The sequence below is a fragment of the Agelaius phoeniceus genome, chromosome 25 (genome assembly GCF_051311805.1).
Source record: "Agelaius phoeniceus isolate bAgePho1 chromosome 25, bAgePho1.hap1, whole genome shotgun sequence".
In the NCBI taxonomy this organism is placed as follows: Eukaryota; Metazoa; Chordata; class Aves; order Passeriformes; family Icteridae; genus Agelaius; species Agelaius phoeniceus.
In genome coordinates this window covers 4,942,277-5,071,539 of record NC_135289.1, presented here as the reverse complement: position 1 = coordinate 5,071,539, position 129,263 = coordinate 4,942,277, and the positions used below count along the sequence as shown (strand labels likewise).

Sequence of the window (129,263 nt, the reverse complement as noted above, 5' to 3'; positions counted from 1 at the left end):
TGGCCCTGGCTGGGATTCTTCCTCCCTGCTCTGCTCTCGTGAGATCCCAGCTGGAATGCTGCATCCAGCTCTGCTGCCCCCATGTGAGATCCCAGCTGGAATGCTGCATCCAGCTCTGGTGCCCCCATCAGTAAAAGGACGTGGAACTGTTGGAGCAGGTCCAGGAGAGGCCATGAGCTTGATAAAGGGACTGGAGCAGCTCCCCTGTGGACACAGGGTGGGATTGTTGGGGCTGTTCAGCCTGGAGAAGAGAAGGTTGTGTGGAGACCTCAGAGCCCCTTCCAGGAGCTGAAGGGTCTACAGGGAAGATAGAGGACGACTGTTCATCAGGAACTGGAGTGAGAGGACGAGGGGCAATGACTTAAAGCCAAAAATGGGAAATTTAAGTTTGATTTTGGGAAGGAATTCTTCCCTGTGAGGGTGGGCAGGCCCTGGCACAGGGTGCCCAGAGCAGCTGTGGCTGCCCCTGGATCCCTGAGAGTACCCAAGGCCAGGCTGGACAGGGCTTGGAGCAACCTGGGCTAGTGAAGGTGTCCCTGCCATGGCAGGGGTGGCACTGGGTGAGCTTTGAGGCCCCTTCCCACCCAAACCAGTCTGGGATGCTGGGACTCCATATGGTGGCTGAGCTCCTTGTTTACCCACACAGCTTGGAGAGGAGCCCATGCTGCAAAGCCCAGGGCAGAATCATCCCTGTGACCTCCTCATGACCTCCTCATGACATCCCCATGACATTCCTGTGACATCCCTGTGACCTCCCTGTGACATCTCTGTGACATCCCTGTGACCTCCCCATGACATCCCTGTGACCTCCCCATGACATCCCTGTGACATCCCTGTGACATCCCTGTGATATCCCTGTGACATCTCTGTGACATCCCTGTGATATCCCTGTGACCTCCCTGTGACATCCCTGTGACATCCCTGTGACATCCCTGTGATATCCCTGTGACATCCTTGTGACATCCCTGTGACATCCCTGTGACATCCTTGTGACCTCCCCATGACATCCCCATGACATTCCTGTGACATCTCTGTGACATCCCCGTGACATTCCTGTGACATTCCTGTGACCTCCCTGTGACATCCCTGTGACCTCCCTGTGACACCCCTGTGACATCCCTGTGACATCTCTGTGACATCCCCATGACATCCCTGTGACATCCCCATGACATCCCTGTGATATCCCTGTGACCTCCCTGTGACACCCCTGTGACATCCCTGTGACATCCCTGGCTGGGGAAGGCCCTGCAGAGCTGTCCCCAGCTCTGGCCAGCAGGGAGGAGACACCAGCACTGCTGGGGCCACCTTTGGTGTCAGAGGGAGCACCAGGATGGTCCTGCTGAGCTGCATGGGCCACCCTGACCTCATCCCTGACTCCAGGGCTCATCTTTCACACCCTTTTGGGGCTGTGCCCTCCCAGAGCTCTTGGAGAACTGCAGGGACCTGGCACAAGCCTGGATGCTCCAAATCGCTGCTGCCATCAGCTGAGGGGTGCAGCTGACACCTCCTCTGGAGATCTGAGACCTCCTCTGGAGATCTGACATCTCTTTTGGGGCCCCACCTTTGACAACAACACGAGGTCCTTTATTTGGGAGTGGTGGTGTGGGAAGAGCCTGGGATGGCTAAAACCAGTGAGGGAACTGAAGAGGAGCCCAGAGACTGGGAAGAAAACATTCCCAAATGTGAGTGATCAGTGGCAGGGGGCCAAAGAGCAATTACAGAGAGGGGAGAGAGCTTTTCCAGAGGAGGCTTCGCTTCCTGCTGGCCTGCAGAGCCCCGGGGAGAGCCCTGTGGTGCTGCCAGTGTGCCAGGGATGGATCACAGGGACCCTGCTGGGTGCCAGGGCTGGCTGAGAGGGGGCCTTGGTCAGGGTGTGCTGAGCCCTGCATGCCCAGGTCCTGTCAGGGGTGTTGGTCAGTGTAGGGGTGTCGGGGGGTAGGAGTGGGGATGGATGGAGAGGAGAGATCTCTGCAGCCAGGGCTGGGAACTTGGGGTTATTGCAAAGGGCCTGGGTGCAGGGCCCTGCTGGGAGCTGCCAGCCACAGCTGGAGCAGGACTGAGAGAAGAGAGGGGGAGAGAGGATGAGAGGGTAAGGGAGTAAAAGGGTAAGAGCATAAGGGAGTAAAAAAAGTTAAGAGAGCGAGGTTCCCGTTACAATACAATAAATCTTCTTCTGTGTTGAATATTCTGATTCTCACTGACCAATCTAGTACAAGATACAAATCCTATGGCATTTACATACAGCCTATAAGAATCATTACATTACCACACTGTGTTACATTTTAAACCCTAAAAACTCCTCTTTGGGCCCCTTCTGCCAAGCTGGCAGGGTCTGCTCTGACCCTTGGGCCTGTCTGCAAGCAGAGGGTGTTGTTCCATCAAAAGGGGATCACCTTCAGCTGGCCACACCATTGTTTTCCAGTTGTTCAGTAACTGAGGGATCTCAAAGCTTGCTTTCATTTCAATCTCGCTTCTAGTTTCCATATTCTCCAAATCTTTTGCCAGACAATCATATTTATAAGGCTTTCCTGTTCCATCTTCCCCAACAGGTCAGGGTGTGCCAGGCTCTGCATCACCAGGACCTGTCAGGGTGTGCTGAGCCCAGCATGCCCAGGTCCTGTCAGGGACAGGGAGCACTTGGAACACCTCAGCAGAGCTCAGCACCTGCCCAGGGTGCCCTCAGGTGACCTTGAGGGGACAGGAGCCTCCCCTGAAATGGAAAATGCAAACCCCCTCCCTCTGAATTGTTATAAATTTGAAATTAAGGGGCTCTCAGGCAAAAAATATGGGAGCAGGAATAACAGTTCTTTATTGGGGAAGAAAATAAAAGGATAAAATAAACAATGCAATAAACCAAACCAACAGTGCCAGAGTCAGAGCCCAGCCTGACACCCTGTGGGTCAGGGTGCTGGCAGCAGAACCATTGGAATTGTGGCTCAGCCCTCCTGCAGTGCCAGGGCTGGTTCTGCTGGAGCAGGGATCCTGGAGAAAGGTGCAGTCTCTGCCTCTGAAGATCCAGGGGCAGAGGCAGCTGCTGTTCCTCTGGGCAATGCAGTGCAGAAGCTGTGCTGGTGTTCCAGAATCTCCAGATTATATCCAGGTAGGAATGCTTGGCTGGTGTTCCAGAATCTCCAGATTATATCCAGGTAGCAATGCTTGGCTCCTCCCCCTGGGCTCACATCTCCCAATGGGATGCTGCAGTTCTTATCAGCCATGCAGGGACACTCAATGGCTGTTATCAGCAGGTGTCCCCTCCTTGAGGGAGGAATGGGTGTGGGAGAGATAAGGAAAACTGCCCATGAACAGAAGACAAAAATAGAATCCATCTTGCCTTGCAATCTGGGACAAGAGCAACAGTTCCTGGAGGGGGCAGAAATCCCAAAGGGGAGCAGGAAGGTCGGTTTATCAGAGGATTCCAAACCTTTTCTGGACCCAGGCATCCTCCCCCTCGCTGGGCAGTGCTCCTGGCACTGATGATCCTCAGCTCTGGGTGGTCCCAGGCATGCCCGGCCCAGGCTGGCAGGGTTTGGGGTTCTGTCAGTGCCACCGCTTGTTTGGAGCTGCAAGACTTGGATTGCAGAGCTTTTGGCACGACTCTGCTGCTGGCCCGGGTCCCTTGGCTCTCCATCCCTCTAGGTGTGAATCCAGCCAAGTGGGAGAAGGGAGACAAGGGATGAGGACAGATCCTGGCATGCCCTGACACCAGCCCCTTTCTCTTCCCAAATAAAAATCACCATTTCCCCCATCCTCCCAGAGCATTTTTATTTCCTTTGCTTTATTTTTGAAGCCAAGGAGACACATGGAGCACCTGGGGACACAGGGCTGGGAGGGAGCAGGGCAGAAAGGCCCCGTGGGGGGGGACAGTGACAGCATCCCTGGCTCGGGCATGGGATTAACCAGCAGGTGCACTTAAAGGAATTTTAATCAACAAAAGATGGGGCTGTCAGTGAAAACAAGTGCGAGGCTCTGGGGCACCGGGCCAAGGGATGAGAGCAGGGTTTTTAATCTAGGAAAGTACCTGCTGGGAGGGAACAGCCTGGATGTGGCTGGGGAAGGAGCTGCAGGCAGCCAGGGAAAACCTGAGCTGTGAGAGGCTTTCCCCCAGAGCCAGGCCCCTCCTGCAGTGGAGCTGGTGGGGAAAGGGATGGGTGCTTTGTGAGGGGTTGTTGGGATCCTCCACAGCTGCTTTGTGCCCACTTCTAAGTGGAGATGTTTGATCAGCCCTTTCAGATGGGGAGATTTGGTGGGGGGGATAAGGAGGGGCTGTTTTCCCTCTGATGGATGTGGGATAAGGCTGGAGCAAAGCCTGGGGGAAGGGCAGAGGAGCCGAGCATCCAGCTGTGAGCAGGAAGGGCCAGCTCTGGGCAAGGAGGGGCTTCAGAGCTTCAGGAAGGGCCAGAGCATGGGGAGCACCCTAAATCCCACCCTGGGCAGGTGAAAATCCCTGCATCCCTCTCAAACTGCACTCCACGTGGTGAAGGCTGCCCTGGCCTCACACCACATCACTTTGGGGATTTTGGGAGGGGGATTTTGGGAGGGGGAGGTTCCCTGGGGCCAGGTGTGACTCCTCCTTCCCACTGCATACCTGTGAGAGATGAGGAGTTGATTCCTGCTCTGATCCCAGCTCTGAGCTGAGGACAGCTGTGCCTGGGGGCTGAACTGGGAGCACTGGGCAGGTCCTGAACCCCCCCAGAGCAGCTCCCCAGCCCCCCCACATCTCTGGTGCAGTTGAGGCCATTGGCCACGGCCTTGGAGTGAGGATGGTGAAGGTGAGGATGGGATTCAAGGTTCCTGTTCAGTTTGGGAGCAGTGGGATCCTATGAACCATTTTCCCCTGCAGAGCCCCAGCCTCGTGTGCTGGATGTATCTTGGCATCAGGTGGGGGCCCCTGCCCCAGCTCGGGGTGATCAGAGACCCCTGGGTCCAGCCTCTGTCCAGCTTCCTGGAACCTTTATTCATGGAACAGAATTATGGAATTGTTTGGGTTGGAAGAGACCTCAAAGCTCATCCAGTGCCACCTCTGCCATGGCAGGGACACCTTCCCTGTCCCAGGCTGCTCCAAGCCCCATCCAGCCTGGCCTTGGGCACTGCCAGGGATCCAGGGGCAGCCACAGCTGCTCTGGGCACCTGTGCCAGGGCCTCAGCACCCTCACAGGGAGAATTCTTTCCCACTATCCCATCCATGCCTGCCCTCTGGCAGTGGAAGCCATTCCCTGTGTCCTGTCCCTCCATCCCTTGTCCCCAGGCCCTCTCCAGCTCTCCTGGAGCCCCTTTAGGCCCTGGAGGTGGCTCTGAGCTCTCCCTGGAGACTTTCCAGGCTGAGCACCCCCAGCTCTCCCACCCTGATCCCAGCCTGATCCAATCCCGATCCAATTTGATCCCACCCCAATCCCAGCCTGATCCAATCCCGATCCAATTTGATCCCACCCCAATCCCAGCCTGATCCAATCCCGATCCCAGCCCGATCCAATCCTGATCCCATCCCGATCCCATCCCGATCCCAGCCCGATCCCAGCCTGATCCCCCAGAGATCTCCAGCTGCTGAACCCAGAGCGTTCCCTGACTGCAGCATCCCTGCACGTCCCCTCCCCAGGGATGCTCCAGGTTCTCAGTTTTAGTGTTGGGCCAGAGGATTTTGGGGTGGAGGGGAAGGGCTGGGGGTGCTCAGTGTGCCCAGTTCCCACTCTTCTAACGAGATGCAGTCTAATAAATAACTCAAGCCCCAAACAGAGTTTATTTATCACCCAGGAATGAGCAAGCCTTGCAGGCTGGTTTTGGCCAGGCCATGCCTGCCTTGCACAGATTTATTTTATTGCTCTGGCTACTCAGAGCCAATGGCCTTAATCCCATCCCTGCTGGAGGGAGATCTTAGAGCCCACAAAACCTGACCTAAGATGTTCTTTTTTTCCCTCATCCCTGCTTTGCAGTATTGTAAGATGTGTTGAAAAGCCAGATAAGCCAGGGAGAGGCTTAGGAGGGGTGCCTGGGCTTCTGGGAATGGCGGAGCCCTGAAATGGTTTCTACTGGGAAACAGGCTCTTCCCACCCTGAGCAGGGCAGGGGGGAATTTTCCACTGCAAAACCCCATTTCTCACCCACCCTAAATCTTCTGACTGTGAGCTGGGGATGGCATTTTTCCTGCTTCGCTAGGTCCTGGCAGAAAGGAAGGTTTAAAGCAGCATCCTGGGAATGCCTCCTGTTTCCCCCACAGCTGCAAGAAAAACGAATGTAAAAATGCAGAGTTTCCCTAGAAAAATCAATCCCAGCTCTGCACCCAGCTGCTGGAGCCACCACAAAGCCACTTGGATGTGAATTCACACCTTGCCATGGGCTTTTGAGAGCCTTTAAATTAGGAGGCAGCACTAATGAGGGTAGGAGAGTTTCCTGGATGGGGTGTTGCAGGGCAATGCCTGATGCTGGCTCCTGGCACAGCTGGGAAACCTGGATTCACTCCCTGCTCTTGAGCAAGCAGGCTCGTGCCTCAGTTTCCCCATCTGGGTGTTCTCTCCCGGGGAATGCTGAACTGCTGAGAGAATGCCTTTAGGAAAAAAAAATAATAAATTAAGGAGGTGTTTGTGTATTCTGCAAAAAGCAGCTCTGGGAGTCAGCTGAGGACACTCCCAGCTAATTGGGAGGGGAGAGCTGGGTTTTATTTCCCTATTAGAGCCCCGGGAAGGCTGGGCTGGCGCAGGGCTGTGGGCACAGTGAGGGGCTGGCAGTGCCCACACCCCCAGGGCCCCTTTTGCTGCACCTCAATGTCTTTTTATTGGAGGGATGACAGGAGGGAGAAGGAAAAACACGGTGCCAGTGTGGCAGCAAGGTTCCCCCTCCCTCAGCTGTCCCCAGCCCCCTTGGTGGGGACAGTTGGCTCCTTCCCAGCCCATGTCAGTGCCACGCACAGAGAACACAGCGCTCCTCCCAGCCAGCTGGGGACCAGGGAAAACCTTGTTTTCCTGCTTTTACACTGGGAAAAGGGCATCTTGGAGAGGTGCAACAAAGCCCCAAGGACCCGTCTGCTGCCTCCAGCAGCTCCTTCTCCATCCCTGGAGCGGGGATTTGCTGCTGCTCCTCGAGGGCTGAGACCCCACTGCCTTTTATTTCCTTCCCCCATCCCTTCTATTTTAGCTGATTCATGGAATTTTGCTCTGGCAGCAGCGTGTTGCTTTAAGCTGTTTACTCGAGTTCAGGAGGCGACAGCTCACGGGGTATTTTTAGCTCTCCGGGTAGCGGAGCGGGATTAAAATGCAGTCAGTGTTACAGACGCTGGGGCTGAATCAGTATTCCTGCACAAGCCTCTCCGTGCCAGCCTTCTCCATTGAGTGTCTGAAAAACCCAAGTTTCCATGGAGACCCAGCTCCAGGGCAACCCGTTTTCCTTGCAAAAATAATGATGATAATAATAATAAAAAAAAAAAATAAAGAAAGAAATGCGGCAGGTAGAGAGCGGGTGCCAGGGCTGGACGTGGGGTGGTGGTGGCTGGAAACCCCAATTCCTTCCTGCTGGGGAGCTGGGGGTGTGGGTGGGAAATGCTGGTGAAGGTGGTTGGGTGTGGGCTGTGCTGCTCGATCCACCCCATGGCCCTTTTTGGGGTTTTTGGGGCTGGGTGTGCTCCCCTGGGGGGTTCTGCTGTGCAGGACAGGGGCAATGTGGTGCCAAGGTTGGGTTGGAATGGCGGAAACAGGAATTGTTATCCCATCTCCAGGAATTGAATGAGCCAAATCAGGAGATTCTCTTACCCATGTTGGATCTGTGGTGTCTTCTGCCTCGGGGCACCTCTGGAAGGGCTTTTTTGGGGCAGGTTTGTCTCCAGCCCAATGTGTGGGAGCAGAAATGCCCCCAGAGGACACGAGGATGAAGGTGGTGGCCCAGGGTGACACCACAGGGCTGTCTTGTCTTGGCTTGCTTGTTGGCCAACGTAGAGACATCAACCATGAGACTCTCCCATGGAGAAGAGACCAAAATGTTGAGTTCTCTGTTATTTTCTAGCTTGGCACATTTCCCCCTTCATCCCCCTCTCCTGCTGCATCTTCCTTGGTAATTTGGAGGGAAAAAAGAGAAAATTCTTCATTCTTGCAGGAATTTTCTCTAACTTCTCCTGCCTGTGGTCAGGACTTACCCCAGCTGGTGCAGTGACAGTGTTGGGTGGCAAAGCAGGAGAAAACCCAGTGCTCCCAGTGTGGAGAAGATTCAGCAAGAGGGACCCACCATGAGATGGCTGTTTGGTTTTCCCAACAACCACAGCATGATTGGCCTGGGGACTTATCCAGTGGCTCTCTTGGAGACCCTCCTTGGTGGGGATGTGGGCAGGGGTGAGATGCTGAGCACAGGAGCTGATCTCTGCTCGTGCAGCTCCAGCACTGGGGCTGTGCCTTGGGATGATTCCCAAATGAGCCCACTGAGATCCAAACTGGAGCCACAGCATCTCCTGCCAGTTGTTTTCCCCCTGCTACGGTGGGATTTTTCCATGTGGTGACCCAGCATGTGGAAACCTTGAAAACCTGACCTGGAGCCACTTGTAGCTGCCCCAAGGGAGGCTGAAAAGCGTGATGAGATTGGGGACAAAGCAGAGACCAGCTCCTGGTCAGCCCCAGCACTGCCTCCCTGCACAGGAATGCTGCATCTGCAGGGACAGGGACATGGAAATGCTGGGCAGGATGGAGCAGGGATGGAGCATCTCTGGGAGCAGAAGGCTCCCCAGACCCAGATGTCCTGGTGAGGACAGGTGGGATCCAAGGAGAGGTGGAAGCTGCAGACAGACACGAGCCACCAAAGCTCTGGTGCAATCAGGCACTTCAAGGCCACGTTGTTCACAGCACAGTTCATTATTTTGATTTTCCAAACCAGCCATGAGCAGCCGCGGTTGAACAAATTGCTCCATTTTCAAAGCAGAGTTTGTGCTTTGCCATCCATTACCTGGGGAAAAATCCTGAAATCCCATCTGTGGAGAAGCTTCCTCGCTTTCTCAGAGGTGTTTTCATTAGAAGAGCAATGGGTGTTTAACATCCCATGTCCTCCGAGCCAAATCCAACTCACAAACTTGTACCAAACCAAATGATTTTTGCTGCAGCTCCTCTCAGCCTGATTGATTAACATTCCTGCCCAAGCAAAGAAAATGTCCTGTGGAAAAGCTTCTTTTGACCTAAAAACTGTTGTCATCGTCTTTTTTTAATTGAGAACCACTTCCACTGGCACTAATAGCTGCTCCCCCAGCCCGGCCCTGTGCTCAGCATGCCTGAAACTGCTCCTTTCCAACAGATTATTTTCCAGGACTGGAAACAGCTGACATGATGGGATTTCATCTCCATTCACAGAGAATTTAGGCAGACTTGTTCCTATTCGGGCTGTGCTCAGAAAATGGGATGTTTTCCTTGTTCTCGGTAATAAAAAAGAAAAAAAGTCATTTTTCTGCCCAACTCCTTGCTTTTTGTAGTCTTGCAAACTGTGTTGATCCCCACGGAGTCGAGAGGGTGCTGCCAGAGGCACTTTGGTGCTGGAGGGTTGTGGTTGGATCGTGGAATTGGCCGATTTTGGCACAGGTCAGGACAGGGCCAGCCCTCCCTGTGCTGCAGGTGTGGACATTCCCTGGGATGCGAGGTGTGATCCAATCCCCTGGGAATGCTGTCACCACAGCAGGAGTGTCCCAGGGAGTCTCCTTCTCCCTGGGTCGGGGACCACATGCCAAGGGCATTCTCTAAACGCTGCCGGGAGCTCCGCGGTAACCAGGGGCTGATTTCCTGCGTGTCTGAGGCTGCATGAAACAAATGCAAATGAATTCATTCTTATCCCTGCCTGAGCTGCTCCATTGTCAGCCTTTGTTTTCTTCCCAGCATGAGCAAGTCCCTGGCTTTGCTAAATGCTCGCAGAAAATGGGATTTGTGGAACAGCCTGCAAGGAAAACAACGAACCAACCAGCCAACCAACCAATCCCCCAAACCTACCAACCAACAAACCAACCAACCAACCAACCAACCTACCAACCAACCAATCCCCCAAACCTACCAACCAACCAGCCAACCAATCAACCAACCAACCAACCCATCTACCAACCAACCAACCAATCAACCAGCCAACCAACCAACCAACCAACCAATCAACCAACCTACCAACCAACCCACCCACCAACCAACCAACCCACCATCCTCCAAACCAACCAACCAAACAACCAGCCCACCATCCCCCAAACCAAAGTGTAGCACTCCTGATACCCACTGACTTTATTTCAGTGACCTGGCCGAGTTCTCCATGGGAGCCCGTGGCCCTTCCTGGACAAAGGAAGGTTTTTGCAGCTTCATTTAAAGGCTGCACTCAATGTCCTTAGAGGTGTTTTCCAACCTCAGTGATTCTGTGATTCCCAGCAGTGATGGGAAGCAGGGATGGCCACACAGGGGTGGCCAGAGGCAGGTGATAACCCCAATGTATTTAAGCCCTGGTGGGAAGCATTCTTCACTAGAGCAGAGACCCCCCTTGAGCACGGAGGGTGCAGGAGACACGGCCATGGGGAGCGTGGAGAAGTCCAAGGAGCAACTTTCGCTGTGGATCATGGAACGCTTTGGGTTGGAGGGGACCTTAAACCCCATCCCACCCCATCCCACCCCATCCCATCCCATCCCATCCCATCCCATCCCATCCCACCCCACCCCACCCCATCCCATCCCATCCCACCCCACCCCACCCCACCCCACCCCACCCCATCCCATCCCATCCCATCCCATCCCATCCCATCCCATCCCATCCCATCCCACCCCATCCCATCCCATCCCACCCCATCCCATCCGATCCCATCCCATCCCATCCCATCCCACCCCATCCCATCCCACCCCACCCCACCCCATCCCATCCCACCCCATCCCATCCCATCCCATCCCACCTCCTGCCATGGGCTGGGACACCTTCCACCATCCCAGGTTGCTCCAAGCCCCATCCAGCCTGGCCTTGGACACTGCCAGGGATGGATGGCTGCTCCCAGCTGGAAGAGCTACCACCCCTCCCAAACTGGCAGCAAAGGGAAGGTCAGTGGTGCCCAAGCAGCTCTGCCAGGCTGCAGCAGCTCCTCGCAGGGCCAGCCCAGCACTGCCCCCTTTGAATGTGTTTCCACTTTCCCTGCAACCCCCCCAGCCCCTCTCCAGGGGACCCCAACCCCCTCCAGCCCCTGCTTTGCATTTAGAGCTGCCACTTGCAGCTCTTTTGTTGTTTTCTGCTGTTCATTTTAAAAAAAGGCAGCTGACACCATCTCACTGTTCATGGAAGGAAACTATTTAGGGACACAACCAGTGGGTTTTGGAAAACTTACCATAACGGGAGAGCTGCAGCTCCTTCCAGGCGTGCACCCTCCCTGCTCCCTGCCAGCCAGCTCTGCTCAACAGGACACTTTTAATGGGATGTTAACAACTCCAAAAAATACCAGAGAGCAGTTTCAGAGCAGAATAATTGGGAGTCAGCTGCAGCTGGGGGCTCTTCGTGCTTCCCCAGTGTTGTCCCTCTCAGAGAGGGACGTCACATTCCCGTCACTGCTTTAAGTGTCCTTGGAGCCAGTCGGGTATGTTGAAAGCCAGGGTGAGCTGAGGAGCTTGGCAGGGCTGGGATTTGTGGGGAGAAATGGCTTTTTAAGAGACTGGGGCTATAAAACAACTCATCTGGAGCAGAACTTTGGAAGAGATATAAGGAGGAGAAGGGAAGGGGCAAGTTCTCCTCTCTGGCCTTGGCTGTGGCCATGATGGGGGTGCTGTGTTGTCTCTGTGCAGCAGAATGAGAGCTCCTGCATTGCAGAAAATGATGGGGATAAATTGGGGATAGATGGTGAGGAACCCCCTTGATGTCCCCCATCCTCTGCAAAAACCCCTCAGGAGACACTGTGGATTAAAATTCCTGTTTGTGGGGCTGCTGCTCTGATCTTGGGCAGCCCCTCCTGCCCCTTGCTTGGAATTCTTGGGCTTTTGCTTCTAAATTTAGCCCTTTTGGGGCAGGAGGGGCATGGAGGAGGGTAGATGATAGATAAGGAGGAGGAGAAGCACTTCTTTCTCTCTGGGTCCATTGTCTAATCAAAGGGAGCCCGACTTTAAAGGCTCCTTGTTCAGCCGACAGGGAACATCCATCATTAAAAATGTTCAAGAGCTTTTGTTCCTCTGTACCTCTTTGAAATTGCTGCCAATGACCAGGCTTGGAGCAACCTGGTCTGGTGGAAAGTGGCCCTGCCCGTGGCAGGGGGTTGGAACACGATGGGCTTTAGGTCCCTTCCCTCCAAAACCATTCCAGGATTCCAGGATTCTAAACAGAGCCTTGGCCGTGCTGCTCCTTCCCCTTCTCATCAGGCAACACAACGGGGATCCAGCTCCTAGGAAAAGGAATTTAAATGCAGGAGCTCCTAGGAAAAGGAATTTAAATGCAGGAGATCCTTGGGCTGGGATCTCCCCACCCCAAAATGCAGCATGCAGTAGGAATTGTCTTTTTTTGCATGTTCAGCCCCTCTCTCCTTTTCCTTCTGAAACTGCACAGATGTTGCTGGAGCCAGAGAGGCATTTGGGGAGAAACCAGGGGTGTTTTCCTCTCTCTGGTGTGTAAAAAGGCAGCTGCTGGTGGGTATGGCCGTGTTCCTAAACCAGCTGTAACCAAAACACCAAGCCAGGGGAGGGAGGTGGTGCATGGGGTGGGGGTTCAGCTCTCCAATCTGCACCACCTGTTCGAGTCAGGGTTTATTTGGGCCAGGACCCCTCTTGTCCCCTGTGATGACAGCTCTGGGGTCAGGATGGGGCCAAGACACTGCAGAGGACGCGGCTGCGGCTGCGGGGGGAGCTGCGGGCAGCGAGGGGCGGGGGGCGCCCCCATCCTTGGCCGTGCCCAGGATGCTGCTCCGGGCAGATCGATGCTAATCCCGTTGTCTGCGCTGCAGAGCCGGAACCGCCCCGAGGGCGACGGGCAGGAGCGAGGGGCAAAGCGGGATGGCTCCCGAAGGGCTCCAGCCCATCCTTGCGCCGGCTGATGCTAGAACAGTGCAACGAGGGATTCGCAACTTCCACAGTGGGCATGGAGCTGCTGTTGAGGGAAGGGCTCCTGTCTCTGGTGGTTACGGTTTGTGTCCTTCCTCAAAACCTCCCTGAAGGGAGGAAAAAAGAGAATTTTCTTAGTGAGTTCCCTCCTTTGTGAGCTCCATCCTTTGTGCACTCCAGCCTTTACTCCCGGCTCCTCTGCCCACATTTCATTGCTGCTTTTTCCCTGCACGTTTTCAGCCTGCAGGATAAAATCACCTCCAGAGCTGCCCCCCTCAACACCCCAGTGCTGCTGCATTTCCATGCAATCACACCCTTCCCAAAACTCGGCAAGAACCATTCTCCGGGTTTTTCCCTCCACATTTCCCCCGTGGAGGATGCAGGTGGATGGGTTTTGCCTGGCCTGATTGAAATTCGGCTCAGCACAGCCTGGCTGGCGATCAGTCGGGTCGGAGCGGCTGAAACGGCACCGAGGGGCCCGGCCGAGCCCCCGGGGCTGGGAACGGGCGGGACCTGCAGGGCTGAGGGGGTGCCACGATCCGTCCTTACCAACGGGGCTCGTGATGGTTCCTGGATTGATCTCAGGGTGCAAAAAGAACCGACACGGCACAGGGGAATTGCAGTAATAATCAAAACAAATGCACCTTTATTGAATGACCACAGCAAAATGTGATAGAGGGATTAAGGGGGAGAAAAAGATAGAGGAAGAGAGAGAAAAGAGAGAGAAAGAGGGGGATAGAGCTACCAAACATAGAGACAAAGTCCTTTGGTCCAGTCCAGTCGAGAATCCGCCTGTTACGTCGGGGAGATCTCAAAATCTCTCGCTAACTCAGAGGTTTTTATTATGATAATTCTGAGGGGGGGGGAAACAGATACAATAAGGAATAGATGTGACAGGTAGTCCATGCTCTCAGCAGCAAACCAGAGCCATTGTGTTCTTGGTCCAGTGGTCACAACCTGCAGGCAAACATCTCGCTTTGGTCAGCTTGCCTCCCCACACACCTGCCCCGGGCTGGGGGTTTCAGTCCCAGTCCTTGGGAGGAGCAGAGGGGCCTTTTCACATGGGGGTTTCATGTCCCAGTCCTTGATGGAGGAGCAGAGGGGGCTTTTCACATGGGGTTTCATGTCTCAGTCCTTGGGAGGAGCAGAGGGGCCTTTTCACATGGGGGTTTCAGTCCCAGTCCTTGGAAGGAGCAGAGGGGCCTTTTCACATGGGGGTTTCAGTCCCAGTCCTTGGGAGGAGCAGAGGGGCCTTTTCACATGGGGGTTTCAGTCTCAGTCCTTGGGAGGAGCAGAGGGGCCTTTTCACACGGGGGTTCCATGTCTCACTCCTTGATAGAGAGGCTCCTCACATCTCAGTCTGTCACGGTGGTTGTAAAACAGGTGAGGGTCTTCTGTGGGAGACCACCTGAACCTCAGGAGGAGTCCAGCCAGGCTGAGAGGTGGGACAGCTCCCAAGGCTGCTGTTGCAAACAGGGCACAGTGCCCCCTTCTTCTTCTCATTGGGCTCAGTGTACAGCAAACAGCACCTGTGAAAACAATAACTCAGCACTGTGCTCTTGGGTCTCAGGGCCTTTGGCGTGTGTGACTTTCTCCTTCAGAGCCAGAGATTCTACACAGGGGGGGTCTTCTCTTCAGTGGTGCCCAAATGACGATGGTGAGGCACATGAGGGAAAATTCGGACAGACTCTCATAGGGGGCTAATGAGCCTAATGAGGGAGAAAATTGCTGTGAGGGGATGGGAATCATCCATCCACTCCTGTGCAGGCTCATGGGCACGGGTGGCAGAGGAGCAGATCCCAGCCTGGCTCCCGCCACCGATGCCTCGGGCGCATCATTGAACTCCCAGATTCAGCTTTGATACCCCAAATCAAGGCTGCTGGTGCGCTCTGCCACTTCCAAAAAGCTGCTTTGACTTTTCCCTTGGATTCTGCTCATTTTTGTGGCTGGAGGAGCCCATTGTGTTCAGTAACTTTGACTTCCTGCATTAGACAGGCCATAAAATGCTGCGTGGTGCTGAGCCTTATTATTAGCATTTATTACTGCGGAGGGAACAGCACAGCTCCACGGGTGGGGAAGCTTTTTAAAGCAATCACCTACAGCCATGCAACCTGTTATGAAAGCTCTGCATAACCAGGATGAATTTGTTATGTTGGTAATTAGAGGAAAATCAACCTCTCTTGACAGAGAAGAGCCCGGTGTGTTTGTTCTGGAAATCAGGGGGGTGGGCAGGGCTGTTGGAGGTGTTTCCCCCCCATGGCAGGGTTGTTTTGCTGGTGCAGGTGGGGATGGTGGAGGTTGGCAGCCCAAGGAGCTGTGTTGGCTCCTGTGATGCCTGCCAGGAGCAGGGCTGGCTGCCTGGCTCTCCTTGTGGGCACAGGGGCTGTGCTGGGGTAATTCCTGGGTAGGAAAAGGCAGTGCTGAACTCTTGATCATACCTTCCCCAATCATCCTCCGCTTTCACACTGTGCCCTGGGCATGGTCTGGGCCCAGAGCTGCCTCCTCCACCCTGCTGACCAAGGGAACACTGATTTTTAGCACTGAAAACATTGATTTTTAGCACTGAAAGCTCTGGTCTGGGCAGGATCTTATGGTGTGAGGGGCTTGAAGGGCACAAAATGGGACCCACGAGGCCAAAGCCAGAGTGGGATTTGGTTCCAGGTGGAAGGCAAGGGCCAGGAGAAGCCTTGAGACAGAGGAAGAGCTGGAGCTGGGCACTGGAACAGACACCCAGGGAGCTGTGGAGCCTCTCCCTGGAGACTCCAAACCCACCTGGGGGTTCCTGTGACCCTGCCTTGGCACAGGGTTGGGCTGGGTCATCTCCAGATCTTCCCAGCCTGGCCAACCTTCCCACCCTTCCACCTTCCCCAGTCATCCTCTGCTTTCACACCGTGCCCTGGGCATGGTTTGGGCCCAGAGCTGCCTCCTCCACCCCTGCTGACCAAGGGAACACTGATTTTTAGCACTGAAAACATTGATTTTTAGCACTGAAAGCTCTGGTCTGGATCTTACAGTGTGAGGGGCTTGAAGGGCATCAAATGGGACCCACGAGGCCAAAGCCAGAGTGGGGTTTGGTTCTGGGTGGAAGGCAAGGGCCAAGGGAAGATCTGGAGATGAGCACTGGAACAGACACCCAGGGAGCTGTGGAGCCTCTCCCTGGAGACTCCAAACCCACCTGGGGGTTCCTGTGTCCAGGTGACCCTGCCTTGGCAGGGGTTGGGCTGGGGCATCTCCAGATCTTCCCAGCCTGGCCAACCTTCCCACCCTTCTGTAGAGCTGGCAGTGGGATGGGCACAGGGTGAGGGCAGCACAGCTTGGAGGGCAGTTTGGGAAGGGATTAATGAGCACCATGGCTGCTGGGATGTTCCTGAGGAGCAGGACAGGAGCAGGACAGATTTAACACAGGAGTCACAGCTTTGATCTTCATCCTTCTGCTCCCTGGGGAGAAGAAGGCTCCTGCCTTCCCTCCAGGGCTTCTGCCCACCTTGCCCACCTCCCCATGGCTGTCAGCTCTGCCCCTGCACCACTGGGTGACAGTGCCACCACCTCCAGCCACACCAGCACCTGTCACCACTCAACACGACCCCCAAAGTGATGATCTCAAGGGCTTCTGTAGACCAAAAATCACTGCAAAGGGGGGAGGCTGGAATTTTTGCTACACCTGGAAATATTTTTCCTCCCTCCTGCACAGTGGTGCCTGGGGAGGAGAAAGGATGACAGGACCTGAGGAGCTTTGGGGCTGGATCCTTCCCTGCTGCTGGAGAAAGGCAGTGCAGGGAGAGGTGGGAGAGGTGGGAGGACAGGCTGAACTCCTGGAGACATTCAAACCAGCTTCTCTCCCCTCTGATTTGGTTTAAATTAAGCCATCTGGTCACATTAAATGGTAAATTATCCCAGCTGCTGCTCCTCTCCCTGTGGGAACAGAGGCCAGAGGGGAGGGGGAATGCTGGAGGGCTGCACCCCTGGGTGCCATGGGGATGGGTGTGATCTCCCCCTTGCTATCCCTGGAGCCAGTCACCTGGGAAGGTCACAGCCCTGCTCCACTGGCCTGGAGGAGGCTTCAGAGCCAGTCTCCAATCCATCTAATCAAGCTGAGCGTGGTGTGCCCTTCCCTGCCTGCTGTCCTTGGGAGTCCTTTCCCGGGCAGCAGCTCCAGATCAAGTGATCAGAGCTCTCACCACGATGCTGTGGCTCAGAGGAAGGAGGGGGGGCAGTTTAACCAGGAGAGAGGGGTGGAGCAGCCATGGGGAACGACAGCCCGAGGCTGGAGCAGGACCCAGATTAGCCCAGGGTGGGGTTTTGCTCCATTCCTGCCTGTTCCCCCTCTTGTTTGCCCTCCTGATTCACAGGGATGCCTTCAGCCTGCCCTGGGTGGGCACCCATGGTTATGGGAGGGATCCTCTTCTCTTTGGGCAGCTCAGAGGCTCACCCAGACCCTGCTGGGGGTCCCAGCCAGGTCCCCTGAGCCTGGGCTGCCAGGCCCTGGCTGAGCCCCACTGAATGCCCTCTGCCCTCTCCATGCTGGATGGGCACCTGTGCCAGTGTCATGGAATCCTGCAACAGTGTGGGTTGGAAAGGACCTTAAAGCTCATCCTGTTCCACCCCCTACCATGGGCAGAGACACCTTCCACTGTCCCAGGTTGCTTCAAGCCTGGCCTTGGGCACTCCTGGGGCAGCCCCAGCTGCTCTGGGCACCTGTGCCAGGGCCTGCCCACCCTGCCAGGGAACAATTCCTGCCCAATATCCCTGTGTTCCTGTCCTCTGACAGTTTGAACCCATTTTCCCTTGTCCTGTCACCCAGTTCATTACGAGCAGTCCCTCTCCATCTTCCTTGCAGCCCTTCAGGCCCTGGAAGGAGCTGTGAGGTCTCCACACAACCTTCTCCTCTCCAGGCTGGACATTCCCAGCTCTCTCAGTGAGGCCAGGGAAGGGATGGATGCTGGTCCTCAAGGGAGGATTTGCCCACTCCAGTGTCCCAGCAGTGTCTGTGTCCCCAGCTCCCCAGTCTCCTTGGAGGGCACCTCTGTCCAGCTGTGCAATGCCCACTGTGGCTCTGAGCACGCCCCTGACAGGCCAAGGACACCCACTCTGCCTGGGGTAAAAGGGGACAGAATCACAGAATTACCTGAGAGGGAAGGACCCACAAGGATCCAGTCCAACCCTGCCCTGCACAGACACCCCCAAATCCCACCCTGGGCATCCCTGGCAGCTCTGCCCAAACACTCCTGGAGCTCTGGGCTGTGCCCATTCCCTGGGGAGCCTGGGCAGTGCCAGCACCCTCTGGGAAAGAACCTTTCCTGAGATCCAACCCAACAGTCCTGGAGTAGGACTGAGAGAAGAGAGGGGGAGAGAGGATGAGAGGGTAAGAGAATAAAAGGCAAGAGCTAAGAGACAAGAGCTAAGACAGAGAAGTTCCCGTTACAATGCAATAAATCTTCTTGTGTTGAATATTCTGATTCTCACTAACCAATCTAGTACAAGATACAAATCCTATAGCATTTCCATACAGCCTATAAGAATCATTACATTACCACACTGTGTTACATTTTAAACCCTACAAACTCCTCTTTGGGCCCCTTCTGCCAAGCTGTAGGGTCTGCTCTGCCCCTTGGGCCTGTCTGCAAGCAGAGGGTGTTGTTCCATCAAAAGGGGATCACCTTCAGTGGCCACACCATTGTTTTCCAGTTGTTCAGTAACTGAGGGATCTCAAAGCTTGCTTTCATTTTAATCTCACTTCTAGTTTCCATATTCTCCAAATCTTTTGCCAGACAATCCTATTTATAAGGCTTTCCTGTTTCATCTTCCCCAACAGGGATGAAACTCAGGGCTGGGAATGAATCACCTGTGAAAAGAATGGCTGGGAAGGGTGAGGGGCAGAGCTGGAAGGGCAGATCCACCCTGCAGGGTGATGAATGAGCCAATGGCTGCAGATGAATGAAAGCTTCCCAAGGGCAGGAGACTGGGTGGAGATGAAAGGGTTAAACCAATGAACTGGTTTCTCCTCAGCACCAGCCTGGGGGTTTTGCTGGTTTGTGTTTCTCCCCTGGCAGGGTTTCAGTGCACTAACCCATGTGCACACACACACACACGCTGCTCTTCCCCCGAGGGCTGCCTTGGAAAATAACCTCTTCCATCTGCGGGGCCTTATTAGCTCCAGGAATGGGTGATTTTCCACAGGTGTCAGATGAGAAAATTGAGATGTAAAGCAGAGAAACAGCTTGGCCCAAGGTGGAAAATAAATTGGGTTTGGGGCTGTGGCTGGCCCCGCTGTTTTCTCACGGCAGGCTGGGATGTGCCTTTGAGCAGGGGCTGCTCCCAAGCATCAGGACCAGGAGTAGATTTCATCCTGACCATGGAGGTTTAATCTAATTTAAGATTACAGAGGTTCTGAAAGCCTTGTTTGGTGCCTGGGTGAGGCTGCAGAGGGGAATATTCCACGCTGGGTGCTCTTGACTGGTGATTAGCAGCACCCTGAAGCCAGAGGGGGCTGGATCTGCTGTGCTCTGCCCTGGGCCGGCCCTGTTGCTATTCTTGCTCAGCCCTGTCTGCTCTTTTTTGGGCTGGTTTTTGTCCTCAGCCAGTCAGGCACCCCATCTCCCAGACAGGAGAGATGAAAATGAGCTCTCGTCCTCTCTGGAGGAGAAGATCAGGAAGAGACACAGAGAAAAAGTGAGGGGAATTAAGCAGAAATAGCTTCAGGGGTCATTTAAAAATATCCCCACGACTGCCTTAAATATATATTTAGCAAGAATTCATAGTCCATGGCTGAAGGAGCTCCAGGCATCAAATGTACAGTGTGGTTTTGGATAAAGACCCACAGGATTTATCACAGCTTAGGGGGGAAGAAGGAGGAATGGAGATGGGATGGAGGTGAGGGAGATCCTGGGGCAGGAAGAGGCTGCAGGGTTGCTCCTGTGTCTGTGAACTGCCCCACACTGCATAAAGCCACGTGTTGAGCTTTTTGGGTCTCTAAAACCGGATCCTTTTCCACCAGGATCTCCCAGCAGGTGCCCTGCGGGTGGGGTTGGGCTGGCACCCAACCTGTGGAGACCCAGTGGGTCCCACCAGGGCAGGTTTGTGGTGACACCACCCTGTTCTTCATGGCTCTCCTGTGGGAGGAACAGTTCCTGGTGCCTCTGCTGGACAAGCACAGCCTGGCTTGGGTCTTTTTTCCCATGGAGGCTGGGAGCAGATGAGGAGTGAGCCCAGTGTGACCGTGTTCACAGGGTCTGAGGATGAGGGAAGAGACGAGGATCTGACTCCATGCTTCAGAAGGCTGATTTATTATTTTATGATATATATTATATTAAAACTATACTAAAAGAATAGAAGAAAGGAATTCATCAGAAGGCTGGCTAAGAATAGAATAAGAAAGAATGAATAACAAAGGCTTGTGGCTCAGACAGGGTCAGAGCCAGCTGGGCTGTGATTGGCCATTAATTAGAAACAACCACATGAGACCAATCCCAGATGCACCTGTTGCATTCCACAGCAGCAGATAACCATTGGTTACATTTTGTTCCTGAGGCCTCTCAGCTTCTCAGGAGGAAAAATCCTAAGGAAAGGATTTTTCATAAAAGATGCCTGTGACAAGCCCAGCCCTTCTGGAAGTGAACTGCTGATGGACCACCCAGAGGATGGAAAAGCATGGAATTAAATCCATAATGCAGCATCCATGAGGAGACACAAGGGCCAGGTATGGTCCCACGGGATGAGGAGCATGGAGCCACCACGGGGATGAAGCTTGGTGGGTGTGAATCATCTGGGTGGTCCAGAGTGACACAGTGCTCATGCATCAGTTGGGATTGTGATCCCAAAGCATTGCCCAGCTCCCAGTTCTCTGGAAATGAGAAGATTCCCTTGTTCCAAGGATCATCCTGGGCTAAAACCCCCTGTGAAGAGCAGCCCTCAGTGCCCAGGTCTGCCCAGGAGCTGTGCCACCAGCCAGCACCATGAATTATTCACGGCTCCTCCATGGGGTGGAGGATCCCCTTACACCTGGAGAAGGGTCTCCTTGAGCAGCACAGCCTTGTCCAGAGCTGTCGGCTTGGAAACACAAGATCTTGGGGGAATTGAACTCACACATTTCCTCCTCAGGTCCAGCGCTGCTCCAACAGCAAAGTCAGGCGAGGTTTTGACTTTGGGGCCCTGACTGAAGGTTGGTGGGTGTCTCCTTACAGACCTACGGCCTTATTGATTGTCTCCTGCCTGAGTTCCCTCCCCATCCAGGCTGGAACTGTTCCCCTTGAGATGATAAATGGAGCTGCCAGCCTCTGGCTTATTTTAATTGCCATTTTTCCCTTCTGGTGACACAAAGACGTGATGAATCCATGCTGGAGCACCCGAGACACGACGTGCTGGGGGCTTGGTGGGGGCATCACCCATGCCTACGTATGGAAAAACTGCTCCCTGAACCGCCCAGTGTGGGGAAACTGAGGCACTGGAGCTGGTTAGGAGGAGGTGGGAATTTGTCTGCAGGTGAATGGGATGAAAAACCAGTTTTGGGTTGCTTGTGCATTGCAGGGGATGGGAAGGGCAGATAACTAGGAAAAATCCTGGAGTTTTGTGGTGAGCATGGGAAAAATCCTGGAGTTTTGTGGTGAGCATGGGTCCTCAGAGCTGAGAGATCCAGGCAGCTTCTCTGGGCTCTCAGCTGTGCCCTGGGGTGAAGCATCTCAGCTCACCACCTTTGGCACTTGGGAAGGTGTTGGAGAGGAAGGAAGGTGGCAGGAGGATTTGGTCTGTTCTTCTCCAGGGCTGCAGGCAAGGCCCTGAAGGGACAGGGACAGGGGAGGACGTGCTGCTTGGCATGGCACGCTCCACTCCCCCCGTGGCTGGAGCCTGTCACAGGGACAGAGCTGCCAGACGTGACACACACCACCCTGAAGGTGAAGGGAGATGGGGGTGATCCTCAGAGGTGTGGAAGAGAGGTGTGAGGTGCCTGGAGCTGGCTGGCACATGGAGCTGCTTCCTGGGGCCATCCCCTTGGTCTCTCTGCGTGAGCGCCGGGCGCTCCGCAGGCTCCTGCCCAGCGCCTCCCTTCCCGGCTGCTTGTGCGAATGGTTGGAAAATGGCTTTTGCCGCAGGCTGTGTCCTTGTTCCTCCCCGCTGGGACACGGGGAAGGTCTCCTCGCTGCTGGTCTCACAGTCTGGCTCCTCAGAGCATCCTCAGCGCTGCCTCTCCCTCCCGGAGCAAGTGCCTCTTGTCCTGCGAGCGTGTCACACGCAGCGGTGACGTTACAGCTCAGAGCAGGGCTGGGGGGGTCTCCCCCATTTTCCCTCCCTCTCCCTATGCAAGGAGAATCCTTTGCCAAAGGCAGCCAAGAGCCCTGGCTGGGATGGAGCCTCTGGTGTTTGGGAGCCCATGGTGATGTGATGTGCCCCCTCCAGAGCCGCCACCTGTTTGGTGTCTGCCCAGCCAGCCCCAGCTCGTCCGTCATTGCCGGCCGTGTCACCGTGTGCTGACATGGAAATGGCTCCAGAGGAGGCTCCAGCGTTTAAAGGCGCCTGCCTGCCTGCCGGGATCGCTGTGGATGGGCCGAGTCCCGCTGGGCCCTGCTGCTCCTCCCGAGCACGGGGAGGAACCCAGGCAGGCTGGACCAGCTCCCTGCCTCTCCCTGCAAGGCTCTGGGAGGGAGCACGATGTCAGTCTGGGCTTCTCTGAGCACAGGTAACGCTTGGAAGGCAAAGGCAGCAGCTTGCAGGGGGCAGATGGACCGGAGACAGAGCAGAGCCAAAGCACCTGAAGGCCGTGGATGTGTGTGCAGCTTCCCGGGGCTCTGCTTGGCTTCCTCGGGCTGCATCCCTGCCGGAGGAGCCACAGGGCCTGGCCACCAGGAGGGATCGGGGCTGGGCACCCAAAATCAGGCGGCTCCATCACTGTCCTGAGTGGGGCCATTCTCTGCAAGTCCCTGGGAGGGAAACGGGACCAAGAGCACGGGGGATCCCTGGGTGCCCAAAGCTCTGGAATTCTGGGCTCATGTCCGTGCACCAGGTCTCCTCAGGACACAGGGCTCTAGAGAAGGATGTGGCCCTGCAATGCAATCCCTGATCCTGCCTTAATTCTCCCTGTACTTTGGGGGTTTATTCTTCCCTCTCCATTAATCTCTGAATATTAGGTGGAAAGCGAACAATTACCGTGCTAATGGCTCCATAAATTCCTTCATTACTTATTAAAATCGAGCCCTCCCCACGCAGCGGAGGAAAAGAGATGAAATGGAGAAGAAAAGGGAGCGGAGGGGAGTGAGGAGCCAGGGCAGAGGGTCTCGGGCTGGGCTGCGGCGGCGGGGCCGGCTCAGACGCGATAATTCACGGGCTGTCATTGCCCTCTGCCGGCAGCGGGACGGGCAGGGGCTGCCTGCTCTGCTCTGCTCTGCCCTGCTCTGCTCTGCTCTGCTCTGCCCTGCCCTGCTCTCCCTGCCCTGCTCTGCTCTCCCTGCCCTGCCCTGCCCTGCTCTGCTCTGCTCTCCCTGCCCTGCTCTGCCCTGCTCTCCCTGCCCTGCTCTCCTCTGCCCTGCTCTCCTCTGCCCTGCTCTCCTCTGCCCTGCTCTCCTCTGCCCTGCTCTCCTCTGCCCTGCTCTGCTCTCCCTGCCCTGCCCTGCTCTGCTCTCCCTGCCCTGCTCTGCTCTGCCCTGTCCTGCTCTCCCTGCCCTGTCCTGCCCTGCCCTGCTCTGCTCTCCCTGCTCTGCTCTGCCCTGCTCTGCTCTCCCTGCTCTGCTCTGCCCTGCCCTGCTCTCCCTGCCCTGCTCTCCCTGCCCTGCTCTGCCCTGCCCTGCTCTCCCTGCCCTGCTCTCCCTGCCCTGCTCTGCCCTGCCCTGCTCTGCCCTGCCCTGCTCTCCCTGCCCTGCTCTGCCCTGCCCTGCTCTCCCTGCCCTGCTCTGCCTGCCTTGCTCTGCTCTGCCTGCCCTGCTCTCCCTGCCCTGCTCTGCCCTGCCCTGCTCTCCCTGCCCTGCTCTGCCTGCCTTGCTCTGCTCTGCCTGCCCTGCTCTCCCTGCCCTGCTCTCCCTGCCCTGCTCTGCCCTGCCCTGCTCTCCCTGCCCTGCTCTCCCTGCCCTGTCCTGCCCTGCTCTCCCTGCCCTGCTCTACCCTGCCCTGCTCGCCCTGCTCTGCTCTGCTCTCCCTGCCCTGCTCTCCCTGCCCTGCCCTGCTCTCCCTGCCCTGCCCTGCTCTGCTCTCCCTGCTCTGCTCTACCTGCCCTGCTCTCCCTATCCTGCCCTGCTCTGCCCTCCCTGCTTTGCTCTGTGCCCTGCTCTCCCTGCCCTGCCCTGCTCTCCCTGCCCTGCTCTCCCTGCCCTGCCCTGCTCTCCCTGCCCTGCTCTCCCTGCCCTGCTCTGCTCTGCTCTCCCTGCCCTGCTCTCCCTGCCCTGCTCTCCCCGTTCTGCGGGCAGAGCCCCGGCATCCCCGGCCCCACGAGGCTGGGGAACCGCGGGGTGTCGGGGGCTGCTGCTGCTGAGGATGCTCCGCAGAATTCGCTGCCTGGGGACCCAAATCCCTCGGGGACGATGCTGAGCAGAGCTTGGCGTTAAGAGCGGTTTAACCCGGCAGCGGCATGGGCAAGGGTGAGGAATGCTGAGCTGTCTCCATCCCATCCCGCCGGGCAGCGCTTTCCCGGCTGCGGGGACAAATCCGCTCCCTCCCGTCTTTCCTCGAGGTGCCGCCTCGCTGCTCGCTGCCAAAGCTCCCCGGCATCCCGCAGCGTGGATGGTCTCCAGTTTCTGTCCTGCTGGCCAAGGAGAGGCCCGGGCCACTGCGGGGATCGCTGCCACCGTTCCAGGGCAAGCTTCGCCTCGGCTCCAGGTCGGAGATCGCGGCAGCTCCGCTCCCCGGAGGGCTCTTGTGGCCTCGCCTAAGTGGAGCTAATGGATTTCCGTGTCTCCAACAGCCAGCTGGGATACTGCACATCTCGGCAGCTCGGCTGAATGCAAAACTGCAAACAGGCAAATGCCTCCCCAGCAGAGGGGCTCCCAGCCTGCCTGGATCAGTGGGATTGGAGAGGGAGCTCTGGGATCCATCAAGGAGCCCACTGCATCTCCTGCTCCTCTGCGATCTGCTCCAGCTGGGTTTGGAAAGGAAAACACACAGTTAAACCCCAAGATAACCTTTTTGGTTTTGTTGTTGTTGGGTTTTTTTTTGTTTGGTTTTTTTTTGTTTTGTTTTTTTTTTCTGTTGTTGGATTGGTTTTCTTCCCAGGGAACAGCCAATTTCTGTGGCTCTGCGACACCCAAGTATCCTGTGGGATGAGCCCAGCTCTGCAGAGGGACCTGGATGCCCAAGTCCCAGGGACACCAGCTGTAATTAGATGTTTAGATCTAGGCCAGGGGCTCAAGGGCCATCTGGCACCTGAATTATTCATACACTTTTATCTAAGCACAGGCAGAGCAGAGCACAGCGCTCCTTCTCCAGCCTGGGCCCAGGGGAAGATTCCTGCTTGTGCCAGATCGTTTTTCATGGCCTGACAAACGTGATCCTCTCCAGAGCTCCTTCCCAGTGCTGAGATGCCTTTTCCCAGCGCCAAACCTGCTCCAAAACACACCAGAGCTGCCAAACAGAGATCCATGCAGATCCACAGAGATCCACATCCCCAGCAGCTGATGCGGAGGTGGAAAAATCCAGGAGGAGAAGTCTCCCCTTGGAAGGAGCAGTTCAGGAGTGAAATCAGATTAAATGTCTATCAGGAGGGCCCGTTCCTGTGGTGATGTGGCCCAGTGCTCCCCCCCAAGGTGTCTTTTACCCTGTGACTCATCTGCCGAGGAATTTTAATCCCTGTCTTTCTCTCCCAACCCCAGGCACCATTGGGAAGAGGAGAGGACCTTGGAGACAGAAGTCTCCATCACTTGTTGTTAAAGCGATGCATTTCTTCTTCAGCCGTGGAGCTGTGCCAGGTTTTACCAGATGTAACAGAAAAATTTCAGATGAAGCTGAAATATGGCACATTATGGTTTTCTGTGCACTTTTCTCTCATCTCACTGAGTGATTTCTCAGCTCCTCTGAGCAAGCTGGGCTAGTGCAAAGTGCCCCTGCCCAGGAAGGAAATGAGCTTTAAGGTCCCCCCAACCCAAACCAATCTGGGGTTGCATAATCCTATAGACACAACTGGAGATGCAGGAGAGGAGCTGGAGGGGAGGGATCTCTGCAGGGGATGTGGGGATATCTGATCCAGACTGCAGTGATGCTTTCTTCTTGTACACTGGGACATTCTGCTCCCTAAAACACGCTGGCTGCTGGGTCTCACTCCTCAGGCAACTCCAAAACCCTTTCTAGCAGCTCTGGAAGGGAGGTGCTGCTGTCAAACCCATGGGGAGGGTGCTCAGGCCTGCCCAGGGAGGTTTGGAGTGCCCATCCCTGGAGGTGCCCAGTGCCCACACTCAGTGCTCTGGGCTGGTGATCAGGCACAGGTCAGACTCAATAGTCTTGGAAGGCTTTTCCAACCTTGGATGATTTCACAATCATCCATTTACCCACCACTGAATCCCTCCCACGACTTCAGGCTGCCAAAAGATGCCAGGGCAGGGACAGCCACAGCTAAAAAAAATCCCATTCCATCCTCCCTGTGCTGGATGAACTCCTGGGAGCCATCAGATTTCTGTGGGGTGACACAGAAACGTGAGGGAACATTGTCCCTCCTGCTCTCCTGATTTCCAACCACTCAGGCTGGGATTGTCAAACATGGTCCAGAGAAGCTGGAGCATCACAGGTTTCCATGAGTCCTTCCCACTCCAGGGAATTCCTCCTCAGGAACTGCTGCATCTCGATGTGTTCAGATGGCAGACAAAAAGAATGACTGGATAATTCTCCAGTTAGCCCTGGGGAGTGAAAATAGCAGTTAGGAGGGTGAAATTGGGATTTTGGGAGGATCAAACTGGGGCTTGGTGGGGTGAAATTGGGGTTTAGAAGGTGAAACAAAGAGTTTGGAAAGTGAAATTGGTGTTTGGGAGATCAAACTGGGGTTTGGTGAGGTGAAATGGGGGTTTAGAAGGTGAAACTAAGAGTTTGGAAAGTGAAATTGGTGTTTGGGAGATCAAACTGGGGTTTGGTGGGGTGAAATTTGGGTTTAGAAGGTGAAACTAAGAGTTTGGAAAGTGAAATTGGGGGTTGGAGGGATCAAACTAGGGGTTTGTGGAATAGTATTAAAGTGTGGAGGGTGAAATTGGGGTTTGGTGGGTGAAATTGGGGTTTAGAAAGTGAAACAAAGAGTTTGGAAAGTGAAATTGGTGTTTGGGAGATCAAACTGGGGTTTGGTGGGGTGAAATTGGGGTTTAGAAGGTGAAACTAAGAGTTTGGAGAGTGAAATTGGGGGTTGGAGGGATCAAACTAGGGGTTTGTGGAATAGTATTAAAGTGTGGAGGGTGAAATTGGGGTTTGGTGGGGTGAAATTGGGGTTTAGAAGGTGAAACAAAGGGTTTGGAAAGTGAAATTGGTGTTTGGGAGATCAAACTGGGGTTTGGTGAGGTGAAATTGGGGTTTAAAAGGTGAAACTAAGAGTTTGGAGAGTGAAATTGGGGGTTGGAGGGATCAAACTAGGGGTTTGTGGAATAGTATTAAAGTGTGGAGGGTGAAATTGGGGTTTGGTGGGGTGAAATTGGGGTTTAGAAAGTGAAAAAAAGAGTTTGGAGAGTGAAATCGGGGTTTGGGAGATCAAACTGGGGTTTGGTGGGGTGAAACTGGGGGTTTGTGGAATGGTATTAAAGTTTAGAGGGTGAAATTGGGGTTTAGGGGGATCAAACTTAGGTTTGATGGGGTGAAATTGGGATTTAGAAGGTGAAACAAAGAGTTTGGAGAGTGAAATTGGAGTTTGGGGGTGAAACTGGGGGTTTGAGGAATGGTATTAAAGTTTGGAGGGTGAAATTCGGGTTTGAGAGAATAAAGCTGCGGTTTGTTGGGGTGAAATTGGAATTTGGAAGTGAAATTGCAGTTGTGGGGGTGAAATTGGAGTTTGGAGGGTGAAAATGGGGTTTGATGGGATCAAATTGGAGTATGAAGGGGTGAAATTAGGGTTTGGGGGTTGAAATTAGGGTTTGTTGGCACAAAATTAATGTTTGGGGTATGAAAATAAGGGTTTAGGACAAAAATCAGGATCTGGTGGGATGAAATTCATGCTTGGGGGAAGAAATTGGGATTTGGGATGTCAGGATTAGGGTTTGGGAGAATGAAATGAGGGTTTGGTGGGTGAAATTAGGTTACAGGGGATGAAATTAGGATTTAGGGGGTGAAATGAGTGGTTGGAGTATGAAATTGGGGTTTGAAGGATGGAATAGGAGGGAGTTGTGGATATTTGGGTTTGGGGAGATGATATTGGGGTTGGGGTGTGAAATCTGAGTTTAGGCAGGACAATTAAAGTTTAGGGGATGAATTTTGGGTTTGGGTGGAGAAATGAGGATTTGGAGTGTGAAATTGGGAGTTGGAGAAATCCAGCTTGGTTGTGAAATTGGAGAGTTGAGGGTGAAATTGAAGTTTGGCTGTTGAATTTAGAGTTTTATTGGGGGAAATTGGTGTTTAGGGGGACGATTTATGGGATTGCAGGATGCAGGGGCAGCAGTTCCAGCAGGATTGTGGGGCCCAGCCCTGCCCCAGCTTTCTCCCCCTTTGAACATTTATTTTTCTCATCTACATTTCCCACAGGCAGAGCAGAGCAGGAGGAAGAGGAGGAAGCACCCAGGGCCACAGGTGGCAGCAGGATCCTCACAAAATACAGGGACTATAGAGAGATCCTCACAAAATACAGGGATTATAGAGGGATCCTCACAAAATACAGGGACTACAGAGGGATCCTCACAAAATACAGGCATTAGAGGCGCTCCTGCTCCACGGGAGCCGGGATTTCCTAACCCTGAGGCCTCCTTCACCTCAGACCTAACCCAAAGTTCTTCCTCATCTCCGAGAACCTCTGAGCTCCAACTCCTCAAGGAAACATAGGACTGTTGGTGAGCGCAGGAATGTAGCAGCATAACCACGGTGATGCGAAGCTTTAAATAGGAAATATTTCAAGCGGTTTGCTGGCCCCAAGCAAGGAGTGCCCGTACTCCCAGACACTCCCTGCAGTTACGCAGGGTTCCACACCAGGCAGAGCAGCGCGGGCCCGGCCCTAGGGAGCCCCAGAGAGCTGCGGGGTTGCCGCATCCACCGGGAGCGCCTCCCTGCGCTGCCTGGTGCGGAAACGCACAAGGAAATACGTAGAGGGTGAGGCAGGCACTGAATGCAGCCGGGCTCCCCCCTCTCACCCCGCGGTGGGTTCAGCCCAGCACAGTGTGTGCACTGGCGGGCTGAGGGCAGGGACACAGAGCACTGGCATAGCTCCGCTCCGCACCGCGGCCAGCCGCGCTCTGAGCCCTCAGGCGCCGCCGCACCGCGACCTCCGCCAGGGACCGCCCCTCTCCCCGCAGCGACCAATCAGAGCCAGAAAAAGCCTGATTGATTTTTGTCCCAGCCAATCAGCACTCTGTCTGTCTGCACCTAATCAGATGCCTGGGGACTATTTCTCGCCCAATCATAAACCAGGAACGGAGTTGAGGGGTGGGAAGCGCCTTTTCGTGACCGGCGTAGGGATCAGCCAATCAGATAAGTGCAATGGGTTGATTAGTAACCAATGAGCAAAGGGGCTGGGGACAGAGGAACTCGCGAGATTTCGAGAGGTATGATGGGAACCCACTTCTAAGCGAGAGAGCCAATGGCAAAGAGTGGGGCGGGGCCGCAGAACCATTATTGTAACTGGCAGGAAAGCGAGCCAATCAGAAGGCGGAGATAAGTTCGGCCCAGTGTTCAATGGGCAGCGAAAATCCTCCCATGGTTGAACAGCCACGATTGACAGGTAGGACCGTCCAATGAGATCGCCGCGCCCTTTCTAACTGCCCAATGAGCGAGCGGGGCTGGGAGGCGCGCGACGGCGGCAATTCCCGCCCCCCCCGCGGGAGCACGGGGCTGGCTGGCAGACCGACAGCGCAGCGGGCCAATAGGAACGCGCAGCGCTAGGGGGTGGGCGGAGCATCCCCGCGACGGCAGCCAATGGGCGAGGGCACCGCCCTGGGCAGCCAATGGGCGCGGGGGGGGCGGCGCGCGCTGCCGGCGCGGCTCCCAAGATGGCGGCGGGTGCGTGAGCGGGGCGGTCGGGGAGGCCCGGCGGGAGCGCGGCCGCCGCCGCCATGAAGGGCAAGGAGCGCTCGCCCGCCAAGGCCAAGCGCTCCCGGGGCGGCGAGGACTCGGCGTCCTCCTCCTCCTCCTCGCGCGGCAGCAAGAAGCCGAGCGGCTCGTCCGGCGGAGGCGGCGGCTCCAACGGCGGGAAAGCGGCGGCGGCGTCCGGCGAGAGCAACAGCGGGAGCGGCCGGCGCGGCGCCCACGCGGACAAGGGCGGCCGCGCCGGCAGCCGCGAGTACGAGAGCGGTTCGGCGGCGGCCGCGGGCGGCGGGGGCCGGCACGGCTACAGCGGTAAAACCGCGGAGGCGTCGCGAAGCAGCAGCAGCCGCGGCGGCGAATCGCGAGCGGCCGCCGCCGCCGCCTCCTCCTCCTCCTCCTCCTCGGAGCCGGGCGGCGGCGAGTACAAGACGCTGAAGATCAGTGAGCTGGGCTCGGCGCTGAGCGACGAGGCGGTAGAGGACGGGCTCTTCCACGAGTTCAAGCGCTTCGGCGACGTGAGCGTCAAGATCAGCCGGCTCCCGCCCGGCGCCGGTGCCGCCGACGAGCGCGTGGCCTTCGTCAACTTCCGCCGGCCCGAGGACGCGCGGGCCGCCAAGCACGCCCGCGGCCGCCTCGTGCTCTACGACCGCCCGCTCAAGATCGAAGCCGTCTATGTCGGCGGAGGCAGCGGCCGCCGGCGCAGCAGCCGCTCCCCGGCGCTGCTGGACAAGGAGTCTCCCTACGGCACGGCGGCGGTCGGGGCGGTGGCGGCCGCCGTGCGGCACCCGCCGGCCGGGGCCGCGCAGCGGGCGCTGTCCCCGGCGGGCAGCGGAGGAGCTTTGGGATACCGGGACTACCGGCTGCAGCAGCTCGCCCTGGGCCGGCTCCCGCCGCCGCCGCCGCTGCCGAGGGAGCTGGAGAGGGAGCGGGACTACGGCGGCTTCTACGAGGCGCGGGTGCGGCCGGCCTATGGGCTGGAGCGCGTGGCCGGCGTGGCGGCGGCCGGGGGGTTCCGCGGAGGAGGAGGAGGAGGTGCCGGGGCGGCCGCTGAGGAGGAGATCAGCCCCGAGGATGACCAGAGAGCCAACCGCACGCTGTTCCTGGGCAACCTGGACATCACCGTGAGCGAGTCGGACTTGCGGCGAGCCTTTGACCGTTTTGGGGTCATCACTGAGGTGGACATCAAGAGGCCGGGGCGTGGGCAGACCAGCACCTATGGGTTTCTTAAGTTTGAGAATCTGGACATGGCGCACCGGGCCAAGTTGGCCATGTCAGGGAAGGTGCTGCTGCGCAACCCCATCAAGATCGGGTACGGGAAAGCCACCCCGACCACGCGGCTCTGGGTGGGCGGCCTGGGGCCCTGGGTGCCCCTGGCTGCCCTGGCCAGGGAGTTTGATCGGTTTGGCACCATCCGCACCATCGATTACCGCAAAGGGGATTCCTGGGCCTATATCCAGTACGAGAGCCTGGATGCGGCGCAGGCAGCCTGCACCCACATGCGGGGCTTCCCCCTGGGGGGGCCGGATCGCCGGCTCCGCGTGGACTTTGCCGACACGGAGCATCGGTACCAGCAGCCCTACCTGCAGCCCCTGCCCTTGCCACCCCCGGCTCATTACGAGCTCGTGGCGGAGGCGGCTGCTTTTGGGGCTCACCGGGGAGCCCCCCCTGACCCTCTACGGGGGGCCAGGGACAGGACACCACCGTTGCTCTATAGAGACCGTGACAGAGACCTTTATCCTGAGACAGAGTGGGTGCCCCCGCCGCCCCCTGTGCGGGACCGGAGTAATCGGGCAGCTGCCTATGACCCACTGGAAAGCCTGGAGCGCCGCCGGGATGGGTGGTCCTTGGAGCGGGACCGCGGGGAGAGGGAGCTGGGCAGTAGCAGTAGGGATCAGCCTAGGAAACGGAGGCTGGCGGAGGATGGAGGCCGGCACTTGGACCGTTCCCCTGACAGCGAGCGCTCCTCTTCCTCCCGAAAGCGCCACTGCTTGGCCACGACCTCTCCCCCGGACCGCAGCCCCGAGCTCCTGGGAGGCCGGGAGCGTTACAGTAGTGACCCTGAGCGCTCATCCCGCTTGCTCCTCTTGGAGCGACCTTCCCCCATCCGGGAGTCCCGCCGGGGCAGCCTGGAGCGGGGACAGAACGAAAAGCGCGACCGCAAGAATTCCGCAGAGCGGGAGCGCAAACATCGCGCTGCTGCCGCCCAGGAGTGCAAAAGTCCGGCCAAAAAGGACGAGCGGGTGGCGGAGGGAGGTGGTGGAGGCTCCCGGCTCAAACCTCCTCCCCAAAAACAGCAGCAGGATGGAGCAGCGCAGGCAGGGGCAGCGCCCAAGCTGTGCCTGGCTTGGCAGGGGATGCTCCTGCTGAAGAACAGCAACTTCCCGTCCAACATGCACCTGCTCCAGGGGGACCTCGGAGTCGCCAGCAGCCTCCTGGTGGAGGGAGCGACTGGGGGGAAAGTGGCTCAGCTCAAGATCACCCAACGTCTCCGTCTGGACCAGCCCAAGTTGGATGAGGTCAACCGGCGCATCAAGGTGGCGGGTCCCAACGGATACGCCATCCTGCTGGCCGTGCCCGGCGCCTCCGACAACCGCTCCGCAGCCGGGGCTGCCGAGGCAGCCACCACCTCCACGCAGAGGCCGCTCAGGAATCTGGTGTCCTACCTAAAGCAAAAGCAGGCTGCTGGGGTGATCAGCCTCCCTGTAGGGGGGAACAAAGACAAGGAGAACAGCGGGGTCCTGCACGCCTTTCCGCCCTGCGACTTCTCCCAGCAGTTCCTGGACTCCACGGCCAAGGCATTGGCCAAATCAGAGGACGACTATCTGGTCATGATCATTGTCCGTGGGGCATCCTAAGGCCCTCGTGTTCTGTTCCCAACCCTGCCTACTCCTCCATGCAGCCCCTCCAGCGTGTGCCAGGTGCTATGGGATACAGCCTTAGCCAGCCCTGTCGTTATTTTAAATAGATCTTTGTTTGTAGGTGACTTTCCCGGGCAGATTTTTCTGTTACTACATTTTTCTATAAAGATAGAAGCCAGAGAGGTTGGTTAGGAGTAGCGTGAATAGGATATTTTGAGAATTCCCTACCAATGGGGACAGCAGGGAGGCTCAGCCTGCTTTGATTTACAGAAAATAGAAAAATAATAAAAGTGGGGGTGGGGGGGAGGGGGGGGGGAAAAGAAAAACTCCTGTCTTCTTAATTTAGATTCATGTCCTTTTTTCATTTCATGTATTTTAAAGCAAGTCCCAAGAGCTCATCCTCGAGAGAGCTCCAAACCGAACAGACCAGATTTAAAGCACTCAGTGGAAATGGAAAACCATAACTTTAATAACAGACTGGTGTCACCTCCTCTTTTGAGTCCTTGAAATTCCGTGTGGGCCTCAGGCCAGGGGCCCTGTGTGATCCCTTCCCTCGGGAGCCGCAGTGGTTTCCCCGTTGAGTCGCGTGGCTCAAGGTCGACGTTTTTCAGGTGAGCAGCAGCTGCTCTCGGGTACACAGCAGAACACTGAATTCCTTTTTGGAAAGGGATTCCTTTTTCATCCAGTCCCCCCAGGTGCATGCACTGAAACTGGGCTTTTTAACAGGTGTATTTCCCTGATTTCCTGGTGTATCCCATATGTGCACTTTGGGTTTGTAGCAGTGACTAGGTTTGGTGAAGAGCTGAGGACTTTGTTGCAAACCAGGAATGTCTTGTGCTCACTCTGGTGTGCAGGAAACAAGGAGGTGCTTTAAGGAGAACTTGAGTTATATTGTGGGGTTTTGGTTTTACTGCCTTTTTTTTTGTTGTTGTTTTGTTTTGTTTTCCAAGAGTTGCAGGTTCAGTGGGGTCTGGTTCCACAATGCAAACTGAGCAAGTAAGTGCTTCTCTCCAGAGATGCTTCTCATTCTGTGATAATTTAATTACATAAAAGTTCTCATTAACATTTTACCTCTTTGTTAATAGCAAGGAACTGCTGTCTGCTAGGGACTATTCAGGTACAGTGTGCAGTGGGCATTACATGAGGTTTATCATGGGCACCTGGAGTAAAGTGGTTTTAGCATCCTGGAGAAATATTAAAAATACTCTGAGATGCTGAGGTTTGAGCTCTTGTTCTTGTGATTCAAGGATGAAACAGTTTGCAGGTTGTTTTGTTTTTTTTTTTTTTCCAAAGAACATAGTTAATTTTTTCTTATTTTTTCCCAATCATTGGGCACTTTTCTCCAGCTGTCTTAGCCACCTTTGGTAATTCAGGCATTTAGGAGGGGAGAAGGGATCTCAATCCCTGATGTGATCTAATTCCATGATACTCTGTTTAACAACCAAAAGGATGTTGCAGCAGCTTCTAAACTGAAGTGTAAATCTCACTGTATCTCTTTACAGGCCCTAAAATTGTAGTCTTGCACTTAAACCCAGAATGTAATCTTGCACTTAGCCATGTTTTCAGGGATTTGGGCAACGGAGAAGCGACGCTGCCTCTCTTGGTCCATGCTCCAGTAGATTCCTTGGATAATTGATACAGGCATGAGTTGATTTCTGTTACAACTTGCATGGCAAAAATCAAATTCAAAGTGTGGAATAGGATGCGAATAGGAGACGAAGGAGGAAATGTCTTGAATGTATTTTATGGGTGTAACTGAACTTGCTTGAGTTTCTGTCACAAAAATAGGAATTTTTCTTACTGCACCACTTGTCAGAGAGGGCTGTGGTTTAAAAGGGCTTTGGTTCCTTTATTTGCCCAAAATGAGTGGACCCAGCATCCCAAACATCGTGGTGAACTGAAAATTTCAATGTGGCAGCATCTCTTAAACACAGATTTTGTTTTTTATACCTACTTTTCTTTCTAAATGAAAAGGTGAAAGCCTCATTTAATGCTCTTAAATTTGAGAGTAAAATCCAGGATTTCTGGGTTGTCCTTCAATGTGAATGTAAGAGATGGCAGAATTCAGCTGTTCAGCTTACTATTAACAAGGAGAATTTTTGGGAATGACACCAGAAATGCAAATCACTGTGTTTAAGAAGATACAGCGTGTTTACCACTTACTGCAAAGAATGTTTTAATTGGAGCAGGTGCCTGTTGTGTGTCAGCAGGTGAGCAATGCTGCAAGTGCTGCTTGCATTCAGAGGGAGTTTTCTGGGAGATTTCTGTCATCTGACAGAAATCACTTGCAAGAGTTTTCTAGGAAAGAGACTTGACCAGCTGAGAATTTAAATCTGCCCAAAACTGGGGGGAAAAAAAGCACTAAAGTTTGTGTTGGACACTGAGAGCAGCATTTGTTCCTCTGATCCGCAGCAGGCACCTGCTTAAAAACCCATAAAACTTGGGGTCAACATAGCTTGTCAAAGCCAGCTTGGTTTGGGAAGCCTTTTGGGAAGAGCGTGCTAGGTGCACTTCCATTTTTCCTTGGGAAATCACAGCGGTTCCAGCTGCCACTGGCTGTGAAATTATGAAATTTTGTTGAAATTATGCTGTGCTGGAGGGCGAGGAGGAGCAGGCGAGGCTGTGTTTGACTCCAGGTTTTCTGGTTCCTTATTTAACGGAGCACCTGCTTCTTTGAATCTGGTTTATTTGTGGTTGCTGCTCTGTTTTGTAAGCAAGGATTTTAACACCCTTTGAGGGTTCTTGTGGCAAAACTTTGAAAGGTTTTTTTTGCCAGCACTGAATTCCCGTGCTGCCGTCCCGGCTGGGCGGGCTGTGCTTTCCTCCTTGGTCTGAGGTGTTCCCATTGGAGTAACTGTCCACTGAAGTTGGCTTAGCCAGGGCTGAAGGTTTAGAAGCCTGTGGGTGATACCACTGTGTGTAGAGTAAACCAGATGTAGCAGTTGTTGGCTCTCTCCTTGTGTCTGGCATTAAGTTGCTCTGGCGAGAGCTCAAAATTCCCTCCCGACCTTGTGTGCAGCTGATGTTCTTCTATTTCATTAGTGTGTTGAACTAGCCTGGAAAAAGGATGTGCTTTTCCTGAATCATTTCATCCTTGTGCTTTATGCTTTGGGGAAAGAACCTCAAATGACTCGTAGTTCTGTTTGAGATTTTAGTTTGTTGTTTATTTCTTTCAATTGGAAACTTTGCGCAACTTCCTTGGCCCCTGGCCAGTGGCTTTGTTTGCCACGGGAACACTGAGGTTATCCTCAATCCAGAGGTTTTAGGGGCACAAATACCAACACATCCTTGTCAGCCTCCCAGAGAGAAAAGGGCAGTATTGCCAGGCAGACAAACCTTGCCCTCTCTCTCTTTTGTTTCCTTCAAGGATGTTAAAGATGGAATATTTCGGTGACAACTTTCTTGGCCTCTATGGAGAGCCAAGTTTTATGAAGAATGAGTTTTAATTTCTTGTGTGGGTTTTGGAACCCTCTGGTTGATGATAACTGAGGTCAAAGGCCTGAGGTGTTAGTGGGGAGGAGGAGGAGTGAATCAAAATTGTGAAGACAAGTTCAAAAACTCTGAGGACTCAGGGAAAAATGCCTTGGAAAATGATAGTTCCTGGCTCTAAGCAAAACAGTGTTCAGGGCAGCACTCCTGGGGAGTGCTGTGTGCCCAGAGGGGAAGAAATGGTTGTCATGTGGCTCTAGAGCTTTTGGGGTTCTTTCCCCTTTGTCCCCCTGTTTATTTCTTTATAGCACTGAAGGACAGATATTCCAATGATTGGTAGACTGAACGATGAGGTGATTTTTGTATCAGGCTTAAAGCAGACCGGGTGCAGAGAATGGTTCATTGAATATTCATCTTCCCGCAGTTCCCATTGTGTGAAAACGATGGCTAGGAGATATGACTTGAATAGTAACAATTTTAAATTTTATTGGGTGTGTCTTTGATTTGACCTTTTAATATTGGCATTGTCTGCTGTTAGAACTGCACAGCAGAACAAGAGCAAAAGAGCTGTGTAACACTACATTTCATGGTTTTGTTGATAAGTTGCCTTCAGGAAATACCCAGTGAGGAAAGTCAACCGAATTAGCAAAAATTAGGTTGGTTTTTCTCCTGGTTAATGATTTCAATGTGCCCCAAAAAATGTTACTGCAAGTTGAGTCATCATCAGTACTGTAAGCCTAGTTTTATCCTGGTCCAAAAAGAAGCCCTGCACTACTTGTTTTGCATCTATCCCTAGAAGGCAACTTCATTCCGAGGTTTCATGCCCATCGGTGGTATTGGTGCTTTTTGAAGTCCAAGTAGAATATTCAGAAAGGCCTCGTAGCTCTTTATGTTCATCTGTATAATGTAGGGAGGGGAAAAACCCAAATCTGGTGTACACATTTGTATTGAAATAACGTTTTTTTTCCTCCTGCAAGCAAATCTGGTGGACTGCAGAAGACAACCGCATGGGATACCAAGCTCTAATGGACCTTTGGGAAGAGAAGCTGTGGCTTATGTGGAATTTACATGGGCCTCCTGGTGGAAGAAAGCTTATCTGTTTAGTATTTGTGCATTTTACTAAAATGGCAGCTTTAAAAAAAAAAAAAAAAGTTGTGTATCTGCTATTGTGATGCCAATGCCCGTGTTTTAAGTGGAAAAAAAAAAATGACCTCTTTGCTTTGTGCTGTGTACACAAGATTGCTGGAAAAGTAAAGGAATACCCTTTTTATGGCTCACACAGCTTAAAAGTAGCTGTCACTCAAACATGCGCTCACAGTTGAGCTGATTTTGTTTCATTCTAAATAAATTGTTTCTTTTGAGGAAAATGGTTTTTCTGCCTGGAAGTGAATTGACGACAAACGTTTGGCCCCCCTGTGTTGGCAGCGGAGGGGTTCCTGCTGCTGCTGCCCAATTGAGCTGATAGTTGTGGGTCTTGAGCAAGAAGCAGGGAGAGCACCGACACTTTTGCGTTGATCGACCTGTGGTACCAGTCAGAAGAATTTGTGTCTGATGGCCTTGCTGTGGCCCCCGTGTTTGCAGTGAAAATGGGGGCACTTTGCTGCGTTTCTCCTCAGCAGGACGGGGCAGCGCAAGAAGCAGGGAAGCACCACCCTGCGCCTCGGAACGGTGGCCAAGTCTGGGGCTTCGCTGCTTGGAAGAGCTGGAGTTCCTGAATTTTAAGTTTCTCTGATTTATTTTGTTCACCCAACATGTTTGCCTTTAGTTTTGATTCTTGGTTTTTTTTTTTTTTTTTAATTTTGAAGAAAAAAAAGTTTCGAAATTGCTTTGAATCTTTGCACGTAAAACCTTTGCACCAAAATTGCCAAAAGAAAAAGAGAAATGAGTCCTTAAAAGTGTTTAAATGCTGTTAATAAAGCCTTTCCTGCCGTACGCGAGGCGCTCCTCCATCTCCAGGGGCTTTTCAGCAGTTGTGGGTTTAGTGCTGAATGGATGAAGAGTTCCTGAGAGCTGGAGGCGGTAATTTAAACCTTTGCGTGGTGTCTCAGTGCCTTATTTTGACCGGTTTTGAAGCCAGTGGTTCCACACGCCTCGGATGTGCATGTGCCCTGCTCGCGTCCCAGCCCCGCCGCGCGCTCCGTGCAGTCGCTCCCGGTGTAGTGCAGACGGGGAGAGGAACAGCCTGAAAACGTTGTGTGCTGTAGTTCTCCTGTCCCGGGGGCTCCTGAGCTTTGGAAAGCTGTTCCCGTGCAGGAGCACAACTCCGTGTTTGCTGCAGGAGACTTCGGGGCGCGCCTGAGGACCGCGGCCGTCGAGAGGAAGCCGCAACTGCTGCATCGTCGGCTTCAGGAGCTCCCGTGCTGTGCTCGTGGTAGAATTCCTGTGATGTGCCATGAAGACACCTCGAACGCTTGCCCTGTTTGCCTTGACACACTTTAACTTCCATGGATAACCCCCTGCAGCCGGGCAGGAGCTTTGCTAGGCTGCAGATGCCTCTCAGCCGACGGATGCTGTGGTTGTGCTCTGCAAGGTGTCAAAGCGCTGTGTAAATCCCTAAAACAGGTAAGGGGCTGGAAGAGGTTGGACTGAGTTGTAATGTAAAAGAAGATTGTTGTTCGCCTTTTGTTGCCTTGATTCTCCAGTTTATTAATGCTTACTAATTGTGGTTTCTTCAGTCACCGTGCTGTTCCTCCTGCTTGGGAATGGGGGCAAAGGAGCCGACTCTTGGATGTGCTTCCCTGTTGGGGAGTCCCGTTGAGAAACAGGGCCCTGCACATAAAACTACATGTTCTCAGCTTGGCAAGCTGGAGGTGTTATTTTGACTTCATGAACTGCTTGAATTAACACTGCTTTAACCCAGAGTAGTGTTTATAATTTGTATGTGGTGATAAGGAAAGCCAAGCCAATGATTTGGCAAATTGTCTGTGTTTGTGGGATGCTGGTGTAATAATTTAATGAAGCTTTTTGTTGTAAATGGGAGCAATTGTAGATATTGGTGGTTATGAGGGAAGGGAATTGGAGAGGGGAGACTCAGGAGATGCCTTTTCTTCTAGAAGTTGCTGATTGTAGTTAAAATTCCTATTTTTGCAATGTATTTCTTGTGCTGTTGAGATACAACCTCTGAATCTCCTTTGAAGTGTTGTACAATAGGTCTGGGGCTGGTAGCAATAATGGGAGATGTGTTTCAGCCCCTTTGCCTGGGCTGGGGGGTTGATGCTGGCAGGAGCTGGGTGATCTGTCAGTGTACCCCAAAAAAGGGGCTCTTTTTGGCAAGCTGCTCCCCTGCTCAGGTATCCAGGTGTTTGTGTCAGGCCTTGGACACTATCCCACTTTTTGGGTGTGCTTCAAAATGTCAGTGGCTGTTCCAGAAGAGTTCTGCCTCTCTGAGTCAGATTTCACTGTCTGTTTAACTGGGAGATGGTTCCCTGTCTCCTTTACATCATGCATTTATTCCAGAGACGCAGAGGTACCGTGGGATGTGCTGTGGGATGGTTCTCCTGCAGTCACTTTGCCATAGCGAGTTGTTTTTTGGGTGCTGGCTCTGCCCCTCTGCCTTCTGAAGGGCTTAGAGGGATGCTCCAGTGGCCAGGTAGAGCCAGGCTGTTGTTCAAACCAGTCTCTTGGAAGGGTTAAGTGCTCTATATGCATCATATTAATTTGGCTAATGAGACTTCTGGGGAAAGTGGATTTATAAGGAGAACCATTTAATTAACTGCACTGCAGCAGAGAGCAATGCCAGCGGATTAGATGGGAGCAGGTTATTTGAATTCACACATTTTTTTAGAACTGTGCTTTTACCAGCTGCAGCTGAATTAATAAGTTTAAAACATCAGATGGCCCAGATTCTGCTTCTGGCCAATAATCTTGTGTTGGCCTCATGCTGCTGGTTTACTATGAAATGGCAAATGCTCTTGGAGGAAATGCTCCCACCTCGTGTCCTGGGCTCTGGGGCAAAGACTGCAAAGGGTTTGGTCAAACAGGCAGAGCACTGGAAAGGCTCTTGGGCTGCTGGCTTTGTGATTCCCCTTGTGTTTCCTGCGGTTCTTGGCTCAGAGCCCTGTGCCTGAGTGTAATTAGAGCTGCCTTGAGAACTGGGTGAGGTAAACTCCTACGCAGAGTAAGCTCTGAGGGACCGGGTCAGTGCACGTGCTGTGATGGGTTTGACAGGAGCCTCCTGCTCTTCATCCTCTTTGTCCAGAGGTGCCTGTAGCAGGAGCAGAGAACGTGGATGGTGGCACAAAGGTTGCTTGTTTTTCCCCCTTTGTACCCCACTCCAGGGATGTATTAATTAGACATTGGAACCCGGGGTGTGGATGCTGTCAAACGTGCTCCTGGTGCTGTGCATTAATGAGTTGCCAGCTCCCAGCCCAGCTCTTGGGTTTGAGCTCCTGTGTGTTGTTTCAGGATGGGGATGGGATGTGCTGGGCTCCACAGAGGAGCTGTGGATTAATTGTGGGTCACAGCTATTTCATCTCCTTATCTGCCTGCCTTGACCTTCATGCCTAGTTCTGCTATTGCATCTGAAGATCAGGCTGGGGGTTTTTAGCTGCCCTCAGGATTTCCTGTCCCCAGATGCAGTGAGAGGTCAGGCCAAGGTTTAGCAATGCACACAGCCTGACCCAGCCCCGAGCTGGCAGCGTTCCCTGGCACTGCTGCCCTTTGTGCAGGGGAGCTCTTGGATCCTGCAGCCAGCCTCTCCTTTCAGATGCATGTGCTGCATTTCCAGGCTCTACAATTGCACGTTTTCTGGAGTAAAATGTGCACATTTACTGCACACGTGCAACTGTGCAGCCTGTGCACGTTTTAGATGTGGCTGGGGACACAAATGTGTGTCTGAGGACACACGAGGGGTGTGGAAGGGTTTGAGTGAAGAGAAGCCAGTGAGGTCTCCTGGGGTGGTGGTTGAGCTGTTTGCTCATGGAGAGGAGATGTCCTTTGGGCCATGGAGGTGTTTGCAGCCCCCTTGGCCGAGGGATTGCTTTGGTTGTTGCTGCTGGGCTGCTCCAGCTCTGACCTGGACAGAGGTTCAGGGCAGGATGAGGTCCTGAACCGCCTGAGCTGCTGTTGAGGCTCGTGGGATGGTGAGAAAAGGGGATGTTGGTGTTTCTCATGCTGCTCCTCTCGGGTGGGTGAAGATAAGACTGTGAATGAGGACCAGGAGGGACTCTTCATCAGAACTGGACTGGCAGGACAAAGGGAAATGGATTCAACTGAAAAATGGGAAATTTGGCTTTGATATTGGAAGAAATCCTTCTGTGTGAGGGTGGGCAGGCCCTGGCACAGGGGGCCCAGAGCAGCTGTGGCTGCCCCACCCCTGGAAGTGTCCAAGGCCAGGTTGGGCAGGGCTTGGAGCAACCTGGGACAGTGGAAGGTGTCTCTGCCATGGCAGTGACAGGAACAAGATGAGTTTAAGGTTCCTTCCAACCCAAACCATTCCAGGGCCAGCCCAGCTTTCCCCCCTGGCACTGAGGCACAGCCTGCTCTGAGCTCTCAGCTCTCTGAGGGTGCCTTTGGTTCCTCGTGGCTCTCAGAGCTGCATGCCAAGAGCAGCTTGAGGCTGGGAGAGCCCAGTCCCCAAAACCCCGTCCCTGTCACCACCCTTGTGTCAGCCAGGGTGGCTGTGACTCCTTCCCAGCTTGTGCAGAGGCTTGAGGGGCTGGAGCTCAGTTTATTGGTGTTCTCTTTGTCCCTGGGGTGTTGTAAAGACACCCTTTGCCTCTTCCTTCCAGAGTACAATCCTGGCTCTATCTTGTCCACGTGAGCGATATCTATAGGGGAAAGTTTTGCAAAGATTGGTGGTGGCTTTGGAAAGGCAAAGTCTGCTTTGGAAAAGAGACTTTGACCTAGGAATTACTTCTGGAATTGTTCATGGCCATGAACAAGAGCTCCCATCCCCTTTGTGGTTTCTGCAGGCTGGAAAATTTTCCCATGGGGATCTCAGCTAAAGCTCAAACTTCTGGGTTTTCAACATCTGCTTTAATTTTTGTTCATCAGAGATGCTGATAAATTCCCATGGACTTCAGTGAGAACCATTATGGTATCTTTAAACATCTTTATTTTTGTTTTCCAAACAACTCCCACCTCCTATGAAGGCTTCCAGCTCCTCAGAAATGAAACTTTTAAATTCAGGCTCTGCTAAAATGCAGCCTAATAAGGCTCTGCATCATAAACACAGCTGCAGGACATGTTCCAGGCCAGGGGGAAACCAGCACCAAAAAAAGAGTAAAAAGAGTGTTCCTGTTATCAGTGTGTGTGAGGGCAAGTAAACAGCCCAGACCACGAGGGATCTGCCAAACAGGGGAGGGAAGAACAGCCACATTTCCTGTTGCTGGAAGGCCCTGGTGTCACATCCTTACCCAGCTCTTTTAAATTGCTTTTGGCTCTCTTCATGTGGTTTAAGGTGAACACAGGGAACCCCAGCAGCGTTGGTAGCTGAAGCACCTTGTGTGGGGCGGTTTTTGTGCTGTGGAAAAGCTTCTTGTTCCCCTTTAAAATGGGAATTTTGGAGATTTCCCCCTGTGGTTAATGAGTGTGCTGGGAGCAGTGCAGAGGAGCAGCTTTGCAGTGGGTTGGGTTCAGACGAGCCCTGGAAAGGGTCAGAGGGAGATCCCAGGGATGGGGTTAAACCCAGAGCTGTCACCCCTCACCCTGCTGTCAGGAAAATTAACCCACAAACACCAGAGGTTTATGTCCAAAAAGGAGACAGAGGAGTCCTTTGGCTTTTTTATCCCAATAAAGGGAGAGGCCATGGGGCATTGCCCTGGGATCTCTCACATTTTTGGAGAACGCAGCCTCCTTTTTATCCCAATTTCCTGGACACATTTCCCTTCTCTCTTTCCCCATTTCTGAGGTACTTGAGAGGTACAAACTTCCCAATATGCCTGATACCGAAGATTTCCCAAAGATTTCCCTCTAATGTACAACCCTCCCTTTTAATTTTTAATTCTTACCGAATTTAGGGGTTTTCCCCATTGTTTCTTTCATCTCTCAATGTTTAATTTCGTTTATCAGCAAACCTAAAGTTTATTTCTAAAGATAAATACCTTTTTCCATTTATCAATCACTGGAATCATTGTTTCTTTTATCTCCCAGTGCTGGTTTTATCTACCAGCAGCCCCACAGCTCGTTTGGAAAGACAAATCCTCTATTCCTGTCACTGCTCTCAGGCAGCTCAGGGGGTGTGGGATTCCCAGGGAGACCCCAGGGATGGGGTTAAACCCAGAGCTCTCACCCCTCACCCTGCTGTCAGGAAAATTAACCCACAAACACCAGAGGTTTCTGTCCAAAAAGGAGACAGAGGAGTCCTTTGACTTTATCCCAATAAAGGGAGAGGCCATGGGGCATTGCCCTGGGATCTCTCACATTTTTGGAGGATGCAGCCTCCTTTTAATCCCAATTTCCAGCCACATTTCCCTTCTCTCTTTCCCCATTGGCTGAGAGGTACAAACTTCCCATAACACCTGATACCAGAGATTTCCCAAAGATTCCCCTCTAATGTACAACCCTCCCTTTTAATTTTTAATTCTTATGGAATTTAGGGGTGTTTTTTCAAGGGCAGAGCCTGACCACAGAGTGTGGGGCAGGGAGAGGTCTATTTTGTGTATTTGGCATGCCTAAATCCATGTTCTAGCTGCTGTATCCTGCCTTTCAGTGAGGCAGAATACAGAACAAGGAAGGGAAAGCTGCAGTTGGTAGCCAGGACACTCAGGGGTGTACAATGACTGTATAAATTATAAATAAAAATACATAAAGAATATATTTATGATTTATAAATATATATATGAATATATAAATAAATATATAAATATATTTTAAATAATATAAAATAATAGAAATATAACAATATGTATGAATTAATTAAATAATTCTATATAAATATATAGAAATTTTATAAAATAATATAAGATATAAATAATATGTATAAATAAATTAAATAATTCTATATAAAACATATAAAAATGTCTATAAAATAATATAGATTATAAGTAATATGTATAAATAATTATATATTAATATGTAAACGTTTATATGAAATAATATATAATAGAAATATGTATAAATAACTGTATATAAAATATATAAATAGTTCTATAAAATAATATAAAATATAAGTAATATGTATAAATAAATTAAATAATTATATATTAATATATAAATATTTATATTGAATAATATAAGATATAAATAATATGTATAGATAATTATATATAGAATATATTTTAAAATTATAAAATAATATAAATATAAGTAAATAAATAATTATATATTAATATATAAACGTTTATATGGGATAATGGACAATATTAATAATATGTATAGATTAATTAATTGTATATAAAAAATATAAAATTATATAATATATAAAATTTAAATAACATGTATAAATAAATTAAATAATTATATATTAATAGATAAACGTTTTATGGAATAATATAAAATATAAATACTATGTATAAATAAATTAAAATATAAATAATATAAAATCATTCCAATGTGTATGGGGCATGCAGTGTGCTTCCTGCTGTGAGCTCCAATTGCACTGACTTTGCTTTGATAGACCTGAGCTGAGTCTTAGCAGCTTTTTATCCTGGCATGTGGAACATCCCTTGAGGAAGGTTTAAGACCCAGCAGGTGCCCACCCCATAAATCAACCCTGCCTGGCAGGTACTGGGAGCAGGTCCTGGAGGCTGCCCAGGCTCCTCCTCCAGGGTTACACCTGGGAGTAAATCACTGGTAGCAATGGAGAAGCGTTTCCCTGCCAGGGATGGCGCCCCTGCACCCAGCTCTGGATGGCACAACCCCAGCAGGGATCCTTGTCTTGTTGGAGAAGCCACTTCCATATTTTCTTCTTGCTTTCTTAATCCTGTGGTGCTAAAATGAACCAGGATTCAGGGTATCAGACCTCTGTCTGTCAGTGCTCTAAAAAATAATTGTCTAAATGAAGTTGTTAAGTTTTTTTTCCCAAAAGGGCTCAGGTGTGTTTTAGCAGGACCTTGTTGAGGTACAGTGAAAATTGGAGGATGTGTTCTCGGGTTCCTTTGGTCACTCAGATTCCTTCCAGCCAGCTCTGGTTCCCTGCAGGTCTCTGGATCTTTGGAGAATTCTTTAGTGTTTAGTTTCTCTGCACCGTGATTTTTAGAAGGTTTTTAAACCGATGAATCCTGGTTAAAGTGCTTCCAAATGTGATTTCCCAGCAAGATCCAGCTGGCCATGGCATATTATCCCACGTGCATGGGCAGGAAAATGTCCCCTGGGTGACTCAGGGCATAGTGCTGAGCCTGGCATTGCTTTTCCAAGGGGTTTGATTTATTGTCAGTGAAATCTTGGAAAAATCCAGGAGGTTTTTGGTGATTTCTTCCCAGTGCAGAGGGTGGAGATGCTGCCTGTGAGGTACCAGGAGGGATCCAGTTCCCCACTGCCTGCCCAGGAGCAGGAGGGGTGGCTGGGAGGGCACCACCCTTCCACAAAACATTTTTCATGCTCAGGATCATTTTTAGCCATTGCTGCTAATTTTTTTCTGCTGCAGATGAGTAAGGGAAAAATTTCCTTTGGAGGGGGAAAGTTAAGGGAATGTAAGGGAGATTAAGGAATTCAAGGGAAATGTAAGGAATGTAAGGGAAATGTAAGTGAAATGTAAGGAAAATTAAGAGAATGTAAGGGAAATGTAAGGAAAATGTAAGGGGAATGTAAGGAAAATTAAGGGAATGTAAGGAAACTTAAGGGAATGTAATGGAAATTTAAGGAAATGTAAGGGGAATGTAAGGGAAATGTAAGGAAAATTAAGAGAATGTATGGGAAATGGAATGTAAGGGAAATGTAAGGAAAATTAAGGGAATGTAAGGGAAATGTAAGGGAAATTAAGGGAATGAAAGGGAAATGTAAGGGAAATTAAGGGAATGTAAGGGAAATGTAAGGAAGATTAAGAGAATGTAAGGAAAATGTAAGGGGAATGTAAGGAAATGTAAGGAAAATTAAGAGAATGTAAGGGAAACGGAATGTAAGGAAAATTAAGGGAATGCAAGGGAATGTAAGGGAAATTAAGGGAATGAAAGGGAAATGTAAGGAAAATTAAGGGAATGTATGGGAAATTTAAGGAAATGTAAGGGGAATATTAAGGGAGATTAAGGAATTTAAGGGGAATATTAAGGGAGATTAAGGAATGTAAGGGGAATGTAAGGAAAATTAAGGGAATGTAAGGGAAATGTAAGGAAAATTAAGTGAAATGTAAGAAATGTAAGGAAAATTAAAGGAATGTAAGGGAAATTAAGGGAATGTAAGGGGAAAATTTACAGGAATATTTTCCCCATGGAAAAGGTGCTCAGGCCTAGGCAGGTTTGGAGTGCCCATCCCTGGAGGTGCCCAGGGAATGCCTGGAGGTGGCACTCAGTGCTCTGGGCTGGGGACAAGGTGGGGACCAGGCACAGCTGGCACTCGACCATCCAGGAGGGCTTTTCCAACCTTAAAAAATGCTGGGATTCTGTGAAGGGAGCAGGGACAAAAGGGATTTTCTACTCCGCCTCAGATTGCAGCTTTTAACCTCATTTGTGTCCCAGCCACCCCTGCTCTTGCATTTCCCCACACATGAGCACTTGTGGTGGTCTGCACTGTGCAAAATCAGCTTTAGGAAATGATTTATTTGCACCATGGCTTCGGTGGGATGGAAAAAACCTTCCTGGGGCAGGTGTTCCCATCTGCACTGCTGCTTTCTCCCATGCACGTGTTATATCCTGCAGTAAAGAAATGCATTTGGTTTTCAGAGCTGCCAGGGGAACTGAACCATCTGTTCTGTGCTTGCCTTCCCAGCCCCAGGTGTGAGCAGAGAAGTGTTTGACCACCAGCCTGAGCCTGCTCCGTGGAAAAACAAAGGTTTGAAGACTCTTCAGCCCCTTCCCAGCCCACTGGCAGGATGGTGCAGGAGTTTCTCATTGTGGGCATTGGTTTCCTCAACAGTTTTGGATAGACAAGAGGTAATTGTGGCTGGAGAAAGGTGCTTTAATAATCAATGATTAATAATAATCCTCTGCAGGATTATTCTGGGGGCAAATAAAGGCTGGTGGTGCCCATCCATGGGCTGGGATGTGGGAAATGGGAGCTCCTGAGCTGTTTGCTCCTCTGGAGAAGGAAAGAGGGGAGGACAAACACTCAAATTTTGCTAAATGAGGGTAAGGAATTGGTGACATTGGGGGGGACAAGAACTCCAATTTTGCTAAATGAGGGTAAGGAATTGGTGACATTGTGGGGGACAAGAACTCCAATTTTGCTAAATGAGGGTAAGGAATTGGTGACATTGGGGGGGACAAGAACTCCAATTTTGCTAAATGAGGGTAAGGAATTGGTGACATTGGGGGGGACAAGAACTCCAATTTTGCTAAATGAGGGTAAGGAATTGGTGACATTGTGGGGGACAAGAACTCCAATTTTGCTAAATGAGGGTAAGGAATTGGTGACATTGGGGGGGACAAGAACTCCAATTTTGCTAAATGAGGGTAAGGAATTGGTGACATTGGGGGGGACAAGAACTCCAATTTTGCTAAATGAGGGTAAGGAATTGGTGACATTGGGGGGGACAAGAACTCCAATTTTGCTAAATAAGGTTAAGGAATTGGTGACATTGGGGGGGGACAAGAACTCCAATTTTGCTAAATGAGGGTAAGGAATTGGTGACATTGTGGGGGGACAAGAACTCCAATTTTGCTAAATGAGGGTAAGGAATTGGTGACATTGGGGGGGACAAGAACTCCAATTTTGCTAAATGAGGGTAAGGAATTGGTGACATTGTGGGGACAAGAACTCCAATTTTGCTAAATGAGGGTAAGGAATTGGTGACATTGTGGGGGACAAGAACTCCAATTTTGCTAAATGAGGGTAAGGAATTGGTGACATTGGGGGGGACAAGAACTCCAATTTTGCTAAATGAGGGTAAGGAATTGGTGACATTAATCTGATGGAGAGAGGGCAGGACTCTCCTTAGGATCCTGCAGGTTTGGAGGGGAACTTTATTGGAGCAGATGGGAAAGTCACAGCCTTGGTTTTCAGTAGATTATGTTTTTTTATCAAGGGCAGAGCCTGACCACAGAGTGTGGGGCAGGGAGAGGTTTATTTTGTGTACTTTGAAATGCCTAAATCCATGTTCTAGCTGCTGTATCCTGCCTTTCAGTGAGGCAGAATACAGAACAGGGAAGGGAAAGCTGCAGCTGGTAGCCAGGACACTTAGGGGTGTAAAATATATAAATTATAAATAAAAATACATAAATAATATGTTTATGATTTAGAAATAAATCTATAAATATAGAAAGTATATTTATAAATAATATAAAATAGAAATAATATGTCTAAATTAATTAAATAATTCTATATCAAATATATTAAAAGTCTGTAAAATTATATAAAATAGAAATAATATGTATAAATTAATTAAATAATTCTATATAAAATATATAAAAATCTATAAAACTATATAAAATATAAGTAATATGTATAAATTAATTAAATAATTCTATATCAAATATATAAAAATTCTGTAAAATTATATAAAATATAAGTAATATGTATAAATAAATTAAATAATTCTATATCAAATATATAAAAATTCTGTAAAATTATATAAAATATAAGTAATATGTATAAATAAATTAAATAATTCTATATCAAATATATAAAAATCTATAAAACTATATAAAATATAAGTAATATGTATAAATAAATTAAATAATTCTATATCAAATATATACAAATTCTGTAAAATTATATAAAATATAAGTAATATGTATAGATAAATTAAATAATTCTATATTAATATATAAACGTTTATATGGAATAATATAAAATATAAGTAATATGTATAAATGCATTAAATAATTCTATATTAATATATAAACGTTTATATGGAATTATATAAAATATAAACAATATGTATAGATAAATAAAATATTTATATATTGAAATATTTTCAATTATATAAAATAATATAAAATTTAAATAATATATATAAATGAATTAAAATAATGTATAAATAATATAAAATAATTCCAGTGGGTGTGGACGGGGTGGGAGGTGTGGACACCACATCCTGCTGAGTTGTTTCTTGGTGGCAAAAGAGGTGAAAATACCACAGGGCTTGTGTTGAAAGGAGGAAGGTGTTGAGCAGAGGCTGCATTTAGAGGCATAGGGAGAGAGCAGAGCAGAAAAGGTGTTGGAATTGTGTAGAGTGGGAGCAGCAGGTGAGGAGCTGCTGGGGTGGCTCTTTCCATCCCCACAGAGCTTTGGTCCCACTCTGTTAAAAGCCAAAAGCAGAGCTGCTCTTAGGGAGATACAGAAAAAACCTAAAATCCTGAAATGCCTTTCAGAAAGAAACGCTAAAATCCTAAAGCTTTAGGATTGGCAAACCTCCCACGTGGTTCCTGTTGCAGCAGCAAAGCTGCTGGTAATGTTTGAGTTGGTGAGAGTGAGGAACTTTGTTGTTTCACGAGGTGAAAACTCAATTTTTTTTTAAATGAAAGCTTCATCCCTGCTGCAGAAGGGCTTGGCTGAGACCTCAGTGCAGGATTGGCCGAGTTTGGTTCATCCCCCTGCAACTCCCAGTGCCTTAAACACCTCAGAAATAATCATTTTATCCAGAAATCCTGGTGCTTTGGAAAATGCCCCCTTGGGGATCCTCACTGATGTTCTCTGCTCCATCCCAACCCCAGAGTGGTGGGTGCTGAGGTTTCAGGTGTAAATGGATGATGGTTCCAGTGGAAAGGACAATTCCCAAAGCATTTGCTGCCTGCAGATTCCTGGGAGAAGCTGTCCAACAGCATATGAAAAATGAACTGCTTTGTAGCACTGATATTCCCCATTCCCTGGAATTTTCCCCTCATTTAAGCAGTTTTTTGGCACTGTGTAATTGTGTAACTGCTGCATTTGGTCCATCATTTATTGAGGAATTTTCTTACCTGTGACAGTGTTGGAGCTCCTTGAAACTGTTACAGGATTCTGTAGCTTTTTATTAAGTATAGAACACCTCATTTTGGGCTTGAAATAATCTGTTTCACATTTAAATGAGTGTTTCTATATGGGAAACAACTCTCTTGCTGGGGATGAGGAATAAAACGGGTAAGGAAAAAAATAGGATAATTAAATCTCCTTAATAATTAAAAGGAGATAATAATAATAATAATAATAATAATAATAATAATAATAATAATAATAATAATAATAATAGAAAAGTAATAATAATGATTATTAATATTTATTAATAATAATAAATCATATAATAATCTCATTAATAATAAAAAAAGGAAAGGTAAAGAGAAGGCTAATGCCATTGGCTGGAATGAATATCCCAGGTTGACATAATAATTTCAAATACCCAACTTTTTACCATCATAATTTCAAATACCAAACTTTTTACTATAATAATTTCAAATACCAAATTTTTTACTATAATAATTTCAAATACCAATATTTTTACCATCATAATTTCAAATACCAAACTTTTTACTACAATAATTTCAAATACCAATATTTTTACCATCATAATTTCAAATACCAAATTTTTTACTACAATAATTTTAAATAGCAAATTTTTTACCATCATAATTTCAAATACCAATATTTTTACCATCATAATTTCAAATACCAAATTTTTTACTATAATAATTTTAAATACCAAATTTCAAAAAATTGCACCTTCACTACTGGAGATAAAGTCCAGGCTGCTGTTTTGTGTCTTATCCATCCAAATTAAATCTGTGGGATAGTGGTTGAATCCAGGCTCAGCACTGGAGCTGCCTCTGGAATGGAATCCCTGGGAGGCTGTGGTGGTGTTCACAGGGTCCCAGGATGAGGGAAGAGATGAGGATCTGACTCCATGTTTCAGAAGGCTGATTTATTATTTTATGATATATATTATATTAAATGAAAATTATCTACTAAAACTATAGTAAAGAATAGAAGAAAGGATTTCATCAGAAGGCTTGAAGGAAATAGCAAGCAATGAAATGATAATAAAATCTTGTGACTGACCAGAGAGTCTAAGACAGCTGGGCTGTGATTGGCCATTAATTAAAAACAACCACATGAGACCAATCCCAGATGCACCTGTTGCATTCCACAGCAGCAGATAACCATTGTTTTTCTTTTCCTCTGAGGCTTCTCAGGAGAAAAGATCCTAATGAAAGGGTTTTTCATAAAATATGTCGGTGACAGGAGTCTCTGGAGAGCTGGGGAGGGCTGGGTTTGGTCTCTGCCTTTGCTGTGTCGTGGTTCTGGCTTTAATTAAAATTAAAAACTGCTTTTGCCTCCAGGTCCTGTGTGCTGTGGCAATACCCGTGCCTGGGATGTGGAATGGCCCCAGTGCAGCATCCTCCCCCCAGAGAGAGAGAGAGGAGCTCCTGGAGGATCCCCATGGAAGGATCACCTTGCCCTCCCTGTCCCTGCTCTCACAGAATGAGCTGAAACCTCTGGCCCTGGGAGCTGCTCATCCCACGAGGTGAGAGAGTCAGGACAGAGCTGAGGATTAAATCTGAGGGGCAGAAAAACCCAGCTCAGGAGCTGAGGCACCACCGTGGGGCTGCATTTTCCCCATGCACTTCACACTGTGCATTTCTCAGCTGGCTTTAATCAGCACAAATATCCAGGTATCCAAACTGAATCTGACATCCAAAAATTCCAGTTATTTTGGAATATTCTGGTATTTTCAGTGTTGCTGCTGTTGATCCTTCCCAGTTCAGGCAATGGCTTTCCCACGTAGATATGATCAAAGCCCAGCCTTTAAAACTTCAGTTTTTGTTCAAATTGGCTTTTTTTAGCTTCCATTTTTGGGCTGCAGGCTCGAAGAAGAAGGAGATGGGTGAGATGAGAGCACAGGCTCCAGCAAAGAGGAAGGAGCAGGCGTAGGTCTGGGTGTAGTCATAGAGCCACCCTGCAGGAGAGAAGGTTGTTATTAAAGCTGGGGGATTTTTCTCAGTGAAAAAAATAATTCAGGGAGGTGGATGGGAGGCAAAGGATGTGTGTTCTCATCTAAGAATTGCTCAGATATTTCCCTTATTTCCCTTAAATTATTTTAACTCTTCCTGGGCAGCATTTCCTGTAAGGAAATGACATGCAGGTCATTTTGCCCAGAGCCAACTTTGATCCCTGTAGTGGACATGGTGTTTAATTTAATGTGAATTTAATCCCTGATTTTTTATTTTTTTTTTTTTCCTGTTTAAGTAAGTGGGCCAAAAGTGGCTGATGGAAGATTCTCTTGGACTGAAGGGATGACTTGCACATGTTGGTATTTGCAACATCTGGGCTGCAAACTCTCTGTTCTCCAGCCTTGTCTTCTTGTGAGCAGACCCAGTTTCATGTCCTTTGTCTAACAGGAGACACCCCAGGCCAGGAGCTGGAAGTGAACTTGATAAAAGTAGCTCTGGGAGGACTTAAAAGGAAAAGCTGAATTCCATTGAGCCTCAGGAATGTCTGGAGGATTCAGGTCACCTTTTAAAGTGACCTCCAAGTGTTGGGTTTGGTCCTGGCAAATCATCTGGGCTCTGGGCAGTCCTTTGAAAGGTGGAGAGTTCCTCTCTTTGAATCTAAAATCTGCAAAGTGCTGGGAGATGCTGCTGCTGCACATAAAAACCCTAATTCAGTCCCAAATGTGGTGTGGGGTGTGGGGGTGTGGGGCAGCAGCTGAGCCAGATCTGCTGCTGGTGTGAAATGCAATTCCTCTGGAGACATCCATGGAATCCAGACATCCATGGGCTTCCCTGAGTCACACAAACAGCAGATCTGGCCCAGAATTGAGCCTCTTAAACCCAGGAAGGGACAGGATACAGACCCTGAGTCACACAAACAGCAGATCTGACCCAAACCTGGGCTCCTCAAACCCAGGAAGGGACAGGATACAGACCCTGAGTCACACAAACAGCAGATCTGACCCAGAATTGAGCCTCTTAAACCCAGGAAGGGACAGGATACAGACCCTGAGTCACACAAACAGCAGATCTGGCCCAGAATTGGGCTCCTCAAACCCAGGAGGGGACAGAATACAGACCCTGAGTCACACAAACAGCAGATCTGACCCAGAATTGGGCTCCTCAAACCCAGGAAGGGACAGGATACAGACCCTGAGTGCCACAAACAGCAGATCTGACCCAGAACTGAGCTCCTCAAACCTAGGAGGGGACAGGATACAGACCCTGAGTTCCACAAACAGCAGATCTGGCCCAGAATTGGGCTCCTCAAACCCAGGAAGGGACAGGATACAGACCCTGAGGTGCTGGGCTCGGAGCCATGGGAAGGGAGGGTGCCAGTGAGGTTTGGGATCTGTGCTGGGGCAGGGGCACTGCCATTCCCAGCTGTGGATTTCCACAGAAGGTTTTATACAGCACAGCACAGCTGCTTTTGCCCAGTTTCAGTTTCTCTTGGCTCACTGCTGTCTCAGGGGGAGTCCCTGTGTTTGCTCCTCAGGGATGGCCTGGGAGCCACGTGCTGGAGGAGCTGCAGCTGGAGGGGAGGATCCATGCCCTGCTGGGATCTGCACCATGGTGGGATCCATGCCCTGCTGGGATCCATCCTGTGATGGGATCCATCCTGTGATGGGGTCCATCCCTGCTGTGATCCATCCCATAGTGGGATCTGTACCATAGTGGGATCCATGCCCTGCTGGGATCTGCACCATGCTGGGATCCATGCCGTGCTGGGATCCATGCCCTGCTGGGATCCATCCCATCCATGCCCTGCTGGGATCCATGCCCTGCTGGGATCCATCCTGTGGTGGGATCCATCCCTGCTGTGATCCATCCCATAGTGAGATCCATCCCATGGTAGGATCCATGCCCTGCTGGGATCCATGCCCTGCTGGGATCCATCCCATAGTGGGATCCATCCCATGGTGGGATCTGTACCATGGTGGGATCCATGCCCTGCTGGGATCCATGCCCTGGTAGAATCCATGCCCTGGTGGGATCCATCCCCTCCTGGGATCCATCTCATGGTGGGATCCATCCCCTCCTGGGATCCATGCCCTGCTGGGATCCATCCCGTGGTGGGATCCACCCCTTGGTGAAATCCACCCCCTCCTGGGATCCATCCTATTGTGGGATCCATGCCCTGCTGGCATCCATGCCCTGGTGGAATCCATCCTGTGGTGGGATCCATCCCTGCTGGGATCCATCCCATCCTGGGATCCATCCCATGTTGGAATCCATCCCATGGTGGGATCTGTACCATGGTGGGATCTATGCCCTGCTGGAATCTATCCTGTGGTGGGATCCATGCCCTGCTGGGATCCATCCTGTGATGGGATCCATCCCATACTGGGATCCATCCTGTGGTGGGATCCATCCCTGCTGGGATCCATCCCATGTTGGAATCCGTCCCATGGTGGGATCTGTACCATGGTGGGATCCATGCCCTGCTGGGATCCATCCTGTGGTGGGATCCACCCCTTGGTGGAATCCACCCTCTCCTGGGATCCATCCCATTGTGGGATCCATCCCCTCCTGGGATCCACCCCTTGGTGGAATCCACCTCTTCCTGGGATCCATGCCCTCCTGGATCCATCCCCTCATGGGATCCATCCCCTCCTGGGATCCATCCCTCCTGGGATCCATCCCCTCCTGCATCCATCCCCTCCTGGATCCATCCCCTTCTGGGATCCATCCCCTCCTGGGATCCACCCCTTGGTGGAATCCACCTCTTCCTGGGATCCATCCCCTCCTGGATCCATCCCTCCTGGGATCCATCCCCTCCTGGATCCATCCCTCCTGGGATCCATGCCCTGGTGCTGCACTGGGGGCCTCTCCCCTGACCCTGGGGTTCATTCCCAGGGCTGGGATCTGTTTCTGCTGCCTGGAAGTCTCTGGGATTTGGAAAGATATGCTGACGTAGTTATTTGTGAGAGGAACAGGACAGAGTGCTCCAGTTGAGCTCTGATTTATTGCAATTCTTAAATTATCCTTCAGGATATTGCTTAATTTTATTTTTTTTTAAATTTTCCTAAGGTTTTTTTGGTGCTGAATGGGATTTAGGTGCAATGGGATTTACCAGCATTGCCTCACTGGCAGCACAGCCACCAACTTCCATCACAGCCCAACCCTCTGAAGCAACTCCAGTCTCTGTGCCCCCAATTCATTTCCAAAACAAAACAATCATCACTCCTGCTGCTGAAAGCTGAACGAGGAGCTTGTGGTGTTCAAACCCCAGCAAAGCAGCAGTTTTGTGAGGAATGCTGGTAAATCCCAGCAATGTCATCCAAACTAAACATTCCCAGCACTGCTGCTGCTACCAGCTGGGTCTGGCTGTTTAAATTGGGCTGCTGATCTTTAATCAGAATTTTTATTTCTTCTTGATGCCCTGAGGAGCAAAATTCAGTGGGAAGGTGAAGGTAAAATTTAGCAAATATCTAAATACATGTGGCAGCAGAGCTTTTGATGACTCCATCCTCTCCCTTTTCACCACCCAAATTTCTTGGGACTGGAGTTTCTCCTCTGGGGACTGGAATCTTTTCTAGAATTTGCTTTACATGCTTTGGTTCAGCTCTTTTGCATTTTGAGTCAGTGATTTGTACTGCTTGTGGAAATAAACTGTGCCCTTCTCTCCTCAGCTTGCTCCTGGCTGCCAAAATAATGTTTATTCTGCTTTGGGCTGGGCTTTTTCAGCATCCAGAGGTGCCAGTGGATGGGGAGCTCTGAAGGAGACTCCAAACTTTCCCTTTGGGTCCTGCCAGCTGCCCCTGGATTTCAGGGCTTTCAGCTGAACAGATTTGCAGGTAAGTCACCTTTTCCTTGCATTAGGCTTTGGTCTAATATGCAAATTAGGCAGTTTTAACCTTTGCAGTTCTCATTACCCATCATCATTATTTCTCCTGTGTAAAAGCATTTGAGTTTGATGAAATTGTAATTCTAAACTCAGGGGTTTTGGGAGGTGAAAGCACCAAATCCAAGGGTCTCAGAGTATTTAAATGCTGCATTCTGCAAGGAGCAGATGGTTTTGGACACTTCATCAGGAGTTTTTGGTCTCACTCAGTTTTCACACTTAAAACTGCATTGCAAGAGAAAATTGCAGAATTTATCTTGGATCCCAAGCTTGGATCCTGAGCTCTGGATTGTTTCAGGTAAGTCACCTTCTCCTTGCATTAGGCTTTGGTCTAATATGCAAATTAGGCAGTTTTAACCTTTGCAGTTCTCATTATCCATCATCATTATTTCCACTGCATAAAAACCCTTGAGTTTGATGAAATTGTAATTCTAAACTCAAAGATTTTGGGAGGTGAGAACACCAAATCTCAGGGTTTTACAGAGTATTTAAATCCTGCATTCTGCAAGGAGCAGATGGTTTTGGACACTTCATCAGGAGTTTTTGGTCTCACTCAGTTTTCACACTTTAAACTGCATTGCAAGAGAAAATTGCAGAATTTATCTTGGATCCCTGAGCTCTGGATTGTTTCCATCTTGCTCTGCCTGTAATGAGATGGATCAGGAATTGTTTTGCTTCTTGGCTTTATTTGGCCTTTATTTATCCCACCTGCCTTAAGCCTGATTTCTGTGGCAAGCTTTTTGCAGGAAACCTGCTTTACAAACCCACTGCAGAAAACAAAAATCTTCCCATTAGTGCAGCAATATTGCAGCTGGATGGAAATTTAACTTCTTTTAACTGCAATGGGAATGTGGAGAAGTGACAGCCAGGGTGTTTAGCCCCTGCTGTGTTGCTGTGCCAGGGGATTCAGGGGAACTGAGGGATGGTTTTGTGCTCAGTGCACACCTTGTACAGCAGCAGGGATCTGCAATCCTGGCACTGGGAAGCTCCTGGTCCATGAAATTTTTGGCTCCTTGAAATTGCATCCACAGATAGAGCAGAACCAGGGATATTGATTGGGAATGTAAATTTTTATAGACAGAACAGCAGCGTTGCTGAAACTTTGTATGGAGCTGGAATTTACAGCTTTGAGCTGGGTGCCTCTGCAGGCTGGGGGCAGCTGATTTGGAGGCCAGGGAACAAAAAATGATGGTTTGGGTTGGAAAGGGCCCTAAAGCTGCTCCCATTCCACCCCTGCCATGGCAGGGACACCTTCACTACCCCAGATTGCTCCAAGCTGGCCTTGGGCACTGCCAGGGATCCAGGGGCAGCCACAGGGAACTGAGGGATGGTTTTGTGCTCAGTGCACACCTTGTGCAGCAGCAGGGATCTGCAATCCTGGCACTGGGAAGCTCCTGGTCAATGAAATGTTTTGGCTCCTTGAAATTGCATATACAGATAGAGCAGAACCAGGGATATTGATTGGGAATGTAAATTTTTATAGACAGAACAGCAGCGTTGCTGAAACTTTGTATGGAGCCGGAATTTACAGCTTTGAGCTGGGCGCCTCTGCAGGCTGGGGGCAGCTGATTTGGAGAACAGGGAACAAAAAATGATGGTTTGGGTTGGAAGGAACCCTAAAGCTGCTCCCATTCCACCCCTGCCATGGACAGGGACACCTTCCACTGTCCCAGGCTGCTCCAAACCCCTCCAGCCTGGCCTTGGGCACTGCCAGGGATCCACAGCTGCTCTGGGCACCCTGTGCCAGGGCCTGCTCACACTCACAGGGGAGAATTCCCTCCCAATATCCCACCTAAACCTTCCCTCTGGCAGTGGGAAGCCATTCCCTGTGTCCTGTCACTGTTATATTTTATGAAAAATCCCTTCACCAGGATATTTCATAAAATATGACAGTGACATTGTCCCTCCTCCCTTGTCCCCAGTCCCTCTCCAGCTCTCCTGGAGCCCCTTCAGGCTCTGAGCCTTCTCCTCTCCAGGTGAGCACCCCCAGCTCTCCCAGCCTGGCTCCAGAGGGGCTCCAGCCCTTGGAGCATCTCCATGGGCTCCTCTGGACCCTCTCCAGCAGCTCCAAGTCCTCCTGATGTTCCCCAGGCTTGCAGCAGCTCTGGGGTCTCACCTGAGCAGGGCAGAGGGGCAGAATCCCCCCTTCCCCTGCTGCCCAGGCTGGGGCTTGCTCCAGGAGCTTGTTGGGCTGCAGGGAAGGAAAAGCTTTGTCCTGGCCAAGCTGTTTGGATGAGAACAAGTCCCCTGCTCCTTAGCACAGGCTGGACACTCATTTCTAAGCACTTGAAATCTCCCAAATCCTCCCAGCTGCCTTGGTTTCCTGGCAGAGGGAGAAGAGCAAATGCTTTTCATGCTCCTTATCTCTGGGCCCAGAGCTCTGGTGGCTGAGCTGTGTAATCTCTGTCAAAACAAGAGATTACTGAGGCTTCTCCTGATGTTTCAGTGCCTCTGCCTGGTGGGAATCTTGCTGAGTCTGTCCTTTCTTCCCCTCCAGTCCAAGTTCAGTGTTATTTTAACACCACTGGGAGTAAAATCCATGGAAATGTGCTTGTTACCCTGCTGTGCTCAGGGCTGAACTCTGCACGTGGGCTTTCACTGCATTTTCCAGATATTCCAGGCAGCATTTTCCAAGCTGCTGGTTGGATTTTGCAAATTCCCAAGCAAAATGTTGCCTGTCTATAAAAATACATTTCTGAAATAGGATTTTTTTTTTCCTCTCTCTGTTTGAACAGAAACAGATGGATCCCTGTAGGAGAGTGAACCAGCAGCATGGTTTATCCCTGGGTTTCTGGGGTGGCTGTGGGTTGTATAAAACATCACTCACCTGCTACAGGGGGTCCTCCCATGGCTGCTATCCCTGCAAAGAAAGCAGCAAACCCCAGGTAGCTGTGGAGCTTCTCCACACCCACCAGATCCACCTGTTTGGAAACAAAAATAGATAATTAGTGATTGGCTTCATAGGAATGCATATGCACAAGAGATTAATTGATTTTTTTTTTTTTAAAGCACAAGAGATGATTTAATTCTCTTTTTCTGGGGAATTTCCTCTCCAGCTGCAGCTTTGGAAGGACTTTGCCCCTGTAGGGCTGATCCAGCCTGGAACCAGTTTGTGTCCCTAAGGCAGCTGTGGGAATGACTGGGATGGGAGAGGCTTCTCTGCCTTCAGCTGCCCAGCCCTGGAGGAAGGAGTTTGAAACTCTGAATGCCTTCAGAGAGAAATGCCAAATTACAATGGTGCCAAATTATAATCAGAGAATCCTGGGTATCCAGAGATATCCTGGGAGACTGGTTTGGGTTGGATGGGACCTCAAAGCCCAGGCTGCTCCCAGCCCCATCCAGCCTGGCCTTGGGCACTGCCAGGGATCCAGGGGCAGCCCCAGCTGCTCTGGGAATTCCATCCCAGCCCCTCCCCACCCTGCCAGGGAACAATTCCTAATTCCCAAATCCCATCCATCCCTGCCCTCTGGCAGTGGAAGCCATTCCCCTTTTTCCTGTCCCTCCATCCCTGTCCCCAGTCCCTCTCCAGCTCTCCTGGATCCCCTTTAGCTCTGGAAGAGGCTCCAAGGGGATTTCCTGGATCCCTTTTGGGCACTGGAAGGGGCTCTAAGGAATCTCCTGGATCCCCTCTAGGGTCTGGAAGGGGCTCTAAGGGGATCTCCTGGATCCCATTTAGCTCTGGAAGGGGCTGTTAGGAATCTCCTGGATCCCTTTAACTCTGGAAAGGGCTCTGAGCTCTCCCTGGAGCCCCTTTTAGCTCTGGCAGGGGCTCTAAGGAATCTCCTGGATCCCCTTTAAGCACTGGAAGGGGCTCTGAGCTCTTCCTGGAGCCCCTTTAGGCTCTGGCAGGGGCTCTTAGGGAATCTCCTGGATCCCTTTTGGGCATTGGAAGGGGCTCTAAGGGGATCTCCTGGATCCCCTTTAAGCACTGGAAGGGGCTCTAAGGGAATCTCCTGGATCCTTTTTGGGCACTGAAAGGGGCTCCAAGGGGATCTCATGAAACCCCTTTAGCTCTGGCAGGGGCTCTAAGGAATCTCCTGGATCCCTTTAGCTCTGGAAAGGGCTCAGAGCTCTCCCTGGATCCCTTTCAGCTCTGGAAGGGGCTCCAAGGGGATCTCCTGGATCCCTTTCAGCCCTGGCAGGGGCTCTGAGCTCTCCCTGGAGCCTTCTCCTCTCCAGGCTGAGCACTCCCAGCTCTCCAGGCTGGCTCCAGCCCTGGGAGCATCCCCGTGGTGTCCAGCAGGACCCTGCTGCAGGTCTGGGCGTCCCAGCTGATTCTGGGATGGTTTTGGGTGTCCCAGGATGGTTTTGGGATGGTTCTGGGTGTTCCAGGTGATTCTGGGATGGTTCTGGTTGTCCCAGATGACTCTGGGATGGTTCTGGGTGTCCCACATGACTCTGGGATGGTTCTGGGTGTCCCAGCTGGTTCTGGGATGGTTCTGGGTATCCCAGCTAATTCTGGGATGGTTCTGGGTGTCCCAGGTGATTCTGATTCTGGGATGGTTCTGGAATGATTCTGGATGTCCCAGCTGGCTCTGGGATGGTTCTGGGTGTCCCACATGACTCTGGGATGGTTCTGGGTGTCCCAGGATGGTTTTGGGATGGTTCTGGGTGTCCCAGCTGGCTCTGGGATGGTTCTGGGTGTCCCACATGACTCTGGGATGGTTCTGGGTGTCCCACATGACTCTGGGATGGCTCTGGGTGTCCCAGCTGGCTCTGGGATGGTTCTGGGTGTCCCACATGACTCTGGGATGGTTCTGGGTGTCCCAGCTGGCTCTGGGGTGGCTCTGGGTGTCCCAGCTGGCTCTGGGATGGTTCTGGGTGTCCCACATGACTCTGAGATGGTTCTGGATGTCCCAGATGGTTCTAGGGTGGTTCTGGGTGTCCCAGCTGGCTCTGGGATGGCTCTGGGTGTCCCACATGACTCTGGGATGGTTCTGGGTGTCCCACATGGCTCTGGGATGGCTCTGGGTGTCCCAGCTGGCTCTGGGATGGCTCTGGGTGTCCCACATGACTCTGGGATGGCTCTGGGTGTCCCACATGACTCTGGGATGGCTCTGGGTGTCCCAGCTGGCTCTGGGATGGCTCTGGGTGATTTTGGGACAGGAGCAGGACCCCCAGCCCTGTTGGGCCCCTCAGGACTCACCAGCACGGGCAGCACCAGGGCCATGAAGCCTCCACAGAAGGTGGCCAGGGACACGGTGTAGGCCAGCAGCAGGTGGAAGGTGGTGGCCAGCGGCCCCAGCAGGTTGGTGGCCCCGCTCAGGAGCAGGTAGGTGACATGGAAATGGTACCTCTGGGTCCACTTGTGGTCGGCCAGCCAGCCTGAGAGCAGCTGGCTCAGCATCTCTGTGATCCCTGGGGGAACAGCAGCGCTCAGAGACTGCGCTCAGGGTCACCTTTAAATGCTATTCTTTCTAGATATTTTTATAAATTATTTATAAATTATATCAATTATGATTTCTAGATATTTTTATAACTTATTTATAAATTATATAAATTATGATTTCTAGATATTTGTATACATGATTTATAAATTATATAAATTATGATTTCTAGATCTTTCTAGAAATTATGTTTGTAAATTATTTTTTTTATAAATTATTTTTTATACATTCTTAGTAGAAATTTAAATTATTTCTAAAATTATTATTTTAGAAATGATTTATAAATGATTATTATAAATTATTTTTATAAATTATTAGATCTTTTTATAAATGATTTATAAATTATATAAATTATGATTTCTAGATATTTCTAAAAATTATCTTTATAAATTATTATTATTTTAGAAATGATTTTTTATACATTCCTAGTAGAAATTTAAATTATTTCTAAAATTATTTTATAAATGATTATGATCAATTATTTTTATAAATTATTAGATCTTTTTAGAAATGATTTATAAATTATATAAATTATGATTTCTAGATGTTTCTAGAAATTATATTTATCTTTATAAATTATTATTATTTTATAAATTATTTATAAATGATTATGATCAATTATTTTTATAAATTGTTAGATCTTTTTATAAATTATTTATAAATTATATCCATTATGATTTCTAGATATTTCTAGAAATTATCTTTATAAATTATATTATTATTTTATAAATGATTTTTATAAATTCTTAGTAGAAATTTAATTATTTCTAAAATTATTATTTTATAAATGATTTATAAATGATTATGATCAATTACTTTTATAAATTATTAGATCTTTTTATAAATGATATCAATTATATATATTTATATATATAAATATATATTATATTTATAACGTATATAAATTATGAATTTATTTTATAAATTATTTATAATATATTTATTTTAGAAAATTTATATATTATTTATAAATTTATATAATATAATTTATAAATTATTTTATAAATTATTTATAAATGATTATGATCAATTATTTTTATAAATTATTAGATATTTTTAGAAATTATTTTTATAAATTATTATTTTTATAAATTATTATAAACTTCATATACATCTATTAGCTATCATAAATTTAGCTGGATTTTAGAGTGTTTTATATGATTATATTTATTATTTGTAGTATACGTAATATATTAAGATTTGACTTTGTGCAGTATTGAAATTCTATTATTTCTAGGTATTTTTATATGTTATTGCTTCATATAAATTCATTAGATATTATAAATTTAGCCATATTTTATAGTATTTTATAAGATTATTTTTATTACTTGTAGTATATGTAATATATTAAGATTTGACTTTGTGCAATGTTGAAATTCTGTTATTTCTATATATTTTTATATATTATTACTTCATACACATTTATTAGATACAAATTTAGCTGGATTTCATAGTATTTTGTATTATTTTTAAATTATTTAGCGTATATGTAATATATTGAGACTTGACTTTGTGTAATATTTAAATTCTATTATTTCTAGATATTTTTATATATTATTTCATATAAATTTATTAGATATTATAAATCTAGCTGTATTTTATACTATTTTATAATATTATTTTTATTATTTGTAGTATATCTATTATATTGATACTTACAGTATTTTATCTTTCATATTACTAATATTATAGTTTATTATCAGCCATAATATATAATTTATATTATATTATAGTATATTATAGTGTATTTTAGTGTATAATATATTTTTATATTATCTGTATTATTTTCTATTAGTAACTGTATTTCATATAGTTAAATTTTACTTATCCTCACATTACTATATTTATTATTTAGTATTTGCATATTTTTAATATTTTTATATTTTTATTTTACATTATAATACAATATTACATATTATATATTCTAATATATTATATATTCTAATATAGTTATATTTTACATTATTTTATAATATATTATTTATATTATTTTTATTCCTTATGTGTGTTAGACTTGATTATTTATATTAACCCTAATATTTTTTAATTTATTTTATAATATTATCTGCACTATTTTATATTACTATATTCATTGTTTTATACATTTTTATTCTATAGTTTTAAATTATTATATTTATGATTTTTTACTGATTTTTATCATATTGCTTTTTTTTTTTTTAATTCAATATTATTTCTATTATTGGCTGTGTCACATCCCAGTTTCCCTGTTCATTGTGAGGACGTGACCACAAAAGCCTAAAATTCCAGAAAGTTCCAGATACTTTTAGGCTGTTACAAAATCCAGGGATTGGGATTTTCCCTTTTCCCTTGTGCTGCTCTTCCCAAGGGCACCAAAGTGCTCTGGGAAAATTCCCTTTACGGGGGAATTTCACCCTTCAGGTGAAATCTGCACCCTCAAATGCCCTAAATCAGGACAGAGGAACCTGCTGAAGAGAAAAATCTGAATATTAAGAAGAAAACTGCGGCTGAGATTTTAATTTTTCTTAAAATCAATTCTATTTAAATTCTAAAATTTAATTTTTCTAAAACCCCAGGCATTTTGTAGAAACCCAAGCATTTTAGAGGCTCAGCAGCCTTTTAGTTGTCGGGGTTTTGAGAGTCTTGGTTTTGAGAGTTGGAGTTTTGAGGGTTGTTTTTTACATTTCTTGGTACATTTTTATGAAGCAAAGATCAAGGAGCTCTCAGGTGAGCTCATGTCCCACTGAGCCCTGTATCCCTCCCACTCTTAATCCCAAATATCCCATTAATTCCTGGGGAATCCTAACACCTCAACAACCCCTCCCTGCTGAATATTCCCCAGCACTGCAGAAATAAAATTTTTGTATTTTTGTACAATAAAATATTTGCTGCTGATTGAGGCTGGAGCCACTTTCTTACCCCAGCATGGCTTTAGTGTTAATCCTGGCTTAAAACCAGGCAGGGGTTTGGGTTTTGGGGAGTGTGCCTTAAACCAGGCATGGGTTTGGGTTTGGGAACTGTTCTTTATAACCAGGCATGGGTTTAAGTTTTGGGGAGTTTGCCTTGTTTTTTTCCCCACTTGGAGTTTGGGATGGGCCAAATCCAAATGCCTGGATCTGGGCATGGGTTTGGGTTTTGGGGAGTGTGCCCTAAAACCAGGCATGGGTTTGGTTTTGGGAAGTGTTCTTTATAACCAGGCATGGGTTTGGTTTTGGGGAATCTGCCTTAAAACCAGGCATGAGTTTGGTTTTTGGGAGTGTCCTTTATAACCAGGCATGGGTTTGGGTTTTGGGGTTTGGTTTTTGGGGAATGTGCCTTAAAACCCGGCAAGGGTTTGGTTTTTGGGGAGTTTGCCTTGTTTTTCCCCACTTGGAATTTGGGATGTGCCAAATCCAAATGCCTGGATCTGGGCATGGGTTTATGTTTTGGGGAGTCTGTCTTAAAACCAGGCATGGGTTTGGGTTTGGGAACTGTTCTTTATAACCAGGCATGGGTTTAAGTTTTGGGGAGTTTGCCTTGTTTTTTCCCCACTTGGAGTTTGGGATGGGCCAAATCCAAATGCCTGGATCTGGGCATGGGTTTGGGTTTTGGGGAGTGTGCCCTAAAACCAAGCATTGATTTGGTTTTTGGGGAGTGTGCCTTAAAAACAAGCATGGGTTTGGTTTTTGGAGACTGTCCTTTATAACCAGCCATGGGTTTGGTTTTTGGGGAGTGTCCCTTGTTTTTCCCCACTTGGAGTTTGGGATGGGCCAAATCCAAATGCCTGGATCTGGGCATGGGTTTGGGTTTTGGGGAGTGTGCCTTAAAACCAGGCATGGCGTTGGGTTTTGGGGTTTGGGTTTTGGAGTTTGGGTTTTTGGGGAGTGTCCCTTGTTTTCTCCCCACTTGGAGTTTGGGATGTGCCAAATCCAAATGGATCTGGGCATGGGTTTGGGTTTTGGGGAATCTGCCTTAAAACCAGGCATGAGTTTGGTTTTTGGGAGTGTCCTTTATAACCAGGCATGGGTTTGGGTTTTGGGGTTTGGTTTTTGGGGAGTGTGCCTTAAAGCCAGGCATGGGTTTGGGTTTTGGGGTTTGATTTTTGGGGAGTGTGCCTTAAAGCCTGGCATGAGTTTGGGTTTTGGGGTTTGATTTTTGGGGAGTGTGCCTTAAAACCCAGCAAGGGTTTGGTTTTTGGGGCGTTTGCCTTGTTTTTTCCCCACTTGGAGTTTGGGATGGGCCAAATCCAAATGCCTGGATCTGGGTTTAGGTTTTGGGGAGTGTGCCTTAAAGCCAGGCATGGGTTTGTTTTTGGGAAGTGTTCTTTATAACCAGGCATGGGTTTGATTTTTGAGGAGGATGCCTTGATTTTTTTCCCCCCTTGGAGTTTGGGATGTGCCAAATCCAAATGCTTGGATCCACATTAATGTGGGAGGTTTTTCCCCCAGTATTGAATTTCTCCCTTTTGGGTCAAGCTGGAGGGTTTTGAATGCCCCTCAGGATTCTGGTGGTTTGTGGGTTGTGGCCCAGCAGGGCTTGTGGTGGGCACAGAGCACCTTTTAGGTGGAGATTTGTGGTTTTTGGGAGCAGGGAGGGTGTGGCACTGGGAGAAGCACCCAGGAGGATCCACCCCAGGACATATCTGGGGCCATTTCTGGGCAGAATTGGGGGTGTTTGGCTGTGAGCTGGGGGTGTAAGGGTCTCTGTGCCTACCAGCCACGGCGATGAGGTGGGAGCCATCCCTGCTGCTCAAGCCCAGGGTCCTGGCTCTGGCCACCAGGTGGAAGAAGGGCACGAAATAGGCCAGGTGGCTGAAGAGGAAAGACCAGGTGAAGATGTAGAAAACGGGATCCTTCAGCGGGGAGAAGTCCAGGAGAGGCTGGGGAGGTTCCTTTGTGGTGGCTGCAGGGGTCTGGGGGCCTCTCCTGGCCTCGGTGGGGATCTCTGAGGAGCTCTCCAGGCTGGGTTTCTGCAGCTTTCCCAAGGCAGATGGATTTGCTGGCTCTGAGATGTCTGTGCCGTGGGGCACCACGAGTCTCTCTGTGCTGGGAGCCTCCTGTGCATGAAGAAGCTGTGATTCCCTCTGAGTGCTTCCATCTGAACACCCACCAGGACTTTCTGGATCCTTCTCTGCCCCTGGAGACCCCTGGTGCTGATTTTTGGCAGGTTCCCGAGGCAGCTGGGGGCTGGCAGGCCACAGGAGCATGCTGGAAGGCACCAGGTTCAGCATGATGCCTCCAAAAATGAGCAGAGTACCTGAGGGAAGGCAAAAGGGGGTTTGTTCTTGGCTTGGAAAGGGGGGAGCAGCAGGAAATGGCCTTTTAGAACAGGGTGTGGTTTTCACTGACCATGGAGGAAGCTCTCTTTGCCTTCTCTTTATGGAGGAGTTAAAAAACAAGGGATTTTTATTCCTGCTTTTCCAGCTGGAAGTTCATTTTGCTGTGATGCACAGGACAAATCCACAGCTACCTCTGGGATCTGTTTTGCTTTTCCTCATTTAAAGTCGGGATGGACCTTCAAGATGGTCTTGAAACACTACAGTAAAATTAGGGATTTCTGGGTTTGATTTCAGAGATCTGTGCTTCAACTCTGATTTTAATGAGGGATTTCTGCTTTTGATTTCTGAGATCTGTGCTTCGACTCTGATTTTAATGAGGGATTTCTGCTTTTGATTTCTGAGATCTGTGCTTCGACTCTCATTTTAATGAGGGATTTCTGGCTTTGATTCCTGAGATCCGTGCTTTGACTCTGATTTTAATGACTGATTAAGTGTTCAATTATTAACAAGATAATTAACAAGATTATTAACAAGATGTCCCCAAACTATCCTAGAAGAGGCAGAGTTATTCCTTGGTGTGCTGTTTTTAAGAAGAGCCTCTTAGAGCCTCCAGATCTCCCCAAATTCCCTCCCAGAGTTGAGGAATTGGAAGGAACAGGATCCAGCTGCAGCTTTGGAAGGACTTTGCCCCTGTAGGGCTGATCCAGCCTGGAACCAGTTTGTGTCCCTAAGGCAGCTGTGGGAAGGACTGGGATGGGAGAGGCTTCTCTGCCTTCAGCTGCCCAGCCCTGGAGGAAGGAGTTTGAAACTCTGAATGCCTTCAGAGAGAAATGCCAAATTACAATGGTGCCTCCCTACCCAGATCACAGAATCCCAGACTGGTTTGGGTTGGAAGGGACTTCAGAGCTCATCCATTCCACCCCTGCCATGGCAGGGACACCTTCACTACCCCAGTTTGCTCCAAGCTGGCCTTGGGCACTGCCAGGGATCCAGGGGCAGCCACAGGGGAACTGAGGGATGGTTTTGTGCTCAGTGCACACCTTGTACAGCAGCAGGGATCTGCAATCCTGGCACTGGGAAGCTCCTGGTCCATGAAATTTTTGGCTCCTTGAAATTGCATCCACAGACAGAGCAGAACTACCCCAGGGATATTGATTGGGAATATTCATTTTTTTCCTGTGCATGGAGCTGGAATTTACAGAACCCTTGGCAGCTTCCAGCCAGGCACCTCTGCAGGCTGGGGGCAGCTGATTTGGAGGCCAGGGAACAAAAAATGATGGTTTGGGTTGGGAAGGGCCCTAAAGCTGCTCCAAATCCACCCCTTGCCATGGGATGGTTCTGGTTCTCCTTCCACTGCCCCAGGCTGCTCCAAACCCCTCCAAGCTGGCCTTGGGCACTGCCAGGGATCCACAGCTGCTCTGGGCACCCTGTGCCCTCTCACCTTGCCATCCATAGGCCTCGATGAGGAGCTGGGTGAAGGGGGCCATGAGGAAGGTCAGCCCCATGCCCGAGCGGGCCAGGGCGTTGCTGAGCGCCAGGCGAGGCCGGCAGCGCTTGGCTGTCACCACTGCAGCTGCCTGGTACAGACAGGCAAAGCCCAGCCCTGGGAGAGGGAAATGACAGTGAGAGACTCCAGCAGGCAAAGCCCAGCCCTGGGAAAGGGGAAATGAGTGAGAGACTCCAGCAGGTAAAGCCCAGCCCTGGGAAAGGGGAAATGAGTGAGAGAATCCAGCAGGCAAAGCCCAGCCCTGGGGAAAGGGGGAAATGAGTGAGAGACTCCAGCAGGCAAAGCCCAGCCCTGGGGAAGGGGGAAAATAAGGGACTCCCACCCCAGAGGGACTTCATCCCTGAGGGAAGGGGGGAAATGAGAATAAAAGGTTCCCACCACGGAGAGATTCCATCAAGCAAAGCCCATCCCTGAGAGAAGGGGAGAAATGGGAATAAAGGCTGCCACCACAAAGGAACTGCCATCAGGAAAAGCCCATCCCTGAGGGAAGGGGGAAAATAAGGGACTCCCAGCACAGAGAGACTCCATCCCTGAGAGAAGGGGGGAAATGAGAGGAAGAGGCTCCCACCACAGAGAAACTCCATCAGGCAAAACCCATCCCTGGGGAAGGGGAAAATGAGAGTGAGAGACTCCACTGGCAAAGCCCATCCCTGTGGGAAGGGAGGGAAATGGGAATAAAGGCTCCCACCATAGAGAGACTCCATCCCTGAGGGAAGGGGAAAAACAAGAATATGAGACTCCCACCACAGAGAGACTCCATCAGGCAAAGCACATCCCTAGGGAAGGGGGAAAATGAGAATAAAGGTTCCCACCACAGAGAGACTCCATCAGGCAAAGCCTGTCCCTGGGGAAGGGGAAAATGAGAATTAGGGGCTCCCACCACAGAGAGACTCCATCCCTGAGGGAAGGGGGAAAATGAGAATAAAGGTTCCCACCACAAACTCCCATCAGGCAAAACTCATCCCTCTGGGAAGGGGAAAATGAGAATAAAGGCTCCCACCATAGTGAGACTCGTGGTGCCCCATGGCAGAGATGCCTCTGAGCCAGCCTTGGGGAGGCTGCAGAAACCCAGCCCAGAGAGCTCCTCCTCAGAAACACCCACTGAGGCCAAGGGAAGGCACAAACCCCTTCCAGTCCCAAAAAGGGGCTCCTGTGTGGGGATTCCATGTGCTGCTATCCCAGGCTGGCAGTTCCTGGCTGAAAGGAGAGGATTTCTGCTCTCACAGTCAGAGGAGAGTGAGATTTGGTGGGTGAGGTTTGGTGTCTGGGGGGTTGGAGGTTCTCCCCTTTTATAAGGGATTTTAAAAGGCCAGGATCCATGTAGGTCCAGGAAAAAAACCAAAGCTGGTTGGGACTGGGATGTTGAAACTGGTGTTTTACTCTGAGCATGAAGCTCTGGGAGTTCACATGGTAACAGAAAGGAGCTGGGGATGCTTTGGCACTGAAGGTTCATGGAATTACAGAATATCCTGAGGTGGAAGGGACCCACACAGATCACATCCAACCCTGCCCTGCACAGACACCCCCAAATCCCACCCTGGGCATCCCTGGCAGCGCTGCCCAAACACTCCTGGAGCTCTGGGCTGTGCCCATTCCCTGGGGAGCCTGGGCAGTGCCAGCACCCTCTGGGGAAGAACCTTTCCTGAGATCCAACCCAAACCTGCCCTGGCACAGCTCTGTGCATGAGTGTCTGATCCTCACCCACCCAGGAGGGCCCTGGGCTGTGTTTGGGGGTACAGGCAGTGCCAGCACCCTCTGGGGAAGAACCTTTCCCTGATAGGAAACCTTTCCCTGCCCTGGCACAGCTTTTGCATGAGTTTCTGATCCTCGCCCACCCAGGAGCAAGGCCCAGGAGGGCCCTGGGCTGTGTTGGGGGGCACAGGGGTCCCTGGCAGGGCAGGCAGTGCCAGCACCCTCTGGGGATGAACCTTTCCCTGATCTCCATTCCAACCCTCTGACACAGCTCCTTCCTCAGGCCCTGCCCCTGATCACCCCAGGCTCCTCCAGCTGAACAAAGCCCTGCAGAACAAACCCTCCTTCCCCAGGTCTAAGGCTAAAGGAGCCGATTTCCTGCCCCTGCAGTAAAACAATGCCCATCTCACCCAGCAGGAAGCCCATGGAGAAGCAGAGGAAGGAGACACTGGTGGCCTGGGTGCTGAGCAGGCAGCCCCCAGCCACCAGCCCAGCCCCGAGGATGGAGATCGGCCGCTCTCCCAGGCGCTGGCACAGCACGGACACCAGCGGGGCTGCAAGGGAAACGGGGACACAGCTCAGCCCTGGGGACACAGCACAGCCATGGGGACACAGCTCAGCCATGGGGACACAGCTCAGCCCTGGGGACACAGCACAGGGGACACAGCTCAGCACAGGGGACACAGCTCAGCCCTGGGGACACAGCTCAGCCATGGGGACACAGCACAGGGGACACAGCACAGCCCTGGGGACACAGCTCAGCCCTGGGGACACAGCTCAGCCCCAGGGACACAGCTCAGCCCTGGGGACACAGCTCAGCACAGGGGACACAGCTCAGCCCTGGGGACACAGCTCAGCCCTGGGGACACAGCCCTGGGGACACAGCACAACCCTGGGGACACAGCTCAGCACAGGGGACACAGCCCTGGGGACACAGCTCAGCACAAGGGACACAGCCCTGGGGACACAGCACAACCCTGGGGACACAGCTCAGCACAGGGGACACAGCTCAGCACAAGGGACACAACCCTGGGGACACAGCTCAGCACAGGGGACACAGCCCTGGGGACACAGCCCTGGGGACACAGCACAACCCTGGGGACACAGCTCAGCCCTGGGGACACAGCTCAGCACAGGGGACACAGCTCAGCCCTGGGGAAACAGCTCAGCACAAGGGACAAACCCTGGGGACACAGCTCAGGGGGACACAGCTCAGCACAGGGACACAGTTTTTTGTGGAGATAATCAAAACTCCACAACTTCTGTGGAAGTTGTAAAGCCGGTGTGTGTGGTGGTGTTCACAGGGGTCCCAGGATGAGGGAAGAGATGAGGATCTGACTCCATGTTTCAGAAGGCTGATTTATTATTTTATGATATATATTACATTAAAACTATACTCAAAGAATAGAAGAAAAGGTTTCATCTCAGAAGGCTGGCTAAGCTAAGAACAGAATGCCAAAGAATGATAACAAAGGCTTGTGTCTTGGACTCTGTCTGAGCCAGCTGGGCTGTGATTGGCCATTAATTAGAAACAACCCCATCAGACCAATCCCAGATGCACCTGTTGCATTCCACAGCAGCAGATAACCATTGGTTACATTTTGTTCCTGAGAGAGTCTGTACAGAGAGTCTGAGCCACAAACCTTTGTTATCATTCTTTCCTATTCTATTCTTAGCCAGCCTTCTGATGAAATCCTTTCTTCTATTCGTTTAGTACAGTTTTAATATAATATATATCATAAAATAATAAATCAGCCTTCTGAAACATGGAGTCAGATCGTCGTCTTTTCCCTCATCCTCGGACCCCTGTGAGCACGGGCACATGGGGGGAGTGCAATTGCTGTGCAGAATTCCAGACCAAGGTAAAAGAACAGGCTTAGCAGGGAAAGGAGGGAGATAAGTGTGGCTGCTGGGGCTCTGTCTTGCTTAGTCAGTTGTTGAATGGTAAATGATTTGGGCAGGGATCCTGTCAGGGGTGTGGGAGGGGTTCATGCTCAGCAGAGAGGTTTTGCCTGTGCCCTGAGCTCGGGGAGTGGGGCAGGGAAGGAGGCAAAGCCCAAAGGTTCAGCTTTCCTGGGCCTCCTTCCTCAGTCACAGCACGCCCAGCAGCTCCAAGGTATTCCACAGCTGGGACAAGAGTGCTGCTTGCTCTGGAGCTCTACAATAAACCCACAGTGACGTTCAGGCCATCCCAGAATGGTTTGGGTTGGAAGGGACATTAAAGCTCACCCAGTCCCACCCCCTGCCATGGCAGGGACACCTTCACTGTCCTGAATTGCTCCAAACTCTGTCCAGCCTGGCTTTGGACACTGCCAGGGATCCAGGGGCAGCCACAGCTGCTCTGGGCACCTGTGCCAGGGCCTGCCCACCCTCTCAAGGAAGGATTTCTTCCAATATCAAACCCCAATTTCCCTTTTTTCAGTTGAACCCATTCCCTTTGTCCTGTCAGTCCAGTTCCTGATGTAGAGTCCCTCCTGTTCCCCTCATTCACAATCTTGTACAAGGGAAGGATTCCCTCACAGGGAAGGATTTCTTTCCAATTTCCAATTTTTTCCTCACTATCCCATCTGAATGTCCCAGCGTTTAGAGCCCATTCCTGCTCAGACCCGTGTGGGTGCCAGCCCTGTCCAGCTGGGAGCAGCCTGGGGTGGGGATGGGGTGCACAGGGCCCCCTTGGTGCCCTGGGGACAGGAGCTCACCTCCCAGGAAGCGCAGGGAGGACATGATGGAGCCAATCCAGCTGAGCTGCTCTGAGGATCCCCCCATCTCCTCTCGGAAAGCCACGAAGAAAATCCCAAAGGTCTTGAGCATCCCCATCACGAGCACATTGACCTGGGATGACAGGGGGTGCAGGGGAGGTGCCACAGGAGGGAGGAGAAGCTTTTCCTTCTGCTCATTTTGGGGTGGCATGGGAGAAACAAACAGGGACGCTTGAACTGGTGTTGGGGAATGCCAGCAGGGTGGGCTGGTCGTGGCCATGCTGCAGGTTGGTCTCAAGCAGACCCTCAGAAAACCCTTTGAAAACTGATTTTCCAAAGGAAAGGAAAAAAATTTCCCTCCCTTTCCCTTCCCCTTTTCCCTTTCCCCTTCCCCTTTTCCCTTCCCCTTTCCCCTTCCCTTTCCCTGTCCCTTTTCCTTTCTCTCCCATCCCAGAGCTCAGCTCTTGTAGGATGCTTTTACCTTTGAAGTTATTTTTGAGTACTGCAGCAATGGTCAAAATGGATCAGTTTGGAGCTCACTGGGAGGGGATGAGGGCAGCAGGGATGGACATTAACTGGGGCAGTTTCCCAGCATTTCTCAGCCACAGGGGCAAAGGACAGACAGTTTGTGTCCTGAATTTTAACTCCTGTTGTCTCCCTGCTGGCAGGGGGTTAATGATTGGCAGGGAGTTACTCGGGGTGGATCTGAAGGGAGGAAAGCTCTCCCAGCTTGGGGCATGGTGCCTTTTTACAGCTGGACTCAGTGACCTCAAAGGTCTTCTCCAAGCTTCACAATTCCTTCATTCATCACTGGTGGGGAGATAAAGCCTGAGGCACAGAGAATAAGTGGCTTTAAGGGGTGTTGAGGTGCCAGGTCCCCCAGAGAGCACCCAACAGTGTGTGCTGCTCCCAGTCAGGGCCTCATTGCCTGGGGTGGGATCATGCCCTTGCCAGGGGGACAGGACACTCCTTTGGGGTTTGACACCCTTTGGGGTGATGTGTTTGACCAGGGAAAAGCCATCCTGGCAAGGGGACCCTCCTGCCCATCACTGAGGTGTTTGCAGGGGGCATTCCCCAGGAATGGCGTGGCTGGGCTGTGCCCTGGGATGGCTGGGGTCAGTCTGTGCTGGGGTCAGTCTGTCCTGGGGTCAGTCTGTCCTGTCCTGGGGTCAGTCTGTCCTGGGGTCAGTCTGTGCTGGGGTCAGTCTGTCCTCGGGTCAGCCTGTCCTGTGCTGGGGTCAGTCTGTGCTGGGGTCAGTCTGTCCTGTCCTGGGGTCAGTCTGTCCTGTCCTGGGGTCAGTCTGTCCTGGAGATCCCCCAGCCCCAGCCCCAGCCCCGGGAGGGTTTGGATCACTCCCCACTCACCAGGAAGAAGTGAAGCACCACTCCCCACGCCCACCCTGCTCCTGCTGCTCCTGAGCCTCGGCTCTTCCTGGCTGATGGAGCCTCTGGAGCCTCCAGCTCCTCATCCTCCTTCCCCTCTCCTGCTGGTGAGAGTGTCAGGACATGTGAGCACCTTCCACTGCTCCTGTTCCCATTCCCAGCCATTCCCAGTCATTCCCAACCATTCCCAACCATTCCCAACCATCCCCAGCCATTCCCAACCATTCCCAACCATTCCTAACCATTCCAAACCATTCCCAGCCATTCCCAAGCAATCCTAACCATTCCCAGCCATTCCAAACCATTTCCAGCTATTCCCAACCATTCCCAACCATTCCCAGCCATTCCCAGCCATTCCTAACCATTCCCAACCATTCCTAACCATTCCAAACCATTTCCAGTCATTCCCAACCATTCCCAACCATTCCCAGTCATTCCCAACCATTCCCAGCCATTCCCAGCCATTCCCAACCATTTCCAGCCATTCCCAACCATTCCCAGCCATTCCCAGCCATTTCCAGCCATTCCCAACCATTCCCAGCCATTTCCAGCCATTCCCAACCATTCCTAACCATTCCCAACCATTCCCAGCCATTCCCAAGCAATCCTAACCATTCCCAGCCATTCCCAGTCATTCCCAGCCATTCCCAGCCATTCCCAGCCATTCCCAACCATTCTCAGCCATTCCCAGCCATTCCCAGCCATTCCCTGGAGCCCCGGGGCTGTGCTGGGGCAGACACCACGCTCTGCACTCACTCGGGTGATGCTTCCACCAGACTCTCTGACAATTCCAATTATCCCTGTCTGAAAACAGTTCCATTTTCTTTCTCATTCCCACGAAACCACTTCAGCTTTAAGTGCCTTAGTGCTGCTTTGGCATTTTGGGCTGTGCCAGAAGCCCGGGGGTCACTCGGAGCTCTGTGCCAGCTCTCCCACTCCAGCTTTCTCTGCTCCCGTCCTCTCACCCACCCCGTGCCCCTGGCAGAGGCAGGATCCTGCCCGAGGCAGCAGCTGGACCCTACAGCCCCTGCGGTGATGAACGGGAACTTTTCCTTACTGCTCGGCATGCTGGAAAATCCTCCCCGGGACTGCCGACAGCAAAGAGGAATCTCTTCAGAGCTTCTTCAGTATCTTCAGAGCTTCTTCAGTATCTTCAGAGCTTCTTCAGTGTCTTCAGAGCTTCTTCAATATCTTCAGAGTCTCTTCAATCTCTTCAGAGCTTCTTCAATCTTTTCAGAGCTTCTTCATCTGCCCCAAAGATTAAATTCCCCTTTCCTGACCTGGCAGCCCAGAGTCTGCTCCTTCATTCCCATGCGGTGAGGATGAGGATGATGGTGTCGGCGCCGAGCGGGACATGGAGCGTGGCAAGCGCTGGGGGGACGGACCCATCCTCTTCCTCCTCCTCCTCCTCCTCCTCTCTGGAGGCAGAGCTCGGCTCGTGCGGCCCCAAGGCCGGCAGTCCCTCCCCTTGCCCAGCTGGGAACAGGAAACCCGCGGCGTTTGGAGCAGAAATCCTGTTGGGAAGGGAAAGGAGGGGGAGCCTGCAAAGTTCTGAGCCCGGGAAAAGCTCCGGATCCCGGCCGAGCCGAGCCGAGCCGGGCTGGCAGCGCTGGGCTGGGGCCAGGCTGGGGCAGAGCCCGGTCCCTGCCTGTCCTGGCCGGGAACAGCATCACTGAGCGGGGACAGGATGGAAAACTGAGCGTTCTGCAGCTGGACAGAGCAGCCCCGGGCTTTGGCTCTGTGAAAAATACGTATTTTATGGTTGGCTTTTTGCAAATGTTAAAATGAGCATTGTGAAATACAAAGCTGTGTTTGGTGTCAGGTACAAACAGGCAATGTGTGTATTTGTGATTGTGATATGTGTGGAGACCCACCATGGGACAGTTGTGAATTCTAATAATAACTGAGGAAAGTAAAGCATGGAAGAAGGCCTTTGAACCCATCTTTTGTTTGCAGTTAACCTTAGTTGATTTAGGAGCATTGGAATTAAAGTGTTAAGGATGTTGCTTTTTGCTTGTAGTTAATCCTTAAAGAGTTCTGCAATAATAACCTTCTGAAGTATAATTTTAGAATATTGCTTGTATCCTTGAAACTATAGCTCTGGAATATATATAAAGGAAACATGCTTATCTCACACCTTAACAAAACAGTGAAAAGCAGCTTGAGAAAGGAAGGTGAACATCACCTCAAGGATTTATGGTTTCAACCAAGGGAAGCTGGACATCACTGTTATGAGATTTATAGTCCTTGCAATTAAAAGGTGGATCCACATCTGGAGAGCTGGACCTCACCACATGGGATTCTTCTTCCTTCTTTTGGCAACCAGACCAGCACCATCTGGGGATGCTCCTTTTGGGATACATCCTGAGAAAAACTAAATCACAATAGTGTATAGAATTGTGATGTAAAAATTGGGAATAGAAACTGCTGAGAAAGCTGATGAGTACCCCTATAAATACCTGTAAGCCTCAACTATGGGTGTGCAATTGGAGGGAAAACTTCCCCCACTGTACCCAGCACTGTATTGCTCATACTTTACCATATTAATTAATAAATTGATTGCTGCTTGAATATTGGCCTAGTCAAGCTTCTTATTCATAACATTAGTATATGTGTTATGTTAGAAAGTGATGCTGTGTTAATTCTCTTAAGTAGCTGTTAGTATAGTTTTAGGTTGTAAGAAATGTTGAAATAGAAACTATGCTATGTAGGATACTTTTCTTTAAAGTATCTTGACATTTATCTTGACTTTTTTTTTTTGTCAAATAATTAAACCATATATCCCTACATTATCCAAATCATTTGTTATCAATGCACTTTCAATTAACCTTCCTCTATATTTCCTAGTATCAAAAACAATAACCAACTGTCATCCTCACTCCATAAACACCCCCAAACAAACATAGAATTAACCCCAGAACTACTCCCCATAAAAAAACCCAAACAAAAATACAAACCACAATGAGAAATCATCAACCAACCACCCACCAAATTTTACGTTCTTGTAGCTTACAAAAAGCATGACACTGAAGATGTCAAGATAAAGGACTCGGTACATTGATAAAGGATGTACAGAAAGGACTCACAGAGAAATAGCAGCCACAGGACACCCAAATCTTTCAGAGAAAAAGAATTTATTGCTCCATTATCAGCAGAAATGAACTTCTTCCTGCCTCGAAGGCACCGTCAGGATTCAGAGGAAGAAGCTGACACTGCCCAGAGAGAATCCTGTGTTTGAATGGAATTTATGCATTATGTATGAGGTGTATGAATATGCAACAGACTGTTGTTTTTAAGGGTTAATCCTCTGTTAACATGGTCCTTTTTCGGGTTTATTTTGCCCAGAAAAAGGTACCCAGACCATCTGTAACTCTTTGTTTCTATTGTCTCACATTGTCCCAATCCAAATCGTCCAAATTATTATTACTCTAACTGTATTACTAATTTTATAACCATTTCATTACTATGAAACTTTTTAAAATGAAAAAACCCCACAAGTGATTGGCGTTTTTCACAGCTCCCTGCCCCACTGTGAACCTGCCCGAGCTCCTGGGTGAGCACAGCCCTGCTGCTCCTGCTGAGCTGCCAGCCCAGGTGGGATTCACTCCTGAGGTCAGAGAAAAGTGGCATCAGTGGGGACAGTGATGCTCTCTGCCCTCCCTTGGCACAGAATGCAAAACCTCCTGGTTTTTGAATGCATCCTCCTGGTGGAGCCCAGGATCTCCGGGAGCTTTCCCTGCAGGAAAAGGGTTTGAATATGTACCCTGAGCTTTATTTAGGATCAGGTTTGTAGTGTGGTTTAAGGAGGGGGCAGAGGGGCAGCAGCACTCAGAGCTGTTGGATCAGGGGGAAACTGCAGCTCCAGCTGCTGCCAGCCTGGAGGGATGGAGAGGGGAGCAGCACTCCCAGGGCCAGCACAGGCCTTGGATAAGCCAAGATCAGGGCTTGGATAAGCCAAGATCAGGGCTTGGATAAGCCAAGATCAGAGCTTGGATAAGCCAAGATCAGGGCTTGGATAAGCCAAGATCAGGGCTTGGATAAGCCAAGATTAGGGCTTGGATAAGCCAAGATCAGGGCTTGGATAAGCCAAGATAAGGGCTTGGATAAGCCAAGATCAGGGCTTGGATAAGCCAAGATAAGGGCTTGGATAAGCCAAGATCAGGGCTTGGATAAGCCAAGATCAGAGCTTGGATAAGCCAAGATCAGAGCTTGGATAAGCCAAGATCAGGGCTTGGATAAGCCAAGATAAGGGCTTGGATAAGCCAAGATCAGAGCTTGGATAAGCCAAGATCAGGGCTTTGCTGCAGCTGAACACTGAGCTGAGTGTGGAGCCTGGCCTAGCAGGGGCTACTCCTGTGTGAGCCTGGGACTATCACTGCCCAACAGAGTAAAATCTGAGTAAAGAGAGCAGTGACAATGGCATTGCACTGACTCAGCCCTGAGTGAGTCACTCAACTGTGGGAATTCCCACTCAACTGTGGGAATTGGAAAAACTTCCACAGACACTGAAGGGTTTGATTTACAGCCTTGGGAGAAGCTTGGATTGATGTAAAAATACAATGCATAGATATTAAGCAGAAAAATTATAATTATATTGCTATATAATATTTTCTATATAATATTTTTTATGTTTCTATAGTTGTAAGTAAGAATATGCCTTAAGTAAGTGAGAAACTGAATGGGGTAAGATAGTGAAAGGTTTATAGTGTAGTAATGTAATAGTATGGAGTGGGTTGGGAGTTTAGAAGTTATAATAGAAACATTAAGTTAAAACTTGTGAGTTAAAAGCCCATTAGATAAAAGTATCTGCAGAAATAAGTAAAGGAGATAGGTCAGAAAAACAAAATAAATCCTTTGGCCTTTTCTGTTGGTTTAGAAAGTTCTATATTGCCTTATAACAAAAAATCTTGTGCTACTCTTGAGCCATGGATGAGTGCTTGCTCCTCTAAAACCTCAGGGCCTCTGAGACCGATGTTTACCTGAGCAAGAAATCATTCTTAGCATGAAAAGTCCCATCCCTTTACTTCTAGCAGTGACAATCTCATGTTTTTCCCTCATGCTCTGCTGTGAAACTCCCCTTTCCCTTCCCCTTCCCCTTCCCCTTCCCCTTCCCCTTCCTGCAGCTGCAGCCCAGCTCCTTTTCCCTCCCCAGCACACAGGAACCATTGGGGTGCAGCAGCTCCCCCATCTTTCTCAGGATTGTTTCCCTGCAGCATTTCAAATCTGTGAGAGGAAGAGGGGCCTGGGTTTGTGAGGACATTGCCAAGATCCCTTCACATCTCCCAGGGCCAGGTTTGAACTTCAACCCAAGGCACAGTGAGCAAGAACTCCCACAGAATGTTTAACTTGAGGAGGTGAAATGTTTCCTGGGAGAAATTCCTCAGGAAGCTTTTGTGCCTTTTCTAGTGAGGAGCCTCCAGAGTTCCAATCTTTCTCCACAGAAATGCTAATGAAGGCAGTGGGAGAAGTTACCTTGCCAGGCCCAGCTCTCCCAGCCACAGCAAAGAGGAGGAAGGAAGGTTTTTACTGCTCATTTATTGATTTCTCCAACAAATGAGGCCCCCCAAATAGAGCAGGGAGGATCTGCTTGTTACAGGGCCTGGGGGGAGCCCATGCTTCATCCTCAGCAGCACAGGGGCTGAAATGTGAGCTGGAGAGGCAGGGAGGGAGGGAGAGCCTTCACCCCAGGTTTGGAGCTCCAAAGGGAGGGTGGCAGTGCAGGGAGGAGCTGGAGCAGAGCTGCTCCCAGGGCTCAGGACAGCAGCTTGTGCACGGCCACGGTGATGCTGTCGTGCTTCTGGATCATGATGTTCCTGCAGCAAGGACAAGGGGCTGGGGGGGCAGCTGGGCCAGCAGCAGCTGCTGGGGCTGGGGAGAGGACAGGGGAATCCCTGGGCAGCCCCAGGGCCCATCCCCACCCCAGAGCTTGGCTGCTCCATCTCCCCCCTCCATGGGCACTGATGGAGACACCCCTGCTGCCCCAGGGACTGACAGGGTCTGCCACCCACAGGGACCCCAGGATTTGTCACCCACAGGAATCCCAGGCTGTGTCACCCACAGGGACCCCAGGCTCTGCCACCCACAGGGACCCCAGGATTTGTCACCCACAGGGACCCCAGGATTTGTCACCCACAGGAATCCCAGGCTCTGCCACCCACAGGGACCCCAGGCTGTGTCACCCACAGAGACCCCAGGCTCTGCCACCCACAGGGACCCCAGGCTGTGTCACCCACAGGAACCCCAGGCTCTGTCACCCACAGGGACCCCAGGCTCTGCCACCTACAGGGACCCCAGGATTTGTCACCCACAGGGACCCCAGGCTCTGCCACCCACAGGAATCCCAGGCTGTGTCACCCACAGGGACCCCAGGCTCTGCCACCCACAGGGACCCCAGGCTGTGTCACCCACAGGGACCCCAGGCTCTGCCACCCACAGGGACCCCAGGAATTGTCACCCACAGGGACCCCAGGCTGTGTCACCCACAGGGACCCCAGGCTCTGCCACCCACAGGGACCCCAGGAATTGTCACCCACAGGAATCCCAGGCTGTGTCACCCACAGGGACCCCAGGATTTGTCACCCACAGGGACCCCAGGCTGTGTCACCCACAGGGACCCCATATTTGTCATCCACAGGGACCCCAGGCTCTGCCACCCACAGGAATCCCAGGCTGTGTCACCCACAGGGACCCCAGGAATTGTCACCCACAGGAATCCCAGGCTGTGTCACCCACAGGAATCCCAGGAATTGTCACCCACAGGGACCCCAGGCTGTGTCACCCACAGGGACCCCAGATTTGTCACCCACAGGGACCCCAGGAATTGTCACCCACAGGGACCCCAGGCTGAGTCACCCACAGGAACCCCAAGGGGGGAAGATCTCCTGAGCAGCAGTAACCAGCAGCCCCTGGAAGGCCTCCCCCTGCTTTTCCACCTCCATTAACCCAGTGCCTGTGGCAGTGCCTCCCCCCATGGCTGCTCCAGGCTCTGCCTCAGGAGCTGCCAGGGCTGGGGGAGGGCACAGGGGCTCAGAGGCAGCTCAGGCTGGGGCTCACCCGCTGTCTGACTCCAGGCACACCACGGGCGTGTCCGTGGGGTCCGAGGTGAGCTTGGCCGCCTGCTGGGCCAGCACTGAGATGATGCCAGCATGCTCATCTGACAGGGTGCCCCTGCCTGCAGGGGGAGGCCATGGATAACCCCTCCCTGTGCCAGAGCACTGCTCTGGGACAGCCCTGACTGCCCCCCAGGCCCAGGGGGATGCTCCTGCCCCAGGCATTTCCCTCCCTGCTCCTGCCCTGGTCCATTTCCCTCCCTGCCCTAGCCCAATTCCCTCCCTGCTCCTGCCCTAGCCCAATTCCCTCCCTGCCCAATTCCCTCCCTGGTCCTGTCTGGGCCCAATTCCCTTCCTGCTCCTGCCTGGGCCATTTCCCTTCCTGGCCCTGCCCTAGCCCAATTCCCTCCCTGCCCAATTCTCTCCCTGCTCCTGCCTGGGCCCAATTCCCTCCCTGCTCCTGTCTGGGCCCAATTCCCTCCCTGCTCCTGCCCTGGTCCATTTCCCTCCCTCCCCTAGCCCAATTCCCTCCCTGGTCCTGCCTGGACCCATTTCCCTTCCTGGCCCTGCCCATTTCCCTCCCTGGTCCTCTCTGGGCCCATTTCCCTCCCTGCTCCTGTCCTGGTCCATTTCCCTCCCTGCCCAATTCCCTCCCAGGTTCTGCCCAGGCCCATTTCCCTCCCTGAGGGCTGACTCAGCATCTCCCCAAATGGTTCCTCTCCCTCTACCAAAAATCCCAAACTGAGGTGTCAGGAGGAGCTGGCCGTGGTAGGCACAGGCAGGTGGTGACCCTTGGGGACACCCAAAGGAGGGGACAGGGCAGTGGGGCAGGGCAGGTGTCCCCAGAGTGATGCACGACAGGGCACCCCCAGGGAGGGTCTGTAGGGCTGGGCCTGGTGCCCCCATCCTGGGGAGCCCCTCAAGGGAGATGGGCAGGACCTGGGGCACCTCAACCCCATGTGAGGCAGGACCTGGGGCACCTCAAACCCCCATGGGCAGGACCTGGGGCACCTCAAACCCCCATGGGCAGGACCTGGGGCACCCCAACCCTCCCATGGGGCAGGACCTGGGGCACCCCAAACCCCCATGGGGCAGGACCTGGGGCACCCCAACCCTCCCATGGGACAGTGCCAGGAGCCCCCCACGGTGCCCCCCAGGCCCGGAGCTCCTCACTCACAGCCCAGGTTGAGCCCCTGCGAGTCGGTGCACAGCACACCCACCACGGCCGGGCTCTTCATGCTGCGGGAGAGAGCAGCAATCAGAGCCCGGCAAGGACAGCCCGGCCCCCTCAGCCCCCGGCCCTGTGTCCCCCCATCTCCCCACGTCCCCCCCATATCCCCCGTGTGGGGGACACCCCCAGTTTCCCATGTCCCTCCATATTTCCCCGTGTGTCCATGTTCCCCGTGCCCCCACCGTGTACCCCCATATCGCCCCATGTCCCTATGTCCCCCCATGCCCTATGTCACCATATCCCCCCATGCCCCCCACATCCCCGTGTCCCCCCGTCTCCGTGCCCCCCCATATCCCCCCCTTGTTCCCCCCTTCCCCCTGTGCCCACCATATCCCCCCATGTCCCTCCATGTCCCCCCGTGCCTCCATGTTCCCGTGTCCCCCCTATCCCCCCATATCCCCCAATGTCCCCGTGTCCTTTCCATATCCCCCCATGTCCCCCCATATCCCCCCTTGTTCCCCCCATCCCCCTGTGCCCCCCATATCCCTTCATGTCCCCCATATCTCCCCGTGCCTCCATGTTCCCCTCGTTCCCCCATGCCCCCCCACATCCCCCGTGTCCCCCCACATCCCCCCCTGTCCCCCCTATCCCCGCTGTCCCCTCACGTCTCCTCCAGATGCTGTTCCAGCGTTCCCTCCATCGCCCCTCGCCTCCACTTCCGCACCGCACACGTGACCCCGCCACGGCGGCTCCGCAGGGCCAAAAGTGCTCGGGGCGCGCTCGGCTCCGCGGGGATGCCCCGATTTGGGGATGCCCCGATTTGGGGATGCCCCGATTTTGGGATGCCCAGATTTGGGGATGCCCCGGTTTTGGGGGTGCCCCGATTTGGGGATGCCCCGATTTTGAGATGCCCAGATTTGGGGATGCCCCGGTTTTGGGGGTGCCCCGATTTGGGGACGCCCAGATTTGGGGACGCTCCGATGTTGGGGACGCCCCGATTTGGGGACGCCTCGATTTTGGGGACGTCCCAGTTTTGGGGATGCCCCGATTTGGGGACGCCCGGATTTGGGGATGCCTCGATTTTGGGACTCCCCGATTTTGGGGACGCCCCGATTTTGGGATGCCCTGATTTTGGGATGCCCTGATTTCTCCGTGGCATCACAAATCCCTTCCCCAGGTGTTGGCTCCTGGATGCTGCCCGTCACTTTCCACGTCCCCTCTTTATTTTATCCAGGAAAAATCAAGGATGAGACAATTTGAAGAGTGAAAGTGGATGCGGAAAGTGCTAAAAATGTGGGAGTTGTGCTTAATTTCTGGACATCTCCCGGTGAAAAATATTACAAATTATTTTCTCCCAGCAGACTCCACCACAACCAAAAGAAATAAAACATCTTAGCAGGAAACTTCTAGGAAATAGGAAATATCCCAGGGAATATACTTTTAACTTCTAGGAAATATCCCAGGGAATATCCTTGTAAGTTCTCCCTAGAGGAGCAGAGCTCCCGGTGGGGGAAGCCTGGTGGCAAAGCAGGGACAGGCAAAGTCAGCCGGGGCTGTGAGCGCAGTCCCGGTGCTCTTTGATCCCCGGAGCCCCTCCCGGCCAGAACGGAGCCAGGAACCCTTCGGGGCCGGGACGGGCGAGTCCCCAGCGCTGTTTGATGTCTGCTCCAAGGTGAAGCGGCTGCGAGAGCCAGAGCAGGATGGGAGCGGCTGGGACATGGCTGGGATGGGATGGATGGGATGGGATGGGACCAGGACAGAGCTGGGATGGGAAGGGGACACGGCTGGGATGGGATCAGGGCTGGGATGGGACCTGACCAGGGCACAACTGGGATGGGAGCAGGACAGGGCTGGGATGGGACAGGGACAGGGCTGGGATGGGAATGGGATAGAGCTGGGACAGGACAGGGACACGGCTGCATAGGAGAGAAGTTAGACAGAACAATTCCTTCTACCCAAGGACAGCCGATCCGGATCTCAAGCCCAAGAGCAGAAACAATGTGGACTGAAGAGAGAAAAACAAGGACGGGATTTCATGGGCTGGGGCTGTAACTGGACAATTAGCTCCAAGATGCAAATGGACCAAAACATAAAAATGTAAGATCTTGTGAGCAATCCCTCTTTTGCTTCCAACTTGGAGCCATGCGGGCAGAGCCCTGTTCTTCTAAAGTTCTTCTAAAGCTCTTCTAAGCCTTCTGATGTTTACATTTTTGTAATAGAGTTTCTAACACATTTTTCATATAAATAATGATTATTTTGCATTTCTTTCTGGAGGAGGAGAGAACTGATGGATTGTTGGTTTGACCAGTGTGGTTGGACAGTTGGCAATTTCATCCCCCAATCCATGGTCACTTTTGGAATTCTATAAATATCGAGGCCCGGATATAAACACGCTTTTTTGCCTTGGACATCTCAGCGTGCAAGTGTCGTTCATTTCATGTCGAATCGCGACAAAAGCCATGGCTCTGGTGCTGCCAGGGTGTGCCTTTGAAAGCCCTGCAATAAACACCCCTTTATTGCCCTTCACTCTGGCTGGCCCCTGTTGCAGCCGTTTCAGGCACCGCGGGGACCGGGCGGGGATCCCGGAGCTCGGAGGGGCTGGGACGCCCTGGGGGCTGCGGGGCTGGGAGGGTTTTAGGACGAGGTGAGAGATGAGAATTTGACTCCATGTTCTTAGAAGGCTGATTTATTATTATATTATATTATATTATATTATATTATATTATATTATATTATATTATATTATGTGGCATTTTACTAAATATAATAATATAGATATTATCATGTATTATGTTAATATAATAATAACGATATCATTACAATAATATAATAATTATAATATTTTTATAGTATATTATTATAATAATATATTATTATATATTATATTATTATATTAGGATATCGTATTAATATGATATAATATTATATTAGGAATTATTATATGAATTATAATAATTATATTATATTATGCCATTGTATGCCATTATATTAATTTTAATAATATGGATATTATTATATATTATATTAATATAATAATAGTAATTACATTATTATAATTACATAATAATTATAATAATTATAATAATATATTAATTATAATTATATATCATTATATATTAATGTAGTTTAATATAATATAATGTAATATAGTTCTAGAAATTATATTATATTATATTATATTATATTATATTATATTATATTATATTATATTATATTATATTATATTATATTATATTCTAAAACTATACTAAAGAAAGAGAAAAGATACATCAGAAGGCCAAACAAGAATGAATAATAAAACCCTGTGACTGACCGAGTCCCGATACAGCTAGACTGGGCTTGGTCATTAAATTAAAACAATTCCCATGCTGAGTAAACAATTCTCCAAATCACATTCCAAAGCAGCAAAACAAGAAGAAGCTGAAGCTTCCCAGCTTCCCAAGAGAAGAAATCCTAGTGAAGAGATTTTTCATGGAATATCCCAGTGGCACAGGGCTCCCTGTCCTGGGCACAGCCTGGCACCAGCCCAGCACCTGCAGGGTCACCTTGTCCTGTTTGCATCGTGGGGTCAGAGATAAGGGGGGGTCACTCACGTCAGCAGCCACAGGGGCCCCCTCGTGCCAGCCTGGGGGGACTCCTGCAAACAGGAGAGTCCTGCAAACAGGAGAGTCCTGCACACAGGGGTGTCCTGCACACAGGAGAGTCCTGGAAACAGGAGAGTCCTGCACACAGGAGAGTCCTGCAAACAGGAGAGTCCTGCAAACAGGAGAGTCCTGCACACAGGGGTGTCCTGCACACAGGAGAGTCCTGCAAACAGGAGAGTCCTGCACACAGGGGTGTCCTGCACACAGGAGAGTCCTGCAAACAGGAGAGTCCTGCAAACAGGGGTGTCCTGCAAACAGGAGAGTCCTGCACACAGGGGTGTCCTGCAAACAGGAGAGTCCTGCACACAGGGGTGTCCTGCAAACAGGAGAGTCCTGCACACAGGGGTGTCCTGCAAACAGGAGAGTCCTGCAAACAGGAGAGTCCTGCAAACAGGAGAGTCCTGGAAACAGGAGAGTCCTGCACACAGGAGAGTCCTGCACACAGGGGTGTCCTGCACACAGGGGTGTCCTGCACACAGCAGAGTCCTGCACACAGGAGAGTCCTGCACACAGGAGAGTCCTGCAAACGGGTGTCCTGCAAACAGGAGAGTCCTGCACACAGGAGAGTCCTGCACACAGGGGTGTCCTGCACACAGGAGAGTCCTGCACACAGGAGAGTCCTGCACACAGGGGTGTCCTGCACACAGGAGAGTCCTGCACACAGGAGAGTCCTGCAAACTCAAGTGTCCCTCTGCTCTTTGCAATGGCCAGGGGTGCCAGGCTGAAAAGCCAAAATGGTGCCTCCAGCTCTGGGGTTTGCAGCATCAGGGCGTGGAGCTGCTGGAGCAATTCCAGAGGAGGCCACAGGGATGATCCCAAGGTTGGAGCTCTCTGCTCTGCAGCCAGGCTGGGAGAGCTGGGGGTGCTCACCTGGGGCGCAGAACTCACAGAATTCACAGAATCACCAGGTTGGAAGAGACCTTAAAGATCATCGAGTCCAACCCATGCCCCAGTGTGGTGGTGTTCATGGGGGTATCAGGAAGAGGGAAGAGATGAGGATCTGACTCCATGTCTCAGAAGGCTGATTTATTATTTTATGACATATATATAGTATTAAAACTATACTAAAAGAATAGAAGAAAGGGTTTCATCAGAAGGCTAGCAAGCAAGAAGAAGAATGATAACAAAATCTTGAGTCTGACTGAGAGTCCAAGATAGCTGGACTGTCATTGGCCATTAATTAGAAACAACCACATGAGCCCAATCCCAGATGCACCTGTTGCATTCCACAGCAGCAGATAACCATTGGTTGCATTTTGTTCCTGAGGCCTCTCAGCTTTTCAGGAGAAAAAACCCTAAGGAAAGGATTTTCCATAAAACATGTCTGTGACACCCCAACACCTCAACTAAACCCTGGCACCCAGTGCCACGTCCAGAGAAAGCTCCAGGGAGACCTTGGAGCCCCTTCCAGGGCCTAAAGGGGCTCCAGGAGAGCTGGAGAGGGACTGGGGACAAGGGATGGAGGGACAGGACACAGGGAATGGCTTCCCACTGCCAGAGGGCAGGGATGGATGGGATTTTGGGCAGGAATTGTTCCCTGGGAGGGTGGGCAGGCCCTGGCACAGGTGCCCAGAGCAGCTGGGGCTGCCCCTGCATCCCTGGCAGTGCCCAAGGCCAGGCTGGACAGGGCTGGGAGCAGCCTGGGACAGTGGAAGGTGTCCCTGGCCATGACAGGGGTTGGGACTGGATGAGCTTTAAGGTCCCTTCCAACACGAATTATCCTGGAATTCTGGATCCATGCCCGCTGCCAGGCAGTGCCTGGTTGGGATGAAGAATTTGGGGCCTCAAGGATGGAGAGTTTGGATTTGGGATCTAGAGGGGAGCATGGGGTCCCCAGAAGAGAACCATGGGAGGCATTAGGGGACAGTTCCCCCCTGCCAGGTGACGTGTGGCTCGTGTGTGCTGTGTCCTTCAGTCCCTGGCTGTCACCTGCCTTGGCTGGGTGCCCAAAGGAGGGGAGGGGGCAGCTCCTGTTGGTCCTGGCTGCTCTTGGCACGGCAGGGGGGTGGGCAGGGGCTTTATAAACCTGAAGGAGCTGGCCCTGGCTGTCCTGGCAGGATGTGGTTCCTTGTGCTCCTCTGTGCTGCCTCTGCCCTGTGCCAGGGCATCACCAGGTGAGCCACAGCAGCATCATTGCCAGGGCAACTGGGAGAAGGGAGGGGGAATGAGAATTTGGAGGCTTTTCATGGCTTTGGGGAGCAGAGGTGAGGTCTGAGCTGCAGAAAGTTGCTCCAGGGGTGCAGGACATGCCTGGGGAAGGGCTGGTTTCTAGGGCTGATTTGGGATTTTAGAGGAAATCCCAGACTCAGAGTTTTGGGGGAGTTTTCTGTGCTCCTGCTGTTGGATCAGAGCATTGGAGCTGTCAAACACTGGAGCTGCAGGCAGCAAAATCCCATCTCACCCTTCTTTTTCCCTTGTTGCTTGTGCCAGGCTGCCCTTGGAGAGGGGGAAGAAGCTGAGAGATGTCCTCAGGGAGAAGGATTTGCTGCAGCAATTCTTCCAGCATCGCCACTACGACATCGGCACCAAATTCCCGCACGCTCTCCCCAACCGAACCGGGGCGGCCACCGAGCCCCTGCTGAACGCCCTGGACGTGAGTATGGGCTCCAACCCCAGGGACACAGCCCTGGCAGGGTCTGTGGGATCTCCATCCCTCTGGCCAAGCCGAAATCCTTCATCCCAAAGCCTTCAGGTCACGTCCTTCACCCCTCCTTGCCCACGCTGGTGGCTCTGAATGGAGAAATATCCCCCAGGAGCTCTGCTGGAAGCAGGGGTGTCGCAGACAGATTTTATGGAAAATCCTTCCCTTAGGGGTTTTCCTCCTGAGAAGCTGAGAGGCCTCAGGAACAAAATGCAAACAATGGTTATCTGCTGCTGTGGAATGCAACAGGTGCATCTGGGATTGGGCTCATGGGGTTGTTTCTAATTAATGGCCAATCACAGCCCAGCTGGCTCAGACTCTCTGTCCGAGACACAAGCCTTTGTTATCATTCCTTCTTGTTCTATTCTTAGCCAGCCTTCTGATGAAATCTTTTCTTCTTTTAGTATAATTTTAGTGTAATATCTATCATAAAATAATAATAATAATCAGCCTTCTGAAACATGGAATCAGATCCTCATCTCTTCCCTCATCCTGGGACCCCTGTGAACGCTGTCACACAGGGGCTCTCCATGAAGCAGGGGACCAAGCCTGGGGAAGGTCCAGGTTTGGTTTCATGCCTCCAAACCCATCCCTGGCCTGGCTCCCTGCAGGTGGAATACTTTGGGACCATCTCCATTGGCACCCCCCCACAGGACTTCAGCGTGGTCTTCGACACCGGCTCCTCCGACCTCTGGGTCCCCTCTGTGTCCTGCCCCAGCCTGGCCTGCCGTGAGTAGGGCCCAGCTGCATGTTCTGGGTTTGGAATGGCTCCACCAAGCCCAAAAATTGGGGTAACATTGCCAGAGAGTGGGGGTCACCCAGCTGGGCCATGGCAGCTGTGAGTGATGAATATTTGGGGTGTAGGGGCTGCTCAGGGCTGCATTCCTCAGGTGATGTGGTTACTGCTTGATGCCTCAGTTTCCCCATCTGCCCAAGGAGGGTGGGAATGCCTGTGGTTGCTGGAGGAGGGGAAGGATGAGCAGCAAAGCTCACAGCTGAATTATTCCTGAATGCAGGATAATAAACAGCAATTCAGCAGGGCTCCTCCTCCCACACCTTCCTTAGGCTTGGCCTTGCCCAAAGTTTTAATTCTGTGTTTTTCCACTTCTCTAGAAACTCACCGGGTGTTTGACCCCTCTCAGTCCTCCACCTACAAGAGCACAGGGCTGAGTCTGTCCATCCACTATGGCACAGGAGAGATGGAGGGGACCGTGGGCTCAGACACCGTCACCGTGAGTGTCCCCATGGCACACCTGGGGAACATCTGTGGGGAACATCTGTGGGGAACATCCCACATCCCAATGTAGGAGCAACAGGGGTAGGACAGTCTGTTGGGGAAGATGAAACAGGAAAGCCTTATAAATATGATTGTCTGGCAAAAGATTTTGAGAATATGGAAACTAGAAGTGAAATTGAAATGAAAGCAAGCTCTGAGATCCCTCAGTTACTGAACAACTGGAAAACAATGGCATGGCCAGCTGAAGGTGATCCCCTTTTGATGGAACAACACCCTCTGCTTGCAGACAGGCCCAAGGGGCAGAGCAGACCCTGCCAGCTTGGCAGAAGGGGCCCAAAGAGGAGTTTGTAGGGTTTAAAATGTAACACAGTGTGGTAATGTAATGATTCTTATAGGCTGTATGGAAATGCTATAGGATTTGTATCTTGGACTAGATTGGTCAGTGAGAATTAGAATATTCAACACAGAAGATTTATGGTATTGTAATGGGAACCTCACTCTCTTACTCTCTTATCCTCTCTTTTACTCTCTAATCCTCTTTACCACACTCTTGCCTTCTCTCTCTTTCCCACTCTCTTTACTTCTCTCAGTCCTGCTCCAGCTGTGCCTGGCAGCTCCCAGCAGGGCCCTGCACCCAGGCCCTTTGCAATAACCCACAAGTTCCAAGCCCTGGCTGCAGAGATCTCTCCTCTCCATCCGTCCCAACCATTGTAGGAGTGTTGGGGGATAGGACGGTGGGGACGAGGTTGCAGAATTCAAACCCTTGCTAGTCTGAGGTAATATTGGCTGCAGCAGCCTCCAAACCCCTGTCTCTGAGGAGGGGCTCAGAAAGCCAGGGGGGCTCTCTCAGCCCCTCCTACCTCAATTTTTGGGCTTCTTTAACAACCTTTGTCTGAAGCTCCTCCTCCACCTGCAGCAGGGTCTCGGGTTTTGGTTGTTAATTGCTGCCCTGAGATGTGCAGGGTGTCTCTGTTTCAGCCCACATGTCCGAAGAACGAGTCAGAGCTCTTCAATTTTTGATCTTGAAGTTGTTTATTAATTCTTATCTATAAAATTTTCTTTCTGTCCAGCCAAGGTCTGCTCAGCAGGGCAGCTACAGGCACTCTGACCACCCTCAGGGTGGTGTTGTCCTTTTATACTACAAACTACATAGAACATATTTACACTTAATTCCCAATACCTATCACCTGTGTTAGACAGTGCACTTCTACTCTAAACCAATCCCACAGTGCCAATATCACTGCAGAAGATGGAGAACAAGAAGAAGAAAGGCTGGACACGCCCAAGTTCCTCCATCTTGTCCCCATAACCCCCATACCAAAAATCCTAAAATCTACATTTTCACCCTGTGATAATTTTATTATTATATTATTCTAACCTCTGTGACTTTCAGGTCCTCATACAAAGCTGACAATTTGTTCCACGGGTCACAATCAAACCCCCAGGTGCTCTGGGCTGTGTGCCAGGGTCTCTGAGCCCCCTGGCAGGGTCCTGGCAGCTCTGGACACCCAGGGGGATGCACTGAGTTCCAACAGCTGAAAAGACCCAGAGTCTGTGTGTTGCTCATTCACCTGCAGTGGTGTCTGCAGGAGCCTTTTCAGATGCAGAAGGTGCTGGGGCTGCTCCTGCTGGGCTGGGGGTGCTGCAAGGGAGGGAGGCTGAGAGAGGAATCCCTGAGCTGCCTCCTCGCTGTCATCCCTGTGACAAGGAGGGAATTCCCAGCTGGGTGCCTTGTACATCTCTCCTCTGTCAAAGCTCAGTGAGAATTTCAGCCTTAGAAGGGTTTTTTTTTTCATATATTTAACAAAAGAGATTATTTCTGTTCCACTGGAGTGACTGGGGCTGGTGCTTGGCAACTCTGGACACCTGCAGGGATGCACTGAGTTCCAACAGCAGGGGATCCCCAGATTAACCAGATTAACACCAGAATCCCAGTGCCTGCTCCAGGCCTCACCTCCCTGTCCCCAGGTGGCCTCTCTGGTGGACACCAACCAGCTCTTTGGCTTGAGCACCGCTGAGCCTGGCCAGTTCTTTGTCTACGTCCAATTCGATGGAATCCTGGGCTTGGGATACCCAAACCTGGCTGCTGATGGCATCACCCCTGTCTTTGATAACCTGGTGAACCAGAGCTTGCTGCAGGAGAACCTCTTCTCTGTCTACCTGTCCCGGTGAGCCACGTGGGCTTGTGGGGCTGGGGAAGGGGGGATGTGTTGGAATCCAGGACAGCCAGGGTGATGTCCTGAATTCCAACAGGGATGCACCTCATGCACGGTGTGCTGCTGGCTCTGGCTCCTCCCTTGTCGCTGCTGCCATCAGATGTTGTGCCTGTGTCACCACTGTGCAAGGGCTGGGGGCTGTAGGAGTGTGCTTCTTGTTGATGGAGTGACAATACTATTTATTGGCTCTTTAAAAAGGAAATAAGCTCAGAAGTTTCTCTTTTCGATTAGGTGGAAAAGGCATCTCATAGGTTTGGGGGACTTCACCTCAAACTTAAGGGTGGTTAATTGGACAGGAGCCAAAAAGTCCTGCTTAGGCAATTTACTAGAAAAAGAAGAGAACAAAGAAACTAATTGCTTTTGTGAGGTGTTTTACCAGGGGCAGGAGGGCCTCTTGCACTTGGATCAGTTTCTCTCCGTAAAGAGTTTTGTTATTTTGCCTTTTATTAAAACCTTTTTGTTTTCCAACACTGCCACAGAAGCCATCCTGCTGATTTTATGCCTTCTGAAGTAGCTGAGCTATCTTGGGTGTGAAATAGACCTCCAAGAGCTCATGAGACCTGGCTGGAGGAGGCTCCTATTTCCAGCCTCTCCAGAGGGCTCATGGCTTGCTGGGAAGCAGTTCCCAGCACTGCTCCTGGTGCCAAAGGCCCTGGCCCTGTGCTGTGCTGTGTGAGGAGGTGGGGACAATGGGACACATGGCCCTGCAGTGAAGCACAAGGCAAATCTCCCTTGTTTGTGTTTCCTGCACCATCCAGGGAGGCAGCAGGGAGCGTGGTCATCTTCGGGGGCATCGATGAGTCCTATTTCACTGGCCCCATCAACTGGATCCCTGTCTCCTACCAGGGCTACTGGCAGATCTCCATGGACAGGTGACAAACCAGCTCTGTTGCTCTCTGGTCACCTCAAAGCATTGCTTCTAAAGAGACATTGGGCCCATCAGCACCAGAGGATTCCACTGACACCCCCACCCCAGGGCTGAGGGATGCAGGGGGATAAGGGGACAAACTCTGTAGTGCTCTGGTAATTGACACCCAAAATGAGGATGCTTTGTGCCTGGGGCACAGCCCAGTTCCTGTCCTGTGATTTAGGAATGTTTTTGGTGACGAGGAGAGCAAAATCATGGGTCAAAACCTCCTTTGTTGGGCTGGAGTGGGTCCCAGCTGCTGGCATGTGTTCAGTGCCCACATCTGCAATGGTGGCTCTGCAACTCCAGACAGGAGCAGGCTCACAGGCAGCACTTGGGATTACCCAGCTTTAACTCTTATAAAAGAAGTTAGAAACCATCCCTGATGCCCCCTGGTTATTTCACGGCCCTGTTGGTTATTTCACAGCCCTGTTGGTTATTTCACGGCCCCATTGGTTATTTCACAGCCCCGTTGGTTATTTCACAGCCCCGTTGGTTATTTCACGGCCCCATTGGTTATTTCACAGCCCCGTTGGTTATTTCACAGCCCTGTTGGTTATTTCACGACCCCATTGGTTATTTCACGGCCCCATTGGTTATTTCACGGCCCCGTTGGTTATTTCACGGCCCCGTTGGTTATTTCACAGCCCTGTTGGTTATTCACAGCCCCTGCTTGGTCTCTCCCCACAGCATCATTGTGGGCAGCCAGGAGGTTGCGTGCGCTGGTGGCTGCCAGGCCATCATCGACACCGGCACTTCCCTCGTGGCCGGGCCCCCCTCGGGCATCAGGAGCATCCAGAGCGCAGTTGGGGCCAGGCAGGGCGAGTATGGAGAGGTGAGAGCTCGCCCTGCTGGCCCTGGAGGCAGCTGGCACAGCAGAGCCCAGCCAAGGCCTGGGGAAACCGTGTGGGGAAACGGCCTGGTGCTCATGGCAACCCTGGCAGAGACACCCCGGGGCTCTCTGGTTTGTGTCAGTGGGACAGAGAATCACAGGGTGTCCTGGGATGATACAGAGAACCACAGGATGTCCTCACCTGAAGGGATCCACAGGGATCATCCAGTCCAACCCCTGCCCACCAGGGTCATCCAGGATCCTGACCCACCAGGACCATCCAGTCCAACCCCTGCCCTGCACAGACACCCCCAAATCCCACCCTGGGCATCCCTGGCAGCGCTGCCCAAACACTCCTGGAGCTCTGGCAGCCTCGGGGCTGTGCCCATTCCCTGGGGAGCCTGGGCAGTGCCAGCACCCTCTGGGGAAAAACCTTTCCCTGAAATCCATCCCTGGCCCAGCCCCAGCCCTTCCTTGGGTCCTGTCCCTGTCACAGAGATTGGAGCTGTCCCTCTGCTGCCCCTTGGGAGGAGGTTGAAGGCCCCAGTGAGGTCTCCCCTCACTCCTCACCCTCTGAACATGTTTCCCTGCTGAGAGCCCTTCCCTCTGCTCCCTGCAGCACAGTGTGAACTGCAGCTCCCTCCCTGCCATGCCCGATGTCATCTTTGTCATCGATGGGGTCCAGTACCCCGTGTCAGCCTTGGCCTACACCGAGCAGGTGAGTGGGGACCAGCAGCTCCTGGTTGCAGGAGCCTCTCTCAAGGTCCTTCTGTTCTCTCCAGTGGCTCTGGTCACCTTGGCTTCTCCCGTTTCCTTGGGAGATGGATGGCCAAGGGCCTCCAGGGCCAGGCAAGAAGAGATTTCCCACACTTCCCCAATTTCCTTCTCGTGCTCAAATGCAGCACAGTGAAGAATCTTGCATGAGCAGCTTCCAGGACACCTCTGGGGACCTCTGGATCTTGGGAGATGTCTTCATCAGGGTCTACTACAGCATCTTTGACCGGGCCAACAACCGCGTTGGGCTGGCCAAGGCTGTTTAGATCCACCACCATGGGAGTGCTGCTGGGGTTTGTCCACACCCAGCCCCAGCCAAGGCTTTTGGCACAAATAAAGAGTTGGTGGCTCTGAGCTGGTGGCTGTGTGTGTATTTCTGATGGAATATTCGGCAGGAGGAGCTGCTTTGTGGTGGCCAAGGACTGTTTGTCCATCACAGCTCTGCTGAGAGCCCCTGGGAGCTGTCATCACCTGCAGGGCTGGGAGGTGGAAGCCTCGATGCTGTCTCTAAATCCAGCAGTTCCTAAATCCTCCTCCTGCTGAGAATTCCCGACAGAGGGATTCCTCCACCTGGCTGGGGCAGCCCTTCCCAGCCGTGTTCGCATTCCAATAAAGGGATAAACCAAGGAAAAGCTTCCAAGCTCGGATTGCAGAGCGGGGAGGGAGCCGGGACTGCCCGTGGCAGGGAAATGCCGATCCTGGAGTGCCATCTCGTGGCTCTGGTGCCAACCCTGAAATCCTGGATGCTCCATCCCTGGAAGTGCCCAAGGCCAGGCTGGAAAGGGCTTGGAGCAACCTGGGATAGTGGAAGGTGTCCCTGCCCATGGCAGATTGAGCTTTGAGGTCCCTTCCAACTCAAACCATTCTGGGATTCTCGGGAATTTCAGCTCAAAGGAGGGAGTCACTCCTACCTGCAAATATTTCACACCTGGCCACAGGTTTTATCTTGCTCCAAGGATAAAACATGGCCAGGACACCTTTCTGATGGAGCAAAGGGGGTTCTTGTCTACTTTTAGATTTCCTGAGGCAGTAAAAAATTGGAAGAGGGAATTCATCCTGTGTGCAGAAGGACATGACAGATTGGCTCATCAGGGCTTGGCTCTGGAGCAGGACAGTTACTGAGGGCTTTGTATGGATTTCGTTGATCTTTGAGCTTTGGGCCTGTGTTTGGGAAGGGACAACGCTGCAAATTGTGCAGGAAAATCGGGTTTCTTGCAGGTTTTCATCAGTGTTGACACTGGGAGTTTGTAGCCTGGTTTTCCTCCTCTTTGGGGCAAACTAGAAATAGGTTGGTGTGTCTGGGGAGGTTTAATGCCTCTGCTCCCCTTCCCATGGCATCAGTCAGGGATCCCCCTTGGACCTGATCTCCCACAATGGATGGTGTGACCCAATCTGCAGGGTTTGTCCTCATCTCACAGAGCTGGAGAGCTGCAATTTTCTGTTTTCCAGAGCAGCTGTGGCTGCCCCTTCCCTGGATTGCCCAAGGCCAGGCTGGACAGGGCTTGGAGAAACCCAGGATAGTGGAAGGTGTCCCTGCCTTGTGGAATGAGGTGAGCTCTAAGGTCCCTTCCAGCCCAAACCACTCTGGGATTCCATATTGCCCCGTGTCTCAACCTTCCCATGCACAATTCCCAGCTGGAATTGCATTGCCATGGAGCAGCACAAAGCCAGGAACAAAAAAGTTGAGTCCAAAGAAATAATATTTTCTGCATACCAGATTTTGAAGCATTTATTCTTTTATTTGAGGATAGTTTACAGGTTTATAAGAATCAGATTTTCTGTCCATCCATCCATCCATCCATCCATCCATCCATCCATCCATCCATCCATCCATCCATCCATCCATCCATCCCAGCACCACTACAGTCCATGTTTGCAGGAGGAGTGGAAATGTGCTCGTGGCTGATCAGGCTGAATATTTCCCAGCCCAAACCTTCTCATCAGAGTGTTTCATGGTAATTTCCCAAGGAAAAACCACCAAAAGTTCAGATTAGAGAGGCAGGGAGAGAATTTGGGGAGGGGAGCAATAAAAATACAAAAGAATGGAAAAAAAATCAAGTTTTCTAGAAGAAAAAGAGAAAGAACCTGCTATGAAATAAAAATAGTGATGTGAAAGAGCTGCTGGAGAGAATTGAGGGGTGAAAAGAGAGGAGCTGGGGATGTTTGAGTGCTGTTCCCAGCTGTGCCTCCTCCAGCTGTGCCCAGCTGTGCATTCTCCAAGCATCCCCACAGAACTTGGACACAGTGGGAAGGAGATTAAATAGCTCTGACAGTTCCTCCTGCCTGAGATGATGGTGTGAGGGCTGCAAGGGAGGGGAAAGGGATGGTGGAGGGATGGGAAAGAAACAACGGGGAGAGCAGGTGGTATAGTGGGATTTGTCCCAGAGGGAGAAGGGATTGTACTGGTCATGTCTCAGATCCATCTCCTGGGGTGAAAAACACCTCATTGCAGAAAGACAGGGCACAGAATCCCTAAAAACCAAAATAAAAACTCCTCCCACCAGGGCTGTGGGATTTCTGCTACAGGGAAAATCCCAACGAGCCCGAACCCACATTTTCCAACAGAGCAGGAGCGATAAATCCAACCCCTGTTGCACCGCTGCTTTCTGAATGAAATTGCAAAGCAGAAATGCTGGCACGCTGCGTGATGATCAGGGGGATCTGTCAGGAGATGAGACATCTGTGCAGCAGGTGTGGGACATCAGAGTGGATGAGACACTGCACGAGAAGCTGGGATTTCGATGGAGGCAGAAACATTAAAAAAAAAAAAAAGTCGAGTGAAACAGCGAAGTAGGAACAAAATGTTTTTGTCATAAAAACTGCTGGCATTGGAGAGAATGGCAAAATGAGCTGTTGCTGGCTGCTCCCATCCCAAGTGCCACTGGAAATTTGCATTTTTAGGAAAGCAGAAGTGCCTTGTTACAACAGGGAATGGAGCTGTCAGGAAATGTTGGCTCTCATTGCTCTCTGCCCCCTTTGCAGCACCAGAAGTGACAATAAAAGCTACAAGGTCACAGTGGCTCATCCCCAGGGTTGTTTGTAAACCAGATAATGAGCATTTGTTGCAGGAGAAATCCCATTCCCTCTCTCAGAGCTCAGTTTTCCAGCAGAAACCCCTGTGGGCTTTGAGCTGCAGTGCCCTGAACCTTTGGGGTGGCTGTGCCACCGTGTCTGGTCAGCAACCCCAAACCCCCCCCTGCTGCCTTGGGTCCATCCATGACTGCCCACCCTGCTGTGCCATCAAAATTAATGAGCCAGGCAGACCAGGGAACTCATCCAGCTAAAAATATCCCTTCTCATTTCTTTTTGCCAGCTTATTTTTGCTGTTGCAGGTCTGGGAATTTGTCAGACCCCCCAGATCTGAAGTGGTGGGCAGGGAGGAACTATTTAAAATATTTAAAACTAATTTTATAAACAAAGCAGGGAGCTGGACCCACCTTCATCCCTGGACAGCTGGGTGTCACCAAGCCAAGCATTTCATGTCATTTTGCCCTTTTTTCCTCTCCAGTAAATGGGGAAATCTCTGTATGTGTGGGAATTCCACTCTGACACCAGGGAGTGTGGAAGAAGAGAGAACACAAATGTCAAGCAGATGAGCATCAAATAAAAAACACCAGACCGATGGGCAGGGCAGAGAGATAAGAAAGATGGTATTTATTTGAACAGCCACAGGAAATCAGAGATTGAAAAATGTCTAAAAAAAAAAAAAAAAAGCAGCAGCACATAATTTAAAAAAAAAAAAAAATCAGAGCATGCAGATGTTGGATGCATTTTCCAGCTAATCCCACCTGACTGTGCCCAGTCCCTCAGGGCCTCTACCATCATTTTTTGGCCTTGTCTCGAGGGTAACCCCCATTGGTCTTATTGAGTGACTCCATGCTGCCGTTGCCCGTGGCCACGCTGGCCAGCAGCCGCTCCACCTCCCCAGGCAGCATCTGCTTCTCCTCGTTCTCCGTCTCCCGGTGGTAGAAATAATTGAAATTGGAGACGATGACGGGCACGGGCAGGGCGATGGTCAGCACCCCCGCGATGGCGCACAGCGTCCCCACGATCTTCCCGCCCAGCGTGGTGGGACACATGTCCCCGTAGCCCACGGTGGTCATGGTGACCACGGCCCACCAGAAGCCGTCGGGAATGCTGGAGAAATGGGACTGCGGCTCGTCGACTTCCGCGAAGTAAACGGCGCTGGAGAAGAGGATGACGCCGATGAAGAGGAAGAAGATGAGCAAGCCCAGCTCCCTCATGCTGGCCTTGAGGGTCTGCCCCAGGATCTGCAGCCCCTTGGAGTGCCGGGAGAGCTTGAAGATGCGGAAGACCCTGACGAGGCGGATGATGCGCAGGATGGCCAGGGACATGTTCTGCTGCCCGTTGAGTTCGCTCTGCTGGATCAGCTCGGTGGTGAGCGTCACGAAGTAGGGGATGATGGACACGATGTCGATGATGTTCATGATGTTCCTGAAGAACTCGGTCTTGCTGGGGCACACGATGAACCGGACAAAGAGCTCAAAGGAGAACCAGACGATGCAGGCGGTCTCTACGACGAAGAAAGGGTCCGTGAAGGTGCTGTGGGACACCAAGGTGTCTGTCACATTCTTAGAGAGCTCCTGGGTGGACCTGAACTCCCTCTCCTCCCGGAACTCTGGCAGGGTCTCCATGCAGAAGATGATGATGGAGATGACAATGACCAGGACGGAGACCAAAGCTACGCCTCTGGCTGCACTGGAGCTCTCGGGGTACTCAAAGAGCAGCCAGAACTGCCTGTGAAAGTCATTGGTTGGTAAGAGGGTCTCAGGATCCTTGATGAACCCTTCATCCTCCCGGAACTGGTCCATGGCTTCATCACCCAGCTCATAGAAGGTGATTTCATCAGCAAAGACGTCGATAGGGACGTTGGCCGGGCGCCGTATTTTCCCCCCAGACTGGTAATAGTACAGGATCCCATCAAAACTGGGCCTGTTCCTGTCAAAGAAATATTCATTCCTCATGGAGTCAAAGTAACGCATCCTCTTTTCCGGGTCCCCAAGCAAGGTCTCGGGGAACTGGTCCAGGGTCTTGAGCCGTGTCTCAAACCTCAGCCCAGCGATGTTGATGATGACTCGTTGGTCCCCCTCATCCATGCCCACCCTCTCCCCCACCAGGTGGTCGCTGAACTCGGCAGAGAACCTGGAGAAGATGGTCTCATTGTTGGCGTTCTCGCTGTTGATGAGGATCCGCAGGTTGGACAGCAGGTTGGCGCAGCTGGGGTGGCCCTTGCGCGACTGCCCGGCGGGGCTGAGGTCGTTGGAGTAGCAGGGATCCTCCACGATCTGATCAGCGTTGTCAAAACTGACTAGTGCCACCTCCATCTCCTTCCAACTGGCCACGTCCATCATACGCTAATCAGCTCAGCAGCAGAAGCCCCCGCGGCCGACGCCGGCTGCCCGCGCCTTTCCCACGCTAGGAGGATCTGCAAGGGACAGGGACACAGAGCTGAACTGTGCATGAGCAGGGCGAAACAAGCCCTGAAAGGCCACACCACCCTCTTCTGGTTTTTAATGGAAGCATTAATGCTGTTGAGTAGCAAAATGACTTCCAGCAAATCACTCATTTTTGGATCCTGCACGCCCTTTTGGCACGGCTTTGCCACTGTTGGCCCTCCCCAAACCTCCTACAGAAGCCAAGGATGAAAGGTCAGGCAGCAGCAGAGGATGGGGGTGAATCCAGGTGTCCCACCCAGCCTCTCCCCAGTGATCCCACACCAAGGGGTCGTTTCATCCGTTTCCAGGTGCGGATCCAAAGCTCAGAGCAGGATTTGGAGGTTTGGAACATGGCTGTCCCAAGCTAAGAACAGCCCTTGATCCAGGTGGGAGAGGCATTGGTCAAACCCCAGGAGGTCCTGGGCACGTTGCAGATGGGTCAAGCATTGTTTGGAAACAATTCCCAAAGCAGGAACAACACTGGAATTTGGGAATGCAGCCCAGGAGGAAGCAGGCCAGGAGGAGAAATGTCCACCAGCCTTGGAGAGCCCCTTTGGTCTGGGAAGAGGGGTGGGACAGGACCCCTGGCCTTGGGGGAGGCACAGGATGGGGTGACATCCCCCAGAGCTCTCCTAGCCCTCCTCCACAACAGACCTGATATTCCAGCCCCAGGAAGAAGCTCAGGACTAAACCTTTGGGTCCCTTGGAGAGAACCTTCCAGGCCATGGGGTGGATTCTTTCCCAGCCCAACTCTGAGAGGCACTCAGGAACAGTCCCCACATCCCCAAATATTCCTGGGCACACATCTCCCCACACACCAACACCATTCTGAGCTCAGCAAAGTCAAAGAGGAGCCCAGGGACCAGGCCAAGTTATGGAGCTGGGAAATTACCTGTCCTGCCTCAGGGAGAAGCACAGAGAGAAATTAGGTGTTAACAGGGAGCAGTTCTGTGGAGATTTTCCCCAGAATGAACTTTCCAAGTAAATTCAGTGCCCTGATTTATTTCCCCTCCAAATGTATTTCCCAGACATGAGGCACCACAGGAGGACACGTGGAGCTGCTCTGCGTGACCGCTGCTCACCAAGGGCACTCTGGCTTTCTTACCCAGGCAGCTCCAGTGAGAGGGACACAAAAAACCCAAATGCCCTCAACTGCCAGGAATAGCAACACAATTGAGGCCACGGAGCAGCAGCAGTGGTGCCAGGGCTGGTCCTGTGATGAGGATGGTCCCCAGTGCTGGGTTTGCTTCCAGGGCTGGGCAGGAACCCATCCCCACATGGGGCCTGAGCTGCTCCCCGTGCCTCCAGCTCCCTGTTTCACTGGAGTGATTTGGGGTGCTGAAGGTTTTTGCTCCCCAGAAGCTGAGATTCCATCCTTGCTGGCACACAGCTGGGGTAGGACAGGCCAAAATGCCCCCAATCTGTTGCAGGAATGGGCATGAAGAGCCTGATTTGCCACAAATCCTCCCTCTTCTCCTCTCAGCTTTACAGCCCTGGCAGCAGAAGCTCATACAGGACCCAGCATCTAGGGATCAACCTCTCCTCAGTAGGAGAGATTCTGGATTTGGGGAAAAATCCTACAATTTATCATAAGCTATTTACAGGCCAGGTCTCTTTGCTTGAGCTAAACCCACTTGGCTTGGCTGTTCTTAGAAATCCAGCCCTAAGGAGCTGCTGCAGGCTGGCTTTGTGCCCAACCTCCCTCTCGGGGATGTGTAGAGAGGAGTGGCTGGGGCAAGGGACAGAACTGGTGCCTGGAGCAGCAGCAGCAGCAGAGTGGTTGTGTCCTCAAAGTGACCTCAGGCAAAGCTGGGGAGCCTCAAGGACTCCAAACCTGAGTCCTCCAGCCCCAGCTGGAGATGGCCAAGGTGCAGCTGCTCTCCATGGGGCTGGAGGCATCCCAGGCTGGACTGTTTGGGGGCTTAGTGAGAAGCTGGTGCTGGCAGGATGATTTGTGGCATCAGAGCTGAGGATAACCCTGCTTTCAGGAGAATCAGGAGGCCTACAAAGGGATACTGCAACAAACCTGGCCCAGATAAAGCACTTTCAAGGGAAAAATAAGTGCTAAAGGAAAGAAGAAAAGCAGCACACATAATTCCCTTCTGGTTCTTGTTTTTTCTTAATATAAATCCCAAGCTGATTTTTAAATCAGAATAAAATAAAGTTTGAATCAGAGTTTAGTGTTCAGTGGCAGGGTGGGCTGACCTGGCCCACCACACCTCCAGCCAGGGGGAGGACCCAGAGGGGTCCACAAGTACAGGGACCTCTCTTGGCAGTGGAACAAGAGTGGAACAAAGCTGAGCAGCTAAAGCTGACCACGAAATTCCCAAAGTGCTTCAGCTCCATTTCAAGTCCTTGGAACAGTTTCCCATGGGATGCAGGGCTCTGAGGTTCCTTTCCTTACCTTAAATCCCCAGACCATGCTGATGTCTGGAGGGAGGTGCCCCACCTGACCCCAAACCACCTTATCTGTCTCGTTTTTAATTAACACCAAAATTAACAGTGCATCCCAGAGCCACAAAACATCCTCCCTAAGCTTTGCACCGGGCTCCAGCCGAGGCTTGAACTAGAAAGTTGCCTGATTTTTTCCTCCTAAATCACCCAACATCTGCTTCTCAGAATCTGATTAACTAATATCCTTCAGCGGAAATCCCTGCCCGTGGAAAATCATAATAATAACAAAAAAACCACGCGAGGCAGAGCGACGGTGAAAGAGAAAGGTCATTTGGAGGGAGAGCTGGTGTTTTACCCATCACATCCCAGCGAGTCAGGGCTGTGGTTTCCACCAGGCTCTCTGCACCCAGTCAAACCTTCCTCCCTGCAATCCCCTCCTCCTCCTCCTCCTCCTGTGAGCACCCTGTGTGAACAATGTCCATCCCTGTGATGGTGTTCACAGGGGGCTGAGGATGAGGGAAGAGATGAGGATCTGACTTCATGTTTCAGAAGGCTTGATTTATTATTTTATGATATATATTATATTAAAACTATACTAAAAGAATAGAAGAAAGGATTTCATCAGAAGGCTGGCTAAGAATAGAAAAAGAAGGAATGAATAACAAGGACAGAGAGTCCGAGCCAGCTGACTGTGATTGGCCATTAATTAGAAACAACCACATGAGACCAATCCCAGATGCACCTGTTGCATTCCACAGCAGCAGATAACCATTGGTTGCATTTTGTTCCTGAGGCCTCTCAGCTTCTCAGGAGGAAAAATCCCAAGTAAAAGATGTCTGTGACACATCCCCAAGGTTTTTCCAGATTATTGGAGCTGTTGAGCCTCTTCTCCCCCTCTCCTGTCCCCTCCCCTCCCCACCATCATCCCTGGGTAGGATGAGGAAGGAGGAGATTGTCCCCTCTGCCCGCCCACAGCAGCACCTGCAAGGACTTACCTGGGCAGGGCATGGAAGCGCCAAGGCTGTCAGCATCTGGGGAGAGAGTTAGCAAACACAGACAGGGACGTGCAGGGTGACAGAAAAGCCCAGCCATACCCTCGGAAGGCGCCTTTGGGCGGGCAATGTCATTGGAAAGGCTCCTGCCTCTCTTTGCTCCAGCGGGGAATTGGCAGCCCCGCGCCTAAGCCGGGCTTTGGCAGGCGCGGCCGTGGGGGCTCGGCCCCTCCATCCCCCCGGGAGCCCTGGAACCAGCCGGGGCTCCATGGAAAGGCTCTGGGGACACCCCGTCCCCACGCCCCATCGCCCAGGGAGGGGGGCTCGGGCTCCCACCTCCTGTCCCCACCCGCCGGGCGGCGAGACGGGGGAGGAGGACGTGCCCTTCTGGCGGATGCCACCTTTAATCCCCAATAATGCTGCGGATGCTCCAAGTCTTGTCCGTGACGTGGCGAGGTCTGAGCTGGTCCCCGGGAGAGGGGGGACAGGGACCCGCACACCGCTGCCACCCCGGGAGAGGCATTTACAGCTCTTTTGTAGGTATTATTATAAAATAAAGGCTTGAAAAGAGGAGGAGGGGAGGGGAAAGCCCAAGGGTTGGAGCATCCCCCGCTGCCCACCTACCTCTCGCCTGTGGTCGTGGGGACAGCGGGCGCCTTTCCAGGAGGGGACAGTGCCACCACCACCACGTGGGACATGTCCGTCCCCGCCCCGGGGTGCCCGGGACCGATGCGGTACAGCTGGCACAGCCCAGCAAAGGGCATCGCTGGGGGACGAGGGAGAGCAGGGACGTGGCCCTTCCTCATGCCTGGGTGCAGCTGGATGCTGCCTCCGACCCCAGCGCCACCGGGCTTGTTACCTCCAGGAATTAATTAATAAATAAATATTTATTTATTAACGGACAGGACCGGGCAGGTTGGTATGAGTCGTTAAAATAACCGAGATTTTTGTTTTCTTTCCCTATTTTTATTTTGTTTCCATTCCGGAGCCTGCTGCTGCTCACGGCCATCTCACCTCGGGTGCTCCAGAGTGATTTCATCCCTGCTGGCCTCACCCAGGGCTGGATCCCGCCTCCACCTTCACCCAGGTCATCTCCCCACCCTCCTCTTCCTCCTCCGTCCCCTCCTCGCCCTCCAGGCAGGGGGGGAAGGCAGAGGAGGGGGTGGCACATTTCTACCCCCAGGCTTCAGCCTGAATTCCTGAATTCCTCCTCGGTGACGTTCCTTTGCTCTTGAGGGACCCGCTCACCTCGATTTCCCCCCCTCCAGCATCCTTTTCTGTCCTCTGAGCTATTTCTCCTCTCATGGCGTTAATGAGCACATTAAACCCCTCTGTCCCCGAGGAGAGCCCGCCTTGGAGCATCCCGCAGACATCTCCAGCCTTCCCTGATGGAAAGGGGACAGGAGATTATCCAGACCTTTGATCAGGTCCTTCAGGGAGGCTTTAGCATTTTATACACCGTTTCTCTACCCCTACAAACCACAGTCCTTAAATTTACCCTCATCCCAGCGAGGGCATTATTAACAAAAAATAATTCCATTTATATTCCACAACATTATATTGTGTCCATCTCACCTCCAAACCCAGCTTTGGAAGGGCGCTTTGACCACAGGGTGATGGGGGCTGTAGGCAAAATCTGACTTTTTTTGGTGTTTTGTTTTGGGGTTTTTTTTGGTTTTTTGGGGTGGTTTTTGGTGTCTTTTTTTTGGGGGGGGGGATGTTTGTTTTTTGTGTTTTGGGTTTTTTTGCTTTTTTGTTGTTTTTTTTCCCCCAAAATCTACCTGGAACTAGCCAGGGTCGCTTCCTGCACCCGGGCAAAGAGCAGCTGTGGCTGAGGGAAATGCAGAGCAAGAAAAGCAACCAGAAGAGCAGCAGATGTGGCTTGTGCTGGAGCTAAGGAGTCTTAGCAAGTTCCCCCCCGATAATGGGGATATTCCTGATATTCCTGGAGTGAAATCAGTGCTGTGGCCCAGGCGAGACGGGCACGGGGGGAGATGCCCGGAATAACATCCCTGCCTGCCAGAAACGGGACAGTTACACAACTCCCTCCTCTCTGGGGAGCCCGCCTGCACCCCGGACACCCCCGGGACATTTCTGCCTTGTATTCCACCAAGGTGACTCCAAACACCCCCTTGGCTCGAGGGGTTTCGGTTCCTCCTCCAGCCAGGCCGCCCCAGGCACTTCTCTCCCTCTGCTCCCTGCTCCTGGGATCGCCTGGGATTTACCCCACAGACAAACTGGGATTTACCCCACAGACAAACTCGGCCCCTGAGGGTGCCCAGCATCCGGGATGGAGCAGAATGCAGCAAGTCCTGCGTGGGATCACTCTGACACCAGAGGGGAGACAAAACACCCCCGAGCCCGTCCAAAAGCAGAGAGGGATTAGCTGGCAGAGGAGGAATTTTTGGCAGCAGGTCCCTGAATTATTGTTTGGACGGGGAGCTTAACTTTGCCTGTGGGAAATAGCGCAGGGGACTGAGCAGCTCATCCCTCCCTCTCCCTTTGATCTGACGTGGGATGAGCCAGAGGAGGCTGGAGGGGTCCTGCAGGCCCCGTCCTGTGGTGGAACCAGGCAGTTGAGGCAGAGTGGAAATTGTGCAGGGTAGAAATCCATTTCAATTTCGGTGAAATGTACATTTTTGAGTTGAGTCTGTGGTTACAAAACAGAGCCATTTAGCCTGACTGCAAAGCCTGGGCTCAGAAACTGCTTCAGTGGAGGACAGGGATAAGGGGGGGAGAGACAGAGGGTGATAGAGAGAGACACAGAGGCTGCTGTGAGAGCAGCTCAACCTGACCTAGGAATTCTTCTGGATAATGAGGAACTAGCAGCAAATGTCATGAAAAATTCGTAAAAATGAATATGTATGAACCTATTGTGAAATTGTATGCATATGTATCTGAGAGGGGGATAAAAAGGGACCTGGAGTTCCCAGAGGTACCCATGTGTGTCATTTTAGGGGAACGATTCCCACACGCGTCCAGCGCTGTAATAACAAACATCCCGGCTTTACAACTTCCACAAAAGTTGTGGAGTTTTGATTATCTCCGCATAACACAGGGACACTTTCTTTGCTTTTCCTGAATTCCCGAGCAGAACTGTGAAATCCGTGTGAGCCTGCACCGGCTCCGGGCCACGGAGCAGCTCAGGGCACTAACGAGCCTCTGCTAATTGTCCTCTCTTTGCAGCACTAATTTAAATTACCTGGGGTTCGCTAATTCCAGCCCCGCGGCTCTGGGATGGAGCTCAGGTGGCTCCGTGGCCTCTCCACCAAGGGAATTTTTCTTATTTCTCCTTCCAGCTAATTGAAGGGCCCCTCAATTAGCAACAGTCCCCCAGCATCAGGAGGGTTGGATTTTTCAGGAGGGTTGGATTTTGGGGGGTGCAGGATGTAAAACCACACCCCAGACCCTTGAATGCCCTCAATTAGGGCTGGGTAATTAATATTGGAGCTCTGATTGCAGCATGGAGTGTCCTTGGAGGCTCAGGGAGGTGCCCTGGGCATCTGGCACTGATGGAGCAGGGCAGGAATCATCTCTGGAAGGAAAACAAGGAGCTGCTGGGCTTGCTGTGAAAACTTGTGGCTCATGCTCCTCCTCAGGAGAGGAGTTTGCAAATGAAACTCTTTAAATTCCAAGCAAATGTGCGCAGCTGTGAGGGAATAAGCAGGAGAGGAGATGGTGGTAGTTTATGAGTGATGAAAATACAGGAAAGAATAATTCAGATCTTCCAGGGGACGATGGGGTCTGGCAAAAGCTGCCTCTGCTTTTGAGTCCTGACTGTGGGAACAGTGGAGAAATGGAAAAGGGGCCAAAATCCACTGAAACAATGGTGTGGCTCAGAGCAATCCCAGGGATTCTGCAGCCCCAGGAGAGCCCAGGGCTTAGGAGCAGCCAGACCTGAAACCTCTTTGCTTCTCAAAGCAGAGGTTAAAGTTTGTCTGCAGCAAGGGAGGGGGGCAGGATGAACCTCAACATTTAAACACACACATATTGCCTTTCAACTGAAAGAGAGTGGGTTCAGATGAGGTATTTGGGACAGATTCTTCCCTGGGAGGGTGGGCAGGCCCTGGCACAGGTGCTCAGAGCAGCTGGGGCTGCCCCTGGATCCCTGGCAGTGCCCAAGGCCAGGCTGGGCAGGGCTGGGAGCAGCCTGGGACAGTGAAGGGGTCCCTGCCATGGCAGGGGTGGGACAGGATGGGATTTAAGGTCCTTTCCAACCCAAACCATCCTGGGATTCCATGAAATTGCACCAGGAAACAAATTATGACCCTGAACAAGCAGCCACCAGCTCCTGAGGGCTGCTTCCATGTCCGTGCCTCAGTTTCCCCAGGGCTGTGGATGTCCATAAAGCCAGGCAGGAGCTCTCCAGGACAAGATGCACATGAGGAAGATCCCCAGGGCTGGGATGGAGTGTCCATCACCGCAGGCAGAGATGTGCCCAGCCAGACCCCTGCAGCCCTCCCCACTTTTCATACCTCCTTCTGCTTTCTCCACCCGAATTTTATTTTTTTATATATATATATATATAAAATAAATCTATATATTATATAGATATACTATAGTATATATAAAAATCTATATATTACATAGATATAATACATATATCTTTATATAGATATTAAATAAATATATATATTTAAAAAATCTGATTATCAGAGAGCTCAGTACATACAGTACACACCAGGAGACAGATGAACCCTTTCTTATACCCGGCCATGGAGCCCAAAATTAATCAGCTATGGATTAACCGGGTCAGGATGTAATTTAATAAGCAGCGAGGGCGAGTTCCTGCTCGGAGGGAGCCGGCGGGGTCCCGCTCGCTCCGGCCGTGCCGTGAGAGCCGCCCCAGCCCAGCGCAGGGAGCAGGAAAAGCCAGATGGGATCAGATCAGCCCTGCGGCGGTGCCGGCTGCTCCACCGAGGGACAGGGACAGGGACAGGGACAGGCTGGGACCCGGCCAGGCTTGGCTCCGGCTGAGCCCTGCTCATCTTCCCTGCACTCCGAGCCGGGGTTTAGCCTGATTCAGGGAAAGATGGAAATGGATTTTTGGCTGTGAGGTGCTGCGGTGGCTCTTTGGGGATGCTGAGTGCGCTCTTTGGGGGCTGGGGTTCTGCCCCCCTGGCATTCACAGAGCGGTTGCTGCTGCCAAGTGTTGGGCGCGCTCTGGAAGCGGCTGATGGATGGACACACGGACACGAAGCGCTTGGGAAGTGCTTTGATCAGCCTGAACCAGCAGAAGTGAGGAAAAGGAGGTGCGGGGAGTGACCTTTTCCCTCTGGAGCATCCCGGCTCCGCCCGGGCGCCTGCCTGGGGCCGGGCCAGGCTGCCCCCTCCTGCTTACTGCCCTGTAACACGAGAAAGAACCCGAGCCCAAATCGATGGGAAACTTTCCCAGCGTGTCCCGAAGTGCAGGGACAGAGGCAGAGCCGCCCCCCAGGGCAGCATCCGGAGCTCGGAGCTGGAACCTCGCTCTGCTCCCTGGGCTGAGCAAAGGACGCTGCCCCCCCCTCGAAATCTGCACCGGCAGCAAAGCCTGGAGGAGGTCGGCGGCCGGAGCCAAACATGGAGAGAAGGTATAAATGGAAAGCAATAGGAAGCCGCTAATGGGGTCAGACAGATCCTGCATTGATCCCGGATTCTGCAACAGCAGCACTGAGAGCAGCCTGGGAGGTGACAGCTTTGGGGTCCCGGTGTCACTCCGGGCTTGTGGCTTCATGTGCAGGGGCCAGGGCAGCCCCCAGCGCAGCCCAGCAACCCCCAGGGTGCCCCCGGGAGAGGACAGGGGAATTCGGAGCCACAAAAAGTAATTAGGATTTAAAGTGATTGAAATGATGCCAGTGAGAGCCTCTGACTGCTGGTAAATCCAGGGCTCCTCGCAGCACTCACCCCGTGCTCAGGAACACTTCACCCTCCCTGCTTCTCCAAGGACAAACTAAACTTCCCCCAGTCACCACCATCCAAAAAATACCCACCAAAAAAACCCCAAAAAAACCAGCATCTGACTGCCCTGAACCCACCCACCAAACTCTCCTCTACCCCCAAACTTCCCCCACAACAGCAGCTGAGCCCAAGAGGGGAGCAACAAACCCGGTTTTGGCATCATCCTCATCTGCAAGGACGAACTAAACTTCCCCCCTGTCACCACCATCCAAAAAATACCCACCAAAAAAGAGAAAAACACCATCTGAGTGCCCCAAACCCACCCACCAAACTCTCATTTTCTCTCCCTCTAAACTTCCCCCACGGCCACGACGGCGGCTGAGCCCAAGAGGGGAGGAACAAACCCGGTTTTGGCATCATCCTCATCCTCCTCGGGCGTGCGGGGTTCCCGTGCTCCCATGGCCGCCTCCCTCCCGGCCGGGGCTGCCCGGCGGAGCTGCCCCTCCGCCTGTGCCGGAGCTCGGGGATGCTCCAGCCTCTCCTGCCGAAAGGCGATGCCGGTGCCCACGTGAGCCCGGTGGGACTCCTTGCCCTCGTTCTCCTTGTGCCTGAAATGGGTTTTTTTGCTCCCTCGCTGGTCCTGCCCGGCAGCAGCAGCAGCAGCAGCAGTCAGGGCTCCAGTGCTCCTCTTTCATGTCTACAAAGGGGTTTGAGGCCTTTGCTTTCCCAGGGAGGGTGGGGAAGGAGCAGCGTGGAGCAGAGGAGGAGGAGGTGATGCCCAGATGTGACCCTGGCTGTCCCCTCTGAGCAGGGCTGCTCACTGGGATGCTCTGCACAGGCAGCAGGACAGGGCTCACAGGGACCTGGCTTTTGCATCCACGGTGAGGAAAGCAAGAAAAGCAGGAGCCTGCAGTGCTCCACAGAGAGAAAATCTGGAAAAGCAGGAGCCTGCAGTGCTCCACAGAGAGAAAATCTGGAAAAGCAGGAGCCTGCAGTGCTCCCTCGTTCTCCTTGTGCCTGAAATGGGTTTTTTGCTCCCTCGCTGGTCCTGCCCAGCAGCAGCAGCAGCAGCAGCCAGGGCTCCAGTGCTCCTCTTTCATGTCTACAAAGGGGTTTGAGGCCTTTGCTTTCCCAGGGAGGGTGGGGAAGGAGCAGCGTGGAGCAGAGGAAGAGGAGGTGATGCCCAGATCTGTCCCCTCTGAGCAGGGCTGCTCACTGCTCTGCACAGGCAGCAGGACTGGGCTCACAGGGACCTGGGTTTTGTACCCACAGAGAGAAAATCTGGAGAAGCAGGAGCCTGCAGTGCTCCCAGTGCCAGCACAGACTCACACCAAGCACCAGGCAGGTGGAGGCACCCAGACACCCTCTGAGCCTTTGTCCAGGCGCTTCCAAAGCCGGGCCTGGCTTTTCTCTGGGACCCAGGAAAATCCTCTGTTCCCAGAGCTGTGATTGCCAGCACTGAGCTCCCAAAGTGCTGAAGCTCCAGGAGCTGGAGCTGCCTCCCCAGGGCTTTCCCCATCCTGTTTTTCTGTGGCCAGGGGGGGTTGTTCATCCATGAGACCCTCTGGGGGTGTCACACCTCCATGGACAGCTCTGGGTCCTGGCTGTGCCTTGCTCTGAGCCCAGAGCAGCCCTCAGCAGGGGCTGGGCAGGGCTCTGGATGTGGCCACAACCTCTCTGTTATTCCAGTGATCCATTGGGACTGTGAGCATCACCCACCACCCCATGTAGGCAGCCCAGATGCTGTTCCAAACCCCTGCCTGTTTTTCCAGCAGGATTTAATGAAACCACAACAATTTCCCTTTCCATGTGCTCCCCCAGCTCTGTCAGTGAGCTCTGCCTTCCTTCCCTGCCCCAAAACTTCCCAAGCAAAGCAAAAACATCACCCTGGAAAGGGATTGGACACACAGGAATGGGGGAGCACCAGCCAGGGCATTTCCTGACTGACCTCCAAAAGTCATCTGCATCCTGAATCCTCCTGCCAGCATCTTGGGATGCACAGTTTTCCCTCAAGCTTTATTCCAGCCCGTGTAATTGGGGCAGGTTTCCATGCTGTGCTGCTGAACTGGGATAGGAAAATATTGAGATCAGCCTGCACTGAGCCCTTGCAGAGGCAGTGGGGTGTGATTGCCAGCACTGTTGGGGTCTCCCAAAGGTGCTGCTCCAGAGAAAACCCAAAGAAATAAAAGAAATCCTGGAAAAACAGGTCTGGAAAATCCCCCCCAAATGTGGAAAAAAGATCTCAAAAAAAAAGCAAAAAGCAAAAAAGCCTCCCCGAGGGTCGCCCTTCCCCTGGCAGCCCCAGGCTCCTCTCAGGAAGCTGGAGCTGATTTTGCCTCAGAGCAATTTCCCAATCCCCTTCCCATGACCTTCCCAAACAGATTCACTGGGATGGGCTGGCCTGGTCCCCACTGCACAGCCAGGCCAAAGGCACAGCTGCATCCCAGGAGCTGAATTCCACCTTGGGATGCAATGGGAGATCAGTGACAGGGCACAGACACAGAGCCTGGCCTATCAAAGCTGCAGTTTTAATCCATTTTGGGGTTGGAGCAGCTCAGCCCAGGAACCCCAATCTTATCTCTCTGAGAATCAGCCAGATAATAAATTTTTTCTCCTATTAAAAATGTGGCTTTATTTGGTTGAGGCTTTGTTTGGCTTGAACCTCTGCAGCCTCCAGAGCCTGCCTCCTGCTGAGGCTGTGACACTCATCACACACCAGGCACAAATCAGTTCTTACTGAGTAATCCCAGAGTGGGGCTTGGCTGGACCTGGACCCAGCACCACCTAAGCAAAGCCTCTGATCCCTCTGAGCTCTGCCACCCATCACTGACCCCAGGGCCTCGTTTTCCATGGACTGTTGCAGTTATTTGAAGGATGGAAGCATTGGTAGAGCAAGCAGTGAGCACTGAGCCAGCACCAGGACTGGCTCCTGCACTGACCCACAGGACCAGGGAGGACATCCTAAACCAGACCCTCAGAAAACCAGGTTATTCCTCACCTCTAAGTACAAACTGTACCAAATCCATGTAACCAGCAGCAGTTTTGAGCCAATATTCCCTCCCCACACCCAGCTCTGTGTCACTGGGGATTCCCACATTCCCTCCTTGGGATCACCTAAAATGTCCCTCTTATTCCCAAGCCAACCTAAAAAGAGACATCCCATTACCTACTACTACTACTACTATATTATTATTACTATTGTTATTATTATTATTAATTTTTATTTTTATTTTTATGGCAGCCTGAACCTGACATCATCTTTCCTACACCCCATCCCCTCCCAGTTTAATTCATCCCCATGCAATGCATTCTCCCAACCCTGTTTTGGGATTTAAGTGACTCCTTGGTAGCCATGGATTTCAGCCTGTCAGAAATCCTGGTGAATTATTTCCCTCCAGGTCCTCAGAGTTTAATTGGAGCAGGCTGAAGGAAACCAATATTTCCTTTGAATGTTTGATGCCCTCTGTTCCTTGCACACATTCCCATAAAGCCAATTGCAGCAGCTGAGGATTTTCTAATGGAAGCCTTGCAAAACCTTCAAAGCCATTAAAAAAGATCACAGCCAAAGGTAACCACTTTATTTAAGTCTTGGAAGAGAAAGAGAGGCTGTAAATGCTCAAAGCACAGAGTGTCTCTGTCTGGGGTCGGGCACAGACCCAAGAGCAGCCAAAATTCCTGTATCAGCACAAGTTGGTCTAAAACCACGAACCCAGCACCAATTTAGCTGGAGATAAAATGGAAACCTTTTCAACCAGGTGATTCTTCCACATCCTTTTGTCAATAAAGTAAAATAAATGGCTTAATATAGGTGGGAACTTTCCCAGCTGGGTTGGGCTCAGGTTCATTTCCATGATATCACCAGTGGTGTCTACAAGCAGAGAAAACACAATAAAAACCATCACTCACCTGCAGCCCTGCTCAGGCAGCCCAGCTTACAGCCCTTCCTCGGGGAAGAGGAGGATCCCAGGGGTTCTGGACATGGCAGGTCCCTGCACGTCTCTGACACACAGGTAAGGATTAGGGTTTGTCTCAGGAAAGACTCAGATTCGGAAATCCTACACCCCAGTGAAACCCTACCTTGCCTCGCTGCCCTTGGATTTAAAGGAAACACGGGGAGAAAGGTGGTGCTGCAAACAGGGCTGGGGAGCAGCTTCACACAGGGGGGAACTCAGCCCCAAAATGCCCCAAAACCCCCCAAACCTCCAGCTGCCACCCCCAAGGGCGGATTTTGACCATGTAGGAACTAATGAGCTAAAAATGGGAATGAAAGAACTTTTACATTAAATACATCACCTTGAGGATTGCAGATTACTGTGGAAGACAGTCCAAGTGGAAGAGTAACCAGACTGGTGTTTAACATGTTTAACATGTTAAAAGTTAAGAGTAGCCAGACTGGTGTTTAACATGTTTAACATGTTAAGAGTAACCAGACTGGTGTTTAACATGTTTAACATGTTAAAAGTTAAGAGTAGCCAGACTAGTGTTTAACATGTTTAACATGTTAAAAGTTAAGAGTAGCCAGACTGGTGTTTAACATGTTTAACATGTTAAAAGTTAAGAGTAGCCAGACTAGTGTTTAACATGTTTAACATGTTAAAAGTTAAGAGTAACCAGACTGGTGTTTAATATGTTTAACATGTTAAAAGTTAAGAGTAACCAGACTGGTGTTTAACATGTTTACAACATTTTCTTACCCCTTTGGGTTCCACAGAGATGCAAGGTCCAGTTTCAGAAGAATCACATGCTGGATTGTTGCTTCAGGGTCTGACTTTCCTCCTTTATATTGCAAGCTGGAGATAGAACTGATAGGGACTGTAATTCTTACTGATTAATCAACATAATTAATAAACCAGTTTAATTAACTAATAATTATTAGTTAATTATATAATATATATTAATAATACATATTTATATTATATATAAACATAATATACATTATAGTATATATATTATATTAATATATTATATTATATTATATTATATTATATTAATAATATATATTTACATTATAAAAATGTACTAATAATATATATTTATATTATATATAAATAAACAATATATATACTACTAATAATAATTAACTAATAATAACTAATAATTAATCAGCATAAATAATAAACCAGTTTAATTAACTAATAAACAGACAACTGTGTCCAATTTACATTATTTCCCTTGCAATTACCCACAGCTACAAAACTACCATTTATCAATGCTAAATCCTATTACTTACACATAACTACTACTGAAATCCTATTAATTACACATAACTACTACTGAAATCCTATTACTTACACATAACTACTACTGAAATCTTAATAATTACACATAACTACTACTGAAATCCTAATAATTACACATAACTACTACTGAAATCTTAATAATTACACATAACTACTACTGAAATCCTAATAATTACACATAACTACTACTGAAATCCTATTAATTACACATAACTACTACTGAAATCACCTTTCCTCCCCACAGCTTTGAACATGAAGGTGCAGGTTATCCCTCTTGGCTCTGGCCCTACACCATCCTTTCCAAAGTAAGCCTGGCTGGCAGGTCAGTGAGTTGTCCCAAGGGTTCCCTCTGGCACCCTGGACCTTCCCTCTGGCCTCCCAGAGCCCAACTCCTGGGCTGAGTCCCCCCAGGGATCCCTTCAGAACCTGGGGACAGATTTATCCCATGGGCAGGACTCCCATGGAGGGAGGGAGTCCCCTGGCATTGAAGGATTTCCCCCAGCCTGTTCTAAGATCAATGTTTGTATTTTAAGACCAAATGAAACCCAAGTGTCCAGGAACTCTTCCCTGCCCAGGTGTGGGCTGTAGTCCAGGCCCTGGGTCCCACCAGGTCATGCCAAGGCCTCAATGGGGCCTGCATGGCTTTGGGATCTGGCCTTGACCTCTTCCCTGTGCAATGCTTTAGGGCCACGAGGCCAAAACTTTGGGGACTGGTTGACTTGAGACCTGTCTGTGTCTCAAAGAGGCTCTGGGAGACTTTCAGGGGATTTCTAGGAGCCCCTCACACCATGGGGAACAGGAAAAGGGGTCCTGCATGGAGTTCTGAGCACCCCACACTGTGGGGAACAGAAAAAGGGGTCCTGAATCAGCTCAGAGCCTCCACACTGCAGGGAACAGAAAAGGGGGCCCCACATCAGCTCTGAGCACCCCAATCTATGGGGAACAGGACAAGGGGTCCTGCATTGAGTTCTGAGCACCCCAATCTATTTGGAACAGGAAAAGAGGCCCTGCACTCATCTCTGAGCATCCCACACTGTGGGGAACAGGAAAAGGGATCCTGCATTCAGCCCCAAGCCCCCCACACTGAAGGGAACAGGAAAAGGGGTCCCAGATGAGCTGTGAGCACCCCAATCTATTGGAAACAGGAAAAGGAGCCCCAGATCAGCTCTGAGCACCCCACACTGTGGGGAGCAGGAAAAGGGGCCCCACATCAGCTCTGATGTGATCTATTTGGAACAGGAAAAGGGGCCCCACATCAGCTCTGATGTGATCTATTTGGAACAGGAAAAGGGGTCCTGCATGGAGCTCTGAGCACCCCAATCGATGGGGAGCAGGAAAAGGGATCCCCAGATCAGCTCTGAGCCCCCCACATTGCAGCAAACAGGAAAAGGGGCCCCACATCAGCTCTGAGCCCCAGGCAGAGCTGGGGAAAGGTGAAAAAAATCCCAAGAATGCAGAAGGGTCTTCCCTTTAGCCAAGACCCAGCTTATTCCCTGAGCATCTCTTGGTGCTGTAGGAGATTTTGGCTGCTCTGGTGGCTCCTTCCAAGCCTATGGTGTGGTGTCCTGGTCAGCTTTATCCCAGGGATATGTGGAATGTGTTAAACCCCCTTCCCTGGGGGAAGAGGATGTGTTAAACCCATCTTCTCCTGGGGGAAGAAGGTACAGGCTGATGTCACAGACATCTTTTATGAAAAATCCTTTCCTTGGGATTTTTTCCTCCTGAGAAGCTGAGAGGCCTCAGGAACAAAATGCAAACAATGGTTATCTGCTGCTGTGGAATGCAACAGGTGCATCTGGGATTGGTCTCATGGAGTTGTTTCTAGTTAATGGCCAATCACAGTCAGCTGGCTCAGACAGTGAGTCCGAGCCACAAGATTTTGTTATCATTCTTTCTTTTTCTATTCTTAGCCAGCCTTCTAATGAAATCCTTTCTTCTATTCTTTGAGTATAGTTTTAATATAATATATATCATAAAATAATAAATCAAGCCTGCTGAAACATGGGGTCAGATCCTCATCTCTTCCCTCACCCTCAGCCCCTGTGAACACGGTCCCAGGCTGAGGCTGCAGCGTGGCCAGGAGATTGCAGAGCAGCATGGATGGGCCTCCCCCACCTCTCCTTGCCCCACTGAGCTGACCCACACCCTGGTGCTCAGTCTCACATCCAACCCCACAGAAATCAGGGCCAGCAGGTGCTGCAGGAAAGCTCCATGCCTTGGCCACTGGGCTTTAACCCAGCTCAGGAGGAAGCCCCAAAATCCAAGCTCGTCCTTCGAGCACCAGGCAGGGCTGTGCAGGCCCAGCACCCTCGGAGGTGGCACTGCCCTGGGTATTTCCCAGAGGTTCCTGTTACACTGCAGCCATGGGAATCTCATTAATTACTGGTTCTGCTGAATGGTGGTAACGAAGGCCCAGGACACATCAAGAATCATGTTCGCATGGCAAAGTGGCACAGGAGCACCCCCGGAGGGTGATGCTCCACAGAAAGGCCTGAAGTTGTTACAAGGACGTCAGGAGACTTGATACAAAGGGCTGCCTTATGAATAGCTAATGGGGGAATAAATTATGCACCCACTCGGCTGGATTGGGTTTCTCCCTCCTCACTGCACCCTGACACCCCCATCACCCCCCTGCTCTCTGCTTTCTGTCCCACCTGCTTCTTTCTTCCCCTTATTTTTGCACTTTTCAGCATTTTTCATGTGTTTATCCATCACCAAAAGCTTCAAAGCCGAGTCCAGCCTGGCCCAGGGTGATGCCAGAGCAGGACCGGGCATCACCCTGAGCCCTCTCTGGAGAAGGTTGGACTCTTCTCCATCCCAGCAGAGCTTTTCCTGCTCCCAGAGACCCCTTGATGCCCTGGAAACCTGAAAGAGAAGCTCCAGGCAGCAAAACAAAAGCTTCCCAGGGTGGCTTTCTGCAGTTTGTGCTGTGCCCTGCCTGCCATCTGTCCGAGCTGCCCGCGCTGAGGGCGGCCAGGCAGCAGCAGCTCCGCACTGGCCACGCTCCAGCAGCTCCTGGGCAGGAGAGGGATGGGTGTAAGAGCCTGAATGAGAGATGTGGGACTCCAGGCAGCCCTGCAAAATGCAGTTTATTGTATCCAAGAGGTTACAGCAGTCCAGGGCCGTGGGTGACAGAGCTGTGCCCACAGCTGTCAGCTCCAGCTGCAGGCAGGTCTAGAGACGTGCATCCCTAACTCAGGTTCTTACTAATGGCACCCCATGTTGGGCACCACTGTAAGAGCCTAAATGAGAGATGTGGGACTCCAGGCAGCTCTGCAAAATGCAGTTTATTGTATCCAAGACGTTACAGCAGTCCAGGGACGTGGGTGACAGAGCTGTGCCCACAGCTGTCAGCTCCAGCTGCAGGCAGGCCTGGAGACCCTTTGGTTTTGGTTACAATGCATTCTATACTTTTCTTTTGGTCACAATGCATTATAGACTTTTCTTTCCTGAGCATCTTAATACAGCAGAGCCAATCTATACCTTAACTATTATCTATAGCCTATCATAACCATATTGATGTTACTGTTCTCCAATCACTCAAAGTTAGTACATTACAGTTTAAGCTAGAAGTTGTTCTTCAGTTTTCTTGCAGTGGAAAATTCTGAGACCTTTTTTCTACTTGCACCATTTGCTGCCTTGTTTTCCTGTACTATTTTTCTGCTTGGTAAAAACATCTTTTTTAAAGTAAGTTTATCCTTTGCTCTAAGCCATAAAAACCCCTTCTAACTAACACACCCTTTGCCTCCTTGGTTATCCAGTAAGACTGGCTCAGCAATTCTTTTCTTCTCTATCAAAACTTGCTTCCATCTCTATTCCTTCATCAGACTCTACATTCAAAAATTTTTCTGCTAAGCACACATATCTGTGAGACCTTCTTGTCAAACTTTCATCCTTTGGGGAAAGCTGGGAGAGGCCATGGAGAGGGAGAAAAGCGGGGTGCCTCCGTGTATTGGGGGCATCGGGTTCCCAGCACCCCCAAAGTCCAGACCAGGAGAAGGAAAAGCTGAGATTAACTCCTAAGAGGAGGTTTGGGGGTGTCCCCGTCCCCTGCGCGACTCCGGGGCCGCTGCAGCGCTGCGCAGCCCGGGGCGGGCACGGGTGTGCATTCCAGTGCATTCCCAGCCGAATAACGCAGCTGGGGCTGCACTGGGGCTGCAGCCGGGCTGGGAGTGCCACCCGCTCCTATTTCAGCTGGGACAGCAATTCCCCTCTCGCATTCCCGAGCCCCGTTTCCCTCTGGGCTGCGGGCAGCGCTCCGGGATCCGCCAGGCGATGCGCTCCTTCCCGCAGATGCTCCAAAGCCCGGGAGCGCACACACAGCGTGCCAGAGAGAGCCAAAGGCTGTGCGAGCGTGTGTTTGGTTAAATGAGAGTGTGTTTGGTTAAATTTCTTGGATCTCACCCGCCCTGAGCCCCCGGGCCGGCTCCCGGCAGCCGCAGGAGCACGGAGAGCTCTGAATGCTCAGAGGGGGAAACCCCCGCTCCTGCTTTGGGATTTCGGACAGGTCCGGGCATAGCCACGTCCCCAAAGCACCGAGGAGGTGAAGAGCATCAGCAGGAGCAGCATCCCAGCCCCTGGCCCAGCTCTTTAAGCGGAGGACGATCGTCCCTTTCCCCAGCACTCCCCTGTAGGAGCGTCAGGGGTGGGATGGTCAGGACAGACGGACACAAGAGATCTCTGCAGGCAGGGCTTGGAACTTGTGGGTTATTGCAAAGGGCCTGGGTGCAGGGCCCTGCTGGGAGCTGCCAGGCACAGCTGGAGCAGGCCTGAGAGAAGAGAGGGGGAGAGAGGATGAGAGGGTGAGAGAGTAAAAGGCAAGAGCTAAGAGCTAAGAGAGCAAGGTTCCTGTTACAATACCATAAATCTTCTTCTGTGTTGAATATTCTAATTCTCACTGACCAATCTAGTACAATATACAAATCCTACATCATTTCCATACAGCCTATAAGAATCATTACATTACCATACTGTGTTACATTTTAAACCCTACAAACTCCTCTTTGGGCCCCTTCTGCCAAGCTGGCAGGGTCTGCTCTGCCTCTTGGGCCTGTCTGCAAGCAGAGGGTGTTGTTCCATCAGAAGGGGATCACCTTCAGCTGGCCACACCATTGTTTTCCAGTTGTTCAGTGACTGAGGGATCTCAAAGCTTGCTTTCATTTCAATCTCACTTACAGTTTCCATATTCTCAAAATCTTTTGCCAGGCAATCATATTGATAAGGCTTTCCTGTTTCATCTTCCCCAACACTCCCCCTTCTCTAATCTCCCATTATCACTTTCTCTGCCCGCTCTGATTTCACAGGCCAGGCTATGCAATCCCTCGTGCCTGGGTGGGGTTGGGCAATCTGATCGCCCCCCCCCCATCAGGCTGTCTGCAAACAGCGTCACCGATCCCCGGACCCCGCTCCGACCCCGCTCACTCCCAGCTCCCGGCACTCAGTGTCCGCCTCGCTGCGGCTCCAGCTCCGGGCAGGCTCCTGTTCCATTCCTGTCACCTTCCGGGCGGGTTTGGATAACCCCAGCCCGCGTCACAGCAGCTCCTGGTCACCAAAATCGGGCTATTCTGTATCGGTAACAGGAAACTCCCAGCGCTTCTCGTGTCTGCTCCTACCGCTGCTCCCTCCCTGAGGAGAGCAGCCTCTCACCCCAGGACGGGGATGACACCACAGAGTCCAGCTCCAGCCCTAATTTAATCCCCACAACATTCTCCTCCTTTGGGGGGAGAGGGGAAGGTGCTGTTTGTCCAGCCAAATGATGTGGTGTTGGGGAAGATGGAACAGGAAAGCCTTATAAATATGATTGTCTGGCAAAAGATTTTGAGAATATGGAAACTAGAAGCGAGATTGAAATGAAAGCAAGCTTTGAGATCCCTCAGTTACTGAACAACTGGAAAACAATGGTGTGGCCAGCTGAAGGTGATCCCCTTTTGATGGAACAACACCCTCTGCTTGCAGACAGGCCCAAGGGTCAGAGCAGACCCTGCCAGCTTGGCAGAAGGGGCCCAAAGAGGAGTTTTTAGGGTTTAAAATGTAACACAGTGTGGCAATGTAATGATTCTTATAGGCTGTATGGAAATGCTATAGGATTTGTATCTTGGACTAGATTGGTCAGTGAGAATCAGAATATTCAACACAGAAGAAGATTTATGGTATTGTAATGGGAAGCCCGCTCTCTTACCTTTTTTTCTCCCTTACTCTCTTACCCCTTTACACTCTTACCCCTTTTACTCTCTTATGCTTTTGCTCTCTTACCCCTTTTACTCTCTTACCCTCTCATCCTCTCTCCCCCTCTCTTCTCTCAGTCCTGCTCCAGCTGTGGCTGGCAGCTCCCAGCAGGGCCCTGCACCCAGGCCCTTTGCAATAACCCACAAGTTCCAAGCCCTGGCTGCAGAGATCTCTCCTCTCCATCCATCCCCACTGTCCTACCCCCCCACGCTCCTACAATGTGGAATCACAGAATAATTTGGGTTGGGAGGGATCTTAAAGTGCATCTCCAACTCCCTGCCATGGCAGAGACACCTCCCACTGTCCCAGGCTGCTCCAAGCCCTGTCCAGCGTGGCCTGGGACACTTCCAGGGATGGGGCAGCCACAGCTGCTCTGGGCTGGAGCCAAGGAGAGGGAAATGGTTTCTTTTCAGATAATCAGGGAAGCAAAAAGTCACAGATGGAAAACAAATGCTGGAGCAAATTGGTGACTGAATGCTTTCCCTTTGGTGCCCCTGAGAGTCAGGGAAAGATGGAGGAGCAAGGAGGAAAATGGGAAATGGGGATTTGTGCTGCATCCTTTCTTCTCCCTGCACGTGCTGGGGTCAGGCAGGAGGAAGGTGAGGAGGAGGAGGAGGCTCTGGGGCCCTTGCTGGAATCAGCAACACTGGAGGGGAAAATTCCCTGAGCCAACATCCACCCTGAGTGGATATTCCTGCTCTGTGGAGTCACAAGGCCAAGCATGGCATCACCTCATCGTCACAAAACCCTGTCCAAAGCGGGATTACAGGTGGGGAAACTGAGGCACGAGAGGGCTGAGCTGCCAAACACCCCCTCCCATGGGGCAAGGGAGGAGCAGCTCTGCTCCCTTTGCTCCTCTTCCCATGCACAGCCTGAGGGAGCAGCTCTGCCTGCTCAGGCTTCTCCAGCTGAGTCTCCAAATCAGGTCCCTGCAGCAGCTGCAGCCTGGTAACATCCCAGAGTGTTTGCTGGTGCCTCCAAAGCAGCAGCTTCTGTCTGCTCTGTGCTCACTGGGTCTTGTTGGCCACGGGTGACTCTGAAAAAATGACCAAGAAAATTAAAGTTACTGTCAGTAATCTTAAATTCACCTTGCAGGGGAATTTGTGCCCCTCCTGGAGAAGATTTAGTGGACCGTAAAGTGAAAAAAAATAAATCAGAAAATAGTCAGTACAGGGAATGAAATCCAACAGTGCCGCTGTCTGGGTGAGGGAAGCACAGCAGCTCCATCCAGGAGGGTTTGCACAGCTCACCACTGTTGTAGCTGAGATGGAGACAATACAAAGCAACACACTCCATTTTCAGAAGGCTTCAAACCTGTTTTATTCTAGTATGCATGCTTTTTATATATCCTTCCAAATCTCCTAAGTTTGCACTTTACCCATTGATCAGGAGAGACAAGCAAAGTGCTCATTGGAACAGGCACTTGCAGGTTTCTCTTATTTATCCTTCTCTGTTTCTTGGTTTCTATGTCAATGACCTTGGTAGAAAATTCTTTCATGGGTAAACATGGATCCTCTTCTCAAACTGCTCTGTGGCTCACAGGAGTTGCTGTGAAACCTCCTCCACACTCCACAATAATGATTTAATCTCACCAGCACTGGGGACAGCCCAAGGTACACCCTGCGCTCCCCAGGGCCTGCACTCTCAGAGTCCCTGTGGTCAGGATGACCCCAAGATGTGTCAGAGTCTCTTTTCCCGGCCTGGCAGCCAAAGAAGGAGTCAGGGTTCTTCTGTTCTGCTTTTCAAGGTTGTTTATTAGCTGTTATCTATAACATTTGCTGTTATCTATAACATTTGCTGTTATCTATAACATTTGCTGTCATCTATAACATTCTTTCCCTGACCTGCTGGGATCTCTCCAGCAGATTGGTTTGTGGCACGCTGACCACCCTTGGGGTGGTGTTACCTTTTTATACTAAAAACTACATGTACTTTATTTACCTTATATTTTTCCAAATAATCTTCCAATATTTACCAAATAATTTTCCAATACCTATCACCTATGTTAGGCAGTCTGTCTCTACTCTAAACCAACCCAAAATTGCCAACATCACCCAGAAGATGGAGGCTAAGAAGAAGAAAGAAGAAGGACAAGGCACGCCCAAATCCCTCCACCCTGGCTTCTGAACCCCCATTCTAAAATCCCAAAATTCTACTTTTCTATCTTGTGACAAACTAACTATCATTCTGCTTAAACTTTTGTGGCTTGTGAATCCCCATAGAAGGTTGGTAATTGTTTTTTCCAAGGGCTAAAATTGAAGGCACAGGTGGTTTGGACTCCTTGTCAAGGTCTCTGAGCCCCTTGCCAGGGTCCGGAGTCCTCCAGAGCAGCCAGAGGAATTTCCTGGGCTCTGACACAGAGCCCCAAGCCCAGGGTGCTGCTGCTGAGGGAGTGGGGCCTCCCCTCCACCCTCTGCAAGGATGGAACACGGAAAATTCACCCCAAAAAGGCTCCTGGAGATCCCGGCTGTGATATCACAGCTCCAGCCAGAAGAGGACAGTGGTGCCTGTGTTTTATTTAGGGCTGCACCACGAGGGGTTGAAAAGCTCCATTCCCTCTGTGCTGTTCAAATTCCCCTTTCCAACACACAGCTGGGCTTTGAGGGGAGTCCAGGCTGTTCCCAGTGACAAAACCCCTCCAGGTGTGGGTGCAGAGGGGACATCAGCTGCAGCAGGGCTGGGCTCTGGCTGCTGGGAGGGAGCAGGGAGATTTTGCAGCAAAGATTGAACCTGAGGATGTAGAGAATTCAGCTTTTGGGGGAAAATTTCTGCCTCAGATAAATTAGGAGTTACTGGGCTGATGGGAAAAGTGAGGAGGGAGCTGCTTCAGCTGTGCCATCTTTCTCTGGGGAAGAGATAAATAATTTGACAGAAATGTCCCTCTTGTGGGCAGAGACAAAAGAGAATGGAAACACCTACCTGTCAATGTGAATCTCAATATGGCACTTACCTGCACGTTGATATGTAGATAAATATCATATAACTGCACAGGAACAGGTATCTAAGCTGTTCCCTGCAGCTCAGCAGATTTTCCTAACCCCAAAATTAACCCCAAAGAGGAGAGCTGCCCCTGGCAGAGGGGCTGGCACAGCCTGCAGGGGTAATTTCTTGCTTGGAGTTAAAAACCATGAGGATTAAAGTGAAAGCAGAGCTGGAAAGCTGCCAGACCCCAGCCATGCAGCTGGGTGCTGCTGCTGCTCCTGCTCTGGGGAGGAAGGCAGGGGTGGAAACACAGGGAGAGACCCTTCTGCTGCCAAAAACCACCACATTTAGGGATCTAGGATCAAAATGTCCCAGGGATCTGGCACCAGCTCTCAGGTGCTGCAGGAAGGCGCTGATTCACAGCTCTTTCATATGCTGAACCTCAAATCTAAATTTGGTCCTTTAAAAGTCTGGGATTCACTCTGGGATGGAAAGCCAGAATTGTCCCATGCTGGGGTTTTCTGGAGCAGGGGCAGAGGGGGCTCTTGGTGATAGACTCATTCTAAAACATCACTGCTGAAGATTGCCATGCAAGATGTTTTCAATTGCCATCTGTAGGGCAGATTACCTTTGTCAAGTGGGCAGTTTGCCTTATCTCTCTCTGAGTGACCACAATCACACCTCCCTGGGAGGGGACATCTGCTGATAACAGCAATTGAATGTCCCTGCATGGCTGATAAGAACTACAGCATCCCATTGGGAGATGGGAGCCCAGAGGGAGGAGCCAAGCATTCCTACCTGGATAGAATCCAGAGGTTTGGAGACACCAGCACAGCTTCTGCACTGGATTCCCCAGAGGAACAGCAGCTGCCTCTCCTTCCACTAAATCTTCAGAAGAAAAATAAATCCTTCTCTACAGAACCCCCTTGCTCCAACAGAAGCACCCCTGATACTTCAAAAAGACTGCAGCCACATTTCCAATGGCACTGCCACCAACACCCTGACCCACAGGGTGTCAGGCTGGGCTCTGACTCTGGCAGTGTTGTTTTGGTTTACTGCATTCTTTATTTTATCCTTTTATTTTTTTCCCTAGTAAAGAACTGTTATTTCCTGCTCCCATATTTTCGCCTGAGAGCCCCTTAATTTAAAATTTATAGCAATTCAGAAAGGTACAGAGAGAGTTTACATTCTCCATTTCAAGAGAGGCTCCTGCCTTCCTTAGCAAGCACCTGTCTTTCCAAACCAAGACAATTACACTGTGCCTTTGAAGTGGCCAAAACTGGGAGACCCCCAGGAGACCCTGGGTCAGCCTTGTATGCAGCTGGGATGGAGAATTCAACACAGCTCTTTTCTTAACACTCTCCCAGATGGATCTATTTTTCCTCAATTGTTTAAACGCCACACTTTGACTGCATAGGAGTTTGACAAATTTTTTGACAGACTTAGGTATGCTTTACAGATATGCATGATATTTCTGATTTTCTTTCCCCCAAAATGTATGCACTTTTATTTTTTGTTTTAATACAAAGCTCTCCAGTTTGCATCTTTATCTTTCCTTAATGTTAACTTCTGAGAAACATTTCAATGGCAACCACATAAACTATCATTAAGTTCATGTGTTAACACCAACTGAAGTGAAAAGGGCTAGACTTTGTCTTTTAAAATATAACATACTTTGTGTTCTGTAGTTTAAAAAAGACAACTGTGCATGAGCTTTCACCAGCTTCTACTCAGTGCATATGCAGAAGCTCTTTTTCAGAAGCATAAAAACTTGAAACATATATTATTTGGGTGCTGCAGCAGCTGGAAAGGTCCCATTTTCCCCTCAAATTGCTCCAAACCCTCACTTTTCTGCTGCTCCAGAGCTCAGAGGGGCTCTCTGGAGCTCCCTCCTGTGATGGAGGCCACATGCAAAGGGCAAAGATCCAGCTCAGGAAGGCTCTCAGTGGAGACGAGGCTTTCCAGCCTTCTCCCAAAATGCTGTTTTCTTTCCCCAAGCGCCGCTTTTGTGATGCAAAAGCCGAGAGAAGTCCCCGAGCTGGGCTCATCCTCGTGATGAGCTGTCACATTCCTCTCCATCAGCCCCGGCTGAGCGCGCTCCGATGGGCACAAGTGATGGAAAAAGTCCTGACAGATGGAGCCCCTCCGCCTTCCTTCATGTCATGAATAAGAAGCTTGACTAGGCCAATATTCAAGCAGCAATCAATTTATTAATTAATATGGTAAAGTATGAGCAATACAGCGCTGGGTACAGTGGGGGAGGTTTTCCCTCCAACTGCACACTGATAGTTGAGGCTTACAGGTATTTATAGGGGTACTCATCAGCTTTCTCAGCAGTTTCTATTCCAATTCTTACTCATCAGCAGTTTCTATTCCCAATTTTTACATCACAATTCTATACACTATTGTGATTTATTTTGTCTCAGGATCTATCCCAAAACGAGTATCCCCAGATGGTGCTGGTCTGGTTTCTGAAAGAAGGAAGAAGAATCCCATGTGGTGAGGTCCAGCTCTCCAGATGTGGATCCACCTTTTAATTACAAGGATATAAATCTCATAACAGTGATGTCCAGCTTCCCTTGGTTGAAATTATTAATCCTTGAGTTGGTGTTCACCTTCCTTTCTCAAGCTGCTTTTCACTGTTTTGTTAAGGTGTGAGATAAGCATGTTTCCTTTATATATATTCCAGAGCTATAGTTTCAAGGATACAAGCAATATTCTAAAATTATACTTCAAAAGGTTATTATTGCAGAACTCTTTAAGGCTTAGCTACAAGCAAAGAGCAACATCCTTAACACTTTAATTCCAATGCTCCTAAATCAACCAAGGTTAACTGCAAACAAAAGATGGGTTCAAAGGCCTTCTTCCATGCTTTACTTTCCTCAGTTATTATTAGAATTTGCAACTGTCCCATGGTCAGTCTCCACACACATCACAATCACAAATACACACATTGCCTGTATGTACCTGACACCAAACACAGCTTTGTATTTCACATTCAGCCCTTCCCTCCTTTTCCATCCCCTGTGTGATGTTCAAAACCTGCCCTTTTCAACAGCTGCTCCTGGCACTGAAGGGGGGACAAGGGTGCTCTGTAAAATTTGCCCCCTTTGGGGGAAAAATAAGAAAACCCACTCATTCATCCCCTTTGTATGGTCCCTTGGGCTGGAGAGGTGGCACTTTAACATGGAAAAATCCTCAGGAGGTCTTGGGTGTTGCTTTAGGACACAAAATAAAACAACACAGATACTGGACTTTTTAAGGTAAGAAAGAGGGTGTTTAATTTTTGACTCCAACATTTATAGATTTCCAAAAGTGACGTTTTTTTGGATTGGAGGTGACAGTGCCACCTCTCCAATGACACTGGACAAACCAACAGTCCACCAAATTTCTCCTCCTCCATAAAAGAATGCAAAACAATGAGTTATTTACAGAAAGTGTGTAAAAAAGTTTGTTACAATAATGTAAACATCAGAAAGCTTAAAAAAATTTAAAAAAAAACAGGGCAACACTTGGGCACTGATACATCCATCACCCCAGCAGCCTTTCCACCCCACAGCCTTCCTGGGGTAAAACATTTTAAAAGAAGCATTTGAAAAAAGAAAAATTTACGTATTTTACCCAACTGCAGCTGGCTCCAGAGGGGCTGGTCCCTCCCTGCTGCCCCCAGCCTTCCCTTCCAGCCCCCAGCCCTCCTCTGCTCCCTCCAGCTCCGCAGGCAGCACCACCCCCAGCTCACGGTGCTTGCCCTGGAACGAGACAGTGAAATTCAACTGGTGTAAAACAAACCAGCCCACGGGAGCCCACCTCTCCTCAGCCCTTCCATTAACAATCCTCCTTCCCCCTCCCTGCACCCCGCAGGGAAGGAGGATGAGACAGGAGCTGCCAGAGAGCTGTCACAACATCCCCGGCACCGCTGCTGGAGACACATCCCACACTCACAGCAGCACCTTCTATTCCTAAAAAAAATTATTTTTAATTTATATTTTAAAATACTTTAATTTATATTTTTTAATTTGTATTTTTAATTTATATTTTTAATTTATATTTTTTAATTTAATTTATATTTTTAATTTATATTTTTAATTTATATTTTAATTTATATTTTGTAGTTTATATTTTAATTTATATTTTTAATTTATATTTTTTAATTTATATTTTTTAATTTATATTTTAATTTATATTTTTTAGTTTATATTTTTAATTTATATTTTTTAATTTATATTTTATTTATTTATTTTTTTTATTTTTTAAATTTATATTTTATTTTTAAATTTTTATTTTTAAAATTTATTATTTAAATTTTCACTTTTTAAAATTTTAGTTTTTAAAATTTTAGTCTTTAAAATTTTATAATTTTAACCACCTAAACCCAACCCCTCCTCCCTCTAAGCTTGGCCTAGCCTCACTCACCTGCTCCATCCTGAGACCAGCACATTCCTGGCTGTCCCAGTAAGACCAGAAGCCCAAGGGATGCTCCCAAACTGGTTTCCCTTTTGCCAAAGGTCCTTTCCCAGCCTCAGGCAGGTGGAGCTGCTCACCAGATTATCGCCTCATTCCTCAGGTGCCCAACTAAGCCAGAGCTGGGGAAGGCTCCAGATCCCCTGATAATGCAAATGAGCAGCTTTTCCTGCCGGTGGGGTAAAAATCTGGGTGAAAACCTAGGAATTGGATAGAAAATAGGAAGGAAAGTGTGATGAGGCTGGACTTGCAGTTTGACCCCGGAGATCCAGGGCTGCAGCATCCTCCATTCCCCATTCCCCATTCCCATTCCCATTCCCAATAACTCCTGAAATGGTGAAATCATGAAATTCATGTGTAAGATAATATGGCTCTCTGAACCTGCCCTGGCTCTGCTCAGAATCCATCTCACCTGTGCCACATTTCTGATGTCCTGTGCCCATATTCCCCAGCATTTCAAAATCCACTTTTCCTGAATGCCAGGAGGGTTTGTTTTCCCAGTGGAACACAGTTACAGCACTCGGCCTCCACACGGTAAGGTTGATTTAGATGTATTGGATGATTAGATTTAGATGTAAAATCAGTCCTCACAGCTTCACTCAGAGGATGAAAGGGAACAATGGAATTGCTGGACCATCCATGGAGATGTTGGATCATCCATGGAGATGCTGGACCATCCATGGAGATCCTGGACCATCCATGGATATTCTGGACTATCTATGGAGATGTTGGATCATCCATGGAGATGTTGGATCTTCCATGGAGATGCTGGACCATCCACGGAGATGCTGGACTATCCGTGGAGATGTTGGATCTTCCATGGAGATGCTGGATCATCCATGGAGGTGCTGGACCCTCTCTGGGCCCATCATCTCTGCCTTTTCTTTTGGTCACAATGCATTATAGACTTTTCTTTGCTGAGCATCTCAATACAGTAGAACCAATCTATACCTTAACTATTATCTAAGCCTTTCATAACTACTGTAATTACCATATTCATGTTACTGTTCTCCAATCACTCAAAGTTTGTACATTACAGTTTAAGCTAGAAGTTGGTTTTCAGTTTTCTTGCAGTGGAAAATTCTGAGACCTTTTTTCTTCTTGCAACTTTGCTGACTTGTTTGCCTGTGCTATCTTTCTGCTTGGTAAAAACATCTTCTT

At 50.6% G+C, this 129,263-nt stretch overlaps 5 protein-coding genes and 1 long non-coding RNA gene across 10 annotated transcripts; 3 read left to right on the top strand and 3 right to left on the bottom strand.

Annotated features, from left to right (window-relative positions):
• The first annotated feature begins 30,020 nt into the window (after window positions 1–30,020).
• On the top strand, window positions 30,021–33,237 carry RBM15 (RNA binding motif protein 15). The gene has a single exon (XM_054648777.2). The coding sequence runs from the start codon at window positions 30,118–30,120 to the stop codon at window positions 32,941–32,943; it is 2,826 nt and encodes a 941-aa protein (XP_054504752.1). The 5' UTR covers window positions 30,021–30,117; the 3' UTR covers window positions 32,944–33,237.
• A 6-nt stretch (window positions 33,238–33,243) lies between these two features.
• LOC143695713 (uncharacterized) lies at window positions 33,244–61,396 on the top strand. Of its 4 annotated transcripts, none has more exons than XR_013185227.1 (5): window positions 33,244–38,937; window positions 47,179–47,342; window positions 51,663–52,685; window positions 56,001–56,110; window positions 61,264–61,396. It is a non-coding gene; the product is annotated as an uncharacterized LOC143695713 (long non-coding RNA). The 4 variants fall into 4 exon arrangements; XR_013185229.1 differs by having other exon boundaries at window positions 33,245–38,937; window positions 51,663–51,847; XR_013185228.1 differs by lacking the exons at window positions 56,001–56,110; window positions 61,264–61,396 and having other exon boundaries at window positions 33,245–38,578; window positions 38,725–38,937; window positions 51,663–53,890.
• On the bottom strand, window positions 52,137–75,539 carry SLC16A4 (solute carrier family 16 member 4). The gene is given in 11 exon segments (XM_077190698.1): window positions 52,137–52,279; window positions 58,985–59,078; window positions 61,304–61,515; window positions 66,133–66,198; window positions 66,201–66,758; window positions 67,388–67,445; window positions 68,214–68,383; window positions 70,390–70,533; window positions 72,679–72,811; window positions 74,044–74,165; window positions 75,119–75,539. Coding segments are annotated over 11 exon segments (1,710 nt in total). The 5' UTR covers window positions 75,129–75,539.
• Window positions 75,540–79,576: 4,037 nt separating this feature from the next.
• LAMTOR5 (late endosomal/lysosomal adaptor, MAPK and MTOR activator 5) lies at window positions 79,577–83,095 on the bottom strand. The gene is made up of 4 exons (XM_054648807.2): window positions 82,947–83,095; window positions 82,288–82,349; window positions 81,115–81,232; window positions 79,577–79,874 (listed from the first exon to the last, which is right to left on the bottom strand). Exons 1-4 carry the CDS (start codon window positions 82,979–82,981, stop codon window positions 79,814–79,816), a joined length of 276 nt encoding a protein of 91 aa, XP_054504782.1. The 5' UTR covers window positions 82,982–83,095; the 3' UTR covers window positions 79,577–79,813.
• A 4,888-nt stretch (window positions 83,096–87,983) lies between these two features.
• On the top strand, window positions 87,984–94,798 carry LOC129130385 (embryonic pepsinogen-like). The gene is made up of 9 exons (XM_054648804.2): window positions 87,984–88,039; window positions 88,356–88,518; window positions 89,178–89,295; window positions 89,680–89,798; window positions 91,772–91,971; window positions 92,778–92,891; window positions 93,617–93,761; window positions 94,378–94,476; window positions 94,661–94,798. The coding sequence occupies exons 1-9, from the start codon at window positions 87,984–87,986 to the stop codon at window positions 94,796–94,798; spliced, it is 1,152 nt and encodes a 383-aa protein (XP_054504779.2).
• A 1,545-nt stretch (window positions 94,799–96,343) lies between these two features.
• KCNA10 (potassium voltage-gated channel subfamily A member 10) lies at window positions 96,344–109,789 on the bottom strand. Of its 2 annotated transcripts, none has more exons than XM_077190668.1 (2): window positions 109,659–109,789; window positions 96,344–99,978 (listed from the first exon to the last, which is right to left on the bottom strand). In XM_077190668.1, exon 2 carries the CDS (start codon window positions 99,902–99,904, stop codon window positions 98,354–98,356), a length of 1,551 nt encoding a protein of 516 aa, XP_077046783.1. In that variant the 5' UTR covers window positions 99,905–99,978; window positions 109,659–109,789; the 3' UTR covers window positions 96,344–98,353. The 2 variants fall into 2 exon arrangements, with proteins under 2 accessions (XP_077046783.1, XP_077046784.1); XM_077190669.1 differs by lacking the exon at window positions 109,659–109,789 and adding an exon at window positions 109,462–109,484.
• Between the last annotated feature and the right edge of the window lie 19,474 nt (window positions 109,790–129,263).

Excerpts from the sequence above, each read along its gene's own strand:
- KCNA10 (XM_077190668.1), bottom strand. The coding sequence starts at position 99,904 with ATGATGGACGTGGCCAGTTGGAAGGAGATGGAGGTGGCACTAGTCAGT.
- RBM15 (XM_054648777.2), top strand. The coding sequence starts at position 30,118 with ATGAAGGGCAAGGAGCGCTCGCCCGCCAAGGCCAAGCGCTCCCGGGGC.
- LOC129130385 (XM_054648804.2), top strand. The coding sequence starts at position 87,984 with ATGTGGTTCCTTGTGCTCCTCTGTGCTGCCTCTGCCCTGTGCCAGGGC. Across the intron at positions 88,519-89,177 it reads CCCTGCTGAACGCCCTGGAC|GTGGAATACTTTGGGACCAT; the intron begins GTGAGTATGGGC and ends GGCTCCCTGCAG. Across the intron at positions 89,799-91,771 it reads TGGGCTCAGACACCGTCACC|GTGGCCTCTCTGGTGGACAC; the intron begins GTGAGTGTCCCC and ends CCCTGTCCCCAG.
- LAMTOR5 (XM_054648807.2), bottom strand. The coding sequence starts at position 82,981 with ATGGAGGGAACGCTGGAACAGCATCTGGAGGAGAC. Across the intron at positions 81,233-82,287 it reads GCAGGGGCTCAACCTGGGCT|GCAGGGGCACCCTGTCAGAT; the intron begins GTGAGTGAGGAG and ends CTCCCCCTGCAG. Across the intron at positions 79,875-81,114 it reads TGCCTGGAGTCAGACAGCGG|GAACATCATGATCCAGAAGC; the intron begins GTGAGCCCCAGC and ends TCCTTGCTGCAG.